This window comes from Oncorhynchus clarkii, chromosome 4 (assembly GCF_045791955.1).
Source record: "Oncorhynchus clarkii lewisi isolate Uvic-CL-2024 chromosome 4, UVic_Ocla_1.0, whole genome shotgun sequence".
Lineage (NCBI taxonomy): Eukaryota > Metazoa > Chordata > Actinopteri > Salmoniformes > Salmonidae > Oncorhynchus > Oncorhynchus clarkii.
Window position 1 is genome coordinate 37,162,539 of NC_092150.1, and position 144,179 is coordinate 37,306,717.

General features: G+C 43.1%; 2 protein-coding genes across 5 annotated transcripts; both read right to left on the bottom strand.

Annotated features, from left to right (window-relative positions):
- Positions 1 to 10,308: 10,308 nt before the first annotated feature.
- LOC139406772 (transcription factor MafAa-like) lies at positions 10,309 to 14,816 on the bottom strand. The gene has a single exon (XM_071149796.1). The coding sequence runs from the start codon at positions 13,668 to 13,670 to the stop codon at positions 12,747 to 12,749; it is 924 nt and encodes a 307-aa protein (XP_071005897.1). The 5' UTR covers positions 13,671 to 14,816; the 3' UTR covers positions 10,309 to 12,746.
- An 8,467-nt stretch (positions 14,817 to 23,283) lies between these two features.
- Positions 23,284 to 102,960, bottom strand: LOC139406773 (zinc finger CCCH domain-containing protein 3-like). Of its 4 annotated transcripts, none has more exons than XM_071149797.1 (12): positions 102,880 to 102,960; positions 101,090 to 102,635; positions 100,255 to 100,475; positions 56,762 to 56,912; positions 48,904 to 49,073; positions 40,095 to 40,176; positions 39,849 to 40,004; positions 39,660 to 39,729; positions 37,271 to 37,402; positions 31,899 to 32,068; positions 31,447 to 31,637; positions 23,284 to 23,603 (listed from the first exon to the last, which is right to left on the bottom strand). In XM_071149797.1, the coding sequence occupies exons 1-12, from the start codon at positions 102,923 to 102,925 to the stop codon at positions 23,572 to 23,574; spliced, it is 2,967 nt and encodes a 988-aa protein (XP_071005898.1). In that variant the 5' UTR covers positions 102,926 to 102,960; the 3' UTR covers positions 23,284 to 23,571. The 4 variants fall into 4 exon arrangements, with proteins under 4 accessions (XP_071005898.1, XP_071005900.1, XP_071005901.1 ...); XM_071149799.1 differs by having other exon boundaries at positions 23,286 to 23,603; positions 101,102 to 102,635; XM_071149800.1 differs by having other exon boundaries at positions 23,286 to 23,603; positions 100,255 to 100,403.
- Positions 102,961 to 144,179: the final 41,219 nt, after the last annotated feature.

Here is a 144,179-nt window from a genome sequence, read left to right on the forward strand (position 1 = left end):
CGTTGATCCATCCTCAGTTTCCTCCTATCACAGCCAACTCTGTAACTGTTTTAAAGTCCCCATTGTCTTGATGGTGAAAACTCTGAGCGGTTTCCTTCCTCTCTGTCAACTGAGTTAGGAGAGATGCCTGTATCTTTGCAGTGACATGGTGTGTGAGTACTTTCTGAAGTATTGTATATCAAAACTGTATATCCAAATCAGACTTAATAAGTAACCACATTGTGGGCTTGTTGCAATACATAAATCATGACAGATTTAACAAATATCCACTATGTTAAATCAGATTGATTGTGCGCGCCAATCTGGGCAATGGAACGTCTGCATTCCATTGACTCCTTTACCATATTAATAAACCTACAGAACAGTCAAAGGCAGAAATCATTTTAACACACAGGTGCAGAATATGTGAGCTAGCCTAAATGTAACCTAATTTCCGACACTACAAAGACAGTAGTCTTTTTTCACTGTCAGCTTTTGTCAGATATATGTCTTTTCTATATATATATATGTGTGTGTGTGTGTACATTGTGTGCGGCGTGTGTGTACATTGTGTGCGGCGTGTGCCTGTGTGTTTATATGGTGTGTGTGTATGTCTGAGTGAATGTGTGTTAGAGTGTGTATTGTACTCTCTCTTTCTCTCTGGTGAGTGGGTAAGCTGAGCCTAAGAGACGCTGACTGTGGGAAATCTCAGCTGCAGTAGCAGCAGCTCAGACGTCAGAGACACACAGCACCGCTTCCATCCCTCTCTCTCTAGCTCTATCACTGTCCTTTGTTTTCATTACCTCTTGCTATACCCGTCTATCTCTCCCTCTATCTCTTTCAAGTGCACCTTGGGCCGTAAGTAACCTTACACAGGGAAGCACAAGTGTAGCCTGCACTATACACACACCTATAATAAACACACACAATGCCACACACACAAATCAGAGTCTGTGTATCTAGAAAATGTGTTTGTGTGTGTGTGTGGTCAGGTTAGGTTAGGTGCAGTAGCAGGGTGAAGTGATGGCTGTCAGACTGCCCAGTGAATCCTCTGACTCAGCAAAAAACGGAGGAATAGGGGGAGGATAGATAGAGGGAAGAGAGGAGAGGCGAGAGAGGAAGCTGAGTGTGGAAAAAGAGAGAGGGAAGAGAGGAAAGAGAGAAGGAGAGGCAGGGAAGATGAAATAATGGACCTATAGATTAAATTGAGGAGACAAATTAAATGATTGTGTCCATAGTCAAGGCAAAACCTTTTAACAAAGGGTTTAGCTTCACTATATAAATATGGGAAAGCTAGTGTTAAATGTGGAAATAGTAAGTAAACAATATCCAATTAAATGTCATTTAAACGTAAAGGGTGCTGAGATCATTAGCAGTTAATGGAATAACATATAGACCAGTAGTCCAAAAGGAAAGCTAAATGAATTTGCATAATTTCCCTAGAAATGAGGGGAGTAGAACACGTAACAACAACAACAATTACACCATATGTGCACGCACACACTCAGCTTCCTCTTAAGCATTTCTCCTCTGTTCCTATACTCCCCCTCTAGTTTTTGCTCAGTCAGCTCTTACACACACACACACACACACACCCACTTACCTGAATGAATTGACCCAAAATAGGTCTGGCCCTAAAAAAACAGCTTCCACTAAACCACAGCATTATTGATTACACAATGCCAGACTTGTTTACTATTTGAGCAATAAGGCCTGAGAGTGTGTGGTATATTGGCCATTTGTAGTTTGGGTCCTGAATGCTAAATGGCTGAAAAAGCATTTCAGACGTGTGCATATCAGACAATATACAACAGTTTTGATGCAAAAATACTTGTGTGTTCTATTTATGTTGGTAACCAGTTTATAATAGCAATAAGGCACCTCCGGGGTTTGTAATATTTGTCCTGTATACCATGACTAAGGGCTGTTCTTAGGCTCGACACAAAGCAGAGCTGCAAGAAGCTCTCACATTTCTCCATGTTTCTCCAAATGTCTAATTTTCAAGTTTCACCTCCAGCTTAGCATTGTTCTATTTCTCCAAAGGTCAAATTTCTAAGATGTTCCAAACATCCAACATCAAAGTGTTTTTGATACCCTGTGTTGCTGCTCCTACTCAGCATCGTCCCATTTCTCCAAAGGTATCATTTAGAAGCTGCTCCAAACATCACATTTCGAAGTTAGGGTTAGGGGTTAAGGTTTTGGATAGGGTTAAACTTTTAAAAAGCTTCTCCGGTACTTTCATATACTTTTTTAGCCAGTAGTTAGTAGCACTCATAAGCCAAAATTGGTCCCCGAAAATTGCATACTACATCACGTATGCGCAGATAAGTTCACCACGTCATTGCTCTCTCGATCTGCTGTGTCCACTGAGCTGTTGGGCCCGCCCTGCAACTTAATTGGACAACACTGGGCAGGTCTCTTCTAGTTCTCACTCAAATGCGAGAGGCTGAAGCTCACTGGCTAGAACTCAAATTGCTAGGAGGCTGGCCCACGTGGGGGGAAATGTAGAGAAAATGGCACGGGACAGCACAGCTTCAAACTAGGGATTTCATGGGTAATTGCGATAGAACAGTAATTCTGCTCATAGATTATGCATGTCTGAACTACACATGGACACATCCAGGCCAAAGGGGGAGGTTTTAAAAAAATACATTTTTAGTCGCTAAAATACCAGAGCATGTCTTTAAGTTTAGGCATTCCTTCAAGACAGTGGTGTAAAGTACTTAATTAAAAAATACTTTAAAGTATTATTAAGTCGTTTTTTGGAGAATCTGTACTTTACTATTTATATTTTTGAAAACTTTTACTTTAACTTCGCTACAAAATATTGTACTTTTTACTCCATACATTTTCCCTGACAACCAAAAGTACTCGTTACATTTTGAATGCTTAGCAGGACAGGAAAATTGTCAATTTTTTCCTCTGGCCTGGCGGACTCACTCAACACAAATGCATCTTTTGTAAATAGTGTCTGAGTGCTGGAGTGTGCCCCAGGCAATACATACATTTGAAAAACAAGAAAATGGTGCGGTCCGCTTTGTTTAACATAAGGAATTTTTTATTATTTATACTTTTACTTTTGATACTTAAGTATATTTTACTTTTACTTTTGGCTGACTTTCACTTTTACTTGAGTAACTTTATATTAAGGTATCTATACTCAAGTATGAACATTTGATACTTTTTCCACCACTGATTCCAGAATGGTTAAGGTTTGGGATAGGGTAATAAAAAGCTGGTTTTGAAGGCATTTCCCAACTTCCTCATGACATGGATAGACATCCAATTTCGAGGTCACTCTTCAGCTATTTTCCTGGTTATATTCAAGCAATAATGCATGAGATGGTGTGGTATATATGGCCAATATACCACGGCTAAGGGCTGTTCCCATGCACAACACAACACGGAGTGCTTGGATACAGCTCTTTGCCATGGTATATTGGCCATATACCACAAACCCCAGAGGTGCCTTATTGCTACAATAAACTGGTTACCAATGTAATTAGGGCAGTAACAAGAAATGTTTTGTTATACCCTTGGTATACGGTCTGATATACCACGGCTTTCAGCCAATCAGCATTCAGGGCTCGAACCACCCAGTGAACAGCCCATAGCCGTGGTATATTGGCCATATACCACACCCCATCGGCGTTATTGATTAAATATACCACACCCCCTCAGGCACTACAGCTTAATTATAAACCGGGTAGTTTGGGTCCGGGATGCTGATTGCCGTGGTATATCAGACATTATAAATTGGGTGGGTCGAGCCCGGAATGCTGATTAGCTGACATCCGAATACCACGGGTAGGAAAAACATTTATTTTTACTGCTCTAATTACGTTGGTAACCAGTTTATAATAGCAATAAGGCACCTAGGATTTGTGATATATGGCCAATATACCCCGACGAAGCGCTGTATCCAGGCACTCAGCGTTGCGTGGATAAGAACAACCCTTAGCCATGGTATATTGGCCATATACCACACCTCATCTGGCCTTATTGCTTAAATATCACACGTACTCGGCGCCTCTCTCCCTGCCCTCCAGTAAACAGAGTACTGTGATACAGCACTGAGACCAGAAAACAAACCTGCTATTTCACATGCCCTATGCCACATAGCTACATACACTTGTGCAAACAGTAACACACAAAGACGAATACACAGATACAAGCACTACAATACCTGAACACAAAAATAAGTAACACATGCATAGACAGAATTGTATGCATGTCTCATACAGTCCCCTTCAGTGGCTCTCGGTGTCATTTAAGATGTGGGACAATGATTTTTTAAATTTGAATGAGCATGACCTTCATTCTATTACAGCATATTGGATGACTGTCATTCATATTCCATTCACCCAGCTCAATGTAACATCGATAGGTTTAGCCTACTACATGATACTCAATACATGACACATTCAATACAGCCTTGCACACTCTTGCCTGCATCTAGCTGATCTAGGGTATAATCACTGGCTCCATGTCATCTACAAGACCCTGCTAGGTAAAGTCCCCCCTTATCTCAGCTCGCTGGTCACCATAGCATCTCCCACCTGTAGCACACGCTCCAGCAGGTATATCTCTCTAGTCACCCCCAAAACCAATTCTTTCTTTGGCCGCCTCTCTTTCCAGTTCTCTGCTGCCAATGACTGGAACGAACTACAAAAATCTCTGAAACTGGAAACACTTATCTCCCTCACTAGCTTTAAGCACCAACTGTCAGAGCAGCTCACAGATTACTGCACCTGTACATAGCCCACCTATAATTTAGCCCTATCAACTACCTCTTTCCCAACTGTATTTAATTTATTTATTTATTTTGCTCCTTTGCACCCCATTATTTTTATTTCTACTTTGCACATTCTTCCATTGCAAAACTACCATTCCGGTGTTTTACTTGCTATATTGTATTTACCTTGCCACCAAGGCCTTTTTTGCCTTTACCTCCCTTCTCACCTCATTTGCTCACATTGTATATAGACTTGTTTATACTTTATTATTGACTGTATGTTTGTTTTACTCCATGTGTAACTCTGTGTTGTTGTATCTGTCGAACTGCTTTGCTTTATCTTGGCCAGGTCGCAATTGTAAATGAGAACTTGTTCTCAACTTGCCTACCTGGTTAAATAAAGGTAAAATAAATTAATAAATAAAATTAGTCCAACAGTTGCAAATGAGTTTCCATTGGACAAATTCAAGCATGTTCATCCCTTTTTCATTCCGTTTAAGAAACGTTTTCCAACTGAATCTGCAGAATGAATACACCCTTGATAACACGTAAACACACTTCCCTTTAATAGCAGCCACATACAAATAGCATAATCCCTTTGATCACTGTATAATTCTTTCTCGCATCAGCATGCTCTCCTCCTCTCACCTTTTCTTTTCACTTGTGGACTTTAGTGCACAACACATCAGCTGTCTGTGATCAGGCAACAAAAAAAACGTACCATGCCAAACCTTTATCACAACCACTACACACAGCCTACATTGTCACCATATTAATGTCATAGTCAACATAGCTACTAGAACTAACACGTTAGTAAACCCGCTACAACCATGCAGTACAGTGTACAGTCAGCAGCAAACAGTTTAGCAGTTACATCAGCGGGCCCCAGTGGCAATAAATAAAACAAATGTTAGCTTGACTTTGAAGAGTTTCATTGTTGGATAGTCATAGCCAGTTAGCTAACATTGTATCCCCCTCTGTTTTAGCTGGGTGTTTAAGCAGGCTAAACTGGCTCGCTAGCTAAGTAAGTGAAAGTGAAATGAAATACAACTAAATATAGCTCTCTCTCTTGCTTTTTCCTTAATTTTTTTTACGCAGAGGAGGACAGAAACTAGCTGTCCTCCGGCTACACCATGGTGCTACCCTACAGAGTGCTGTTGAGGCTAATGTAAGACCTTCATTGCAAAACAGTGTGTGTTACCTAAAAATTATAATTTTCATGTTTCTCTCTTTATTTTTATGAAATTCACTGAGGAGGATGGTCCTCCCCTTCCTCCTCTGAGGAGCCTCCACTGGTCCCCCTGCTTTTTTCATATTTTGGCCATGGAAGAACCACTTTCTGTACATACACATAACTACTGTAACACACATGTTTCTTGCATGTCTGAAACCTAAATAGAACCAAGCTAACTGCATGGAGCATACAGATAGAACTGTGATGCGTGCTCCATGTCAGTGACCCTGAAGGATTATGGAAACCCTGTTAATCTGAGGACTGGATGGATGTCATATCACCACTCACAAGATCTGACACATCGGCCTCACCCCTCAGTGCTCTTACTGCTCCTGGAGAAAAAACAAATTTGGAGTGAGTGGCACACACACATGGCTCCACAGAGGAGGAAGGGGAGGACCATCCTCCTCAGTGAATTTCATATAAATAGTAAAACACTTGAAAAGTTATCCTTTTTAGATTAATCTATATTCACATCACCAAATAATTTATTAAAACACACACAAAAAACACCCTCCAACCCATCAGAGCTTTTGCAGCATGAACTGACATATCAAAGGATCAGAGAATGAATCTAGTACTGAAAGCATAAGCTGCAGCTAGCTAGCACGGCAGTACATCAAATGTGGTGAGTGAGTAGTTGACTCAAAGAGAGAGAAAGACAATAGTTGAAAGGTTTTGAACAAATTAATTTATTAAAAAAATTGGGACAGCGAGAGAGAGATTTTGTCATTTTCACTTTCACATACTTAGCTAGCAAATGCAGCTAGCTAGTTTAGCCTACTCAAACACCCAGCTTAAACAGAGGGATGCTATGGTAGCTAGCACTGAAGTCCACAAGTCAAGGGAAAAAGTGATCGGAGGAGAGTTCTTAGATGCGAGAAGGAATTAACGAGCAAAGTGATCATGCTGCTTGTCTGTGGCTGCTATGAAAGTGAACTGGGTTTGCATGTGATGGGACCCACGTTATCCCAAAAGGTGTAGTTTTGAATCATCTGTCCGCAGAACATTCTTCCAAGAGTCTTGATGATCATCCAGGTGCTTCTTTTGCAAACTTGAGTCAACTTTTTGGAAAACATGGGTCACATTATGCCTGGTGAAAACCAAAACTGAACCTCATACCAACGGTCAAGCATGGTGGTGGCAGTGTGATAGTAAGGAATGCTTTGCTGCCTCAGGGTCTGGACGGCTTTCCTTAATAGAAGGAACCATGAATTCTGCTCTGTATCAGAGAATTCTACAGGAGAATAACAGGCCATCTGTTTGTGAGCTGAAGCTGAAGCGCAACTGGGTCATGCAGAAAAACAATGATCCAAAACACACAATCAAGTCTACGTGAAAATGGCTAAAAAGCAGCAAATTTGACGTTTTGGGATGGCCTAATCAAAGTCCAGACTTAATCCCAATTGAGATGTTGTGGCAGGACTTGAAACGAGCAGTTCATGCTTGGAAACCCACAAATGTCACTAAGTTACAGCAGTTCTTCATGGAAGAGTCATCCAAAAATCCTCCACAGCGACTTGAGAGACTGATCAACAACTACAAGAAGGGTTTGGTTGGAGTCATTGCAGCTAAAGGTAGCACACCAGTTATTGAGTGCAAGTGTAACAGTTTTGCTTCAGTCGCTCTCCTCGCCCCTACCTGGGCTCGAACCAGGGACCCTCTGCAAGCATCGACAACAGTCACCCTCGAAGCATCATTACCTATCGCTCCACAAAAGCCGCAGTCCTTGCAGAGCAAGGGAAACAACTACTTCGAGTCTCAGAGCCAGAGATGTCATTGATTGAAACGCTATTAGCGCGTACCCAGCTAACCATTTCACACCGGTTACACAAGGGGTCAATTACTTTTTCACACAGGGGCATTGGGTGTTGCTTAACTTTGTTTATAAAATGAATGAAATAAGTATGTAATTGTTGTGTTACTTGTTCACTCAAGTTCCCTTGATCAAATATTAGGTTTTGATTGAAGACCTGATAACATTTATTATCAAAAATATGCGAAAGTAGAGAAAATTAGAATGAAGGAAAATACTTATCATGGCACTGTATTCATTCCGCTGATTCTGTTGAAAAACGTTTCTTAAACAAAAACAAATGCAACAAAACAGGGATAAACATACCTGAATTTCTACAATAGAAACTCTAGTTTGCAACTGTTGGACTAAGGATTGCACTCTAGGTCAGCTAGATGCAGGCAAGAGTGTGCAAGGCAGTATTGACAGTGTCACTGTCTGCCACCTTGATTACTCACATTTTTCTCTAAACCTGTGCACCTACATAGTAAACTTTCATTCATAGGCTAGGTTGTAGCAACCTCATGATGGGTACAGGGAAAATTCTAGTATCATGTAGTAACCTAAACCTATTGATGTTACATTGAGCTGGGTGAACGGAATATGAATGACAGTCATTGAATATGCTGTAATAGAAATAAGGTCATGCTCATAAAAAAAAGTATTGTCCCCCTCATCTTAAACAGCACCGACCCCCACTGTGTCATTCACACACACACACACACACACACACACACACCTGAATGAATCCTTTGCATAAAAAGTTTAGTTTTGAAACTGCACTAAAAGTCAACTGTGGTATTTTGGATGAAGTAATTGCAGAATACTGCAGATGAACTTCAGTAATACTGCACTGTAACTGCAGTTCACTGCATAATTACTGCAGTAATTAGTTTGTAATGTGGAGTGTTTAAACAGTGTGTTTAGAGCAGTCAGGCCTAATTTTGGTCCATCCCTTACAAAACAAGATTGCAGCATACTGCAGTTATAATGCACTATAACTGCATTCTTGTTTTGTAAGGGATGGACCCAAATTAGGCCTGGCTGCTCTAAACGCACTGTTTAAACACTCCACATTACAAAGAAACATGCTCACTGCGCTTAGAGAGAGATGTCTGCTCTCCTACCTTTTACACCAGCGACGTCTCTGAACCTCCCCCTTTGCCGTGCGAGCATTGCCAGCCCAGAGCAGTAAACGTGCGCGAAGTCCATGAGCCATCCATCCATCACATGGTGACGCGCAGGGCTTTCCCCGGACAATACAACCCACTGGGCACAGACTAAGTTCAACATCTAGTTTTGATTTACATTTCGTTGAGTTTTCAACTAACGTGAATTCAAGAAAAACATGCACATGTCATTGGATTTAGGTTAAAAGTTACGAAATTCCCTTATTTGAAGTCCAATCAGTTTTCCACGTTGATTCAACCTCATCACATAGAATGTTTTTGTTGAAATGACATGTAAACAGTTTTTGCCCAGTGGGAAGCTCGTGATCAGTGGAGAAAGGGCTGCACAGAGTAGTTGACTAGCCTAAACGGCTGTATAGAAAGACTATTTGGTCCAGTGGCGTTACCGGATACCGAGCAGAGGGACTTGGAGAAGCTCGTGCCCATCTTCTGTCGAACGGCGGTTAAATTAGACTAACGTGTGTCCTTACAGAAATTGCGGTTGATGTGTGATATAGATTACACTGTTTCGTTTGACATGAGGAAAGTAGGCAAGTTCACGTGTAGCTCATCTCGGTTAAAATACAGCACAACAAGAACGTCAGGATAATGATGAAAGGGTCATAATAATAATATCATAATTGTACATTTTAAATAAAACAAATATGAGTATTGTGGTTTCGGTTCTGTGTGTTATACTTTTTGCAACAGATTGCTTCTCATTTCGTTGGAGCTCAGTAGCTTATTTAGATGGCCAATCGTTGCAGAACCTGAAAAGTAGTTTAAATATAGCCTAATCCACAAACATAGGATATCTAAACTATTAAAAGTACGTTAATTTGTTTAACTCTGAGCTAGCCTATAGGCTAATTAGAAAATTGTCATTGCATTTTTCCTGATTTATTTTTTTCCATTTAGGCCTATATATATGTGTGTGTGTGTGTGTGTGTGTGTGTGTGTGTGTGTGTGTGTGTGTGTGTGTGTGTGTGTGTGTGTGTGTGTGTGTGTGTGTAATATATATATATACACACACACACGATTCTTGAATTGCTCGGTTATAGCTAAAACATCCGCTGGTGTTTAACTGGATATTCTAAAAATTAGAACATCTGTAATTTAATTGAACATGTGAGATATTCGTTCTCTAAAGGCAATCCAGGTCTTTACTATTGCAAACAGGCGAGCGCTTCAGGCGAGAGGTGTTTCATTTGCACAATTATTTTCGAAATAATTCATAGGCCTATAAAAAAACTGCTTTTTATTTTCTTATAAGGCTACTGTACATGTTTTAACCTTTTGTGTGTATTGAGTAAACATTATATTTTCGGCGGAGCCTAACTGTTCAATGCTTGAAGGCACATTTAAACGAAAGACATGGGGAAGGATGAACAGATTTTGGACAGAATTTTTTATTAAACATTTTGAAAACAAGATTCTCAACAACATTCCATTTTGAAACATGTCTTTGTTTTGACTTATTCACACTTGGGACATTTAAACGTTTCTCGAATAAATATATAGAAATCATATATAGCCTAAAGATATAGCGTTCACATACTAGTCGGAACTAGGAAACTCGGAAGTCGGATATTTCCGAGTTTCCTAGTTCCGACTTTCACGGCAACGCGGCATCGACAGCACAGTGCAGAATATACTTCACCATCTTGCCATGATGCTGGTGTTTAGGCCTGTTTCACGTTGGAATTCTAAAAATTCTAAATAATTTTAGCACCAAAAACACAGGATAAATCTCTGAGGCCAATGACACATCTCTCCGCTTTATTGTCTGAGTAATGAATGAATTGATTGATAATCGATCAATAATAACTTTTCACTAAAATAGGACATATTTTTGTAAAATGTTTAATATCAGACAAAGTACCAAAATAAGTTATTTCGTTAAGTTAAGACGAATTGCATTTGCACCACAATGAAGTTCACTTAAAATCTATGCAATTATCCAAGATAATTAATTATCTTCTTCTGTTGCAGCATGTTGGGAGGTAAAAAACAACACCTATATTCCACTTAATTATGATTCGACTTGCAAACACCTCTCATAATTATCCTTGTGTCAACCTGGCTGTATTCCTTCACAGGTCGCCATCAGCCTTGCACTAACAACTGGCATTGACAAAGTGGTTCAGAACTGCTGCACAATATTGCACACCATATATCTAGGCAGCAGGTAACACACGATCCAGGGATTTCTTGATGACTGTAAGGATTTGTTAGTTAGTCTAAGTCGGCACCATACCCTCAGCTCAAAATATTCTAATTTGTATGCCAAAAAACAAGCATCCTCTGTAGCCATCTCTCAACACATCAGATCAGACAGAAGATATATTGAGCTATAAGACACCGTACTGCGGACTTAATTAATTAGTATTCACAAGCCGCCAGATCACCTCTATTATTATTATTATTATTAAACAATTTTTAAAAAATCCATGAATTAAGAGTTTAGTTAAGTTGGTGCATAGAGTTTTAGCAGCGAATGCCATCCTTATATTTGTAGCTATTATGTAAATCACCTCCCATCGAATTTCTATATCCACCTTATTACCATAACTATCAATACGCCATAACAAAAAAAATGTTACCCCAAAAATGTTTCTTATCTTAGTGCAGTTAGGCTTCTCGTTTACATCATATGGGCCACATGTCCAGTAGAAGTAAGAGGATATCGTAGACTATTTGCATGCTGTAACATTGTATTAAGACGTTCTGAATCATCATCGAGCAACAAAAGCTTTGAAAAGTAAGGTAACTAAATAACACAAAAACTGTTCTCTACACATATGTACACTTGGGAATAAATAAAGTCTAATATCTGGCCCAGTTGATCATTTATTTTTGTTTTGTTTTTGTTTTGTTTTAAAACAATAGAAAAATCGATTGAAAATATCGGTTAAGACGCGTCCTTGGCCTTAATATAGGAAGAGAAGGATGAGAGAGGAGGAGAGGAAAGTACCAAGACAGGAGGAAAGAACCATGGGCCATGCTTTCGTGTTAGATGACTGGAGGTTTGGGTTACCGTACCATACATGTCCTGCATGCAGGGTTGCTAAAAGGGATGGAACTAGACTTGCAATATTCAAATGTTCCCTTTCCGTTAACGGGGATGGAAGGCTATATCAGGGAGTCCCCTCCATCATCAGAGTCCGGTACATCAACGGGGCTTGCAGGAGCTGCAAAGGTGTATTGCTTTTTCCGTGGTTCGATCACTTTGATTTCAATTCAGTCCCAATGATGATAAAATAAATACCGGGTTCTCTTCCTTGAGTCCCACCAGCTTCAAGATGCTCAAGGCTCTCTTTTAAGACGCCATATAAAGAATCAAAACAAACAAGTAGGGATTTATTGTCTGAGAAAAACATAGGGATTTCAGTTTTGTTTTTTCTGTTCAGTAGGTCTACTTTGCCAAGTTTGATTCACAAGACTCCAAATGTTAATCAGGGTTTCTCTGAGATCTTTTGCATCATAAAATATTAATCAGTCTATTGATTTGACAGTTTGTGATCCCATGTCGAGATCAAGAGGTCTTGGTGTATTGAAGTTCATTCAAAGAGCATCTTTAAGACTTATCGAACAATTATATCTGCGCACATAAAATTGGCTACTTAGCCTATGTGCGCACCTACCTTGCTTGTTTCTTTAAATATGAAGCATTATGCTATGTTGTACTTTTAAAATGTACACTGAGTGTTTTTCCTAAAGGAATAACTGTAAACAAAAAATGCAACAAGAAAAATATAAATAATATATTTAAAATTAAATGTAAATTTAAATACGTTTAAGAAGGGGGCAAAAGTCATGTCACGAATAAGTCTCTTACATGAAGAATTCCGTGGAGGCCAGTTTCCCGTGGTTTCCGTTGGAGGGGTCTCTGTTGTTGTTACCCGGCCCGCAACCGTTGTAGCTTCGGCTCGCCAGCTTGTCGTACTTCTCCTTGTAGAGGTCCCGCTCTTTGGCCAAGCGCGCAACGTCCTGCTTCAGCTGTTCCACCTGGCTCAGGAGCGTGCACTTCTCGCTCTCCAGCATGTGCCTCTGCTGCACGCGCTTGTAGCGGCAGGACTGCGCGTAACCTCGGTTCTTGAGCGTGCGTCTCTTCTGCTTTAGGCGGATCACCTCCTCTTTGCTGAACCCCCTCAGTTGCCGGTTGAGCTCGCGCACTGTCATGCTGACCAGCTGCTCGTCCGAGAAGCGGTCCTCGAGGCGGTGTCCGTGGTGGTGGTGATGGTGGGCCTGGTGATGGTGACCGGCCGATGTCGCGGATAGATCCTCCCCTACATACTGCTGGCCGCGGAAGCCCTCGTAGCCCTGGTGGTGGTGATGGTGGTGATGGGCGTTGCCGATGAGGGCCTCCACCGCATCCTCGGGGGTCAGGTTGAGGGCTTCGGGGTTGATGTGGTGCTGGTAGCTGGGGATCCAGTACAGGTCCTCCAACTGAGGCTTACCGCCAACGCTCTGGGTGTTGCTGCTGCCGCTGTTGTTGCTGTTGATGCCGTTGGCCAGGTTTTGGCTCGACTGGCCACCGGGGCTGGGGGCGCAGAAGCTGGGCGAGGAAGGCACGGAGGAGCAGGGCGTGCTAATCGGGGTGGAGGAGAGGGATCCCGGGGGGAGGCGGTGGCAGTAACGGTCAGCCTCTGGAGGTTCCTTCTTTACTTCGAACTTCATTAGGTCGAAGTCGTTGACGTACTCGATGGCCAGTGGGCTATTGGGCAGCTCTGCGCTCATGGCGAGGTCGGTGGCCATGTCAGTCCATGCGACGACTCCCGCCCTCACAGCCAAACCAACACCGGGCAGGACACTGGGCAGCCCTCGCGGATGCAGATTGCTTCTTCGATTCGAAGAGGACGTCTGTGTGCCCGGTGCGTGGAGTTGTAAGGTTGTATAGATGAAGGGGTACTTCGTATTAAACTGCTAGTCCTTAAAACAACTACTATGTATAGCGGCGCCGGTGTTAATATATGTATGCACGCAAATGAACTTGTACACCTGCCAGTTCTCCTCTGCCAATTTTCTTGTTGACAATTTATCCCAGGTCAAATTAACTTTTTAATACCACGGCCCAGGGCCGGCTGAAACTCGAGCCCCCTGGTGAAATTTGGAGACACCAACCGGTCCTGTACTCCCTCCACCTCTGTACCGACTCGCGCCTTCTGATTTAATGTCCTTCAGTCAGTGGTTGTGAAGGAAAGCAGCACAGGAGATGGTTTTATTTTCTCATCTCCTGTTCTGGAGTTGTTACTCTCTTGTTGTCTGTTTAATTTTTTTTATATATTTTCCTGTATCCTTCTTCTTCGCCTCGACTGACGCAAGGACAGCGAGTCCAGGCTCTCTGCAGGAGGAGAGCAGGAAGGCTCGCGATGCTCGCGACTGAAGTTACTGCAGCATGCAGCATGTGTTACATATGACCAAAATAAAACTTTCCACACAAGACACGAGCATGACTGCTCGGAAAAAAAGTCACTGTGCACTAGACACGCGCGCGTAAAAGATGCGTATAAAAAATAATAATAAAATAAAAAAACTCCCACTTTCTGCATCTGCTGGAGTCCACAATGGAATGGTTCGGAGAAAAACAGTTCTCAAGGGTTCTTACAAGCAAAAACATAGGTATGTATAGTAAAAATAGATATTCCTTAAGCGGTGGTGGGACACAGGACTAACTGGTGCCGTTTCTGAATGGTCAGTCCAGATGTATCAGTTTGCTGTGTACTCACGAATGCGCCGGTCCCCACGGTTTTCCCTTTCACTCTGGGAACGTTGCGTCCTGTGTGTGAGAGTGTGTGTATATGTGTGTGTGAGCTGATTAATTCCTTTCACAGTTGGCTCTCTCTATCCGGCAGATGGCCGTGACTTTCGGCTCTGCAGTGCAGCGCAACATCGCAGTGTCACTGAGACGCTGGGAAAGGCAATTTGCACTTTTAAAGACACCACGCGCCCGACCCTCCCACCTCGTATGTGACGGACCAATGGGAGAAGATGACAGCGGTGGATTTGCATTATCCTATAGCAACATCTCGCGCTGGGACCAGCCGGCAGCTGTCGGAACGCAGAACTCATGCTCGCGGAACAGGTTCATCTCCCCCCTCTAGCGACGAGATCGTGCTACTGCACGGAGAGGAGAGAGGCAGGCACATGTAAGGTACGCGGGAGGCGCTCCGCTAGGCTAGCTAACTTCCACACGATTGATACACGAAATCATACAACAAAAAGTTGTCTCAGGTTTCACTTCAAAACTGAATGAAACACCTAATGAAAAGCGTATAGAAAAAAAGCATGAGATAATATTGGGATGAAGTGGGATGGTAAAAGTTGGAGAGGTGTGATTATACGCTTCGTATTTGATGTATATTATACCACATACAAGGACACATGTCCTATGCAGCTGTGGTCTGAAAGAACCTGGCATCCCCGGGCCAGACCTCCCTAATCACGAGTCCACCCTATGTGGTGATGGATTTAGTACCACGCCCCTATAAAATCAAGCCACATTTTCCGTAGGGCGATTGGTGTGGGGGGATTAATTACAATTAGGCTATTCCACGTGATGGCCACTGCTCGGGGTTTTAAGTCGCAATTAACTACAAATTGTATGCCGACCCATCTCCGCGGATCGACAAATAATTAAACTTCGCGTGCAACGTGCTCCCCCATCGTGCGCGGAACGCGCAATGTACGCCCCCCCATCATGGAGACATACGTCTTCATCTGGAGAGGCTCCCGGGCTAAAGAAAATCAAAGCAGAAGGTTGAGCAGAACGTCGATACCAGTGATATTCGTCTCAAGGGAGGGTAGGATGAATACTGAGATTCTGCCCACTTGTGTCTTTTCTCTGCAAATTGGGTTAGGCGTTTAGTCGAGGGGCAATTAAAGCATAATGGAAGAATAGTTCTTTGTCATATTACACTGAACAAAAATACAAACGCAACATGTAAAGTGTTGGTCCCATGTTTCATGAGCTAAAATAAAAATAACCCAGAATTGTTTCATATGCACAAAAAGCTTATTTCTCTTAAATTGTGTGCACAAATGTATCTACATCCCTGTTAGTGAGCGTTCCTCCTTTGCCAAAATAATCCATCCACCTGACAGGTGTGGCATGCCCCTACCTTTTTTTCTAAAAAGGTATTTGTGACCAACAGATGCATATCTGTATTCCCAGTCATGTGAAATCCATTGATTAGAGCCTACGGAATGTATTTAAATGGACCGATTTCCATATAGTAAAATGTTTGAAAATGTTGCATGTTGCATTTCTATTTTTGTTAAGTATAAATTAAAATAATACATTTTTCATAGCCCTTTAGGCCCTGCAGAGAGAGACTGGTGTGGTCTAGTGATACGATGAAAAACGTCAGTAGCCTAAGTTAATAATGGTTAAGGGGCAATGCGTAATGGTAGTGCATTGTCAAATTAACCTACATGGCCCCTAGGCCCCCAGACTCGTGTGGTCTAGTGATATTGAGATGGAAAAAAAGGTGGAGGGCAAGCAGTAAGTTAACTTAGTCAGGTATAATATGAGATGAATAGGGCAGAAGAGTAGCCAATAGCCACCATAAAACCTGAACCTGACTGCGCTGAGCTCAACTTCCTGTCCAACACTACAGCTGTGAAATACACTGTGTGCGTCCTGACACTGCGCTGAGCTCAACTTCCTGTCCAACACTACAGATGTGAAATACACTATTTGCCTCCCAAATGGCATCTTATCCCGAATGTAGTGCACCACTTTTGACTATGGCCAATAGGGCTCTGGTCAAATGTAGTGCACTATGTAGGGTGCCAGTTGGGACGCATTCTCTCTTCCTGGCTCAAATCTGCTGGCTAAGATGAAAAGAAAAGTAGGACTGTAAGATGAAAACGGGACAGAAATATCAAGGTATTTGAAGTTTAAGGTGCACTAAGTCATCATAACGGGGGTTGGGGTTTTATCAAATAAGCAGGAGCCGGACCCCAAACGCCAAGCTAAGCAGTCCGCATTGAAATGCCACATTTAAGAAGATCTGCCATTTGGTCCATTCATTGTGAGAGGGAAGTGTGTGTGGCCGAGGCCTTGAGACATACATTTAGAAGAAGTCAGGGATTCCTTTGTGTCTTTGCATATTGGGTGTTCGCTGCTGGTGCAGTTCTTACCGATTTTAAGCAAAAATGGACATCAGCACGCGGGAGATCCTACATAGCGAGTGGGAGATTATTTGAGCAGGGTGGGCACAAGCCCAAGCTTTGGGCAAAGTTAACCCTCTTCTTTCCAAAGTCTACTGTGTGTGTGTCTGTGTGTGTGTGTGTGTGTGTGGGGGGGGGGGGGGGGGGGGGGAGTTAAGGTTATCAGAGACAGAGTTTTTGTGGCCATCTTAAAGTCTTAAATGCTGGTCTTAAGGAATCAGTTTCAATTTCTAAAGGGACACACACACACTTTATGAAGCCAATAGAAGGTCAACAGAAAGAGGCAACATGTTAAATGGAGATTTGACAGAAAACCCTACATACCTGCCTACATGTTGTTAGGCGTTTGCCAAAGCTTACATTGAGTCAGTGAAAAAGTCAGTTTACTTTATCCAATACTTGCACATCTTGAATCTATGAGCCATGAAGATAATGTAGGGAAAGAGGTAATGACAGAAGGAAAGAAAAAAGTTGGATGAGTGAGGAGAGAGAGCTAATAAATCATATCTCACAAAGAAACTGATCTTTATTAATGGAATAGCCACTCTGTTTATAATAAGTTTATTTTTTATGCTACTGCGGAGAACACACACACACACACCTCTCTCTCTCTTCTCCCTTTTCTTGTGCGCTTTTACAAAACATTCAAATATTGATCTTAATTAGGCTTTGCCGAGCTCAGCAGCCTGTGTTGAGGGTTTGAGACAAGCAGCAGCAGACACCTGTCTAAGGCACTTACATCTTCAGCAAGAGGGAGTAGGGAAACAAGAAGGGAGGATGGAAGAGTGATAGCTCCCGGTCTTCGGCAGTGGCGTAGCGCAAAATGGCCCGCAAGGTTCGAGCAAGACCCCCTCCCAAACCTTTTTGTTGCCATGGGACACAGAAAAAAAGGTGTAGTTTAATAGCTCATCTCATGCTATTTTTAAGCAATAAGGCACGAGGAGGTGTGGTATATGGCCAATATACCATGGCTGTTCTTACGCACGATGCAATGCGGAGTGCCTGGACACTTCCCTTAGCCTTGTTATATTGGCTACATACCCCCCCAGGTGCCTTATTGATCATATAAACTGGTTACCAACGTAATTAGAACAGTAATATTTGATCAAATACGTTCCGTAATACCTCTGGTCTGATACACCGTGGCTTCCAGCCAAATCAGCATTCAGGGCTCGAACCACATAGTTTATTACACATTTTGCCATGAGGCTGAGAGAAAATTTTCCTGTTTTTAGAGCTCAAGAATTCTTGAAAGACTGGACAATCTAAACTTTTTTTCCCACAGATATTTGTCTTAATCTATATGCTTGATAGACCAAAGTATCAGCTATCACACAACCCCCCCCCCCCAAAATGTCTTCATAAAATGCAACTTGTTGGATTTATGTAAACTCCTTCAGTCACCATAAAAGGCATTTCATTTGTACAATTATTGTCCAACAAGTGTTTAAACACCTTGATTGTTTAATTCTAACTTTAGATTTTTAAATATGCAGTAGAAATATAATATTTTATAGCACTATTATATGCTCCAGAGCTAATTCCATTAGCATTTTGGTATATTTTTCTAGATTTAGAACATAAAACAACATTTATAAAGCAAACATTATCCCTTAGATCTTGCACAGCAAATACTTAAATTGTTGAGCAACATGTATGAAATATGAACATGTATGCTCACACTGACTGTAAGTTGCTTTGGATAAGAGCGCCTGGAAATGACCAAAATGTAAATGTAGAAATATGTTGCACAACAGTGATTCAAATATTGACAAGCCTCTGACGGAGTTGACCACAGATACTCAAAACAAACATATTTTTGCCTCTAAAAATGAGTTAAATACAAACATTTGAAAAATCCCATTAAAAAAAGAACCACTCTAATCAGATCTTTCAGCACTCTGATGGAATTGAGTTGACAAACATCTGATGGAGAAGATTTTTTTTTGAAAATATATATTTTTAAATATTTATATTGTTGAATAATAGTGAAGACATCAAAGTAGCCACCCTTTGCCTTGATGACAGCTTTGCACACTCTTGGCATTCTCTCAACCAGCTTAATGAGGAATGCTTTTCCAACAGTCTTGAATGTGTTTCCGCATATGCTGAGCACTTGTTGGCTGCTTTTCCTTCACTCTGTGGTCCAACTCATCCCAAACCATCTCAATTGGGTTGAGGTCGGGTGATTGTGGAGGCCAGGTCATCTGATGCAGCGCTCCATCACTCTCCAAGGTCAAATAGCCCTTACAAAGCTTGGAGGTGTGTTTTGGGTCATTGTCCTGTTGAAAAACAAATGATAGTCACACTAAGCCCAAACCAGATGGGATGGTGTATCACTGCAGAATGCTGTGGTAGCCATGCTGGGTAAGTGTGTCTTGAATTCTAAATAAATCACTGACAGTGTCACCAGCAAAACACCCCCACACCATCACACCTGATTTTCTATGCTTCACGGTGGGAACCACACATGCGGAGATCATCCGTTCACCTACTCTGCGTCTCACAGACACGGCGGTTGGAACCAAAAATATCAAATTTGGACTCATCAGACCAAAGGACAGATTTCCACCGGCTAATGTCCATTGCTTGGGTTTTATGGCCCAAGCAAGTCTCTTCTTCTTATTGGTGTCCTTTAGTAGTGGTTTCTTTGCACCAATTCGACCACGAAGGCCTCCCCTGAACAGTTGATGTTGAGATGTCTGTTACTTGAACTCTGTGTTATATGCAATTTCTGAGTCTGGTAACTCTAATGAACTTATCCTCTACAGAAGAGGTAACTCTGGGTATTCCTTTCCTGTGGCGGACTTCATGAGAGCCAATTTCATCATAGAGCATGATTGTTTTTGCGACGGCACTTGAAGAAACCTTTAAAGTTCTTTACATTTTCCGCATTGACTATCTTAAAATAATTATGGACTGGCGTCTCTCTTTGGTTATTTGAGCTGTTCTTGCCATAATATGGACTTAGCCCTATTTTGTAAAAGGCCATCTTCTTTTTTATCACCCCCCTAACTGATTGGCTCAAACCCATTAAGAAGGGGAAAAAAATCCACAAATTAACTTGTAACAAGGCATACCTGTTAATTGAAGTGCATTCCAGGTGACTACCTCATGAAGCTGGTTAAGAGAATGTCAAGAGTGTGCAAAGCTATCATCAAGGCAAAGGGTGGCTACTTTGAAGAATCTTAAATATAACAAATATTTTGACTTGTTTAACATTGGTTACTACATTATTGCATATGGGTTATTTCATAGTTTTGATATCTTTGCTATTATTCTACAATGTAGAAAATAGTAAAAAAATAATGAAAACCCTGGAATGAGTAGGTGTGTCCAAACGTTTGACTGGTACTGTATATCTTGTTTTCTTCTTCATTGTAGTGGTATACACAGTAGCATTTTTTTCTCTCTCAGTTTCTTAATAACTAAAACCTAATTAAACGTAACATATTTGAAGAAAAATGAATATTCCATCTTAATCTATCAGGCAGATGGAGTTGACCATTTATGGTTGTGACCATGGTGATTCCAATATTGTTTGTTTAAACTTTACATACCATGAGTGAGTCTTTTTGCACAACATGTAATGGGGACATGAATAAGGGGTCCTTATGGTATAGTTGACCTTGCTCATTCCTGATTCATTTAGGACTTTAGACCAAATCTCAGGACACATCTTTTAGAAATCAAACCCTCGTGCTCCTGTTCTTTAAAAAATATTTGATTTGTCATAAAAAAAAATTAAAAATCTACACCAGATACAAACATCAACTTACAGATGCACACAGACAACGACTACATCTCATCTGCACAGACCCTCACGCTCCCATCCCTAGTGCCTGCATTATTGATTGCCACATGACCTTAAATTGTACCAATTTGCTTTTCAAGTCCAACAAATGCTACTGTACAATTTTAGCAACCAGGAAATGGCGGAGCGATTTCTGCATATTGCATCTTTAAGACCGGACTACATTGTAGTGTAGAATTTGTGAATTTTGTCTCGTGTTACAATCATGTCGAGCTCTCTCTCTCTCCACTGTCAATAGATCACATAGAGAATCAGGTGGATCAGTCACATGCACACATGGGCACATTGATTGTTACAGTGGGCAGAACTGGTGTGCACTTTCTGCATAAAGGTATATTGAAGAAAAAAGGCAGTGAAAGAAAGGGTAGTCGTTGTTTCCTAATCATCCAATCCTGTCCTCATTCCAGCTTGGTCGCTCAAGATCCACTGTGAAATTCGACATCTGTCCAGGTAAGCAGGACATCGGGAGATTATTACAAAACCGGCCACTAGGGGAAAGGGCGAGTGATATAACCACCAAGTAGACTTACAGTTTTCTACAGCGTTGTGGACGGGGATGCCGGATGGTTGTAAGCCATAAGCTCCGGCTCCGGGGGTCGCAAGCTCCGGCTCCGGGGGTCGCGAGCTCAATCCCAGTTCTAGGCACTGTTTTTTGTTTTAACCCTATCACAAACCTCAACCCTTACTTTGAAGAGTTCATATTCTGTTAACAACATCATTTGGTTACGAGTTGACTAGTCATATACTCACATTTGTGACCAAAGCATATAATTGGAGAAAAAACACGTTAAAAAAAAATCCGCCTCAAACAGACCATTTAAAAAATGCTTGCAATTTCCTCATAGAACATGATGTCATCTCCTTGAGGAGGATGAGCTGGCCAATCAGCGGTCTACTTGCGTGCATATTTTTTATGATCGGTATAAATCCACACCATTCCAACTCAGAAAAGCAGTTTTTTAGCATACTTAATAAAAACTAATTGGAAGGAAAAACATTTATATTGTAAGCATATTTAATAGAAATCTGGAAACACTGGGCAGTTACTTTAACCATTCAGAGTTGATGCCTAAACTCAACCTTGGAGTTGTTTTGCTTGAACCCTATCCCAAACCTTGACCCTTAATCATTCGGAATGAATGACCTTTGAAATTTGACGTTTATGGACAAACGGATTCTGCAGTGAGAGCTTGTTGCACATTCATCCTGTAAGATACATAGTAAATATTGTTGTATAGTGTTTTTGGGGGGGAAGTCACTTCTTGCATTGTGGGGTCAGGTCATAGGTTACATTTCAATTATTAAGCCAATCTCAATATGACTTGGATTTAAAGGGAATAGTGCTGAGACTGGGGCAAAACAATATGGTGGAAGGAAACTGGTGTTTCGCCCATGTTCACATCACTGATGCATTGTGGTTTACACCAATCAAATGCCTTTTATGCTTGTAAGAATAACCAAGTTAGCTACCTAGACGTTTTTCCCCGGTTTAGCTAGTGATAGTGATGCACAAGCTAGACCTATTGGAAACATTGCCATCTCCTAACATCATTTGCCCACCAGATTCAGGAGCTTGAACCCCCCCAAAAGCTTGAAAACCACATTGAAACCTCCATTAGATTTTTACCCAAAGTTTAGGAAGAAAACTAACTGAACATAATTCATGATGGTTTTAATTGAATTTTAGTTTGTTTTGGAGTCAAAGATAATAGTTTCAGTATAGTTTTAATTTTGTAAATGATTTTATTTCAGTTTATTAAATCGTTTTTTCATGATTCGTTTTCGTATTTGTTTCAGTTTTAGTTTAGCTACTACAATAACCTTGGTCTACATTGTGTGTGTGTGAGCTCCTTAGCGTGTATTAATGCTCTGTGTTGCCGTGGTAAGCTCTGCTGTGTGAACATGTTCCCCAGGGCGACGCAACAGTAATTTGTCACTGTGACGACGCCTCGGTTAAATAGCGTGTTAATGGTCTAAATATCAGGAGCTGTACACATATATACACACACACACAAAGGGGCGTAGTAATAGTTTTATTATCAGGGACTGCTCTGGGCTCGGTAGGCAGGTAATGGATGGATTACACATCCCAACATCCTCTCTGTGCCACCCTCCATCTCCCTACACACTAATTATATGACACAAAGAGATGGCGTGAGAGAGACCGAGCACGATCTAGGAGAAGAGACCGATCTTGGAGAGGGATGGAAGATGAGAGAATGTAGGAGGGAGAGAGGTTGGTGGGTAATAGTTATTTTATCAGAAGGGTGCCCTTTTCTCAGAATACATGGGTCTTAGAGCAGACAATCAGAGGCTAGCACACCCCCCCCCCCCCCCACCACCCCTGACCCAAGAGCAAAACAAAGTCCAACAAAAGGCATGTACAGTAATAACATACATTTTATTCGAAATTCATCAAGCTACAATTTACAAAAAAACATGTTCAAATATCAATTCAATCTGCATTACAAACATCATTGCTGTATGAAATGTATGAGTCCATAAAGCAAACTTTTAGCTACATTAAAGACCCTGAGTATGGTTGAGAGCAGATACAGTTATGGGTCTGAGAAACGTCAGAGCTTCCATAAGCATTCAATACATACGTCTCTGTAGTATTTTCAAAGCTCATTTGGTGTTCAGGCAGTATCCATTCTAGTTCCTGTAGTTCTAGAGTCGAGGCTTGATCTGCAGTATTCTCTCTATGGAAGACAGACAGACAGGCACAACAGAAACAGATTGAGATTAAAGATACCAACAAAACTAACATGTCAGACAGCAGAGAGATCGCTCTACAACCACAGGGGTGCACAAAACGACAGGCTGTGTGTGTGTGTGTGTGACGGTGTGCCTGAGGATGTGAATGGGTGAAACGCAGGGCTCTCTGTCCTACTGAAAGCCTGAGTGATGGCATCTCCGCTGATGAGCAAACTGGGAACTGAATGAATGGGAGAACAGGGGTGTGTGTGCATGCGTGTGCGCGCTCCGGCAGTGATGCATAGCTATTGGGTTAATTTATGTAAAGTGGAGAGCAGGGCTGTGGCGGTCATGAAATGTTGTCAGCCGGTTATTGTCATGTTGCCGGTAATTAACCGTTAATTAACATAAAGTTTAGCAGAATATGAGTTGGACTACTGTATGTTATCTGTGCATATGCGCCTGCCATAAGCAGTTGGCTTGTTGATTTAGCTGACAATATATGCCTATAAGTCCCATGCCATTATTTTATATTATATGATTTTATAGTAAGAAGAATATCATTGAACCGAGGGGAATAAAATAGAAAGGATATTCTTACCAATCTGGAGCAAATGCGCATATGAAATGGCTATGTTGAGCATGAAAGTGATAATTTGAAACAGGTCTTCTACACAAGACTTAGAGTGATTTGGCAGCTTTAGTAGTGAATGATACGAACCTTAGAATATCTTAGAAATCAAAACATATACAGTGCATTCGGAAAGTATTCAGACCCCTTGACTTTTTCCACTTTGTTATGTTACAGGCGTATTCTAAAACTGATTTAAAAAAAAAAAATCTCCTCCACACACACAACCCCATCATGACAAAGTGAAAACAGGTTTTCAGATTTTTTTGTGTGCAAATGTATTGAAAATAAAAAACAGAAATACCTTATTTACATAAGTATTCAGACTCTTTGCTACGAGACTTGAAAATGAGATTAGGTGCATCCTGATCATCCTTGAGACGTTTCTACAACTTGGGTGATGTCCACATGTGGTAAATTCAATTGATTGGACATGATTTGGAAAGGTACACACCAGTCAATATAAGGTCCCACAGTTGACAGTGAATGTCAGAGAAAAAACTAAGCCATAAGGTCGAAGGAATTGTCCATAGAGCTCCGAGACAGGATTTCTTCGAGGCAGAGATCTGTGGAAGGGTACCAAAACATTTCTGCAGCATTGAAGGTCCCCAAGAACAGTGGCCTCCATCATTCTTAAATAGAAGAATTTTGGAACCACCAAGACTCTTCCAAGAGCTGGCCGCCCAGCCAAACTGAGAAATCGTGGGAGAAGGGCCTTGGTCAGGGAAGTCCCCAAGAACCCGATGGTCACTCTGACAGAGCTCCAGAGTTCCTCTCTGGAGATGGGATAACAGGGCAGAAGGACAACCATCTCTACAGCACTCTACCAATCAGACCTTTATGGTAGAGTGGCCAGACGGAAGCCACTCCTCAGTAAATGGCCCATGACAGCCCACTTGGAGTTAGCCAAAAGGCACCTAAAGGACTCTCAGACCATGAGAAACAAGATTCTCTGGTCTGAGGAAACTAAGATTTAACTCTTTGGCCTGAATGCCAAGCGTCACATGTGGAGGAAACTCGGCACCATCCCTACGGTGAAGCATGGTTGTGGCAGCATCATGCTGTTGGGATGTTTTTCAGCGGCAGGGACTGGGAGACTAGTTAGGATCGAGGGAAAGTTGAACAGAGCAAATTACGGCAATTCTTGATTCAAACCTGCTCTAGAGCGCTCAGGACCTCAGACTGGGGCAGAGGTTCACCTTCCACCTTTTTCATAAATTAGATTAAAAAAAAACTGTTTTAGCTTTGTCATTTTGGGTTATGGTGTGTAGATTGATGAGGGGAAAAAAATATATAATCAACTTTAGAATAACGTAACAAAATGTGGAAAAAGTCAAGAGGTCTGAATGCACGGTATGGGCTGCATGATGTGACTATAGGCTAATTGATGATTTGAGAAAGTCAGAAAAAAAGCTTGCACTTTGTTCCTCGCCTCAGGCTGCACAGCCGTTCTCCCATCAAGGGATCATATTTTTACCCATCAGACTATTCTCAATTTAATCTCGTCTTTACTAATATGTGAAATTAGTTTTGATTCAGTGGCCCATTACCAAATGGGCAGGTACAGGGGCATGGGGAATTTTTTAAAATTAATGTGTATGCAGTCAAACAGCAAATGGAGGCCTCACTCTTTCCCACTAGTTCGTTGAGCAATGATGCCGGATACACAACTTCAGTTTGATAGCGGAGTTGTGCTTAATATGAGCAGCTGAGAAATAAATATAAGGAACACTTATTTCACTCCACACATCAACCACTGTTTGAGGAGCATGCTCTCGCTGCACGGCAGGTGATATCCCGCCCACACTCTGTATGCCATGGGCTCTTCAACCCTATTCCTGCATCTACTCAGTGCTTAACTTGGGAAACGAAGTGATATCTGTTCAGGAACATCGATAGTAACATGTTTTCGCGTTATAAAAATATTTTTAAAATCCCTATTACTAGGCTATTCAAAATCAAATACAAATTCACTGTAAGCAGCCCTGCACAATCAATGAACCGGCAGCATCGCCTAGGGCTGGCTATACAGTACGTTCTTTCCCAGACTCGTGGATAGAACTTTTGGACTGTAGCATAAGGTAACCAGTCCATCCAGTATACATACTAATACAGTCCACACTCAAAAGCAAATTACATAGGCTAAACCAATTATGTACCAAAGACATCTTAAATCAGTTTTGCTTTATGTTTTTCTGCAATGTGTAGTATGGGGTAGGCTATATATTGTATAACATCAAAATCCATTTTAATTACTTTTTTTTTCTCTCCCAGACTTGGGCTTATAAGCCTATGCATCAGCTTTAAAATGCACATGGGTGTTTGGAATTAATCATCACCTTTAGAAAGCGCTGTCCGTTTCACTGTGTTGAAACGTCCACAACAACCATGTTTTACACTCAGTTTCAAACTGCTTTGGAACTTCTTTCTTCAAATTGATCATCACAGTGAGGTGAGTTTTAAAAGCATGATACTGTTTTGATGATAAGTGTTTGATGTGACTTTTCCATTGATGTCAGAGTGGTTAGAGGGACAATAGAGCCCTGAGTACCAGTCCATTAGGACCTGATGGCTGTTAGCGAATCGGATACTACCAATGCATGTCCAGAGTGCATGAAAGGAGATTCCCGTGACTCAATGGTCACATGGAATTTTACTATGGTCATGACTGCTGGTGTGGCAGTAATACGGTCACTGCAACAGCCCCAGTGGAGAGGAACTTGTTTGGATTCTTTCCACCCTTAACAAGCCACAGGGGTGTGGAGGGTGTGTGTGTGTGAGGTTGTGTGTGTGTTGAGGGATAAACCAGCGCTCATTAGTAACACTTAACTGCACTGGACACAGAGTTGAAGGTGGTCTGTGTGTGTGTGTGTGTGTGTGTGTAACTGACCACTTGCTGTGTCTCAGGAGGATTGTGTGTTTGTGTGCCTAAGTGTGTGTGTGTATGGTGTGTGTGTGTGTGTGTGCGTGCGTGCGTGCGTGTGTGTACAGTGCATTCGGAAAGTGTTCAGACCCCATCACTTTTTCCACATTTTGTTACGTTACAGCCAGTGGTGGAAACAGTACTCAATTGTCATACTTGAGTAAAAGTAAAGATACCTTAATAGGAAATGCAAGTAAAAGTCACCCAGTAAAATGCAAAAATATAAATAGTAAAGTACAGATACCCGCCAAAAACGACTTAAGTAGTCCTTTAATGTAGTTTTACACCACTGGTTACAGCCTTATTCTAAAATGGATTAAAATAGTCCCCCCCCCATCAATCTACACAAAATACCACATAATGACAAAGCAAAAGCAGTAAAAACTGGAATATCAGACTCTTTTCTCAGTACTTTGTTGAAGCACCTTAGGCAGCGATTACAACCTCGAGTCTTCTTGGCAGTAGGACAAAAAATAAATATTGGTCGACTGAAAGTCGTCTGATCTTTCGACCAATCTATTGGTCAACATTTTTAAACATGTATTTTTCCATATGTAGATACACCCTGTTTGAATAAAATCAACTATATGCATTGAGCCTGTCTGATGCTTAAAGTTTACGGTTGGATGAAATAAGACAAATGCCTCAAGAGGGCGACAGTTATGGTTTTCATATGCACATTTTGGTGAAACAGATTAATTCAATTTATAACAACATCTTCATATGTCAAAATCATTGTCATGTAGTTGATCCAAATCCAAATGAAAGCGCAATCTGGAGAGAGAAATGCATCTGAGCGCATGGTCAATCTGTCGTCTGCGTTGGCCAGGCAGCATTTACGTTGATATGGCCTCAGCATACTTCTTGCGCTTCACGGAGCTGTTGTCAAGGTGAGTTTGTGTTCATACAAGATGTTAACCCCACCTACCGTCAGACAATCATGTCAATGCGGACCTGTAGAGAGCCTTCCGCATTGTTAAAGAAATGTGGGAGGCGCATGGCGATGCGGAGCTCGATTTGGCCACTGCGTGCCTCTGGAGGCGCCGCAATTGCGTCACACCGTCATGCAGCCTAAGACAACATTTTGGGATGAAGGATTAGTCCAAACTTTTGACTGGTACTGTATATATTTGTTACTCAAACAATCTCGGTAGACCAACAACCTAACCACCAAACAATAGACCAGTCGACTAATTGGGGTCAGCCCTACTTGGTACACCTGTAGTTGTGGAGTTTCTCCCATTCTTCTCTGCAGATCCTCTCAAGTTCTGTCAGGTTAGACAGGGAGTGTCGCTGCACAGCTATTTTCAGGTCTCTCCAGAGATGTTCTATCGGATTCAAGTCCGGGCTCTGGTTGGGCCACTAAAGGACATTCAGAGACTTGTCCCGAAGCCACTCCTGCGTTGTCTTGGCTGTGTGCTTCGGGTTGTTGTCCTGTTGGAAGGTGAACCTTACCCAGTCGGAGGTCCTGAGTGCTCTGTAGCAGGTTTTCATCAAGGATCTCTCTGTACTTTGCTCCGTTCATCTTTCCCTCGATCCTGACTAGTCTCCCAGTACCTGTGGCTGATTGATCATCTCAAGGATGATCAATGGAAACAGGATGCACCTGAGCTCAATTTTGAGTCACATAGCAAAGGGTCTGAATACTTATGTAAATAAGGTATTTACGTTTTTCATTTGTAATCCATTTGCAAACTGTTCCCGCTTAGTCATTATGGGGCATTGTGTGTAGATTGATGAGGGAAAAAATTATTTAATATGTTACAGCCTTACTCTAAAATGTAACAAAATGTTGAAAAAGTCAAGGGTTCTGAATACTTTCCGAATGCGCTGTATATGGTCTGCCTCATTGTTCCTCTTTGTCTGTATATACTGAGTTTTTGCTGTGACTGGTAGCTGCTCTGTACCCTGCTAACACTGTATCCATACATTAAAATAGCCTTCCGTGCCCATGGGAGACTGCCACTGGGCACCACAGCAGCTATAGACTGAGCTCTGACTGCTGTGTTCCCGGAAGGGAGCCCTGGTTCCATATAATCCCTGGCTCTACACACTCACACGTATACACCCCAGTCAGCATGTGCTACAGCAGCTAACCCAGACAGGAATAACCAATGATGCAGGCAAGACCCTCTGCAGGATTTAAAGACATACTAAAGCTGGGATGAAGGGAGGGTTAAGGAGGAGTATAGAGAGAAGAGAAGAAAGAGGGGGACACAGGGGAGAGAGAGAGAGAGAGAGCGGGGGGGGCAGCAGATAGATGGAGAGAGACTGAGTTCCATAGTCCATGTAAAGGGAGAAAGATACATCGAGATGAAGGAAAAGAGGGATTCCATGTGTGTGAGGTATATATATGCGTGTCATGGTAGCTAGCAGTAAGGGAGTGGCATGCAGGATGTCCAGATGACACAGGGGCAGCTTAAGGTGAAAGGTTATAGTCGTTTCCTGGAGAAGAGAGACTAAATATGAACCCGAAACAGACATGGCGAGAGGGATGATGACAGAGTGAGGGAGAGAGGGATGACAGATGGAGAGAAAGGTTCTGGTGTAATTTACAGTCGCCGTCTTCCTGGTATTTACTTAGAAATGTAATGGTAATATGGTAATAACATAGTAGTGTATTAACACTTTCTTTTGGAGTTATTGAATCATGTACTGGTACCGCAAGGTACTATTTAGTATTAGGTAGAAACAGATTTTTGTTTATTTCTTTCAAGCAAAATGTCGACATTGTTAAAATGTACCGTTACTGAAAGATAATATGAGAAGGAGGGCAATAGAAAGAGAATTGAAGTGGTAAGTTAATTTGTGGTCTGTTTCTTCACGACTGGACAGTGAGAGTAAATGTGTGTGTTGGTGTGTGATTGAGGGTTCCTCTATGTCAGGGAGGGGCAGAGGCAGGTGGACATAGAAGAGAGAGTAGGCGACGGGGGGAATGAGGGAGGGTGACAGGGGAGGGAGGCCCTCTTCTAATCCTCTATCTGTCAGTCTGTCAACAGAGAGCCCAGCTGTGCCTCCCTCTTGCCCCAAACCTAAATATTATTACCTCTCTCCCACTAAGCACTATTACACTTCCAGCTAAGTATTATCATACTCAAATATTACCTTCTACTGCAACCAGTATCAACCTCCTAAAAGTACTTAAGTACCCCAATATCAGGGCGTTCCCAAACCGTATTTCCTCATCCACTAATATTTACCCCATGGCAATGGTGCCCTCGGGGTTCCATGCTTAGTCCCCTCCTGTACTCCCTGTTTGCGCACGACTCCAACATCATTATTAAGTTTGCTGACGACACAACGGTGGTAGGCCTGATCACCGACGAAGATGGTGTGGTGCCATGACAACAACCTTTCCCTCAACGTTAGCAAGACAAAGCAACTGATCCCGAACTACAGGAAATGGAGGGCCGCCCCCATGCACATTGATGGGGCTGTGGTGGAGCGGGTTGAGCGCTTCAAGTTCCTCAGTGTCCACATTACTAAAGAAGTAACATGCTCCACACACACCAAAAGTCGTGAAGAAGGCACGGCGACGCCTCTTACCGCTCAGGGGGCTAAAAAGATTTGGCATGGGCCTTCAGATCCTCAAAAAGTTATACGGCAGCACCATTGAGAGCATCTTGACTGGCTGCATCACTGCTTGGTATGGCAACTACTTGGCATCAGAGGGTAATGCGTATGGCCTAGTACATCACTGGGACTGAGCTCCCTGCCATCCAGGACCTCTATACCATGTGGTATCAGAGGAAGTCACTAAACATTTTCATTTCTCTGCTACTGCATGGCAAGTGGTACCGATGCACCAAGTCTGAAACCAACAGGACCCTAAACAGCTCTACCCCCCGAGCCATAAGACTACTAAACAGTTAACCAAATAGCTAACCGGACTATCTGCATTGACTATTTGCACTAAATATTTGGACTCATCACACACACTGCTGCTACTGCTTATCATCTAAGTAAACATTTCACTGTTAGTCTACACCTGTTGTTTATGAAGCATGTGACAAATCATTTGAATGGATCTTGATTTTATTATATTTTTTTTAATCCATTCACCATCTTTCCTCGATTAGCAGTGGGACATCTGAGCTATGTTTTAAAAACATGGGGCAGTTGGAAGAATCACAGTGCTCACAATGATTACCACAATTTTCCAATGCACTGTTTGATGAGCCCACCCCTCCAGGTCATAGGAGTCAACATGGCGACCATAGAGGCAGTTTCCTGACCTCTGTAAGACACAACTCAGAACTAGACTAACTTTCCTGGTCACTGTATGACCTCTCACCTGTGACCTCTGCCCCGTCGGCAGGGGGCGTGTCCGGGGCGTCTGTGTCTTCGGGGGAGCTAGAGAGGGAGATGAACGACGGGAGCTTGGTCTTGTGAGGACCCAAGGAAGAAGACGAGGGTGTCCCTGGATCTGCCTGAGCAGAACCCTCTGCCGTCTGGTTATCAGGTAGGACCACTGACAGGCTAGGCCTGAAGAGAGGAGAGGGGGAAGTGGAAAAGGAGGAGATTAGAAAACATTGTTGACATCGAAATGTAATATAATCTGTGCACATCTGGCAATATAAATGAATGTCTGTTTTTACAGTGTTGTTTTATGGTTGTTGCCTATGCATTTTCCAAAATGTCTGTTTTCAATTTGTAATGTAATCTATTTGCTATATAAATTATAAATTGTATCTAATTAATTTCACTTTGTCATGTAATTATTCTGACAGAGGGCCTGTTCTTGACCTCTTGGGGCGGGCCTTCTTGGCCGGGGCAGCGGAGGGGCCTGTGGTGGGGTTGGGGTTAGGAGCGGTGCGTTTGGCCCTCTGACGGTGCTGGAGCTTACACTGGGCCCCTCGAGGACAGGAGCCGCTACTGGAGAAGTCTGGACACACCAGGGTGTGCTTCTTCTTACACTGGAGGAGAGGACAGACCAATACCACTTATTATATGAAACACACAGGAGGTTAACATAACCCGAGAAGACAGTTTGAGACTGCTCTGTTAGTTACTACACAGAGTGTAAAAAACACTTAGTTTACTTCCTAATATTGAGTTAAACCCCCTTTTGCCCTCAGAAAAACCTCAATTCCTTGGGGAATGGACTCTACAAGGTGTTAAAAGCGTTCCACGGGGATGCTGGCCCATGTTGACTCCAATACTTCCCACAGTTGTGTGAAGTTGGCTGGATGTCTTTTGGGTGGTGGACCATTCTTGAAACCCAGCAGCGTTGCAGTTCTTGACACACTCAAACCGGTGTGCCTGGTACCTACCACCATACCCGTTCAAAGGCACTTAAATCTTTTGTCTTGCCCATTGACCCTCTGAATTGCACAGATGTGCAATTCTTCTCTGACCGTCTCCTCCCCTTCATCTACACTGATTGAAGTGGATTTAACAGGTGACATCAATAAGCTTTCACCTGGATTCACCTGGTCAGTCTGTCATGTTCCTTATGTTTTGAACGTGGTCATCTTAAGAGCACTGCGTGTGCCTGAGCGAGTATACAGATGAAGGTCTGGTGAGAGTGTATGTGACAGTGAGAGTGTATGTGACAGTGAGAGTGTGTGTGACAGTGTAATATGGGCGTAAATTGGTAACTTCATTCTGAGGGAGATTCGATCCCTCCCACCTGTCAGAAAAGCTAATTATACTCACTATGGGGTGCGAGCCGTGTTTGTGTGCATCTGGTGTGTGGGGGGCAGCCTGGAGCAGGTTGGTCCAGAAATAGAGTGAGGGTGGGGGTAAGGGATGTGCGTGTGTGTTAGGGGTGGGGGTCTGCAGATTGAGTTTCCAGGAACAGTTTGGACTCTAGTTCACCCCATGGTCCCCTCAGCCATGAACCAGTCTGGGTACCCCTCTCCTCTCCCCGAAGAGGCCCCTCTCTCTCCGCTATACCCCCAACCCCTCACTATAGCCAGTACCACTAACTCCCAAACTCAGACCCCCTGCCATTCTCACACCCATGTTCCTGCATCCTAGGGGTCAGATTAGTGTAGGTCTTAGACTTATCTCGCTTTTCTGAGGCGGCAAACCAAAACACTCAAAGTCACACCGTAATACTATATGTTTTAATGCCCTAACGTAAACATCGTCCGGACTACAGGAAAAGGAGCACAGAGCACGTCCCCATTCTCATCAACAGGGCTGTAGTGGAGCAGGTTGAGAGCTTCAAATTCCTTGGTGTCCACATCAACAACAAACTATCATGGTCCAAATACACCAAGACAGTCGTGAAGAGGGCACGACAAAGCCTATTCCCCCTCAGGAAACTAAAAAGATTTGGCATGGGTCCTCAGATCCTCAAAAGGTTCTACAGCTGCAACATCGAGAGCATGTTGCATCACTGCCTGGTACGGCAATTGTACGGCCCAGTACATCACTGGGGCAAAGCTGCCTGCCATCCAGGACCTCTACACCAGGCAGTGTCAGAGGAAGGCCCTAAAAATTGTCAAAGACCCCAGCCACACCAGTCATAGACTGTTGTCTCTACTATCGCATGGAAAGCGGTACCGGAGTGCCAATCCAACCAAGATGTGCCCAGGGGTTAGAGTGGTCGTTTCTAGACCAGGGAATGGGACCATACAAAGACTTCCAACTGTATTTACAGCCCTTCTCCAACAGTCACGACTTCCGCCGAAGTCGGTCCCTCTCCTTGTCCGGGCGGTGTTCGGCGGTCGACGTCACCGGCCTTCTAGCCATCACTGATCCATTTTTCATTTTCCATTGGTCTTGTCTTCCTTCACACCCGGTTCCAATCCCATCAATTACATGTTGTGTATTTAAACCTCTGTTTCCCCTCATGTCCTTGTCGGAGATTGTTTGATTGTATGTGATGTGCTATTTAGTGTTGGTGTGCGACGGGTTTTTTGTACCCACTTTTGTTATTTTGTACATTTAGGTTTTTTGGAGTTTTGTCAGCATTTATTAAACGACTCCGTTTATGCCAAGTTTGTTCTCCTGCGCCTGACTTCCCTGCCACCAGCACGCACCCCTTACACCAGCGTAAGGAGAGGGAAAACGCCAAATCTACTAAGACTCAACTGCCAGCAGTCTAATACATTCTCATTTTCATAAAACACGGGAAAGAGGGAAAGAGAGCGAGAGCCAAGAAACGGAAGATAAAAAAAAAGTGAAAGTGGACAGAACATCTTCATTCCACACCAAGTTAATCATTTTCCACTTGATTTAAGAAATGCTGGGACGTCTCAGGTCTATTAGAAGAGCTCTCTATCCACTGCGTTCCAAACTAGGACGAGTCAGCACATTTACCATTACAGGGATGGAGGGAGGGGTAGAAGACAGGGGCAAAGAGGGAGGGAGATAGAGGAGAGGGAAACGGAAGGGGGGGGGGGGGGGGGGGGTGGATCGGGGTTCAAAGGAGAGGAAGGGAAGTTGAAAGAGTGGTGGAGATGGAGAAACAAGAGAAAGGTGGGCGATCAAGGGAATGAGAGAAGGCGAAAGGGACCAAGAGGGTCCAAATTGGATAAAACGAGAGAGACAGGCGCTACAGAGTAGAAAAGGGGGAGAAGGTAGTGACGGGGGACAGATAGAAAAGAGGGAGGGAGGGATAGTGAGCGCGAGACAAAGCGAGAGATGGAACGAGAAAAGAGGATGGAGATGGAAGCGGGGTTAACCCCTGAGCTGCTGGAGTGTCTGCCTGCCCCATAGTGCCATCCTCAGCACTTCCTCCATCTGTAATTACTGCCTGCTATCCCTCCCACAGCCACCAGCTAGCAAGCACAAACGCGGGCACACACACACACACACACACACACACACACCAGACCTAAGCACTTCAGCTAATAGAATAAATATGAATGCCCTTTGGTTTTATATATCCTCATTTCTCTGTGCTATATATAAATGAGGCCTGACAGTGTGAAAAAGCATGTGCTACACAGACACTCATAAACAACAACTGAGAGGATTATAGGAGGGAGGGGATAGATGAACAGATATAGGATTGGTAGGGACAGAGACAGGCGGAAAGAGAGGACAGGAGGGGTACTAGCGGTGAATGTGGAAACAGAGTGTGTATGGGAACTCTACATTTTTTTGGGGTGTCTGTGTGGCCGTGCACTGTTACCCTCTGGTCCTCAATGTGTCACTCAGACACTAGAGTTATGTCACTATTGACAAGCCCTCACTCTCAACAGCTGTCCCCTCCATACCCAGCGCTGTTTTGGAGGACAGTTCATATGTTTGTGTGAAGATTATATCCATGAGGGTGTGTCCAGTGGTGTAGCGGTGCCTGGAGAAGTGGGTATACACTCATTTTGCCAAACCTTTCCCAAACGGTCCACGAAGGAAAGGTGCCCTTTGTGAAAAATGATTTGAGAAACAGCGACATACACTCTCTGAATGACCTAAAATGACACATCCCATTTTGGTCTTTCAAAGTCAGGCCAAACCAAGCTACACTGTGCAAGTAGTCTAATAGTAGGCCTACTATTGAAACATATAAATGAGGCTGTCAACTGAGTCAGAAATTCACAGGTTTGTTTTTTCTGTTCAGGTTTTCGCTCTCAAAGTCACACTTTTTTTTAAATAGAAAACAACCAAATTGGATATTCTAAGTACACAACAATGCTTAAACCACACAAGGATGTTTGAGTGTAGTTACCCTTTAATATATGTGTTTGGTTAGTGGTGTTTCTGTAGCACATGAGATGGAGTTTTCCATCTCGGTCCATGAAATCGCTCGCATGTGCGGTGTGTATTTTAGAACTGTGTTTTCCTGCAAATTGCATTTTGGAACATTCTAGGCCAACTGCCATGTGCACATTTCTGTGCTGAAAATGTGAAAAGATAAGATCGTTTATGGTGAAAACCACGACACTACTTTGATACGCATTCTGGGGATTAATATATGCGTTTATACAACGGATGGGTCTAATCCTGAATGTTGATTGATTAAAAGCACACTGCAGCCGGTGTCTATTCCACAAATTACCAACGATTAAATCTATGACATTAAAATGCCTACTCACTCTGTTCAATCTGACTGCGCAATCCACTGTCTCATCAGCCCAGGCAGGCAGGGAAGTTATAAACTTGATCTCTACTATAAAAAGCATCTAGGCATTATCTCACATGTTTGGAATAACATTTTAGTTCTCTCACAGCGGAACCACGCAGTCTGTCTCTCTGACATTTGCAACAATGTTTCAATATTCAAATTCGATCTCCAACTGTCCCATAGTAATAAACGTGTAGGGATCAGGAGAAATGTCAATTGAAAAAAGGTATTTTCAGCTTCAGTTTGAAGTTTTTGTGTTAGCTATGTTGTTGGCTAGCTCCTCTGAACAACAGTGTCATAACAAGAGAGCACATTTTCTACGCCAGGCGAAATCGTACCTCATCATCAATCGTGCCTCGTTGTTACGGATGTATCCAAATAAATGTCACTTGAAAACTGCTTAAACAAATGCAGCTGCTATTGTTATTCTGTCTGCACTGATTGACGCGACTGTAAGTTAACCGTAGTTGGCTAGCTAGCAAGCAAGGGATAAGGAACATTTAGAACGAACGACTGGGTCGTGTCCATTTATACAGAACAAAAAGACTGAACGACTGGGTCCCGTCTCTGGCAACCAAACCAATAGAACGAACGACCAGCCGGCTTGGGTAGCCCCCCTACAGTAGATTTGTTTCAGGACTGTATCTTGTGGAAGGATGAAATAATATGAATGCATTCATCAAAATAACGTTTTTAATGAAAATATGTCAATCGTTATTTGAATATGTTGGTAACCCGTTGTGTAAAAGTAATAATGCCCCTCGAAGGGACTTCGTCTCGGGCCAAACAACACCCGTGCCAAACTATCCTCCAAACACCGGCTTCTCGGGCATCTATCACTTAAATACGCAATGCCCACCGAGTGGGTAAACGGCGTATACCCTCCGCCACACCACTGGGTATATCTACCTTCTCTACCATAGGTCATCAGATCATGATAAAGAGAAAGAGAGAATGTCTGTGCCTGTCCCCATGCGTGTGTGTGTGAAAGAGTATCTGTGTCTGAGAGAGAGGTGTATGTGAGTGCTTGTGTACATACATGTGTGTGGGACTGACTGACTGATTGTGTGTGTGTATTCTTAAGAGTGTGTCATACCTTCTCTCCCTGAGGGCAGTATCCCCTGATGAAGTCCTGGCACAAAGCAGCCTTGCGGGACACATAGACATGGCTGTAGGGACAGCTACTGTTGTTACATATACCCTTCAGGAAGTACGAACACACAGGCATCTAGAGCGAGAGAGAGAAGTTGTTGTTACCGATCTCTGCTTGGCAATATCTCCATACAAGTGTCACACCAATAAAGCATTTTCAATGGAATTGAACATTTAATTGAGAGAGGGAAAGAGAGAGGCAAGACAGACAGAAAGAGAAAGAAAGTTCATTCACAGCATACTAGAGAAAACACAGTCAGATGTAGAGTTAAAGTCAACAAGCCAATCCACCATTCAAATAGGTCCCGCCTTCTACAATCTGTCACTGCCTCTGCTGTTAAATGGCCTTAATTGCAGTTGACAGAGAAAGAGAGAGAGTGTGTGTGTGTGCGTGTGACAGCCTGCATGCAGGTGTGAAATGTCCTCTTGTGTGTGAGTAAGGTACGCTGTGTGAGAGTGGTGCAGGCCAGTCTAAATATACACCATGTAGAGAGAGGTGCGAGACAGAGAGCAAGGGAAAAGGAGCTAGGAGAGGGAGAGCTATACGAAGAGGGCCGGGGTGGGGTGGGGGTGGGGGTGGGGGGCAATGAGAGAATCAGGGCGGCTCGTTGGGATGGGATCAGTTTTACCTAATTAACTGCTACAGAAATATTTATCCAGGCCGCAGCTTGTCCAGCTAGCTATCATGATGCGTTTATGTGCTGGCTGTGTGTACGAGTTACGGTCGCCAGGGCCTGAGGGGGTAGGAAGGGGGGACAAGCGGAGGTGGGGCGTATAGTACAGAGGGTCTAGTTTCAGGAGTTATTTCTGGGGGGGGTTACAGGATTGGGGCTCCTCGTCTATCCCCAGTCCCTACTAGTATGCATGCGTATTGGGTTGCGAGGCTGGACAGGACACCTGTCTGTGGGTTGTTTGTCTAAAGAAAAACATCTTTCCCTGTCCAGTGTAACCACTTTCCTTTACCCTATACGGACTGGCCTCGTTAAACACCTAGTTAAACACCACTACATGACCCTATTCTGTGCTATGGGGCCAGATAAACAAATTAGACTTTTTAACTACACAATTAGTAGCTATGAAGCAGAATTACTAATCGAAGATGAACCATTGTGTTGACTGTTGGTAGTACTAAACATGTGATTATTATCTTTTAGTTTGTAGTCTTTCTCTGTTAGAGAGGGAGTCGTTTAACAGAAGTTAAAGATGCAGCCAATGATCAATACTGAGCAAATATATAAACGCAACATGTACAGTGTTGGTCCCATGTTTCATGAGCTGAAATAAAATATTTTCCATATGCACGAAAAGCTGATTTCTCGCGTATGTTGTGCACACATTTGTTTACATCCCTGTTGGTGAGCATTTCTCCATTGCCAAGATAATCCATCCACCTGACAAGTGTGGCATATCAAGAAGCTGATTAAACAGCATGATCATTACACAGGTGCACCTTGTGCTGGTGGGCAATAAAAAGCCAATCTAAAATGTGCAGTTTGTCACACAACACAATGCCACAGATGTCTCAAGTTTTGAGGGAGCATGCAATTGGCATGGTACCAATTGGCACCAAATTTAAACAGTTTAGAAACAAGAGTCATACTTCTGACCTATTAGTGATTTATCCAGTTCAGGTGTGTGTGTATGTGTCTCAGACCTTTAACATATTGGGTATGTGTAACCAGCTGTGTGTAGGTGTGTCTTCTAGTTAATTAAGGGGTTGTGTACTCATGCCATACTCTCTGTACTCATGCCTATTAAGGTGTACGTGTTCAGGTGTAAACCATGTTGGGACATCTGAGACCTGGGATAGGGACCACCATTTTGGTCATGATACCCCCATCGCCCGTACCACCGACTCCTTTCAACACGCACCCCCCTAACCATAGAATCAGGTCACGTCTCTGAGTGTGTACACTACCAGTGGGAGTGTGTGAGTGTATATCTTAATACTGCCAGTGAGAGCACAGAGACAGGAGCTGTGCCAATCGAGTGAATGAGGACTCTAGCTGTATCTCTATACACCAACCATAACTCTAAAAACCACATATTGTATGTGACATGTCTCCATATCTATCTCTGGGTGGTAAACTAATAGTCGGTCCTAACGCAATCCCTTTCCCCACCCCCTAGCATTAATCCTCCAATGTTTGCAGATCTGTACGTGTGTGAGACACCATATTCTCACTTCCTCCCTGGCTATATACCTGACGGGGCCAAACGCTAACTGACTAACTACACAGTACACTCCAACCCAGCTGGTGTGAGAGAGACATTGACGTTTCACATACTCTCACCTCAAGGATGGTATGTGTGTGTGTGTCACATAGTTTCACCTTCTCCTTGGCCACCTTATGGGAGAATGGACAGGTCCCACCTGTCTGCTTACACGTACCCCTCAGGAACCTGCAGGAACCAATGGGAAGAGTCATCAGATCACAGAGCAGCCAATCAGAGAGCCCACACAGTCTGTACAGGTGGTTTTGAGGAGATCTGTGCATGTTAGGTGTGGGTGTGTGTGTTACCTGGTACAGACAGCCACCTTATCAGGATCGTGGATGTAGGGGCAGGTGTTGCCACGGTTACATTTGCCAAAGCGGTTGTAGTACATACAGTACTGCTTCTGGGACTTCTTCTGACGAGCATGCCTGATGATGGCTAGACTCCTCTGAACCGCACGACTGGAAGACAGAACACACACAATCAAGAAAACATAGAGTTGTGCAATTATGTACAGGTAGCAGAGGGTGTGTGTGTACTAAAGTGCTTACCTAGCCACAAAACGAGTGCTGGAGGGCCGGATGAGAGTGCTAGAGGTGGTGTGGGAGACTTCCTGTGGACTGGACAACCGCACTGTTTGGGGAAAATAGAGAATGAGAAAAAAAAGAAACCGCCTCTATAAAGACTAAACATTTTTAAAAAATGGGGTATTATGGCGTTATTTATACACCACTGTGACTGACATATTTTGTGTGAGTGTTTGTGTGCGGACACGCGTGCATGTCCATGTCTGTGTTTACACTGCAGTAGTAGTAGTTTTATTACATTGCATGTAGGCCGTACTTGCCAGCTAAGAGCGGAATTACTTACACAGCACATGCAAGTAATTAAACAGGTGAATTAAAGCCGTTCAAAATCAGTTTGTTCTCATAGCGTCAACGGCCTGAGCCGTGGAAGGAAATAGCACAGTCACAGGGATGAAGCATAACGGTCACAGCCAGGGGGGAGTCGTCGGGTGAGGATCAGACAACGCACCTCGCCGTGCCCGACACAGACAGCCATTTGTAGCATAGCCGCTTGGACTTTGTAGCCACTCCTCCACTACCAACAAGTAGCACCCACCTGGGTGATGCCACCGGCAGCCTCTGGCACCAGAAAGCTCACCACTCATCAGTAGCCTAGAGTAGGCTATTACAGTCTTTAAGCCTCTGCCATCACTGCAAGCTATTTCCACTGTGTGCCCAGGCAGATATGATGCAATGACCTGACAGCTATAATGTAATGTTTTAAACTGACATAGTTGTATGTCTTTGCCACGCTTTCTATATTTCAAATGACACTAAACCAAAATATAAATGCATCATGTAAAGTGTTGGTCCCATGTTCCACGAGCTGAAAGAAAAGATCCCAGAAATGTCCTAACACAAAAATAAGAATGTCTCAAATGTTGTGCACAATTTTTTTGGCATCCCTGTCAGTGAGCATTTCTCTTTTGCCAAGATACGCCACACCTGTCAGGTGGATGGATTAACAAGAAGCTGATTAAACAGCATAATCATTACACAGTTGCACCGTGTGCTGGGGACAATAAAAGGCCACTCTTAAATGTGCAGTTTTGTCACACAACACAATGCCACAGATGTCTCAAGTTGAGGGAGCGTGCAATTGGCCTGCTGACTGCTTGAATGTCCACCAGAGCTGTTGCCAGAGAATTGAATGGACATTTACAGTGCCTTGCAAAAGTATTCACCCCCTTGGTGTTTCGTTTTATAACCTGTTGTTGCATTACAACCTGTAATTTAAATTGATTTTTATGAGGATTTCATGTAATGGACATACACAAAATAGTCCAAATTGGTGAAATGAAATGAAAAAAATTACCTGTTTCAAAATATAAAATAAAAAACCCACAAAAAAACAGAAAAGTGGTCCGTGCATATGTATTCACCCCTTTGCTATGAAGCCCCTAAATAAGATATGGTGCAACCAATTACCTTCAGAAGTGACATAATTACTTAGATTGCACACAGGTGGAATTTATTTAAGTGTCACATGATCTCCGTATATATACACCTGTTCTGAAAGGACCCAGAGTCTGCAACACCACTAAGCAAGGGGCACAACCAACGAGCTCTCCAAACAGGTCAGGGGCAAAGTTGTGGAGAAGTACAGATCAGGGTTGGATTATAAAAAAATATCTGAAACTTTGAACATCCCACGGAGCACCATTAAATCCATTATTAAAAAATGGAAAGAATATGGCCAAGAGAGGGCCGCCCACCGAAACTCACGGACCAGGCAAGGAGGGCATTAATCAGAGAGGCAACAAAGAGACCAAAGATAACCTTGAAGGAGCTGCAAAGCTCCACAGCAGAGATTGGAGTATCTGTCCATAGGACTACTTTAAGCCGTACACACACCGTACACTGAAAAAAAGCCATTGCTTAAAGAAAAGAATGAGCAAACATGTTTGGTGTTCGCCAAAAGGCACGTGGGAGACTCCCCAAACATATCGAAGAAAGTACTCTGGTCAGATGACACAAAAATAAGCTTTTTGGCCATCAAGGAAAATGCTATGTCTGGCGCAAACCCAACACCTCTCATCACCCGAGAACACCATCCCCACAGTGAAGCATGGTGGTGGCAGCATCATGCTGTGGGGATGTTTTTCATTGGCAGGGACTGGGATACTTGTCAGAATTGAAGGAATGATGGATGGTGCTAAATACAAGGAAATTCTTGAGGGAAACCTGTATCAGTCTTCCAGAGATTTGAGACTGGGGCAGATTTCAGCAGGACAATGACCCTAAGCATAGTGCTAAAACAACACTTGAGTGGTTTAAGGGGAAACATTTAGATGTCTTGGAAAGGGCCATACCTCAATCCAGTTGAGAATAGGTGGTATGACTTAAAGATTGCTGTACACAAGCAGAACCCATCAAACTTGAGGGAGCTGGAGCAGTTTTGCCTTGAAGAATGGGCAAAAATCCCAGTGGCTAGATGTGCCAAGCTTATAAAGACACCCCAAGAGACTTGCAGCTGTAATTGCTGCAAAAAGTGGCTCTACAAAGTATCAATTTTGGGGGGGGTGAATAGTTATGCACGCTCAAGTTCAGTTTTTTTTTCTTATTTCTTGTTTGTTTCACAATTAAAAATATTTTGCATCTTCAAAGTGGGAGGCATATTGTGTAAATCAAAAAATCCATTTTAATTCCAGGTTGTAAGGCAACAAAATAGGAGAAATGCCAAGGGGGTGAATACTTTCGCAAGCCACTGTATCTTCCATAACCTGACTTCAATGTCCTTTTAGAGAATTTGGCAGAATTCACAACCACGCCAGCCCAGGACCTCCAGATCCGGCTTCCTCTTCTGCAGGATTTATGTGAGACCAACCACCCGGACAGCTGATGAACAGATGCATATCTGTATTCCCAGTCATGTGAAATCCATAGATTAGGGCCTAATGAATTTATTTCAATTGACTGATTTCCTTAAATGAACTGTAACTTTGAAATTGTTGCATTTATATTTTTGTTCAGTGTCGTATTTTCTGTGATTTTATTAAGCAGTGAGTAGGAGAATAGAAGGGAGCCTGAGTGAACCGGCAGTGTATTGTATGTATATATATATGGTTATCTGTATAATAAAGCAAAAATATATATATATATATTTTTTAGCTTTATTATACAGATAACCATATTTTTTGCATACGCTTCTGTTCTTCATCCCCAAACCTACCACTGGTGTGCGTGGCCAAAGAGTTCTATTTTCATGTCATCTTACCATAGCTAGAACCCTCTGCAAAGGGTTCTAAGTAGAAACCTCTGAAAAGGGCTCTAGGTAGAAAACTGCAAAGGGTTCTAGGTAAAATAAAATAAAACTCTGCAAAGGGATCTACCTAGCACCAAAAACGGTTCCCCTATGGGGACAAGCCGACGAACACTATATGGTTCCACATAGCACCTTTTTTTTTTAAGAGTGTACCGGAGACCTGATAGCTCTCCAAGCCAATAGTTTTTGGAGGGAGGGAGGGAAGGAAGCAGGGAACGAGATATGGGTATGGTGGAAAAGAGGGGGGAGGTAAGGTAAGGAGGCTTGATACCTAGCCAAGTCTCTAATTTTGGAATATTTCAGATGTAAAATATATCCTCTTCATCAGTGTGTGTTCCTGTGATCTTGGCACTATGATGGGAGGCCACTGGCAGATGACCAGGAAAATAAGACGTGTAATCTCAGCTAACTGGACTGGTGAGATCTGAAATTATAACCGCTGTTGTGGTGGACACTGAAGGCATTTTCAGAGCATGCTGGAATGTGGTGTTGTGGAGAGTGGGTGTGTGAAAATGGCACTTCTGTGTGCGTGTGTGTGTTTGTGTATCAGGAGGCGAGTCACAAGCTGCAGGAACAGAAGGGAACTCTTCAAATCCAGCCACATATTTTGGCAGAGAGAGCGAGGGAGAGTAAGAGAGAGAGACTGTAAATCAAAGAAAGAGAGGGGGAGAGAAAGAAAGACCAAGTCTGTATGTGACAGAGGGAGGAGAGAGACCCCTTACGAAAACCCACATGATTTTCACCTGATCGCGTGTGATTTTACGTGACGTTAATGCGATAACGTGTGACAACATGGTGAGCACGTGTGAAATAAATGTAACACGGGGATGAAACATTTCAACATGTGATGACATGAAACAACACGTGACAACATTTGAGCACAAGGGAAAACCCTAGGGCTGTGACGGTAATTGAATGAATAACCGTGTAATTGACAGTTATGGAATAGGCCTATATCCATTTTAGGATAATTTTTTATTAACTTTATTTTCACGTAGATCATCCATACCTAATAATGTAAGTGTTTACTAATGATTATAAGCGATTGTTTTGCTAACTTAGTCTGTCAATTAAACGTTCTATATCTCCTCTTCTTTCCAATTGACCTTTGATGCGCAAGCAGCTAATCTGCAAAATCCGCTGGGATGTAGAGCATGTTTTAATTGCTTGCTAGTAAATAATTACATCCATCTTCTTTAAAAAAAAAAGGTTGGATGTGTCTGACCATTCATTAATTATTCAACAGCAGTTGACAAGGTTGTTCTGGCTCTGAGGCCTATACAGTGGGGCAAAAAAGTATTTAGTCAGCCACCAATTGTGCAAGTTCTCCCACTTAAAAAGATGAGAGAGGCCTGTAATTTTCATCATAGGTACACTTCAACTATGATAGGCAAAATGAGAAGAAATAAAAATCCAGAAAATCACATTGTAGGATTTTTAATGAATTTATTTGCAAATTATGGTGGAAAATAAGTATTTGGTCACCTACAAACAAGCACGATTCTGGCTCTCACAGACCTGTAACTTCTTCTTCTCCACTCGTTACCTGTATTAATGGCACCTGTTTGAACTTGTTATCAGTATAAAAGACACCTGTCCACAACCTCAAACAGTCACACTCCAAACTCCACTATGGCCAAGACCAAAGAGCTGTCAAAGGACACCAGAAACAAAATTGTAGACCTGCACCAGGCTGGGAAGACTGAATCTGCAATAGGTAAGCAGCTTGGTTTGAAGAAATCAACTGTGGGAGCAATTATTAGGAAATGGAAGACATACAAGACCACTGATAATCTCCCTCAATCTTGGGCTCAACGCAAGATCTCACCCCGTGGGGTCAAAATGATCACAAGAACGGTGAGCAAAAATCCCAGAACCACACGGGGGGACCTAGTGAATTTTTTTATATTTAAAAAAAATATATATATTTATCCGTTATTTTACCAGGTAAATTGACTGAGAACACGTTCTCATTTGCAGCAACGACCTGGGGAATAGTTACAGGGGAGAGGAAGGGGATGAATGAGCCAATTGTAAACTGGGGATTATTAGGTGACCGTGATGGTTCAAGGGCCAGATTGGGAATTTAGCCAAGACACCGGGGTTAACACCCCTACTCTTACGATAAGTGCCATGGGATCCTTAATGACCTCAGAGAGTCAGGACACCCGTTTAACGTCCCATCCGAAAGACGGCACCCTTACACAGGGCAGTGTCCCAAATCACTGCCCTGGGGCATTGGGATATTTCTTTTTTTTTAGACCAGAGGAAAGAGTGCCTCCTACTGGCCCTCCAACACCACTTCCAGCAGCATCTGGTCTCCCATCCAGGTACTGACCAGGACCAACCCTGCTTAGCTTCAGAAGCAAACCACCAGTGGTATGCAGGGTGGTATGCTGCTGGCAAATGACCTGCAGAGAGCTGGGACCAAAGTAACAAAGCCTACCATCAGTAACACACTACGCCGCCAGGGACTCAAATCCTGCAGTGCCAGACGTGTCTCCCTGCTTAAGCCCGTACATGTCCAGGCCCGTCTGAAGTTTGCTAGGGAGCATTTGGATGATCCAGAAGAAGATTGGGAGAATGTCATATGGCCAGATCAGACCAAAATATAACTTTTTGGTAAAAACTCAACTCGTCGTGTTTGGAGGACAAAGAATGTTGAGTTGCATCCAAAGAACACCATACCTACTGTGAAGCATGGGGGTGGAAACATCATGCTTTGGAGCTGTTTTTCTGCAAAGGGACCAGGACGACTGAAAGAAAGGAAAGAATGAATGGGGCCATGTATCGTGAGATTTTGAGTGAAAACCTCCTTCCATCAGCAAGGGCATTGAAGATGAAACGTGGCTGGGTCTTTCAGCATGACAATGATCCCAAACACATCGCCCGGGCAATGAAGGAGTGGCTTCGTAAGAAGCATTTCAAGGTCCTGGAGTGGCCTAGCCAGTCTCCAGATCTCAACCCCATACAAAATCTTTGGAGGGAGTTGAAAGTCCATGTTGCCCAGCAACAGCCCCAAAACATCACTGCTCTAGAGGAGATCTGCATGGAGGAATGGGCCAAAATACCAGCAACAGTGAGTGAAAACCTTGTGAAGACTTACAGAAAACGTTTGACCTCTGTCATTGCCAACAAAGGGTACATAACAAAGTATTGAGATAAACTTTTGTTATTGACCAAACACTTTGCAAATAAATTCATAAAAAATTATACAATGTGATTTTCTGGATTTGTTTTCTCATTTTGTCTGTCATAGTTGAAGTGTACCTATGATGAAAATTACAGGCCTCTCTCATCTTTTTAAGTGGGAGAACTTGCACAATTGGTGGCTGACTAAATACTTTTTTGCCCCACTGTTTGTCAAAGAGTGTAAAAAAAAATGTACGTTGAAAACACTATGTTAAAAGCACAACGTTTTCACGTGTTGTGTCCCAAAACCACGTTTTCACATGTAAAAGATAACGTGAAGTGTTCCAAAAACATGTTTTCACATGTGAAAAGTCACATGGAAAGTGTTCCAAAAAACACGCTTTCACAGGATTTTCCACGTGTGATATCATGTGGTTTTTCTGTAAGGGGAGAGAGAGAGAGAGAGAGCCAGAGAGCACGAGAGCGAGAAAGCGATTGAGCTAGCGAGAGATTGAGAGAGCAGCTCAGGGCTGAGTTTAATCTGCGTCGTCCAGTTCTCCCCGCAGCAGCCCCTCCTCCTGTCCCACTGACTGATGACAACTTGATTATTTCAGATGTCTAACACACCTCATACCTCCTATTTCCTCCTCCTCTACCATAGTGCTACTTCCGTGACTGCACACTATCACACCACAAGATACACACTCACTCTGTGGTCTATAACAAGTGCATAACCTTTGCCTACAATGACTGGCAGGGTGTACAGTTGAAGTCAGAAGTTTACATACACCTTAGCCAAATACATTTAAACTCAGTTTTTCACAATTCCTGAAATTTAATCCTAGTAAAAAGTCCCTGGCTTTGGTCAGTTAGGATCACCACTTTATTTTAAGAATGTGAAATGTCAGAATAATAGTTGAAAGAATTATTTATTTCAACTTTTATTTCTTTCATCACATTCCCAGTGGGTCAGAAGTTTACATACACTCAATTAGTATTTGGTAGCATTGCCTTTAAATTGTTTCACTTGGGTCAAAAGTTTTGGGTAGCCTTCCACAAGCTTCCCACAATAAGTTGGGTGAATTTTGGCCCATTCCTCCTGACAGAGCTGGTGTAACTGAGTCAAGTTTGTAGGCCTCCTTGCTCGCACATGCTTTTTCAGTTCTGCCCACAAATTTTGTATGGGATTGAGGTCAGGGCTTTGTGATGGCCACTCCAATACCTTGACTTTGTTGTCCTTAAGCCATTTTGCCACAACTTTGGAAGTATGCTTGGGGTAATTGTCCATTTGGAATACCCATTTGCAACCAAGCATTAACTTCCTGACTGATGTCATGACATGTTGCTTAAATGTATCCAAATAATTTTCTTGTGTCATGATGCCATCTATTTTGTGAAGTACACCAGTCCCTCCTGCAGAAAAGCACCCCCAAATGATGCTGCCACCCCCATGCTTCACGGTTGGGATAGTGTCCTTTGGCTTGCGAGCCTCCCTCTTTTTTCTCCAAACATAACGATGGTCATTATGGCCTTGCAATTCTATTTTTGTTCATCAGACCAGAGGACAATCTTTGTCCCCATGTGCAGTTGCAAACCGTAGACTGGCTTTTTTATGGCGGTTTTGGAGTATTGGCTTCTTCCTTAACGAGCTGCCTTTCAGGTTATGTCGATATAGGACTCGTTTTACTGTGGATACAGATCATTTTCCTCCAGCATCTTCACAAGGTCCATTGCTGTTGTTCTGGGATTGATTTGCACTTTTTGTAACAAAGTACGTTCATCTCTAAGAGACAGAATGTGTCTCCTTCCTGAGCGGTATGATGGCTGCATGGTCCCATGGTGTTTATACTTGCGTACTATTGTTTGTACAGATGAATGTGGTACCTCCAGGCATTTGGAAATTGCTCCCAAGGATGAACCAGACTTGTGGAGGTCCACAATTTTTTTTCTGAGGTCTTGGCAGATTTCTTTTCATTTTCCCATGATGTCAAGCAAAGAGGCACTGAGTTTGAAGGTAGTCCTTGAAATACATCCACAGGTACACCTTCAATTTACTCAAATTATGTCAATTAGCCTATCAGAAGCTTCTAAAGCCATGACATCATTTTCTGGAATTTTCCAAGCTGTTTAAAGGCACAGTTAAATTAGTGTATGTAAACTTCTGTACCACTGGAATTGTGATACAGTGAATTATAAGTGAAATAATCTGTCTGTAAACAATTGTTGGAAAAATTACTTGTGTCATGCACAAAGTAGATTTCCTAACCAACTTACCAAAACTATAGTTTGTTAACAAGAAATTTGTGGTAGTTGAAAAATGAGTTTTAATGACTCCAACCTAAGTGTATGTATACTTCCGACTTCAAACTGTATTTGTAGGGTGTGTGTGTGTGGTACCTGTCCTGTTGATTGGCGCACTGGTTGTCACAGTGCGGGACAGCTTATTGGCTGAGACGCTGTAAAGGTTTCCGCCAATCCAGCGCATGCCCAGCCCTCTGCATCTCCAGTGTTGGGCCGGGGGGTGCCTGTCCTGTCCGGGGGGACGCAGACGACTCTGGAGCACACTCCTGGAGGAGAGAGAGAGAGAGACAGAGAGAGAGACAGAGAGAGAGAGACAGAGAGAGAGAGACAGACATAGAGAGAGAGAGAGAGAGAGAGACAGAGAGAGAGAGACAGAGAGAGAGAGACAGAGACAGAGAGAGAGAGACAGAGAGAGAGAGACAGAGACCGAGAAAGAGAGACAGAGAAAGAGAGACAGAGAGAGAGACAGAGAGACAGACAGAGAGACAGAGACAGAGAGACAGAGACAGAGAGACAGAGACAGAGAGACAGAGAGACAGAGAGAGAGACAGAGAGAGAGACAGAGAGAGAGACAGAGACAGAGAGAGAGGAGAGAAAAAGCAGAATAGAGTGAGGAGGGAGAAATTGGCAAAGCATTAGGAAAAGCATACATGGATACACAGAACATCTTGCTTGAACAGTTTGACAAGTCCAGGTTTTGGGATGGTATTTTCTATGGGAGGAAACATCATTGTATGATAACTCCTGGAGAACGCAGTACTTGGGCAAAAATATCAATTCGGAATAACCACAAAGTAGTAATGAGCTGAATGATACTGCTCTTGTAATATGCTCACTTCCCCACCATATCCACACCCCTTCTCTTTCTGCCTGTCTTTTGCACTCCTCTTCCACTTTATCTCCCCTTCTCATCTCCCTCTTTACGCTTCCCAGTCCTACCCTCCCTCCTCACCTCCCTCATTCTCTCCCGTGTCACAGCACTCTGTTAAATTGCCGCCCTAATGGAAAGGGCGGCAGTGTGGAAATGGAGAGAATTGAAAAGAGGAGGAAATCAATGAGATAATAGACAGGGCAGGAGGCCAGAGCAGGGAGGGCTGCCCTCGGGCCCTGAAGCAACGCGTGGTGCCGAACAGACACACACAAATGCAGTCACACACACACACACACACACACACACACACACACACACACACAGGATAACCACAACCACAAGCCTACAGAAGACACACAAATAAATATTCACAAAATGACATGCAGAAGCAAAGGAAGTCACCCTCTGTGCTATGTGTGTAACTGTGTGTGTGTAACTGTGTGTGTGTAACTGTGTGTGTGTGTGTGGGAGGGGGGGGGGGCAGGGGTTATGGCAATAAATTGTACTGGCCTGTCACTTTTATTTGGGTGGGATTGGGACTGGTGTGCAGTGCGCTGGAGGTAATATGCTGCTGTAGTTCAGATGGGCTGGCAATGTGTTTGGAGTCAGAGTTCATGCCTCCCATTACAGAGAACAGAGCGGGGACCCCAAACACACACATAAACAACTACGCTAATGTAAACACTCACACACTACAACTACAGTTACACAATAACAGACACAGAAACACACACAGAGAACCACACACAGAGAATCACACACAAGGACACACAGCCAGCGAGATCGCTAGTTAGCTACCTCTCACCCTCTCTCGCACCAGGCCATAACTCACCAGCAGAGACACTCAGTTTCACAAATATAAGATCAGTGTGTGCCCTACACAGGGCAACTGGAGCCCAGGGAGCCATAATGGAGGCTAATGTAGGAGCAGTGACTGCCTCCCAGGGAGGCTTTAGCAGGGCCCAACAGCCAGAGGAGCCATCATGGAGGTTAATGTGGATATGACATGAACACTTAACATAGACAGCAGTTAACCCTGACACATGGTGCAGGACTTGGGAGGGGAGAATGAGGGGGGGGGACTAGACACCTGGTGAGGGAGTATTGGGGAAAAATGGCAAGGTGTGTGGTTGAGTGTGTGTGAGCATACATACAGTATGAAAGAAAGTGTGTGCCTATATAAGAGTGCATCATGAGTGTCTGTCTGTCTGTATGCATGTGTGTGTATGTGTGTGTGTGTGTGTGTGTGTGTGTGTGTGTGTGTGTGTGTGTGTGTGTGTGTGTGTGTGTGTGTGTGTGTGTGAATGAGGGTAGTAATGTGAGGTAGGCAGCTGTCTGAATGAGTTTCCCCCTCCAGCACAACATCATTACTGAACATTATACATATTACTTCCTGTACACCACCACTATTTCCACTACTATCGCCATGTAATCTCCCTATTAATGAGAGAGAGAGAGAGAGAGAGGAGGAGGGAGGATGGAAAGAGGGGAAAGGGAGGGAGGGAGAGATAGAGAGAATTGAAAAAAGCCCCAAGTGACACAACCGGAGGAGAAGAGAGAGCCATCTCTCTTCTCTTTCCTTATCCCCTCTTCTCTCTCCTTGACCTATTCCTGTGCCGCCCTTGACCCCAAAGCAAGAGATCTGTTATCAAAGGTACTCCAGGCCTGTCCGCCACACAAATCCTCCCCTGCCAGACAGCACGCTCGTTTCAGGGGGAGCCTTTTCACCAACACGCCAATATACCACTCTGCTCCCCAGCAGCCCTGGGGGACACATCCTGGCTGCACACACATCATCCCAATCACCATGGCGATTCATTAATGGGACAAACTATGGGGGAGAAGAGAGATTTTGAGCTGTGTGTGTGCGTGCGTGCGTGCGCGTAGGTGTGTGTGTAGGTGTAGGTGTGTGTGTGTAGGTGTGTAGTTGTGAAGGTGAACATTCCCCCACAGTCTGAAATTCTGAGCATTCTGGAGCAGTTTTTCATCAAGGACCTCAGATCATCTTTCCCTCTATCCTGACTAGTCTCCCAGTCCCTGCCGCTGAAAAACAAACCCACAGCATGATGCTGTCACCACCACGCTTTAACATAGGGATGGTGCAGGATTTCCTCCAGCCGTGACACTTGGCATTCAGGCCAAAGAGTTCAATCTTGGTTTCATCAGACCAGAGAATCTTGTTTCTCATGGTCTGAGAGTCCTTTAGGTCCTTCTGGAAGGTTATCCCATCTACACAGAGGAACTCTGGAGCTCTGTCAGAGTGACCATCGGGTTCTTGGTCACCACCCCGACAAAGGCCCTTCTTCGGAAGAGTCTTGGTGGTTCAAAACTTCTTCCATTTAAGAATGATGAGGCCACTGCATTCTTGGGGACCTTCAATGCTGCAGAAATGTTTTGGTACCCTTCCCCAGATCTGTGCCTCGACACAGTCCTGTCTCGGAGCTCTACGGACAATTCCTTCGACCTCATGGCTTGCTTTTTGCTCTGACATGCACTGTCAACAGTGGGACCTTAAATAAACAGGTGCCTCTGTGCCTTTCCAAATCATGTCCAATCAATAGAATTTACCACAGGTGGACTCCAATAAAGTTGTAGAAACATTTAAAGGATGATCAATGGAAACAGGATGCACCTGATATAAATTTAGAGTCTCATAGCAAAGGGTCTGAATACTTATGTAAATCATTTATTTCTGTGTTTATTTTTAATACATTTGCAAAAATGTCTAAAACCCTGTTTTCTCTTTTTCATTATGAGGTATTGTGTGCAAATTGACGAGGAAAATATTTTATTTAATCCATTTTAGTAACAAAATGTAGGAAAAGTCAAGGGTTCCGAATGCACTGTACATTTACAGCAGGGGTAAGTTGACCCCATGGACCATGATCCCACAGAGCTGTAGGTGGTGAGTGTAGAAGAGCAGAGGAGGAGGTGGAAGAGGTGGAGAAAATAGCAGAGAGGAACTCTCTTGTGAGTATATTCTGAGTGTTTGCATGCCTGTGAAATTGTGCGTGTGTGTGTTTGTGTGTACAGCTCTCACCATGCGCGACACACAGATGAAGGAGAGAGCGATTCAGCACTACTACTGCCGTTGATGAACGATCAGACTTTTGTTTTGGTGACAGGGAAGAATTTGGGGGTCGCGCGAGTGCTCTGAATAATGCTGCTCTGGCCTGTTTGCTTGCAGCGAAAGCATTAGTAAGCTCATACTGGGGAAACAGTTACCCTTGGAACAGACTGAGCAGCGCAAACAGTCTAGCTCCTTCCTAGAGCGAGGAGAGGAGGACTGCACTCTGCTTACAGCAATGCAGTAACAGTGGTCCTAAACACACTCGTTATGCATTAAGACAATTCAATCGACACTAATCGTAAGAGAGTAAGGGACACCTCTGGGGCAAAACGACATCAAATTAAGACAAGGCAATCAGGAATCTGTAGATGAGAGTGTACGGGTGTGAGAAAAAGGGGGGACTAGAAAAGAGCAAAAGACAAGTAAAAACATGACCGTTAGAATGGACCGCGAGTAAGAAGGGATACGTGAGAAAGCGATAGGGGGATAGATATGATAAGTGACGAGTAGAGGAGTAAAACTGCCATATGAACTGGCGTGAAGGAGGGCTGAGTGGAGGAGTGAATGAGTGTGTAAGTGATGGGAGAAAGGAGAGGAGAGCGGAGCAGCCTTTATTGCCGCCTCCCACATCCTGATTAATCGAGGAGCACTAGACGAGATGAGAGACCATATGTGTGTGTGTGTGTGTGTGTGTGTGTCACAACAGTAGCTCAAAAACAAACAATCGAGCACCATGAACTCCCAAAGAGAACTGACAAGATGATAGCGCGTGCAAGAGAGTGAGGCAGGTGGAAAAGAGCTGAGAAGCAGAGATAAGGTGATACTGAAAAGGTATGAAAATGAGGTGAGGATGAGAAGAGACACAATAAGAGGTGGATGGACAGACAATGAAAAGAAAAAGGCGAGCAGCAACACAACGATATGGATAGGGAGAAAGAGGGAAGACATAGAACATGAGGGAGGCAAATAAGCAACAGAGTAGGCGAGAAAAGAAGGGATGGAGAAGACGGACGGAGCGAGGGACGGCTGGAGCGAGGGAGGGCTGGAGCGAGGGACGGCTGGAGCGAGGGACGGCTGGTGCGAGGGACGGCTGGTGCGAGGGAGGGCTGGAGCGAGGGAGGGCTGGAGCGAGGGAGGGCTGGAGCGAGGGAGGGCTGGAGCGAGGGAGGGCTGGAGCGAGGGACGGCTGGAGCGAGGGAGGGCTGGAGCGAGGGAGGGCTGGAGCGAGGAAGGGCTGAAGCGAGGGAGGACTGGAGCGAGGGAGGACTGGAGTGAGGGAGGGCTAGAGCGAGGGACGGCTGGAGTGAGGGAGGGCTGGAGTGAGGGACGGCTGGAGCGAGGGAGGGCTGGAGTGAGGGAGGGCTGGAGTGAGGGAGGGCTAGAGCGAGGGACGGCTGGAGTGAGGGAGGGCTGGAGTGAGGGAGGGCTAGAGCGAGGGACGGCTGGAGTGAGGGAGGGCTGGAGTGAGGGAGGGCTAGAGCGAGGGAGGGCTGGAGCGAGGGAGGGCTAGAGCGAGGGACGGCTGGAGTGAGGGAGGGCTAGAGCGAGGGACGGCTGGAGCGAGGGAGGGCTAGAGCGAGGGACGGCTGGAGTGAGGGAGGGCTAGAGCGAGGGAGGGGACAGTCATTTATCCTGCGGTGCGCTGCATGTTTTACGGCGTTCTTAATTCAACTCCGGCTACTATTAATGGACTTAATGTTGAGATTATATCTATTTCCTGGTGGCGGGGGCTGGAATACCCCGCCTCCCCCAGCACTCAATCACCCACAATGCCCATTACTGCTGACACCACACTGAGAACCGCACGGCATGCTGGGTACGGGACAGGTCAGCTCACTTCCCTTGGGTCTGGGTGGGAGACTAACAGAGTAGAGAGAGGGGAGTTAAGGGTGACAGGAGTGCTCAGATAGGTAGAGGTGCCCACTGATCATGTGTGGCTGGCGCTAGACACTCTGTGCCAAGGGCATCAGCCCCACTATGGAAATCAGAATGAACCATATTTACAGTGGGGCTACAGTGAGGCAACATCTTGGGCCTCTCTAAAGCTTTGGGGACACCGAGTGGGGATGATATGAGAAGGCTGCAGAGGTAGGACAGAACTCGGTGCAGGGGGTAAGATGAGACGAGACTGCTATAGATGAGCTAGGACTGCTTAGATGGCTTAGGATAGAACTAATAAAAGGTTCAGGGGTGCTAGAGAGAGTCAGACAGATTGAGGTAGTGAGGGGAGTAAGTGGGGGGGGGGTCTTAGGAGAACGTCCTCTCTCCCAGGGGACCTGTCCAGCCCCCTCCGCCCCCCCAATCTCCAGGCTCAAATTGAAAATCCCTTGATTAATCAATATTTACTGCAGCGGTTAAATGAATAGTAATAAGTCACCAGAGGCCCGAGCTTCATTCTCAGCCTCATGCAGCCAGTCCCACTGTTTCACCAAGCTCAACCTGAACTACACAAAATGAGACACCACACACAGACATACAACCAAACACACAACAACAAAAAACTCACATAGGGGCAATTAAGATAACTGTGTAACACATGAAGAACACACAAATCCAAACTGGCATACAGTAACATAATCTTCCTGACGGGGAGAGAGAGAGAGAGAGAGAGAGAAACTACTGCATCTCCCCAAGCTGAACTGTAACCATGTGTGTCCCCTTGTCATGGGAGCCAGTGTGTCTGCATCTCCTCTGAGTCGGTGGACGTCTCACACGGCTACAGACACCTGCAAACACTCGCCCACAGCAGGCGGCCACAGCCACAGAGACAAAACGCACACCTGCAGAGCACACCGCACCTCCAACTGAACCCTTCGCGCTGCGAACACAACGGTGTGTGTGTGTGTGTCTGTGTGCGTGCGTCTGTGTGCGTGCCTGCGCGATATGCAACAGCTTGTGATCTCCTCCCGCCACAGCCCATTACGAGGCTTAGGAAAACAGAGTATCATTAAGACACTAAGCCATTTCACAGACCTATCATATTAGTGGAATAATACATTAACCAACTGCATAAACATATTACCTTATAACTAGCAGCGCAATAAAACCATAAGTCTATGTTAATAACAATCACAATAAAACATTAACTAACTGTCTAACTGTCCGTCCCACGGTGATGAGGTCATGAATAACACATGAACTTATTGCACGTCGGGCCAATAATGAGATCATCATAGGGATTCATTACCTCTCCCTCCGTCCCCCAGTTATGACCTCATAACCACCTCATATCATCCACTTCGTACCTTCCCCTCATCTCATTTATATCGTTTACTTTCTAGAATCTCTGTTTTAGCACCGAGCATCTCTCACGTCCAGGGAGAAAGGAGGACAGGATGGATAGAATGGATGTGAGGATGAGCGCGGTAAAGACACGAGGAGGGATAAAGAGCGAGGGGTCAAGTTGGAGCCCTGTAAATCACATGTTCATTGAGTGCTTATTAAGTAAATGCGTTTAGCTTCATTTCAGTGAATTCCCTCATTCTCAAAATGAAAGGGTGAAAGGCAGAAAGAGAGCAATAAAGACAGAGAGGAAAAGAGAGACGGGAGGTGGTAATGACGTTCGGAGAAGAGCCCCCTCCCTTCTGATGGGTTGTTCTCTGAGATCCCATTGTAAGAGGTGTAAATTCATGCTCAGAGCATACAGAGCAGAGGACCGGTGTAAACGGTTCATTCCCTGGGTCATCTACTGTGCAAAAATAAGCTCCATACATTCTCGGGGTCCCTCTCCGCTCCACGCACAGGCTAGCACACAACGGCACACCTGTCTGCTACTTTAAAGACAGGCCCTCCTTCCTGGGTTATGGTGCTGCTGAGTGATATTAAGAAGGGAGACACACTAAACATAAGAACCATAGTGTGTGTGTGGGCCTGTGTGTGTTACGTACCATGTGTTACAGAGCTTTCAAATAGTGGAACACTGTATGCAGTATTTGTGTGCGTGTGTGTGTGTGTGTGTGTGTGTGTGTGTGTGTGTGTGTGTGTGTGTGTGTGTGTGTGCGTGTACGCATTACCTGGCCGTATGGATCCTCTTGGCTCTCCAGGAGAGGGCGTGGCTATAGTGGGGTGTGTGCGAGGTGGCTCCGCCCAGGCGCGTCACTATCTTATAGCGTGTCCTGAAAACCCGCTGAGACAATTGGCTATGCATCGACAGAGAGGCGGGACCTGGGGAAGACAGAGGAAGTGATTGACATCAGATTGACAGGTCAAGAAACCAACACAGGTCATGGCATTTGTGCATATGCCCATGCTAACTCATAGGTACAAACTACAACGTGTCAATGCACCACTGGGGGATTGGCTGACAAGCCTGGGTTTAGGGTCAAGCCTGGGTTCAGGGTCAAGCCTGGGTTCAGGGTCAAGCCTGGGTTTAGGGTCAAGCCTGGGTTCAGGGTCAAGCCTGGGTTCAGGGTCAAGCCTGGGTTCAGGGTCAAGCCTGGGTTTAGGGTCAAGCCTGGGGTCAAGCCTGGGTTTAGGGTCAAGCCTGGGTTTAGGGTCAAGCCTAGGGTCAAGCCTGGGTTTAGGGTCAAGCCTGGGGTCAAGCCTGGGTTTAGGGTCAAGCCTGGGTTCAGGGTCAAGTTAGCAGAAACAACACAAATAGGACACAGACACACATGCGCAGGGCGCCCACACGCACCTAGAACTCTGTGGCAGGCAGGGTGTGCTCTCTTAACAAGCTTCACATGTAAAGATAAGAGAATAACAAAGGAAATATATATACATATATATGCGCCTAATAATTCCTGTCCTCTGTCTCTTTCCCTCCCTCCCGATTTCTCTCCTTAAGTCTCATTCGTTATATCATTTTCATAAAAGAGAGGAGGAGAAAAAAATAATAGGAGTCTTTGTTATTTATTTATTTGGGTGTGTATCCATCATATGGCTTTATGATGGCTGGGATTGGCTGACATACACGCTGTGCCGGGTAAAGGATGGCATTTGCATCCGCTAGGATCTGAAACTACTGCTTTACACCAATTTAACAAACCCGAGGATTTATCAAAGCCAGGAGTTATGATTTAGCTTTCAGGATCAGGCAGTGTACTGTGACGGTTCAGGTTGTGTCTGATGACTGTGGAAGAATGAATAAGACTGATGACTCTGAAGATCGGAGAGGACTGGGATGAATACAGTGGGTTCTAATTTAAATAAAACTTGGGGTCAATTCTAGAGTTGAAATATACAAGTGAATCTCCAACTGAACCAGAGCTGTGTTGTGGAAGGTCTAAAACAGAAGTCTCCCAGCTCAAATCTCACATAAATCATCTTTTGTTCATTCAGACAAACGCTGAGACCCAGCAAAATGAGAGATGTCAGTGACAAAGAAAATCTCTCTCTTTCTTACTCCCTGCCCCCCCTCCCTCTCTCTCTCCTGTACCACCCATCTCTCACAGTGACAACACTTTGTCTTCTTAATGAGTGAGGAAGGAAATTGAGAGCGAGAGAGAGAGAGCGCAAAGGCGAGAGAGAGAGAGAGAGAGAGAGAGAGAGAGAGAGAGAGAGACCCAACAATGTGCCCTTTCTACTTAATTTCAATTATTTGTATCTGATATCTTTAAGTGCTTGCTGTCATGTTAATAAGCATTTAATAACAAAGCATGACCAGGAAGCAAATAGCAGCTTGGAGCAATGACACAACAAAATTATTTATCTTCCTCCACCCTCTCTCTCTTATCTTACATTCCGGGGAAGGGGAGTGTGTTTCACTTGTCAGGCAGCGCACACACAGCTCTGGATCAGCTGGATAATTCATTTCAGACAAACATTTACCCATGAATCCCCACACATCATGCTGGAACCTACCCCAAACACACACGCTCGCACGGGACCTGCCCACACACACGCCCCTCTGCATGAATGAGGTAAGGCTGCCTATGTATCGGTGTGTGTGTGTGTGCATATGCGAGTGTGTATGTATGAGGCAAGGTTATGATATTTTTGTGATTTTCTATTTTTAGTCTATTAGTCTTTCGATAATTATTTAGTTTGAGTTTAATAAAACCATTTTTATTTTGTTTATATATTTTTTTTAGTTTCAGCTTGACCTTTTGTTGCCGCTATTGTTCACACCAATGGTTCACGCTACCACTAGCTAGTGATGGCGATGTTTCAAATAGCTTTTACGCCATCAACTCGCAGCATTTACCTGCCAGATTCAGAAACCCCATTCGGGAAAAAAAGCTTGAAAACCTCATTAGAAGGAAAATAACAAAAACGAACACTGATGGTTTTTATTTGATTTCATTTTGCAGCCAAAGACAGTTTCAGTATAGTTTTTCTTAAATGTTTTATTTCAGTTTACTAAATTGTTTTTCCAATTTTTGTTTTTGTTTCAGTTTTCATTTACTATAATAACCATGGTGTGAGGTGGGGTGGGGGGGGTGGCATGGTTGTGCAGGATTAGTTGCCTGGACTATAGTCCCTTCTCTTCCCAGCAGTCATCTGTATTGCATTCAGAGCTATTCGGGCCTCCTGGCAGATGACAAATAGGGCTTGTCAAAGACCGCTGCCGTGCCCCGCACCCCGCACCTCTTACCGCCTCCCCGTCAACACCCTACCCCCCACATCTACCCCTCCCTCAGTCCTATTCCAAACACCCCTCACACAGTCCACCTAGTCGCAACAACGACTCACAATGATGTTCCGCTTTAGCTGTTGTTTAATGACAGCCCCAGTTTGTAGTGTAGCTACACGCTTGAGAGTCTGTGTACGGGTATGGCAGAAGGGTAGTACTCTCTCTCGCTCCCCCATCTTGCTGTCAAAGGCCTATTAGAGGAAGATTAAGACCCCCGTTTGTGTGTGTGTGTGTGTGTGTGTGTGTGTGTGTGTTCGCAATGGTCTAGTAGAAGAAGATTGAGTCCCTATTGCTTCCAGACCCACTCAACCAACACAACCTGCTGGGGTTTACAATCAGAGCACACCCTCCATTCATCCCACGCTGACACACACACGCACACACACAGATCAAACCCATCCATCCCAAGATGACACACAACTCCATGCTGTGAAACCACAGATGATCTAGTCTATTCACTCTGCACTGCACCTTTCCCAGCAAGCCCACCTCACGCCTTCTGCTCTGGGCTACTGCTACTGAACTTACACACGCAACCCTCCACAAACTCTCTAAACACCGAATAACTACAGAGTTCTACATGGATTGGATCTTGATCCCTTTGGCTGCGATTCAGCAGCAGCCACGGATGGACAATTTCCATGCTCTCCTATTATGTAGCAACAGGGCTCCCCCCCACCCCCCCGACTGGGACTGGGATGTGAAGACTGTTACGTCTTCTATGAGACGGACGGGTAGAGTAGATCTTAGTGTGCCTGCCACTCCGGACCTCCACCTCCTGCTCTCGTCACCCAGTCTCACGCTCTAGTCTGCAGAGTGACAGAGCGGCATGACGCTCACCACAGCACCACTCCACCCCATCCTCTTAGGGGTGATCAAATAATGCCATCATAACACCGCACCCCACCGTGTGGCGTCTCTAGAGACAGGCTGCTTGCTATCGGTCCCTACCTGCTCTGTGATCCCCTGCCTCTCCCTATCTAGTCCCTTCCCACAGCCGCTGTGACTCTGGCAAGCGGCACTTCTCCTTACCTGACGGCTAATTCCAGCTAACAACCCCCCCCCCCCACCACCACCCCCACACACACACACACACACCACCACCACCGCCTCCGGAGACTCGGTAGACCATTAATCTTGTTATTGACAGTCAGTCTGATACTGGGGCTTCTATACCCCCCTCTGCTGTACAACACCCACCCCCCATTCAAATCCCCCGGGGATCATCCTCTGCATCCCAGTGGGAATCTGATAGACATGCCCAACGATAGGCTAACTTAACAACTTAACATGGCCAATGCTAAGCTAATGCTGCACTTTAATTGACTTTGGGAGGATATCAGATTGAAATGCATACCAAATGTCATGCGGTTATCCATCAACTTGGTGCTCAAGTTACCAGCATATAGTTTAACACCCAATGCTAAGCTCAGGCAGGCAGTTTCACTTATAGATACATATGTATAGTAAGTTAGAGTGAGATCAGATTCTGGCACGGACTATCAGTTAGCAATATTAGTACCACTGCCCCACCCAGCAAAAATATGGCCTGTTCTGTGCAATATCTCACACTGACTGGCATGTCTGTGTGCTCATGGGTGTGTGTGCACTTGTGTGTACGAGAGAGAGCTTAGTGGTGTTGTGTGTGTCTGCGTGTGAGATAGAGTATTTGTGATCATACGACACCAACGTGTGCGTATGTTTCGGGGAAGTGTGAGTACATACTAGTGTCTCAGATTAAGGGGGGGAAGAGAAAGAGAGAAGGGTGGTGTGAGAGAGGGCGAGAGACATATCAAAATGGAAAATGAGAGAGAGAGAGAGAGAGAGAGAGAGAGAGAGAGAGAGAGAGAGAGAGAGAGAGAAATAAAGAGAGCGAGAGGCGAGAAATAAATAAATAAAGAAAGGACAGAAAGAAAGAAATAAAGAAAGGACAGAAAGAAAGAAATAAAGAAAGGACAGAAAGAAAGAAATAAAGAAAGGACAGAAAGAAAGAAATAAAGAAAGGACAGAAAGAAAGAAAGAAATAAAGAAAAGAGGGGAGAGAAATGAGCTCTGCCCTCTGTGTTGACTGACAGGTCCAGCGGACAAATGCTACAGGAAGGAGACCCAGCCTCTGGTCCCAGACCTGCTGTCAGGGGTTAGATGGTGTGTGTGTGACCTTGAAGCGTTCCTTAGGATAAAAACAGAGCTGCCTTGAGAGCCTGTGGGATTCAGAAGTGATGATGGCCAGAGTGTTTCCTACTAAGGGCCTCCTGTCTGGGCATGCTATTACATGTGTTTGCCTCCAGTTCATGAACAAGCACACAATAAAAGTCATGTAAAATGCCAGGAATCTTATGATCTGAATTTGTGCTGTTCTGTTAAGCCAGCTGTGCCATGTTTTCTCATGTTTCCTACATGGAAAGTATTGATGTGGATAACAATAATGGGCTTTAAAGATATTCACATACATTTAGAGGGAAAGAAAGTGTTTTTCTCTGTTGTTGAGTTGGGGTGGGGGGTTAGAATAAGCGGCATAAGAGGGTATATGAGATGGCGGGATGAGAGAGGTGTACTGACAGATTGAAGGAGAGACGGTGCCATGGACACCCTAGGGCCCGATAAGTGATGATGTCACTAGGGCGGAGGGGTCATTGTGGTTGTTGGGTTGGAGTAGGGGGTTTGGGGGGGATTCGGGTGTCGCCCGAGGGGCTACGCCTTGTCTGTCATCGCGGTGAAGCCATCATCTGTGCGCGTGTGTGTGGAGCAATCGTCTGTAAACCACACCCCCTGTCCCCACCACCCCCCAACACTCGCTGATTCTTCCACTGCCCTCCAAGACGGGTAGTGTAACACCCAACCCCCTTCAAGTTAGTTAGTGTAAGACCTTTTCCCCCCTCTGAAGTCTCCTATTTTCCACCACCACTCACGCCATCTGACATACCAGGAAAAGTTAAGTCACAGTACTATTTATTACAAAGTAAATACACTCCCCGCCATATTTGGACAGTGAAGCTAACCTTTTAAATTTGGCCCTAAACTCCAGCATTTTGGATTTGAGATCAAATGTCTTAGGAGGCGACAGAATAGAATGTCAGCGTTTATTTGAGGGTATTTTCAGACGTGTTTTACTGTTAAGACATTAAAGCACATTACTTAGGGGGGGGGGGGGGGGGGGTAAAACAGATATGTATGAAAAAAACGTTCAATAAAAGCTGACATTCTGTACTGTCGCCTAATATGAAACATTACCTCTCAAATATGAAATGCTGGAGTATAGCGCCAAAATGTTAGTTTCACTGTGCAAATACACATGGAGGGGAGTGTATATCCGTGGGACAGATCAGAGGAAGGATATGTGTTGGGCGGTACGAGAGCGAGACAGACATGCACCTCTCGGCCCATCCACGGGGACAGGGATGGATGTTTACCATGCTGTCAATAAATATCCAGTCCTTCACACACACGCTTCCATCACTTCAATCCACTTAAAGGGACAGACACACGGGCACGCACAGACACACATGCGGGTGCACATACCGTACGCGAACGCAAACACCTTCTAGACTTCTATACATTTAAAAACATCATACAGATGAGAAACACACCTCCGGAGACCGTAGACCTGACCCTGACCCCAGTCAGACTCGACCCTGACCCCAGTCAGACTCGACCCCAGTCACACTCGACCCCAGTCAGACTCGACCCCAGTCAGACTCGACCCTGACCCCAGTCAGACTCGACCCTGACCCCAGTCAGACTCGACCCTGACCCCAGTCACACTCGACCCTGACCCCAGTCACACTCGACCCTGACCCCAGTCAGATGATTGGAGAAGACAGGGGCTCGCTTTGTGACGAACCACTAGTGACGCTCGCGTGCTTTTTTGGGGGGGGGGGTTCCAAGGACCGAATCGTCCGACAAGCTCGGTTCACTCATGTGTCACCCCTGTGACATGTTAACGTGTTGTGGAGTCGAAGGGGAGTGACTGGCTGTCAATCAAATAGACCCCGTCAGAGCCTCAGGCATTGTCCATTTAAGGATCAGCCATTAGAGTGAGTGGGTCTGTGTGTTTTAGGGCTGTCCCCGACTAAAACAAATCTTGGGTCAACCGAGAGTCGTCCTGTATTTCAACCAATCGATTGGTCGAAATGTTTAACCTTATTTTTCCATATATAGACAGACACCATGTGTGTCAACAACAACATATGCACTGAGCTTGTCTAATGCTTTAAGCACAGTGTTCGGTCAAATAATTAAGACACAAATGACTCAGGAGCCCGATGGTCACGCTGTGTTAAAGAATGACAGCGAGTGCCTGTGTGACTTGCGCACGTTGTCTCGCTCTCTTCCCTACTGCAGTGAAAAGGCACCACACCAAAGCAAGTGTTTATTGTGCTGACCGTGTTGAAACTGTAAAATTATTTCAGCCATTTATACTGACCAAAAATATAAATGCATCATGTAAAGTGTTAGTCCCATGTTTCATGAGCTGAAATAAAAGATCCCACTAATGTTTCATATGCACAAAATGCTTATTTCTCTCAAATGTTATGCACAAATGTGTTTATATTCCTGTTATTGAGCATAATCCATCCACCTGTCAGGTGTGTCATATCAATAAGTTGATTAAACAGCATGATCATGACACAGGTGCACCTTGTGCTGGGGGAAATAAAAGGACAATCTAAAATGTGCAGTTTTGTCACACAACACAATGCCACAGATGTCTCAAGTTTTGAGGTGTGCAATTGGCATGCAATTGGCATGTTGACTGCAGGAATGTCCACCAGAGCTGTTGCCAGAGAATTTAATGGGATTTTCTCTACCATAAGCTGACTCCAAGGTCGTTTTAGAGAATTTGGGAGTACGTCCAACCGGCCTCACAACCACAGACCATGGATAACCACACCAGCGCAGGACTTCCACATCTGGCTTCTTCACCTGCGGGATAATCTGAGACCAGCCACCCGGACAGCTGATGAAACTGACAAGTATTTCTGTCTGTAATAAAGCCCTCTTGTGGGGAAAATTCATTCTGATTGGCCTGTGTCCTCCCAGGCCCACCCATGACTGCACACCTGCCCAGTCATGTGAAATCCATAGATTAGAGCCTAATGAATTTATTTAAATTGATTGATTTCCTTATTTGATCTGTAACTCAGTAAAATCGTTGAAATTGTTCAATGTTGCATTGAGAATTTTGTTCAGTAGTTTCTTACATGTTTCCTAAAAAATATTCCCTATTCCCTTAACCCTTGCTCTCTTTACGTGAAACAAATCAAATCAAATTTGATTTGTCACATACACATGGTTAGCATATGTTAATGCGAGTGTAGCGAAATGCTTGTGCTTCTAGTTCCGACAATGCAGTAATAACCAACAAGTAATCTAGCTAACAATTCCAAAACTACTACCTTATAGACACAAGTGTAAGGGGATAAAGAATATGTACATAAAGATATATGAATGAGTGATGGTACAGAGCGGCATAGGCAAGATACAGTAGATGGTATTGAGTGCCGTATATACATATGAGATGAGTATGTAAACAAAGTGGCATAGTTAAAGTGGCTAGTGATACATGTATTACATAAAGATGCAGTAGATGATATAGAGTACAGTATATACATATACATATGAGATGAATAATGTAGGGTATGTAAAGATTATATTAGGTAGCATTGTTTAAAGTGGCTAGTGATATGTTTTACATCATTTCCCATCAATTCCCATTATTAAAGTGGCTGGAGTTGAGTCAGTGTGTTGGCAGCAGCCACTCAATGTTAGTGGCGGCTGTTTAACAGTCTGATGGCCTTGAGATAGAAGCCGTTTTTCAGTCTCTCGGTCCCAGCTTTGATGCACCTGTACTGACCTCGCCTTCTGGATGATAGCGGGTGAACAGGCAGTGGCTCGGGTGGTTGTTGTCCTTGATGATCTTTATGGCCTTCCCGTGACATCGGGTGGTGTAGGTGTCCTGGAGGGCAGGTAGTTTGCCCCCGGTGATGCGTTGTGCAGACCTCACTACCCTCTGGAGAGCCTTACGGTTGTGGGCGGAGCAGTTGTCGTACCAGGCGGTGTTACAGCCCGACAGGATGCTCTCGATTATGTATCTGTAGAAGTTTGTGAGTGCTTTTGGTGACAAGCCAAATTTCTTCAGCCTCCTGAGGTTGAAGAGGCGCTGCTGCGCCTTCTTCACGATGCTGTCTGTGTGGGTGGACCAATTCAGTTTGTCTGTGATGTGTACGCCGAGGAACTTAAAACTTACTACCCTCTCCACTACTGTTCCATCGATGTGGATAGGGGGGTGTTCCCTCTGCTGTTTCCTGAAGTCCACAATCATCTCCTTAATTTTGTTGACGTTGAGTGTGAGGTTATTTTCCTGACACCACACTCCGAGGGCCCTCACCTCCTCCCTGTAGGCCGTCTCGTCGTTGTTGGTAATCAAGCCTACCACTGTTGTGTCGTCCGCAAACTTGATAATTGAGTTGGAGGCGTGCGTGGCCACGCAGTCGTGGGTGAACAGGGAGTACAGGAGAGGGCTCAGAACGCACCCTTGTGGGGCCCCAGTGTTGAGGATCAGCGGGGTGGAAATGTTGTTACCTACCCTCACCACCTGGGGGCGGCCCGTCAGGAAGTCCAGTACCCAGTTGCACAGGGCGGGGTCGAGACCCAGGGTCTCGAGCTTGATGACGAGCTTGGAGGGCACTATGGTGTTAAATGCCGAGCTGTAGTCGATGAACAGCATTCTCACATAGGTATTCCTCTTGTCCAGATGGGTTAGGGCAGTGTGCAGTGTGGTTGAGATTGCATCGTCTGTGGACCTATTGGGGCGGTAAGCAAATTGGAGTGGGTCTAGGGTGTCAGGTAGGGTGGAGGTGATATGGTCCTTGACTAGTCTCTCAAAGCACTTCATGATGACGGAAGTGAGTGCTAGGGGGCGGTAGTCATTTAGCTCAGTTACCTTAGCTTTCTTGGGAACAGGAACAATGGTGGCCCTCTTGAAGCATGTGGGAACAACAGACTGGGATAGGGATTGATTGAATATGTCCGTAAACACACCAGCCAGCTGGTCTGCGCATGCTCTGAAGGCGCGGCTGGGGATGCCGTCTGGGCCTGCAGCCTTGCGAGGGTTGACACGTTTAAATGTTTTCCTCACGTCGGCTGCAGTGTAAGCATCGCATGCAACTGACCAATAGGAGCTGACCTATAGCCTATCATAATCACATCAATAAATAAGGTTTTAACAAACTCCAAACACAGTACATCAAAACGTGACATCAAAATGGATGAGAAGGACGTGAAAAAGAAACTTGAAATGGGCAAATGTTTACTGGTTGCTCAGGAGGGAAAGGGGAAGTTAGATCTATGGAAGACATTTGACTTAGTTGTAGAAACTACTGGAGATCAAGAAAAAGGAGGGTATAGGAGCAAGCGTTATTCATGGCTATTTTGGGAACAGTGTAAACACTAAATAAATAAGTGTACCAGAGAGTCTGTTCCAACAACAACAAAAATATATAAAGCCTTTATTACGTGTATTTATTGTTTAGGCTAATTATTCAAAGTTCCCTTTTATTATTTAATTTGAAAACTAAAAGGCTTGATTGCATTTCAAAGCATGAATGTCTCTCGTATGTTGTGTGATGGCATGAACTAATTAATGATTGATTGATACAGTAGCATATATATTATTATATATATATTTTTATCTTTATTTAACCAGGCAAGTCAGTTAAGAACAAATTATTTTTTACAATGAGGGCCTAGGAACAGTGGGTTAACTGCCTTGTTCAGGGGCAGATTTTTACCTTGTAAGCTCTGGGATTCAATCTAGCAAACCTTTGGTTACTGGCCCAACGCTCTAACCACTAGGCTACCTGCCGTCCCAGGTAGAGTAGTGGTTAGAGAAATATAGGCCTATGTAAGGCCTAAGTAAGTGACGATATTAAGACTTAACAGGACGCGCTGTTAGGCCTAGAGCTCAATTGTGGTTATACAAGGCTTATATACAAAGCTACTAATGATAACGACGTTACTTATTATTGTAATGATGATACTAAAAATTGCAAAAATAACAATAAGAAGATCAAGAAAAAGTACGATATAGGAGCGAGAGGTGCTTGCATATTATGTGTGACAAACAGGTGCTGTTAAACTACAATATTTTTCTAACTGTTTGGAACAGTGTAAACACTAGATAAATGAAACAGAAAAAATTGTAAAGCCTTTATTACAGCATAGAAAAATAGCCGAATCTGTAAAATTGCTTTATCCGACATTTTGCCCGTTGCATGAGACTTGGGGCTCAGGCTATTAAACAAACACTCAAACAGGCAACTGAAGCAAGCTCTATCTTATTTCTGTAGATATTTACGGATCATTTATAAAGCCAGGCACATTTAAAAGTTAGGCTATTGATTATCGACCTAATTAAGTTGGGTTTTCTTAGACAATTAGGCTAAAGCAAAGGCTGTTTCCTCATCGCTGCTGCCTGCGCCACATTGTTCCCAATCCCAATATGCTGGTTAACTTTGCTATTATGCACATAGCAACATAGTGAAAGGCGGCAATTCTACGCCGCACTGAAGATTGTTTCAGAACCGCGGACAGCGACCGTATCCAAAGTGGGAGAAAGCACATTTGTTCTAAAATAATATTCTATTTATTAGTGTTGCACCATTATTTTTTACATTAAATACGTGTCTTGTGTACCATGACATTTTTTATTTTTTATTTTTATGAAACTGCTCGAAAAGAAATCTCGGTTGACCACAGCTTATCGACCAAACAATCAACCAGTCGACTAAACGGGGTCAGACCTAGTGTTTGCTTGCGTCAGTCACACACGTCAGTTGTAGTAGTTGATGGGATGTGTGTGTGTGACCCTCCCCTAAGTAAGAGGGCACACCAATGTTAGGTATCTCTCTCTCTCCAGAGGACAACAGAGTCCACATGGGATATGAACCCCTGCCTGACTCGCCTGATACATGTCAAGAGCTCTGAACTACTTACTAAGCAGTCCCATGGGGACATGGCAAAGGAAAGCATGTCTGTGTGTGTGTGTGAGAGAGAGGAGGAGCAGGTGTACATATGTTTTTGTGGTGCGTAACAGACCAGAGAAGAATGAGAGATAGTACACTTGTATGCACAAACCTACACAACCACCCCTAGCTCACCCCCACACACACTAATCTGGGGCTCTCTGGTATGAGTATCTAAACCCAGGGTAAGGTTCTGGTTGCACCACATGCCTGTCTGGCCAACATCCATCATTTGGGCAATGCCGCGGGGCCAGTGAGTGAGTGATGGGGGCCGGCTGGTCAGACACTAACCCTGGTGTTAGCTCCTCTTCCTTTCAGACACCCCCGAAGAGAGACACGCAGAGACTTTCAACCGCCATTCAGTGTCAAAGTGATAACAGAAAGGGGGTTAAGGGGAAGGGAGGGGTGAAAGTGGGAGGCGAGGGCAGAGGGGAGAGAGAGAGGGCCAGGGACGAAGAGGTTAGAGAGGGCAGAGGGAGGTTAGAGAGAGGGGTCAAGGGATAAGTAAAGCGAAAGAGGGGGCAGAGGGGACAGAGAGAGAGGAGGTTATAGAGAGAGAGGAGGTTATAGAGAGAGAGGAGGTTATATAGAGAGAGGAGGTTATAGAGAGAGAAGGATGGGGGTTAGAGAGAGAAGGGGTTACAGTAGCTAGAGGGGGGGTTAGAAAGACTGAAAGGGGTTAGAAAGTGTGTAAAAGAGAGAGAGGGAGAACGGGAAACAGAAAAGAGTCAGAGGACTGGAGGCTGTTCTTAGGGTGTATTTAGTCCTTCTTTACACCCTCTTTATAAAAAGGGATCCACCTTTCATGGGGTCTCCATTACACAGTAGCACACTGGCAAGGTCGAGACACAACAACACAGCCCATGTGCGTCACACACTGAGCTACCAGGTGTTGAACTTTTAAGTTTGACACCTGGTAGTTGAGGTTTGTGTGTGTGTGTGTGTGTGTGTGTGTGTGTGTGTGTGTGTGTGTGTGTTCTCTTATTAGATTATCTATAATATAGCCTCATGCTGTTACAACAAGGTCAGTATGATGAAATGACTCATTGAGACGGATTCTTTCCCATTACCTTATCAGACAATTGCTTATGAAAGAGTAGGAGATGAGGAAAGAGAGCTATCCAACATGACTGGCTCCTAGGCTCTGACTTAGAATACGTGGACACCTACAAATACCTAGGTGTCTGGTTAGACTGTAAACTCTCCTTCCAGACTCACATTAAGCATCTCCAATCCAAAATTAAATCTAGAATTGGCTTCTTATATCGCAACAAAGCATCCCTCACTCATGCTGCCAAACATACCCTCATAAAACTGACCATCCTACTGATCCTCAACTTCGGTGATGTCATCTATAAAATAGCCTCCAACACTCTACTCAACAAACTGGATGCAGTCTATCACAGTGCCATCCGTCTTGTCACCAAAGCCCCATACACTACCCACTACGGCGACCTGTACACTCTCGTTGGTTGGCCCTCGCTTCATACTCGTCGCCAAACAACTGGCTACAGGTTATCTACAAGTCTCTGCTAGGTAAAGCCCCGCCTTATCTCAGCTCACTGGTCACCATAGCAGCACCCACTCGTAGCACGCGCTCCAGCAGGTATATCTCACTGGTCACCTCCAAAGCCAATTCCTCCTTTGGTCGTCTTTCCTTCCAGTTCTCTGCTGCCAATGACTGGAACGAACTGCAAAAATCTCTGAAGCTGGAGACTCACATCTCCCTCACTAGCTTTAAGCACCAGCTGTCAGAGCAGCTCACAGATCACTGCACATAGCCCATCTGTAAACAGCCCATCTATCCAACTACCTCATCCCCATACAGTATTTATTTATTTACCTTGCTCCTTTGCACCCCAGTATCCCTACTTGCACATTCATCTTCTGCACATCTACCATTCCAGTGTTTAATTGCTATATTGTAATTACTTCGCCACCACGACCTATTTATTGCCTTAAATCCCTTATCTTACCTCATTTGCACTCACTGTATATAGACTTTTTGTTTTCTTTTGTTCTACTGTATTATTGCCTACGTTTTGTTTATTCCATGTGTAACTCTGTGTTGTTGTATGTGTCGAATTGCTATGCTTTATCTTGGCCAGGTCGCAGTTGCCAATGAGAACTTGTTCTCAACTAGCCTACCTGGTTAAATAAAGGTGAAATAAATAAATAAAAAGGCAGGCAAGGCGGGGAAACACAGAAAACACACCGTAGCCTATAGGCTATGAGTTATGAACAAAACCCTCAGCGCTTCTCAAAAACTGTGGTCTTATTTACGTTAGTGGAAACCCTTGGCTCTCGGAGAATGATCACCGGCGCTGGCCCTGACCCTGACCTTTGACCTTATTATTCATATCTAATGCTAAGCTAACGAGCTACTGTCTGGCCACCCACTGTAGCTGTTAGCGTAAAGGTTAGCGGCATGGCCCACAGCTACAGTGAGGGCTACATTTACAGTGGTCAGGGGTGAGGGGTCAGGTGGTTGATGAAGGGGATAGGGGGCCTCGTGACAGGGGGATAGTGAGGCCTCTCTAACCCAGTCAGTCAGGGTGCTAATTTGGTGGGGCAGAGGGGAGAGGGGACTTCCGCTCCCTCCTATCCAGCCCTTTTGAAGTCAAGCAGGTGCTCCGAAGACACAAACCTCCAAATAAACACTCACCCCCCCCCCCCTTCGCTCTTTCCCTACGCCTCCTTTCCACCTTTCTCATCTCCAGCTTTCAAGTCATTCATCTCTTTCTTCACTCCCTCCATCCAACATAGTCTCTTCGTCCGATCATCCCACCCACCTCTATTTCGAACACTCCCTCTCGCTTCTCACTCTGCCCCATACAGATTTGTATCTCGCCTTTCTCCAAGTGAATATCTAACCTATCCCCTGTCGTCTTCTTCTCTCAGTTCTCTTCTCCCTTTCTCCCTCTCCTCCCCCTTGCTCTCCTTATTGGTGGCACTACAGGCAGTGAGTGTGTGAGTGCACCAGGGCTTCCGTTAGCTTTTGAACAATAAAAATAAATGAAACCCAATAAATGAAATAGTTGCCAGGCAAATTGACTGGGAGTAAAAAACGATCCAATTGCAAAATAATTATTTTTAAATTATTGATGGAAATACATTTGACCGCCATGCCTATCGGTCTATAGGTTAACTTGCATAATTTAGTGGAATTCAATTGGTGTGTGTGTATTTCTGTTAGTCGTGATGTATCCAACACAACTATCACATGCGCACAGCATAGGCTTACCATGCCTATTTTGAGCAGGATTCCTGCCCGCAGCTCCTCAGCTGGTTGTTGCTGGAGTAAAACATGTGTTTTTATAAGCCCAGTCTTTGCGCAACAATTCTAAATGCAATCGCATGTTACAAACAGTTTTGATGGCCACGTTTAAAAAGAGATAGCCTACTCTTTTTATTTGGTAATTGAAGTGCTCACATTCAAGTGCAGTCAACGGGAAGGGGGGCTATCAGCGCGTCACCCACCACTTTACAATGTGAGCTGTGCATTTTGAAAACATACCTCATTGTTCGAAACATGATTGTCATACCTCATATTCTGAGACGTGCCTTTCCTTCCTTCAATGTAGCGGAGACAAAATTCGAAAACGTGGAGACAATTATTTTATTAAGACTTCCTACAGAAGACAATTTATCCTACCACTTCTACAGCTCTGCATGCCAGCTATGATTTTCATATGGGCATTTTCGTCTAACAGTTTCATATAAATAATAGCGTATTCATTTCGCAAAATGATTGTCACGTGGTTAACCAGCCTCTCCCATGTGGACACAACCATGATCCATTGGTGGCTAAAGAAATGGAATTCGGAGATAGCCTAGGCCAATGCAGCTTTAAGCTTATAAAGTCCGGCTGTTAACCAAGTAAAAATACATAAAGCCCACAAATAAAACCAGCAAAGAAAATACCCTGGTGAAAATGTGGGTTCTTTCAATTGCATTCATATCTCTACTCAGCCTGTCTGTCTCCCTTTTCATCTGTCTTGACTTGAGCTATTGCTAATGAAGTGCAGCATTGTATCAAATCAATCAACTGGGTCTGGCCAGAAGCTGTTGCTAGCGAACCTGCAGCATTATATCAACAAGCCTCTTCTGGGTGATCAGAGTTTCCTTGCCAGTGAGCCATATTTGAACAAGAGAAAAGTATTCAAGTATTATATGATGTTTCCACTGGATATATGGGATCATCAGATAATTATATTTTGCTCTTTCACACCGAGGCTTGGTGATTATCAAGGGCAGACTTTCAAATACTATTATCACTCGCAATGGAACGATTACTGAGAAGCTCCGCTTATTAGTGATGGATGTGGTGAGTTAAGACAATCAGAAATCAGACGTTTGCACGCATCAGGCCAGGCACTTCTGTGCGTGTGGGCCTCAACGTTAACAGGACAGAGAAACCAGACATGCTCCTTGCTCACATGGAGCGCTCCAAACAAAAGACAATGTCAAAAATTTACAACTTGGAAATGTCGGGTTATTAAGTAAACCAAAATGTGTTTCTCACGGGTGAAGCAGCTTGTGAACTCTGCAAACAATGTTTCCACTCCAAAAAATGAGAAGGGCAAGTTAGTGTAATTAATACATGAATTAACAGAAATGTATGTCACCAAATGATGGGGATTAACGGTACATTTACTACTGGTGACAGATGTAATGGGGAATTGATCAAAAGAAACTATCAAAGGGCAAACGACTCACAAAATGAAACAATGAATTTGGCAAGAATTGGCGGGAGACGGCTAAGTGCATTCTGGAGAGACACACCCCTCTATTGTCGCCACACACCCGTCCCCTTCTTCTTGTCTCAACATTTGAAATTATAGTCCAGACACATTATCGTCACACAGATTTTAGATGCTTTTCACAGACAGCTAACCAGCTAGGCCTATTGCCACACACGCTGCTCAAATAGGCATAGAACGATACGAGCTGGTGGTTTGAAACAATCCACAGCTACTTTTCTTAAAGAAGCTAATGGTCTTTAATTCCTCTGTGGCTAAGTCATTCTCTCCGATGCAGTATTTTGAATTATTACATTTATTTCTGTATAGACAAAAGTAATTATATTATTTTGGCAAATTTATTTCAAATTTGCTTTAGAGGAAGCTATTGGATGAGCTGCCGATGAAAGACTTCCTCATATGCCCTTACTCTCCTGTTCTATTGGTTGTCATATAAAATATATTTCGTTGTCCAGAAGCCAAAGGCACACTCCTAGTCATATTAACAACCCATTCCACCTATGCGCTGTGAGAATGGTGTTTTCCGCAAAATGCATTTCGGCAAATGTTTGAAAATGATGTTTTATTGGTTGCTTCATTACAGGAGTTGCGAGTTCTGTTAAGATGCATTACTATAATCTAAATGTGATTTCTACAATTCTGATTACCGTGGGTGGACGCTCTAATGGGTTATACACCCAGTGCATATAGAGCAGTACATTTCTCAAATGGCCAACAAATGAAAATCTTCCCGGTCACATTGTCCGGCGTCACATTTTCCCTGACGGATACCCTGGTGTGTGCGTGCTTGTATGTGTGTGTGCCGGGGTGTAGCTGCTGTGCTGTAATTGGTCCCTCTGGGCAGGGCTAGACTGGCACCGGACCCACTCTAAAACGCTCAGCATCGCCAGGATGAACGGGCATCTACGCGAGCGGGCATCTGCACGCACACAGTAGAAAAATGTCCCAGAAATGAACGTACAATGACAAAATACTGTACACCAAGCTAAACATCGGCGGCTCAGATGTGTCGAGTGAGGCCCTGCACACAGAGACACACACACACACCGCGACTCTCAGAGTGACTGGTACGACGGACAGGTCTCATAACTTTCTAACCATTACTCCTGTTCATCCAACAGACCGAGTAGAATGTCTAAGTGAAGATAGACGAAGTAAAAGAGAGATAGAAGGGGGGGATAAAAAGGGAATAGAGTGTTAGAGATAAAGCGAGAGGAGCAGCACTAGGGGAGAGGGGTGTGGCGTTAGTGAACAGGTCCCTGTCATCGTGGTAACTGGAGAGGCGACACTGCAAGTTGGTCATTAATATGTACAAACTTGTTAGGCTAAGAATGCCCTGAAAGGCTAACCGGACGAGGGAGGGAGGGAGGGAGGGAGGGTAAGGGTAGTAGAGGGGGTGTAATCGTCTCTAAAATAGATCAGGGGCACAAACTCCTTTTGAGACAGGGAAGCATGGAGTACAGCAAGATTGCATTGGTCTAGAGATAAGCACACAATCACACATTAGCAAACACACCCTCACACAAAGTGCACACATGCACTGAAGCAGGCACACACTCACACAAGCATTCCACGGCCACAAATGACATGGACTAAATCATTTGGTCAAAAAAGGAAAGCCACAAACACACCCACAGAGGCTCACACTTCCATGTAGGTAGGCCGATATCAAATGCACAAGCACACAAACCAACACAACCAACATACTGTACACACAAACCAACATCCACATCAACAAAAACACTCAAAGATATTAGTTTTACTATGTATTAGAAACTGTATCAGGCATGCGTGTCCAGTTCTGGATTATTCAGAAGGAGTGTGGGGTGCTAAGAGGTATTGTAAAAATTAACATGTCCATAACAGAGCAGTACGTTACTTTTTAGCTGTCCACAAGTTTGCACCTATACTTGCAATAACTGGGGGTATGGGCTGGGAACCCTGTGAGGTGAGATGGGGGTATGGGCTGGGAACCCTGTGAGGTGAGATGGGGGTATGGGCTGGGAACCCTGTGAGGTGAGATGGGGGTATGGGCTGGGAACCCTGTGAGGTGAGATGGGGGTATGGGCTGGGAACCCTGTGAGGTGAGATGGGGGTATGGGCTGGGAACCCTGTGAGGTGAGATGGGGGATATGGGCTGGGAACCCTGTGAGGTGAGATGGGGGATATGGGCTGGGAACCCTGTGAGGTGAGATGGGGGATATGGGCTGGGAACCCTGTGAGGTGAGATGGGGGATATGGACTGGGAACCCTGTGAGGTGAGATGGGGGATATGGGCTGGGAACCCTGTGAGGTGAGATGGGGGATATGGGCTGGGAACCTTGTGAGGTGAGATGGAAGACATGTATGTTGAGACTTTGGAATAGACTGTTGGATGAGCCAACTGCCAGAATAGCTAGTAAAGTTTTTGAATGAGATCTATCCATAGGGGGAGCCTGGGCAACTGAAATGTCTGACCTTTCTCAAGAGTCGGACTGTGAACATCTGTACGAAAACCAAATTAAGGGAGACATAGATATGATTAAAAAACAACTGTTGATGCAATATGAAAAAAGAAAATGGGTGGAGATTAATCATGAACCCAAATTGAGAACCTTTTGTTTGATTATGGGAGAATTTGTGTGTGTGAGAGATACAGTCGCAAGTTTACATACACTTAGGTTGGAGTCATTAAAACTGGTTTTTCAACCACTCCACAAATTGCTTGTTAACAAACTATAGTTTTGGCAAGTCAGTTAGGACATCTACTTTGTGCATGACACAAGTCATTTTCCCAACAATTGTTTACAGACAGATTATTTCACTTATAACTCACTGTATCACAATTCCAGAAGTTTACACACACTAAGTTGACTGTGCCTTTAAACAGCCTGGAAAATTCCAGAAAATGATGTCATGGCATTAGAAGCTTCTGATAGGCTAATTGACATCATTTGAGTCAATTGGAGGTGTACCTGTGGATGTATTTCAAGGCCGATCTTCAAACTCAGTGCCTCTTTGCTTGACATCATAGGAAAATCAAAAGAAACCAGCCATGACCTCAGAAAAAAATTGTAGACCTCCACAAGTCTGGTTCATCCTTGGGAAGAATTTCCAAATGCCTGAAGGTACCACGTTCATCTGTATAAACAATAGTACGCAAGTATAAACCATGGGACCACGCAGCCGTAATACCGCTCAGGAAGGAGACCTATTCTGTCTCCTAGAGATGAACGTACTTTGGTACGAAAAGTGCAATTCAATCTCAGAATATCAACAAAGGACCCTGTGAAGATGCTGGAGGAAACAGGTACAAAAGTATCTATATCCACAGTAAAACGAGTCCTATATCGACATAACCTGAAAGGCCGCTCAGCAAGGAAGAAGCCACTGCTCCAAAACCACCATAAAAAAGCCAGACTACGGTTTGCAACTACACATGGGGACAAAGATCCTACTTTTTGGAGAAATGTCCTCTGGTCTGATGAAACACAAATATAACTGCTTGGCCATAATGACCATCGTTATGTTTGGAGGAAAAAGGAGGCGGGTTGCAAGCCGAAGAACACCATCCCAACCGTGAAGCACGGGGGAGGCAGTATAATGTTGTGGGGGTGCTTTTCTGCAGGAGGGACTGGTGCACTTCACAAAATAGATGGCATCATGAAGTGGGAAAATATGTGGATATATTGAAGCAAAATCTCAAGACATCAGTAAGGAACTTGGTCGCAAATGGGTCTTCCAAATGGACAATTACCACAAGCATACCTGTTGAGTGTAGGGGGCAGTATTTTGATGTTTGGATGAAAAACGTACCCAAATGTAACTGCCTATTTCTCAGGCCCAGAATCTAGAATATGCATATTGTCAGACTAGGATAGAAAACACTCTAAAGTTTCCAAAACGGTCAAAATATTGTCTGTGAGTATAACAGAACTGATATAACTGAACCTGAGGAAAATCTAACCCCGGAAATGCTGTTTTTCCTGAAAGCTCTCTGTTCCATAGCCTGCCTTCACTCCATTTAAAGGGATATCAACCAGATTTATTTTCCTATGGCTTCCCCATGGTGAGAACAGTCTTTAGACATAGTTTCAGGCTTTTATTTTGAAAAATGAACGAGAAAGATCACATCGTGTCATTGTATGGCTGGGTGCCAGCAGCGTTTTGCATGCGCAACAGCTTGGAGCAGAACATTTTCTCTCTCTCTCCTATTGAAGAAGCTACAGTTCCGGTTGAAATATTATCAATTATATATTGTAAAAACAACCTGAGGATTGATTTTAAAAACATTTCACATGTTTCTATGAACTTTATGGATACTATTTGGAATTTGTCTGCCCAGTTTTGACCGCTCGAGCCTATGGATTTATGAACGTAACGCGCCAACCAAATGGAGGTATTTTGGATATAAAAAATTATCTTTATGGAACAAAAGGAACATTTATTGTATAACTGGGAGTCTCGTGAGTGCAAACATCCGTAGATCATCAAAGGTAAGCAATTAATTTATTGCTTTTCTGACTTTCGTGACCAATCTACTTGGCTGCTAGCTGTTTGTAATGTTTTGTCTACGGAGGGAGATGTCCTTACATAAACGCTTGGTATGATTTAGCCGAAAAGCTTTTATGAAATCTGACACACCAGGTGGATTAACAACAACCTAAACTGTGTTTTGCTATATTGCACTTGTGATTTCATGAAAATTAAATATTTTTAGTAATTTAATTTGAATTTGGCATTCTGCAATTCAGCGGATGTTGACGAAAATGATCCCGGTAACGGGATGGGTGCATCAAGAAGTTAAAGACAACAAAGTCAAGGTATTGGAGTGGCCATCACAAAGCCATGACCTCAATCGTATAGAAAATGTGTGGGCAGAACTGAAAAAGTGTGTGCGAGCAAGGAGGTCGACAAACCTGACTCAGTTACACCAGCTCTGTCAGAAGGAATGGGCCAAAATTCACCCAACTTATTGTGGGAAGCTTGTGGAAGGCTACCCGAAACGTTTGACCCAAGTTAAACTATTTGAAGGCAATGCTACCAAATACTAATAGAGTGTATGTAAACTTCTGACCCACTGGGAATGTGACGAAAAAAACAAATAGCTGAAATAAATCATTCTCTCTACTATTATTCTGACATTTCACATTCTTAATATAAAGTGCTGATCCTAACTGACCTTCACTAGAATTAAATGTCAGGAATTGTGAAAAACTGATTTTAAATGTATTTTGGCAAATAAATCCTACAATGTGATTTTCTGGATTTTTTTTCTCATTTTGTCTGTCATAGTTGAAGTGTACCCATGATGAAAATTACAGGCCTCTCTCGTCTTTTTAAGTTGGAGAACTTGCACAATTGGTGGCTGACTAAATACTTGTTTGCCCCACTCTAGATATCACTTTTGCCTTATGGCAAGGTGCTTCATCATGCTGGAAAAGGCATTATTCGTCACCAAACTGTTCCTGGATGGTTGGGAGACGTTGCTCTCTGAGGATGTGTTGGTACCATTCTTTATTCACGGCTGTGTTCTTGAGCAAAATTGTGAGTGAGCCCACTCCCTTGCCTTAGAAGCAACCCCACACATGAATGGTCTCAGGATGCTTTACTGTTGGCATGACACAGGACTGTTGGTAGCGCCCACCTTGTCTTCTCCGGTCAAGCTTTTTTCCAGATGCCCCAAACAATCGGAAAGGGGATTCATCAGAGAAAATGACTTGACCCCAGTCCTCAGCAGTCCAATCCCTGTACCTTTTGCAGAATATCAGTCTGTCCCTGATGTTTTCCTGGAGAGAAGTCGCTTCTTTGCTGCCCTTCTTGACACCAGACCATCCTCCAAAAGTCTTCGCCTCACTGTGCGTGCAGATGCACTCACACCTGCCTGCCTGCTGCCATTCCTGAGCAAGCGCGGTACTAGTGGTGCCCCGATCCCGCAGCTGAATCAACTTTAGGAGATCGTCCTGGCGCTTGCTGTACTTTCTTGGGTGCCCTGAAGCCTTCTTCAAAACAATTGAACCGCTCTCCTTGAAGTTCTTGATGATCCGATAAATGGTTGATTTAGGTGCATTCTTACTGGCAGCAATATCCTTGCCTGTGAAGCCCTTTTTGTGCAAAGCAATGATGACGGCACGTGTTTCCTTGCAGGTAAACATGGCTGACAGAAGAAGAACAATGATTCCAAGCACCACCTTCCTTTTGAAGCTTCCAGTCTGTTATTCGTACTCAATCAGCATGACAGAGTGATCTCCAGCCTTGTCCTCGTCAACACTCACACCTATGTTAACGAGAGAATCACTGGCATGATGTCAGCTGGTCCTTTTGTGGCAGGGCCGAAATGTAGTGGAAATGTTTTTTGGGGGGGATTCAGTTCATTTGCATGGCAAAGAGGGACTTTGCAATTAATTGCAATGCATCTGATCACTCTTCATAACATTCTGGAGTACATGCAAATTGCCATCATACAAACTGAGGCAGCGGACTTTGTGAAAATTAATATTTGTGTCATTCTCAAAACCTTTGGCCAAAACTGTACAACTGACTAGGTATCCCCCTATCCCTTCCCTTTATATGGAGGCTGAAATATCCTGACCTATTGAGATATACATTGCGGAGACTCAATCAAGCTTGTCGTCTTGACTACTTTCTTTTGTAATTTTCACTGGCAACAAAAGTTAAGAGTGTTGATAGGGGACAGAATGTAGTCAGATCATCAAATAATTGGTATACACATTACTTTTACAGAATTTCCACGATGGCGAGGAAATTTAGTCAAAACCTACTGGATGACAACTGGTTTTTAACCAACAGAATTTGACTTTTTCCTTCATAACATAGGCACAGCAGATGCCCTTATTGTATGGGACTCTTTAAATTTGCCTTTAGAGGCCATGCAATTCAATACTAATATTTAAAACAAAGGCAATTTAGGTCAAAACAGAACTAACAGTACAGATAAATAGCAATAAAAACTGTAACAGAGGCATAAGTTAAAGGAAAAACAAAAAGAAAGGGAGGAACTTATTCAAGAAAGATCAAGTGTAATATATTATACAAAATTAAGCGAATTGGATGGAAAATGGGGGGGGGGGGGGGGGGGGGGGACACAAATTATGTTTTCAATATAGAAATTCTACCCAAACAAATGAACAGAAACTTGATAAAAGTGACGGAGTCATCCATCCAAACGATATTTTAAAGTGGAAACAAAGTACTTTAATAAGCATATGTCTTCATTTCAGTCTCCTCTATTTCCACTAACTTAAGTTAATTGTAAAGATATTTTTCTTCTGTGAATAGTGTAAAATGTATAGCTATACTGAAAGATTCATGTGAAGGCCTAATTACAGAGGAGGAACTTCTAAATGCAATTAAAGCCCTCAAGTTCGGGAAAACTCCAGGACTGGATGGCATACCAGTTGAGGTATATCAAATATTTTTATATCTAATAAGTTTGAACCACTCCTATAAAAAATGGTAGACTATCAGATACTCAGCAAGAAGGTCGGATTTTACTATTACTGCAACAGGACCCAGATGGTAAATATACAGATCCAGTCCACCTAAAAAACTGGAGACCCCTTCCACTTCAGTGCTGTGATGCTTAAATCCTAGCAAAATGCATAGCACATATAATTAAAAAGGCATTTTCAGATATTTAAACAGATTTTTTACATTGACAATACATTGGAGATAATTTAAGACAAGCACTAGAAACGATAGAACACTGAAAAATCTGAGAAACCAGGCCTGGTGTTCAAAGCTGACTTTGAAAAGGCCTTTGAAAAAGCACGACTGGAATTTACAGTGGCAAGAAAAAGTATGTGAACCATTTGGAATTACCTAGATTTCTGCATGAATTTGACATAAAATTCGATCTGATCTTATCTCTATTGAATATATCATTTAAACATTCACAGTGTAGATTGGAAAAAGTATGTGAACCCCGAGGTTAATGACTTCTCCATAAGCTAATTGGAGTCAGGAGTCAACTAACCTGGAGTCGAATCAATGAGACGAGATTGGAGATTTTTGGGTTAGAGCTGCCCTGCCCCTTAAAAAACAACATTTGAGTTTGCTATTCACAAGAAGCATTACCTGAAAAGAACCATGCCTCGAACAAAAGAGATCTCAGAATTGTTGCCTTGCATAAAGCTGGAAAGGGTTACAAAAGTATCTCTAAAAGTCAGTCCACGGTAAGACAAATTGTCTGTAAATGGAGAAATGTCAGCACTGTTGCTACTCTCCCTGGCCATCCTGCAAAGATGACTGCAAGAGCACAGTGCAGAATACTCAATGAGGTTAAGAAGAATCCTAGAGTGTCAGCTAAAGACTTACAGAAATCTCTGGAACATGCTAACATCTCTGTTGACGAGTCTACAATATGTAAAACACTAAACAAGAATGGTGTTCATGTGAGGACACCATGGAAGAAGCCACGGCTGTCCAAAAAAAACATTGTTTCACATCTGAAGTTCGCAAAAGAGCAACTGGATGTTCCACAGCGCTACTGGCAAAATATTCTGTGGACAGATGAAACTACAGTTGAGTTGTTTGGAAGGAACACACAACACTGTGTGTGGAGAAAAAAAGGCACAGCACACCAACATCTAAACCTCAATCCCAACTTTAAAGTATGGTGAGCATCATGGTTCAGGGAGCATCATGGTTTGGGGCTGCTTCGCTGCCTCAGGGCCTGGACAGCTTGCTATCATCGACAGAAGAATGAATTCCCAAGTTTATCAAGACATTTTGCAGGAGAAGGTAAAGCTATCTGTCCGCCAATTGAAGCTCAACAGAAATTAGGTGATGCAACAGAACAACAAAAGACAGAAGTAAAAATGGAGCTCTTTGGCATCAACTCAACTCGCCGTGTTTGGATGAGGAGGAATGCTGCCTATGACCCCAAGAACACCATCCCCACAGTCAAACATGGAGGTGGAAACCTTTTGCTTTGGGGGTGTTTTTCTGCTAAGGGGACAGGGCAACTTCACCGCATCAAAGGGACGATGGACGGGGCCATGTACAGTCAAATCTTGGCTGAGAACCTCCTTCCCTCAGCCAGGGCATTGAAAAAAATGGGTCGTGGATGGGTATTCCAGCATGACAATGACCCAAAACACACTGCCAAGGCAACAAAGGAGTGGCTCAAGAAGAAGCACATTAAGGTCCTGGAGTGGCCTAGCCAGTTTCCAGACCTTAATCCCATAGAAAATCTGTGGAGGGAGCTGAAGGTTCGAGTTGCCAAACATCAGCCTCGAAACCTTAATGACTTGGAGAAGATCTGCAAAGAGAAGTGGGACAAAATCCCTCCTGAGATGTTTTGCAAACCTGCTGGCCAACTACAAGAAACGTCTGACCTCTGATTGCCAACAAGGGTTTTTCCACCAAGAACTAAGTCATGTTTTGCAGAGGGGTCAAATACTTATTTCCCTCATTAAAATGCAAATCAATTTATAACAATTTTGACATGCATTTTTCTGGATTTTGTTGTTATTATGGCGCTCACTGTTCAAATAAACCTACCATTAAAATTATAGACTGATAATTTCTTTGTCAGTGGGCAAACGTACAAAATCAGCAGGGGATCAAATACTTTTTTCCCTCACATATAAATGGCTGGACAATTTAATTTAGGAGAATCTCTTGGGTCAAAGTTATGTATAGTAACAGGTGTAAAATAATAAATAATGGCTACTTCTCAATTTTAAATTGTCAAGAGAAGTAAAAGAACATCTATTTATTACGGCCATCAAAATGTTAGTTGTTAAAATCGGATCCAACAATAATATCAAGGGGATAGAAATCCAGGGCTTAAAAACGGGGTGTCATTGCACGCTGACAATTTATGCTTTCTTTTAAATCTGCAATTTGGATCCCTGCACAGCCTCAGAGGATCTAGACAATGTTTCTAACCTCTCTGGATTAAAACCGAATTATGATAAATGCACCATATTACCTATTGGATATGTAAGAAATACAACTTTTACATTACTGGGTAGTTTACCAATAAAATGGTCCGATGGCTACGTGGACACGATCGGTATTCATATCCCAAAATAAATTCTCACTACAATACATTTTAATAGAAAGTTAGCCAAATTAGATAAAATGATGTTACCATGGAAAGGACAACACCTGTCTATTTGTGGAAAAATCCATTCTTTAGTCATGTCACAGTTTACCTATTTACTTATGGCCCTGCTTACACCTGCCTACACCTATTTTTAAATATGAGCAATAAATATACCACTTTATTTGGAACGGCATGCCAGACAAAATTAAACTGACATATTCATATAATGAATAGGAATTAGGTGGGCAGAAATGATAAAATATTAAAGCATTGGACCGCTCACTAAAGGCTTCAGTCATACAAAAGCTATACTTAAATCCAAACCGGTTCTCTAGCAGATTACTAAGAATGGCTCACCCCGTGTTCAAGGATGGCCTGTTCCCTTCATCAGATTACCACCTCTCACTTTCAGTTATTTGAAAATTAAATAATTTTCAAAATATTGCTATTTTTAAAGCGAGCAATAGAAAACTGTTTGCAATTTCAGTTTAATCCACCAGAACAGACAGAACAAATATTATGGTTCAACTCAAATGTACGATTGATTAAAAAATATATATATATTTTATAATAATATATAATTGTATATGATATCATAAATAGGACTGGTGGAGTTGTCACACACGCAGTTAACCAAAATATATGGAAGTCTGCTCTACACAAAATTACAACTAACTGATTGCAGCATTGCATCAGAAATGGAGGAGGCAAGTGGAAAGCAGAGAAGGTAAAGAACTGGTCTGTCAGCCATGCATTAAAATAACAAAATTGGCTAAAGAAAATTGTGATAAATAAACAAGTATAGCAGTTTCATTTAAGGTCCAACAACTTGACAGCTGCACCATACAGGTTGCAAAATAGGTTGCAAAAATGGGATATTTAAGGTAAATGTCCCAGAACCCTCTCGGCACAAGACATTCTGTTGCAAATGTAAATTGAAAAGTTTATGTACATATATAAAATAAAATTTTGTCTGCGTACCAATGCTTCAACTCTCTTCAATTTGAATAGGCTTTTAGCCTCCTAGATCACAAAGAGTACAATGCTTCTTCCGTCTTTCATAACTGTTATTTTCTTCCTATACAATTTCTACAGTATATAATGTATACATTATGTTAACGAGGCCAGTTAGTCCAGCATTACTGTCATTGGACAGAGGGATCAATGACATCACATTGTCACCAGAGACCGAGCGAGGCTTTTAACAGTTGAGGACGACTCAGGACAGGAGACAAATGACCACACACACGCATACTGTATGCACGCATCTTGTCTAAGCCCCCCCTGGACAGGCGACAAATTAACCACTTCCCACAGTGCAATTCACCAGGGATCGAGGGACAGTAAACGACCAATGATCAATACAACCTTCTCCACCGCACGCAAGCAAGCACCGTCTGTTCTAGATCTCCCCAGTGACTTCCCAGGTCCCTTTGATGTTGATGCTCTCGTCTATGGAGGTGGTTTTCTTTCTCCGCTCTGTTCTTTCTTTAACTGTGAAGCCAAAGTGACAGAAGACAAACTAGCTATTTCCCCCAGAGCACCTCACCAGGGACATCACAGAATGAACTGCCCCCAAATCAATACTGTACTCTCTCTCGCAGTCGCTCTCCTCTCACCCCCTCCTTCTCTTTCTCTCTCTCTCCTCTTCTCTGTCTCTCTCAAACAGAGTAGTGTGTGGGGCACAGAGTATTTAGAAATAGTATTTGAGATTTTTTAAAGTATGTCATTGAATGTGTCCCTGCACTGAAAAACATACCACATGATGGTGCCAGGTTTCCTCCAAACCTGAAACTTGGCATTCAAGCCAACGTGTTCAATCTTGGTTTCATCAGACCAGAGAATCTTGTTTCTCATGGTCTGAGAGTCCTTTAGGTGCCTTTTGGCAAATTCCAAGCGGGATATCATGTGCCTTTTACTGAGAAGTGGCTTCTGTCTGGCCACTCTACCATAAAGGCCTGATTGGTGGAGTGCTGCAGAGATGGTTGTCCTCCTGGAAGGTTCTCCCATCTCCACAGAGGAACTCTGGAGCTCTGTCCGAGTGATCATCGGGTTCTTGGTCACCTCCCTGACCAAGGCACTTCTCCCCCAATTGCTCAGTTTGGCCGGGAGGCCACTGTGTTCTTGGGGACCTTCAATGCTGTAGAAATGTTTTGGTAGCGTTCCGCAGATCTGTGCCTCAACACAATCCTGTCTCGGAGCTCCTTTGACCTCATGGCTTGGTTTTTGCTCTGACATGCACTGTCAACTGTGGGACCTTTATATTGACAGGTTTGTGCCTTTCTAGATAACTTCCAATCAATGAATTTACCACAGGTGGACTCCAATCGAGTTTTAGAAACAGCTCAAGGACGATCAAAGAAAACAGGATGCACCTGGGCTCAATTTCGAGTCTCATAGCAAAGGGTCTGAATACTATTTTTTATTATTTTTTATTTTTTATTTTACCCCTTTTTCTCCCCAATTTTGTGGTATCCAATTGTTGTAGTAGCTACTATCTTGTCTCATTGCTACAACTCCCGTACGGGCTCGGGAGAGACGAAGGCTGAATGTCATGCGTCCTCCGATACACAACCCAACCAGCCGTACTGCTTCTTAACACAGCACGCATCCAACCCGGAAGCCAGCCGCACCAATGTGTCGGAGGCTACACCGTGCACCTGGCAACCTTGGCTAGCGCGCACTGCGCCAGGCCCGCCACAGGAGTCGCTGGTGCGCGATGAGACAAGGAGATCCCTACTGACCAATCCCTCCCTAACCTGGACGACGCTAGGCCAATTGTGCGTCGCCCCACGGACCTCCCGGTCGCGGCCGGTTACGACAGAGCCTGGGCGCGAACCCAGGGACTCTGATGGCACAGCTGGTGCTGCAGTACAGCGCCCTTAACCACTGCGCCACCCGGGAGGCCTGGGGTCTGAATACTTAAGTAAATAAGGTATTTCTGTTTTAGTTTTTTTTTATACATTTGCAAACGTTTCTAAAAACTGTTTTTTCGCTTTGTCATTGGGGTATTGTGTGTAGATTGATGAGGGGGGAATATAATTGAATCCGTTTTAGAATAAGACTGTAACGTAACAAAATGTGGAAAAAGGGAAGGGGTCTGAATACTTTCCGAATGCACTGCATGTGTGTAATCGTCATGCTTGTGTGCATATGTGCGTAGTGTTCATATTAGTATTAAGCAGCAGGCGCAGAGCTGCCTGGAGAAGGGTGACGTTAAGTATCATACAGCTGGACAGGTGCGGAGGGTCAGGTGTGACATTCAGACTCCCCCCTCACACCTTCTTATGAAGCGGTCAACTCCGCAGCCCCCATACACAGAACACATTACTGTTACAGAGAGGGGTGGATCTGGCTGGGAAATGTGGTTAAGTCAAGAGTAGTGCTCCTATTCTTGATCCTTTGAGGGCCTAAAGCCAAAATCAAATCCATCTCCTGTTCAGTACTCTCCACCATCCCCTGCCCCAAACAGTTACAGAGAGGGTTAGGTCTAGCTGGAGGCTGTGGTGGCCACCTAAATTCTTATGTTCCGGATTGTCCTGTCTGTGATTACCTTAGTGACATACAGTAGAGGGTAGAGGACACCTGCAACATGCATCTCACACGTACTTTCACACATTCAGCCCGACCAACAATGTAAGATGTAAGACTCATAGATAGACCATCCTCTTGAGATCATTCGGGTCACCGGGCCTGGTCCTGCCTGCATTCACAGTGCACAGCCCCCTCTGCAGTCCATGAGCAGAAATACAAGCAGCTGACAAACACGTGTGTATGCGGGTGGATGCATGCACACGTGCATTTGTATCCCCTGGTCCTGGCTGTACACTTAACCCGGTTTAGGACAGGTGTGTATAATTAGGACGCTGACCCTAACCACAGTGCTGTTCCAACTGCCTAGTCAAATAAATACAAAAATAAAAACAGCCTGCCAAGCCCCGAGAGAGACACGATGAGTTATAGAGAGCAGTAATGAAGGCACTACGCGTCTGTAGCCACGCCAGTCACCCATCAGACCAGGATATTACCAACAACACTAGTATTGTGCCACGATCACCAAGACGGCCAATCCCCAGCGCCGCCAAGTATTGTGAAAGACTGATTTGGTTAGCAGGAAACGCTGGGTGCGTGAGTGAGTGAGTGAGTGAGTGAGTGAGTGAGTGAGTGAGTGAGTGAGAATGAGATAAACTAGGTAACTGTGAAAAGGAGAGCGAGGGATAGAGACTGGTGGCTCCTCAGACTCTTCTTACAGTCGCTCGATGCTGCTATCACTGTGTCAGAATGTTTACACTAACAGTCAGTCAAAGACACACACACACAGTTAAGAGGACTCAATTACTCTGCCTCTCTCTGTTCAGAGCAAATCTCCCTAATGAAATAGGTTAAGCATGAATTATTCAGACGCAGAGGGACACACACACAACCAGGGCTTGGGGTGAGCACGAGGAGTGATGGAGGGGGAGAGAAGGAGATGGATAAAGGGTACTAGCCGGAGTTAAATGAGGGGGGTTAAGTGTGATAGGAGGGAGAAGGCGGAGGAGTGAGACAGTGGAGAGAGAGAGAGGGAGGGAGAGATAGCGATAGGGCGAGACCGGGTTCATATATGTTTCACCCATCCATCATTCAGTTTACACCTGTCTGTCACCTTCCTCTGTTGAGGTAGGTGATGGGCACACCTGTGGGGATAGGATGGTGAGGAGAGTTTTTGTGTGTGTGTGTAGCCTGGGCATAGAACACAGAGGGTCAGGGGGCAGGTGGGGGAGGTCAGGGCAGAGGCTTAGGAGAAAGGCTGGTGTTGAGCTTGGAGGCTTGCATGCTTATCATGACTTGAAGCACATAGCCACATAGCTGAGGGGCCCAAGAGACTGGAGAAAACTTAACTGCCCCCAAGGGATGGACTGGGGCACGGAGGAGAGGAGGGTGTGAGGAGGGAGGGAGGGAAGTAGGCAGGGAGGGGGAGAGAGGTTGCTGGCTGATTAACTCTAGAGGACCAGAATAGACAGGGGGTTCTCAGGTGTCCGGCCCTGCAGCCTGCACGACTGAAATGGAAAGTTGGAAAGGCTGACAAAAAATATCAGGCAGTGAGAGAGATTAGAGGGTTGGGTTTCCCCACGTCTGGAGGGGCTACTAGGGGCCCGGTAATGTTTTTGGGGAGAGAGCCAGGCGGAGGAGGGAGGGAGGAAGGGGTGAGGCAGAGAGAAGAGTAATCTGGCCCCTAGCCTCACCCAGGTTAACCAGGGATAGCACTGGACGGGATGGTGGAGGCAGGGTGAGATCTGGCCCCTAGCCTGGCCCAGCTGGGCCTGGGAGAGCATCAGCCAACCAGTTAATTAGGAAAATATCATTACTCCCTCTGGACAGAGAGGGAGGGCCGGAGAAGAGAAAGAGAGGAAGAGGGATCGAGGAGAGAGGGAGTGAGCAAGGAGGTGGGGGGAGAATAGCTCAGAATAGTTCCTGAACCTGTGGTCTGTGGTCAGTCAGAGTGGCTGGGACAGGCCCATGCCCCTACCCATCTCCACTGATCTCTCCATCCCTGCGGGATTGACTAGTAGGTGCTATTAGTGTGAGTAAGAGAGATACTGGTGCTACTGACTGACAGACACAGTGACTGTGTGTAAATAAGTAACCTATTGAGTGAGTATGTCAGTAAGGAGTTTGGGAGTGTAAACTAGGAAAGTAAGTGAGTGAGTGAGTGAGTGAGTGAGTGAGTGAGTGAGTGATTGATTGATTGAGTATATGTAAGACAAGTTGTAAAATATATTCCCTAATGAGGCCCAAAAGGCCATTTGGTGGTGAGGTAACTACAGTCAGCTACATGTCCTATCTAGCTCTGAAGGTAACCCAGTGTAAAGCCAGTCTCCTCTCCTCTGAGGTTCCCCATCCTAAACCAACTGGACTAGAGGGAGGATTGTCTTACAAGAGGGTGTTAAAGGCTAGAGCAGAGGTGTGCTGCTCCTGACCCCCCCCCCCCCCCCCCCAACCAAGGGACACACTTCAAGCCCCCTGCTTGGACCTCAACTCCCAAGCTCTAAAGTCCCTAACCCCCCCTACCCCGTCACCCACTACCCCTGCCCCAATGGGACCAGAAGTGTCCCTGCATGCAATCAGGAAGGTAGAGAGACAGGGAGAGGAGGTCCCATAATTAACATGCCAGGCGATCCAAGGACACGCAAATGCCAAACCCCCATGAATATTATGGTTACACTTCACTCTGTAAAGACACATGGAGGGGAAGGAGTTGGTGTTGGGTTACTGTAATGGGGAGGGAGAGGTGAGGGATAGAGCCCCACAGCGGAGGTGTCATAATACCCATAAAACCTAGCCTTCAAACGTGGAAATGGTTCCAAACGTTTTTCCAACATACATTTTTCCATCGGGAATTTTAGAATCTCTTAAAATAAGGGCTGTGGTTTCACGCATGGCGTTTTGATAACCATGTAAATCTCTCTTGGACAAGGTGACATCAATATATTCGGCTCTATTTACCCTCAGATTTGAAAATGCTCATTAGCATTAAAGTAGACATCATGCAAGGCTACAAATCTCTGCAAGCTCCTGCGCGGCATCTCTAGATGACACCTTTGCTAACAGGTCCATTTAAAACTTGCACAAGTCAGTTCACAGAATTGTCCTTTGAAAGAAATGTAGCCAATGTATCAATTACAAAATGTAGCTAACATTAGATAGTAAATCAGAGATTTTTACCTTTGCCTCGATTCGGCAGTCTCGTCCAGATCGTCATGGCATTTGTTGTTCTTTATGACAGCCACATTAGCATTTCATTTTTGGGTGGTGAATAAAGGTGAATATATTGATAAAAGTCCCCTTGTCCTAGAGATATTTACATGGTCATCAAAACGTCACGCCAGAATATGCCTACACAAAACACAGCCCTTACAAGTGTTTCTAAAAAAAACCTAAGGGGAAATATTGATGATGGGAAAATGATTGGAACCATTTCCTTATTTGACCGCTAGGTTTTATGGGTATTAATGACTCATACTATTGTACTCTATAGGGGGAGTGAGGGGGTAGATGCCAGTGTTCTGCTCTGTGATTGACTGACTGAGGGACTGGAGCAGCTTCCTGGAGCTTTACATAATAGAACAAACCCACAGAACACATTCTGGGTACTGTACCCAAAACTGAACACTGTAAAAGCTTTATTCTGCTCTCCCAGGCCCAGCTGGGCAAGGCTAGGGGCCAGATCTCACCCTGACTCCACCATCACTCACTCACTGTGAGAAAGATTTGTCTCCCCCCCCCCCCCACATTTTGTAATGTTGACATATTATTTCTAGGTAAAACCAGTGGTAGCCTGGTGGAACCAGCCAGATTGCTGTATTCACCATTCTATTTCACTTACAGGATGGTGAACGCAGCGATCAGGTTGGTTTCACCAGGCTAAACCAGTGGGGCAATCGTCTTCCATTGTCAAAAAAGACGCATGAAGACGCATGTGTGTGTGTGTATGAGTGATAGAGAGAGGAGAGAGGAGAGAGGAGAGAGAGAGAGAGAGAGAGAGAGAGAGAGAAAGGCTTTGCCACTATTTTGGAACTTTTGTGAGTGTAACGTTTACTGTTCATTTTTTTTCATTGTTTATTATCTATTTCACTTGCTTTAGCAATGTAAACATGTGTTTCCCATACCAATAAAGCCCCTTAAATTGAATTGAAAGAGAGATACATACTGAGAGAGAGAGAGACTTGTCATAGAGAAAGGTAGACACAGGAAGCGTAGAGGAAAGTCTGTGCAACCACTGCAGTAAAGCAGAACCTGAGACACAGCTTTCCTCACAAAATGTCTAAAACATTAAAAAGATTGAATTAAAAAGTAATTTCCCCAAATTTGAAACCCTTATTCAAGGTTTCAAATACCTCACTGATGAGAATAGGCTACCTGTCCTGTTGGGGGAGGGCGAAGAGAGCTGTGGGTTGGCATTGCTGCCTGCCATAAGAAGCAGAGCATGTGTGGTGCCTGATTGACAAAGCTATGGTGCCTGACTGACAATGTGTTAGGGAATGGCATTTAGAGTGGGATATGTTGACACGCAGTTGATGAAAGAAATACACACACACACGACTCACCCTCCTCACTCAATAACTATTACAATAGTAAGAGACGATTATTGGCATGCAGAAAGATTATTTTACACGTATTCGTACATGCATATACAGATATGGACACAGCAACTGTGTATTCTGAATCCAACCAAATACAAGTGTGATTTCAAGCCCATAGCCAAATAAAGCTGTGTGTGTGTATAACGGAATGTTTACGACGGAGACGGGGGGGACTATAGTGGGAGAAACTAGAGAAAGTGTGAACTAGTGAATGATGCAAATAAACAAACAAAAACACATTGAGCCAAACCACAGCCAAATAAGGACAGGCTTTTAAATGTGACGCATGACATCAGTGTGTGTTAGGGGAGATGGTGTCATTCTCACCGATCAGTGTGTGTGTTGCGTTGTTGCCATATTTGAAGCCTAGACTATACCTGATACTAGCACTGAGATAAATTACATTTGAAATGCATAGAGTATCTTTAGCCTAATCTACTGTACAACATATGAATAGAAAATATAAGTATAATCCAGCAAGCGGGTGTGATTTTAATAATAATAATATTAGCCATTTAGCGGACACTTTTATTAACGCGACTTACAGTCATGCATGCATACTGATTAATGAGGAGACAACTGAGAGACAAGAATGATAGAAACTCAGCAAAAAAATAAACATCCTCTCACTGCCAACTGTGTTTATTTTCAGCAAACTTAACATGTGTAAATATTTGAATGAACATAACAAGATTCAACAACAGACATAAACTAAACAAGTTCCACAGACGTGACTAAAATAAATTGAATAATGTGTCCCTGGACAAAGGGGAGATCAAATTCAAAAGTAACAGTCAGTATCTGGTGTGGCCACCAGCTGCCTAAAGCACTACAGTGCATCTCCTCCTCATGGACTGCATCAGATTTGCCAGTTCTTGCTGTGAGATATTACCCCACTCTTCCACCAATGCACCTGCAAGTTCCCAGACATTTCTGGGGGGAATGGCCCTAGCCCTCACCCTCTGATCCAACAGATCCAATGGGATTGAGATCTGGGCTCTTCGCTGGCCATGGCAGAACACTGACATTCCTGTCTTGCAGGAAATCACGCACAGAACGAGCTGTATGGCTGGTGGCATTGTCATGCTGGAGGGTCATGTCAGGATGAGCCTGCAGGAAGGGTACCACATGAGGGAGGAGGATGTCTTCCCTGTAACGCACAGCGTTGAGATGGCCTGCAATGACAACAAGCTCAGTCCGATGATGCTATGACACACTGCCCCAGACCATGACGCACCCTCCACCTCCAAATCGATCCCGCTCCAGAGTACAGGCCTCTGTGTAACGCTCACCCCTGGTGAGACAAAACCGCGACTTGTCAGTGAAGAGCACTTTTTGCCAGTCCTGTCTGGTTCAGTAACGGTGGGTTTGTGCCCATAGGCAATGTTGTTTCCGGTGATGTCTGGTGAAGACCTGCCTTACAACAGGCTTACAAGCCCTCAGTCCAGCCTCTCTCAGCCGATTGCGGAAAGTCTGAGCACTGATGGAGGGATTGTGCGTTCCTGGTGTAAATTGGACAGTTGTTGTTACCATCCTTTACCTGTCCCGAAGGTGTGATGTTCAGATGTACCGATCCTGTGCAGGTGTTGTTACACGTGGTCTGCCACTGTGAGGACGATCAGCTGTCTGTCCTGTCTCCCTGTAGCGCTGTCTTAGGCGTCTCACAGTACAGACATTGCAATTTCTTTCCCTGGCCACATCTACAGTCCTCATGCCTCCTTGCAGCATGCTTAAGGCACGTTCACGCAGATGAGCAGGGACCCTGGGCATCTTCTTTTGGTGTTTTTCAGTGTCAGTAGAAAGGCCTCTTTAGTGTCCTAAGTTTTCATAACTGTGACCTTAATGGGCTACCATCTGTAAGCTGTTAGTGTCTAACGACCGTGCCACAGGTGCGTGTTCATTAATTGTTTATGGTTCATTGAACAAGCATGGGAAATAGTGTTTAAACCCTTTACAATGAAGATCTGTGAAGTTGTTTGGATTTTTACGAATTATCTTTGAAAGAGGGCCCTGAAAAAGGGACGTTTCTTTTTTTGCTGAGTTTACAACCTGCACTAACAGATGGTCCACACACGCACACCTACATTTTGTGTTGCATATTCAAACAAAAAGTCCTGCTAGATTTAGATTTTATTGCAGAGTATATCATAGAATCACTATATTGCTAAGTCATACAAAGACCCAATAGCAGAGCACAGGGGCATGATATAAGAGCATACTGTCACTAAGTGAAGCCTAAATATATTTGTGGGTAGATGCACATGTCACACTATGATAATTTATGGACCAAATGGGCCGATCATCGGCACGGTAGCGGGATCCCCACAAAACGTCTGTGTTGGCGGGGTAACCGGCTGGGAAGTGTGTGTGTGTGTGGTGGAGGGGGGGGTACCAGTAACTTGATGCTGAGAAAGAGGAGGACATGGCTGCCATAGCAGGGCCAGTATGTGAACTACACCAACTCTAAAGCGCCAACAGTTGCCCTCTATACTTACACCTCCAACCCCCCAAGACACCCTCTCACAGATAGCTCTGTTCTAACTGTGTGATTGTATTATATAGAGCAACACCACATTCCACAGAGACATATAGACAAATACAGACACAAAGAGACAGAGACAGCTAGAGGACTCCACCCACACACATTCACTCACACACCCACGCATATTGACACCACACACACATTCACAATCTCCACATACGCTGCTGTTACTCTGTTAATTGCCTAGTCACTTTTACCCCTACCTAGTATTTCAACTACCTCGTACCCCTGCATACTTAAATATATACAGCGACATATGAAAGTATTCACCCCCCTTGGCATTTTTCCTATTTTGTTGCCCTACAACCTGGAATTAAAATGGATTTTTGGAGGGTTTGTATCATTTATTTACACAACATGCCTACCACTTTGAAGATGCAAAATATGTTTTATTGTGAAACAAACAAGAAATAAAACTTGAGCGTGCATAACTATTCACCCCCCAAAGTTAATACTTTTTAGATCCACCTTTTGCAGCAATTATAGCTACATGTCACTTGGGGCTTGGCACATCTAGTCACTGTGATTTTTGACAATTCTTCAAGGCAAAACTGCTCCAGCTCCTTCAAGTTGGATAGGTTCCACTGGTGTACAGCAATCTTTAAGTCATAACACAGTTGGGATGGCGCCGGCAGAGATGGATGCCTCGCTTCGCGTTCTTAGGAAACTATGCATGAAATTGTTTGATTACTTGTTAGATATTACTGCACGGTCAGAACTAGAAGCAAAAGCATTTCGCTACACTTGAATTAACATCTGCTAACCATGTGACCAATCAAATTTGATTTGAGATTCTCAATTGGATTGAGGTCTGGGCTTTGACTCGGCCATTCTAAGACATTGAAATGTTTCCCCTTAAACCACTCAAGTGTTGCTTTAGCAGTACGCTTCAGGTCAATGTCCTGCTAGATGGTGAACCTCCGTCCCAGTCTCAAATCTCTGGAAGATTGAAACAGGTTTTCCTCAAGAATTTCCCAATATTTAGCCCCATTCATCATTCCTTCAATTCTGACCAGTTTCCCAGTCCCTGCCGATGAAAAATATCCCCACGGCATGATGCTGCCACCACCATGCTCACTCTGGGGATGGTGTTCCTGGGGTGATGAGAGGTGTTTGCACCAGACATAGCATTTTCCTTGATGGCAAAAAAGCTCAATTTTAGTCTCATCTGACCAGAGTACCATCTTCCATATGTTTGGGGCGTTTCCCACATGCCTTTTGGCGAACACCAAACGTGTTTGCTTATTCTTTTCTTTATGCAATGGCTTTTTTCTGGCCACTCTTCCGTAAAGCCCAGCTCTGTGGAGTGTATGGCTTAAAGTGGTCCTATGGACAGATACTCCAATCTCCGCTCTGGAGCTTTGCAGCTCTTATCTTTGGTCTCTTTGTTGCCTCTCTGGTTAATGCCCTCCTTGCCTGGTCCGCAAGTTTTGATGGGTGGCCCTCTCTTGGCAGGTTTGTTGTGGTGCCATATTATTTCAATTTTTTTTTATATGGATTTAATGGTGCTCCCTAAGATATTCAAAGTTTCTGATAAAAAAATTATAACCCAACCCTGATCTGTACTTCTCCACAACTTTGTCCCTGACCTGTTAGGAGAGCTCCTTGGTCTTCATGGTGCCCCTTGCTTGGTGGTGCCCCTTGCTTAGTGGTGTTGCAGAATCTGGGGCCTTTCAAAACATGTGTATATATACTGAGATCATGTGACAGATCATGTGACACTTCGATTGCACACAGGTGGACTTTATTTAACTAATAATGTGACTTCTCAAGGTAATTGGTCGCAACAGATCTTTTTTAGTGGCTTCATAGCAAAGAGGGTGACATGCACACACCACTTTCAGGTTTTTATTTTTTTTCATTTCACTTCACCAATTTGGACTAGTTTGTGTATGTCCATTACATGAAATTCAAATAAAAATCTATTTAAATTACAGGTTGTAATGCAACAAAATTTTGCAAGGCACTGTATATATCTTTGTTTATTGTGCTACTATTTACATTGTTTATTACTTTTTAAGTCTGCATTGTTGGGAAAGGGCTCGTAAGTACACATTTCACTGTAAAGTTTACACTTGTTGTATTCGGCGTATGTGACAATTACAATTAATTTGATTTAGAGGCTGAAAGCGAGATGGAGAGGGGGAGAGAGACCCTCCACTCCCAGCGAGCTAGCACATGGGGCCTGAACCCACACGGCTCAGCACTCCTCCACTCCGCGTTCTGTCCATTCCTGTGGTTTATCTGCTTTATTAGGTTATCTGGGCTCACAGATAAGTACACAGGTATACGCGCGCACACGCACACACGATTCATAACAGCCTTGAATGCTCACTTTTATGCCAGGTTTATGCTCTCTTTAAATTAAACCGTAGATATCCGGGAAGCCAAATTAACGCCTGCACTACTGCTGCACTGAGGGAGAGAGAGTTCATCGAAGAGAAAACAACATTGTGTGTGTGTGGTCATCAGAGCTGTAAAACTGCTCCTTATCATTAGTAATTCAATTTGCTCTTTATTAGCAGCTCTTATCTGCAGCATAGATAGCTACTTTCCCTCTCTCTTTCCATCTTCCTCTCTCTCTCCCTCGTTCCATCTTCCTCTCTCTCTCCATCCCTTCTTTTCTCAGTTTCTCCTTCCTTCCCTCCATCACTGAGAGAAAAACAACATGTCCTGCTTCAGGCCAGCTTCATCTCGACACTTACAAAAGAAGATAAGGCATAGAACTAGGAGAAAGAATGACTGGATGGAGAGAGGGGTGAGAGACAGAACAAGAAGAGAAGAACAGCAGGGAAACAATGGAGGACAGAGAGTTGATGTGAGAGGAGGAGGGTGAATGATGAGAGAGAAAGGAAAGAAACAGAGAGAGTGAGCGATGGAGAGGGCCAGACAGCCAGCCATCAGGATGAATAAAGCCCATTGTTAATAGTGATGTATGTTCTAATGTCTGCTCGACTCCATTGACTGGGGGGAGTCGACACAGATGGGCATGACAGGGGCTGCTATAGCAGAATGACCGGGGGATGGAAGAAAGAGAGGGGTAGAGGGTTGTAAAAACACTGATTGCTTTCTATCAAGTTAGGCCTAGATTCTCTAGTTTGTTAAAACAATCCAATTTGCAAAATGATAATTACGCATAAGCTGCTTTTTATCTAGAGGGCTGGCTGGGGGAGATGGGGAGGTGAGTGGTGTAGTGATGTTAGGGCTTGATAGTAGAGCCTCTTCTCTTCCCCACCTCCAGCCCCGAACATTACCCACTGAAACCACTTGTTCACCATCACAGCTCAATCAGGCTATCAATTACACACCCCCCCCCCCCCCCCCCTATGGAGCACTGCTCCATAGGCCTCCCATAGAGATGGGTATGTTGCCCCCTGCAGGAGACTGGAGACAGTGTGGGTTACCATCTGCAGATTGGCCGATTCGAGCACTGCAAAGCGCAAAATGATCCCAGTGTCCTAAAATTACTAAACCATAGAGCTGTTAGACAGATTATATCCACACTACTCCGGTCCATGTCATGTAGTTCTACACAGAGGGATATATTCATTAAAGATGGCAACAAACAGTGATTGTTGGCAGTAGCTTCTTTGTGTTGTAATATCACAAACGTAAGTGTCAGTTTCAACATTAAGGATTCCATCTTTAAGTAAATTAGTCACACAGTAGCTAACACAGACTAAGACACCATTCCCAGCTATCTCAATAAGACCTAGTCCCACCTCATCACTCAAGGAGCGCATTTGTTGTTGCTTGACCTCAAGACACTTTTGTTCAGTCTGCATGGTCAATGCAGCACATGCAACAATGTTGATGACAACGATGTTGTTTCCACTTTGATCTTAATATAAATCCACAAGCGTTCTATAATTACAATATTAGTTTGTGTTTCTTACATCTGCAAACAGCTAGTTTGTATTTTCTTAGCAAGTTAATTAAGCTAAATCGTGCTAGCCACTAATGCTAATCGCTAGTTACCTGGCTAGCAAACAAGCTAATAAAAGTACTGAGTCGGAGCAAACGTAGCTAGCTAATACAGCCTGATACCAGTACCCCTGGAGGCTTAAATCAGCATGTTGTTTGCGCAACAGTATCTTCTAAATCAAAGAGGAATTGGCGAAGCATGAATATGTTGGCTACATGAATAAAGATTTAATGTAGCACACGATTATAGGGTCCCATTGGTTCCTACCCTGTCACAATAACTCGTCCATGGCACTTTCATTTGTTGTCATGTCAAACACTGTATTCAAAGTGCCCACTATTATTTATATTCTAACTATAGAATTATAATAAACATTCTATTTCCATGATTCCAAAAGTTTACACTCAGAATGGAGATTCAAATCATTTAGAATATATGTGTTGCCACCCTAGGGTCACGCACTACGCAATTTTTTATCAGACAGTCGAAATCACGAATCAACATAATTTTTATGGATATATACAAAGAAATATCAATAGAAAAACAGGTCAAATTAAACGAAATGCAGATACTTTGCTGTCTTTCCAGCTTCAGTCTGAAGTGATTGTGTTAGCTGTGTAGTTGGCAAGCTAGCAAGGCGGGGAAAAGCCTCCATAGCAACCATTTTTGTTTGCCATAGCAACCTGCAAAGTTCTGGAACTATTAACCAGCGCTTGGGTAGTTTTGGGGCAAATCCAACTACACTGAGTACCTCTCTTCATATTTTCAAGCATCATGTTATGGGTATGTTAGTCAACGGCAGGGGAGTTATTTTGGATAAAACGGAATAGAGCTAAGCACAGGCAAAATCCTAGAGGAAAACCTGGTTCAGTCTGCTTTCCAACAGACACTGGGAGACAAGGCCAAATATGCACTGGAGTTGCTTACGAAGATGACATTGAATGTTCCTGAGTGGCCTAAGTGAATACCTTATCCTTAAAATGTAACCCTCTCTGACAACACATATCATAAGCCTATACTGCAACAGCCTAGTTTCACCCCAACACAGTGGTCTGAAACTCATGGTTTGCAGGACACATCAAGCAAGTCACATTATGCTGGCTTGCAAAGTAATATGGATATGGATATCCAATAATTGGAACTTTTAATCACCCACAACCTGCATTTATAACGACTGCCAAGGTATGGAGAGTTGGACAAAGGAAACTACCTAAACCATTTCAACTTGAACAATGATCTCATTAAGTCCAACCACTAACGGATTGAATTAGATTAGAAAATGTTGTACAAAGATAAATAACAAACATCAGATCAATCAATCAATTGATGTGCATGCTAAAACACAGAAATTGTAATAAACAATTCTAAAAATCAACCTGCAATAAAGCACGCTGGGAGATATGATAATGACGGCTATGGTTCTGAATGTAAGTGTTTTTTTCTACACATAGTAAAAATGACAATGGCACTCAACTCAAGTTATTAACACCAACGGTTTATTTTAAAACACTGAGTGTAAATTTAACTACTGAATTAATAAACCTATCATACATTATTTGGAGTAGAATTCCACTCTACCTGTAGAATGTGTGCTTTATTTAGACAGACAAATTGCATGAAAGGTGGAAACGGGAATTGAACACTGGTCCCGGTGCAGAAGCACACATTTGCTTGTTGCTGGGTTATATTTAAGATAATGTTTTACATCTTTATGATGGTATGTTTCAATTTGAAAAGCATCTAATTGTATTATTTTATATGTTAAGCTAATTCCCCAAATTCCTGAATGTTTTCAGAATTCTGGGGACATTGAGGTTTACCAGGAATATTCCCTCTTAATTTGTCAAGAGGTTAAGTTTGTCTTTGGAATCTGCCATGAGTTGAGGTAGTTGGGTTGTGTTTGGCTTGAGTTGAAAGAAGGAATTTAAATTCAGGGAATTGGTCTAGTGAGGAAATATAATTATTTGAATTGTTGTGGCAGAATATTGAATTAAGAATTGTAGTTTTGAATTGATTTATAATTTGTATTTGAGATTAATTGAATTGAGTGAATTGTTGTGGCAGAATAATGAATTAGGAATTGTATTTTTTTATTGACTCAGAATTGGAATTCAAGTTGAATTTACTCTGAATTGAAGAACTGCTATGGAATTTTGTATTGAATTGATGGGATTTAAATGGAGAGGGAATTACATTGGAATTGAATTTGAGGAATTGACCCCAACCCTGCTGGAATGTTGAATTGATGGAATTTATAGGGAGAGGGAATTGAGTTGGAATTTAATTTGTGGAATTCACCCGAACCCTGCTAGCAAAACTTATAAAAACAGATATTTTTTTTTTTAATTGAAATGTTAGAATGGAAAAGAACTCCATTAATTCCTACATTGATTTTGGAGTTACATGGAAGATGTTTTTTTGTTCAGGTCACTAGCCAAGGTCAGAAAAACCTACTGGCCCTAATAGGACTGTACATCATGTGTGTTTGCCCCCTTTTCCTACCTGTCCTGGAGGGGTTGGGGGAGAGACGTCGTAGCTTGTGTCTGCCAAATGAGACCAGTTCAAGGGACGGGGTCCTCTTCACACCCCCCGGGCTCTGGACAAGGGTGCGTGTCCTCACTGCAGTTTGTGTCCGGACCGGAGTGTGTGTCCTAAGGCGTAGAGAGTAGCGGCTGATCAGGGTCATGGCTGCTGGGCTGGATCTCCGTTCTGCCCCAGACCCACTGTAATACATAGGAAAGTGTGTGTTAGAGGTAGATGTCTGTGTGTGTGTGTGTGTGTGTGCATCTGTCTGTCTCTGTGTGTGTGTGTGTGTGTTAATGTGTGTGTGTGTGTGTAAGTGTGTTAATGTGTGTGTGTTACAGGTAGTGGGGAAATAATATAAATTCCTCTGCCAAGAGGGGTGTGAACAGTTTGTCATGAATAGTGCTTTTGCCAATGGTAACAGACATGGCGTGCGCGCTTGAAAGGGGGGCGCAGGATCCTAATGCTGGAAGAGGGGCCTGAGCGAAAAAGTTTGGTAACCCCTGAGTTAACATGACCTTTAATTTCTATTTACTTTAACATAAATGCTTAAAAATTCACAAAAAGTAATTAGAAGAAAATTATCTCAAAGAAAATGTATAAGAACTCCTAAGCTTGTGTTTGCCACAGACCTTATTTTCACGTTTATCTACCCCCCAATTAAAAAAAATCAATTCAGCTCCCCATAGGCTTTGACCCAACGAGCCATGACGGAGTTAGTGCTTACAAAAAGACGCCATTACTATTGCGCTCTATAGTAAGAGAATGGATGAGAAAATAAATCACTGGCTGCCCTCATCCTCCTCTTTCTCACCTGCTAACTGACCTCCTGATGATCTTCATCCTGCTCCTGAGTTTGAACCCCCCAGGGGAAGAGGAGGCGGTGCGTTGAGTTACAGATGGAGGGACACTAGACCCCCCCTTGGCCCCATTCTCTTTCTCTGAGGTCCAGCGGAACAGAGACCCAACTCTGGACCCTGTCCCGGAGCCAGTCTGCCCCCCTCCCCCAGAACCTGCCTTCCAGCAGTAGCGACTACTGAGGGTAGTGGAGCAGGAGGCCGCTGCTGCCTTACGCTGCTTGGCTAAAGTATTTGGGGATTTTGGTTTCTTGGTAACGAACCCCTCTGCAGCTCTCTGGGGCAGAGCCAGAGCCAGGTCTTTGGGTGAGAGAGGCTTCCGGGACAGCCTAGCCTGGATCCCTGCAGCAGAGGACACCCAGGTGTACTTGGAGGTCTTAGGGACTGCAGTGGATAAACTGAGCCTACGGGGAACCTTTTTTCTGGGGGCAAAGGCTTTCCTACTGGAACTGGGGCTGGATGAGAAACTGCTAGGGACCCCAGAATGGGAGACTGTGGTGGTGACAGATGTGATTAGATTTTCTGGGGGCCGGGACTCTATTCTGGCCTGGCTGGGCCTGACTCCTCCTGGCTGATGGCTCTTCACCCAGGTAAACTTGGAGTGGTTCTGGGGAGAGGAGGCTGGCTGGGCTGGGGTGAGCTTGGACCTGGGACTGAGAGAGGCACTAGGGGGAGCAGAGAGAGGAGGTGGAAGAGGTAGAGGAAGTGAATTGGCATCGCTAGGGGTGGGGTTGCTGTTGGAGGTTGCCTTGGGGACAACCTGCTTAGCTGCTGTATTGGTTTTCCCAGTCACGCAATGTTTAATATGTAGCTGAGCAGTGCTCTGAACCCTGGTGGCAGTGGTGGTCGTTTTGGCAGGGACACCTGACAAGTCCATTTGTCCAGGGGCGGTCATTATCTGAGGCAGTCCCAGTCCTTTGCTCTTCGCCGAAACTACCAGCCCAGCCTTGCCCCCAGGTCCTGTCCTTCCTCTGCCGGGTTCAGTCTCTGTCTCTATAGCTGTGGATCCACTGCCTGTCCCCGTCATAGATCTTCTCACTCCCCCTGTGAGTGCGTACTGCTGGCCCCTTGGCCCTGTTAGATCCCTAGACGTAGCCCATTTTGTTCCATCCTTCTCTCCTCTAGCTGGGTCCTTACTGCTGTGGCTGGGCTGTAAGGTATCTGTAGCATGAAGGGACAGGAACCCAGTAGAGGAGTTGGGTGCCGCAGAATCTAAAGAGGGCTTGGTAATCTGTATTGGTCTACCCTGCTGCTCTAGAGAGGGCTTGGCAGTCTGTGTAGTAGGTCTACTGTGCTTGGATGAGCTGGTCTTGCTACTGAGGGTGTAGCTCTTCCTCCAGTGTCCTGTGGGTTGAGGGGGGTGAGGCCCACCACGCGAGGGGAATGTGGGGCTGAAAAATGAGCTGGGACTCCTGCCTCGGGCTGGTGGTCTCGCTGGGTGCCACTGCTGGCCAGAACAAGAAGGGGCATCCCCATGGATACTTCTATGGTTATTGATGAGATCTGTGAGATGACAGAAAGAGGTTAAGAAGTAGCTAGCAACAGTGGTTAATTAAAATTGAAAAGCGTGTATCTAGCTAGCAACGTCAATTTGCACCAGCTAAATTAGATAGCGTTAGCTAAGCATCAACAGAGAACGTGGTGGTTATAACAGCCAGCGTGACAGCTTTCAATTGTAACTGGTAAGTATTAGTTATTAAATATAGCGTATCAGTAATGTTAACTGCACTGTAAAACACCACATTACTTTGCAACAGATCGATTTGCCTTTTCAGCGCTTCTCTCTCATCCATGTTGTTTATGTCCTAAACTCAAACGTCATCATCCAGCGTCGCAATTATAGATTACGTGTGGAGGAGTTTGGTCGTTACCACAGCCACAAAGTCAGAAATCCCACCTACTCGACCAATCAGATGAGGGAGTGTGATGGCGCGTATATTGACCAGCTTGTAATGCCAAACGGCTTGCAATGCCATTATGTCATAAATTACTGGAAAACATTGGTCACTAATATCTGTTGGGAAAAAGTCTGGTTATTACCATACAAAAACTTGCTTGTTAACAAGGTCAAAGAGGTCTCTTTCAGAATGATCCATAAGCATTACCTTGTGAATCATTACCTGAAGAAACTCAAAAAAGTTATTAACATTGATTGTACTTTTTGTGTTGAGCATCCAGAAACAGTTTCGCATTTATTATGGCATTGTCTACATGTAAAACAATTTCCTTAACCAAAATAAAGATTATTTTTAAAGACACATGCATTTGTTTTATCTAGTGATTCACCAATGATGTGGTTATTTATTAACTATAATAAAACCAAACGTTCTAAATGCAAAGTGGTAATCAGATGTCTTATTCAAACTCAGCTCGCAAGCTTATCATGATATTTGCCCTTACTCATGGTTACTTGTCTTACCCCAAAATAGGTTTACTCCAATAGCTGCATTGTATTTAAAATGGCATGTAGACAAACAAATTGACATATCTTAGGCCCTTACCTACTACACAGACTGCCAAGCACCTAGGCCCTTACTATAGTCATTTGTTTATTTAACTTAGCCATGCAGTCCACCTTTCTGGTATTTTGAACCAGTTTGCCACTGTACAAAGGCATGGTCTTCAAGCTATGGAAGATGGCAAAACAATTAATAATAAATAATTGATTGCACTTAAATGACACTTTTCTAGACACCCAAAGCACCCAAAACAGTGTAAGGGGAAACTCACCACGCTAACCCAACTTACATACTCTACTTTTATTGGCCCAAAGTAAACTTGTTTAACTTTTTTTGTTTTTTTACAGATATTTTGTTATATATACATTATTCATACACTTTACATACAGGGTACTTTTATATACAGTATTACATGATGAGAATACAGTTTTATATACACATTACACATAAAATGGTACTCATCATTACATACACTTGCAATAAGTGTCATGGGATCTTTAGTGACCACAGAGTTTGGACACCCATTTGAAGTCCCATCTTCTTCAATTTTATTGAGGAACATTCCAGTTAGTTGGTACTTCAACATTATTAAAATTAAATGAATGTTAAATATAAAAGTACATAGTATAAATTACAGTGATCTTTCTTTGAACTTACTGCCTTCATGTTCATTTCAGCGGCATATTTCTCTTTGGCATTTGTTTGTCGGTCTTTGCCCTGGTGGCATTCATACGTCTTTGTGCCCACAACATGACAGAACACCATTGAATGGGACTCTCCCAAATTAGTTTTTTCCTGCCAAAGGATGTTCTTCTGTTGAAAGTCAAGAATATGATATATTACTATTAGAATTAAAGGCTTGTAGGAAACTAACAACGTTGCTCTGTCAAATAGAATAACTCCTCTATGCTTGGAATGGAATCCCTTAAATAAGATGGCGCAGACAGAGAGGGCTGCTTCGCTTCTGGTTCTTAGGAAACTTTGCTGTATTTTGTTTTTTTTATGTATTATTTCTTACATTGTTAGCCCAGAAAATTTTATGTGTTATTACATACAATCGGGAATAGATATTAGGTATCAGAGCAGTGGTAACTCACCAGCATTGCAAGCATTACGACCTGGAATACGACTTGCCTGAAGTGGATCCTTTGTTCGCACCACCCAGGGCAATTGAACTGACTCCAGAGGCCAACCCAAAACAACGCATGCGGAGAAGAGGAAGTCGGAGCGGTCTTTTAGTCAAACTTAGGAGGTGCACACACCACCCACCACTTCAGAGTATATGACTCACTATTGTTCTGTCCCTGGATAGCAAGGTTAACGAGATCAGGGCAGGGGTTTCTTGCCAGAGAGACATCAGGGATTGTAACATATACTGTCGGAGTCAGTCCAGCCATCTGGATTCTCGGTCTATCGCACCGACAAGAATAAACATCTCTCCGGGAAGAAGAAGAGCGGTGGTGTATGTTTCATGATTAACGACTCATGGTGTAATTGTAATAACATACAGGAACTCAAATCCTTTTGTTCACCCAACCTAGAATACCTCACAATCAAATGCTGACCGTATTATCTCCCAAGAGAATTCTCTTCGGTTATTGTCACAGCCGTGTATATCCTCCCTCAAGCTGATACCACGGTGGCCCTCAAGGAACTTCCCTGGACTTTATGCAAACTGGAAACAACATATCTTGAGGATGCATTTATTATATGCAACAGGCACTGATATAAAGTGTTTTTTCTCTAAATTGCCGGGATGTCACGTCTACTAATCAGCACACTCATAACAACCTAAGCATTATGAAACTTCAGTTTGATAAATAAGTCACATGTAGCAAATAAGTAATTACATGTTTTGTTAACCAAATTGGACACTCATATAAAAACTCCTCACTTGATGAGCGGGAAAAAAAAATGCAACCTGCTGAAGAAGACAGGTTTTGGAACCAGTTATCCCTCTCGCTGTGGCACCACTGACACAAGGCGCATTTGAGTGGTAAGAAAAAAGCAACCGACTGCAGATCAAAGTTGAGGCTTGAAGTCGGGGGAGGTGCATCTGCGACAGCCCAAAGTCAGACACTGACTTTATTTAACTAGGCAAGTCAGTTAAGAACAAATTCTTATTTCTAATGACGGCCTACCAAAAGGCAAAAGGCCTCCTGCGGGGACGGGGGCTGGGATTAAAAATATCAAAAAATATATAAATATAGGACAAAACACACATCAGGACAAGAGAGACAACACAACACTTCATAAGGATAGACCTAAGACAACAGCAAGGCTTTGCCATTGTTTATAAAAAGCATTCTTTAGAACGTTGAAATAAACATGTCTCCAACTCTTATATCACACACTGAAAAATATATGTGAACAATGAATTGGTGAGAGAGAGCCTCAAATATCACATTAATTAGCACATATCCACTGTATTCATGAATTGCAGCAAAGTTGGTTCCTATTTGTCATGTCTTTGGTCACGTTCACATGGGCCAAACAAAAACACCCGTGGTTCACAATGCCCCCTGGGCACACACTGGTTGAATCAAAGTTGTTTCCATGTCATTTTTTTTAAAATTACGTTGAACCAACTTCATAACCTATGATCACATGAAGTTCATGCAATCGACATTTAGGCGCACGTCGGACAATTTTTATCCCCATAATGTGAACACACTTTGAAATGGTTGATCACGACTTAAGAGAAGTGATCCCCTCGAACGTGCCCAATGAGAGAAGTGAAAAATGATTCCTTAGTTGTTAATTTTCTCTAAATCTAAAGGCACAACCAAGAATCCAACCAATGTCTTAAGTAGTTAAACATGTTATTACCCCAACCCTGTGAAGTGACAAACTGCCACGTTTTCATTTTCGTCAAAAACATCTTCATATCGAATAAGTGGTGGGCCGAAGATGAAAACCTTGAAGTTGATCATCCCTGTCAAAGGAGGAGCAGACTATTTATACATGACAGTAAAACATTCTTATGATGACATTTGTTGCCACCTTCAATTCTTGCACAATTTCCCATAAAGTCTATATTTCAACACTGTCTGTTTTTGCCAATTTGCCAAACACAATCAGAACTCCTGAACATACCTCTTGTGCTGAAGGCAGTCATTGGCATGCTTTTATCTATGATGTAAACACAGCCTCTTGTGAAAACGTTGCTGAGTTCGAATCAAGCAGTGCGTAGAGAACGTTCGGTGAGGACGAACGTTCTGAATGGACAACAGTAATATCGAAAACTGGAACAAAAAGGAAAGTGTCTAAAATTGGGGTGGAGAATAAGTGTGTGTGTTGAGTAATGGGAAACCCGTTTGAGGTGTCGGAAATGGTGAAGTATGACCTTGGAAAAGTGATGTCAGAGTGACCAGGACAGGTCATATTTAGATTAATTGCAATTCTGAAGAGCAGAGGAAGATTGCAGTGGGCCTCAAAAGAATCTGGACAATAAAAGTTTTGTGATTTGAACTTCGGAGTAGAGCACCTGTCGAAGGAGTCATCTCAGGGTTGACGACGGATGTTCAGGTTTAATACCTGAAGATAATTCCTGGTGTGGTTGGTGCCCAGTGTCTGACCCACTGGGTGAATGGAGAAAAAAAAGAATGTCTGTCAGTCCTGTTGTTTTTTGATAAAGAGCAAATGCCTACGCATGTGAAGTTTGGTTATGTAAGATACGTTGTAAAGAGCTTTCGTCCCCAAACCACTACAGTGTAAGAATTGTAAAGGATTTGGATATGTTTCAAGTGTATACAGATGAACAGAGTATACTGAAGAACGGTGTGTAGAAGGACGAGTGTTGCAATTGTGATGGGGATCACGATCCTGAGTTCCCGGAGTGTCCTGTAAGGGTGAAGGAGATTGGCAAAAGTTAGAGTGGTCAATCGAATCTCCTATGCAGAGGTAATTAAATAATTTAGAAAACAAGTGATGCTAGTGAAGATATGTTAGTGGATACACCACAGCCTGTAGTAAATGTTTGTCGCTAGACAAAAGATACCTTGTGTGTTAAAATGTGTATTTTGTTGCGTTCATTGCCATAGTTATAAACTGTACAGCACAAGTCTCAAATAAGTATTTTTTTTATCATGTTTTGGCATGATCATATGTCTCATTTCAAGTAACTAGCTGCAGGCTTAAATAAACGTTCAATCATATACTTGGTATAGAAACCAAATAAAAGCATGTATATTGAAAGTTGTGTGTGTGTGTGTGTGTGTGTGTGTGTGTGTGTGTGTGTGTGTGTGTGTGTGTGTGTGTGTGTGTGTGTGTGTGTGTGTGTGTGTGTGTGTGTGTGTGTGCAGGGTCCACTCTACAGCGTGCTCTCTCTTGTAAAAGCAGGAAGTCTGATGTTGTATGGTCGGTCATAAAATACCCTGCCCCTATAATCTGTAGTGTTTGAGATAGGAATGTAAACTGTGGAACACAGAGAGGCCCTTGGACATCAAAAGTTTGAATAATTAAACAATATTTATATTTTTGAGAATGTGGGAGTGGTCCGTGGACACTTAAGGGACAGTCACGTCGAGTGTGTTTTATTTGGCAATCTCATGAAGGACAGGAAACACTCATTACTGTGACTTTGGTTGTGTACACTTCTTACTTATGTGGTTTACATCTAAATATTGTGAAACTTATGTGATTAAACATGAAACTATTTTTGAAAAGATGTAATGTGATGTTAACCTTCTAAATGATACCTTCCTGATGAAATTTACATTAGACCAGAAAATATGGAGCTGACGCTACATGTTGAAATGGTTAAGAACTACAACTCTATAGGCCCAGGGGACCAGACAGCGTGTAGTTTTGGCTACGCGGCTGGAAATGGTTCAACTCTGAGACTATCGATCACTACAGAATAAGAGCAAATCCTAGACGTATAATTATTAGTCTGCAGCTGGAAATTACATAAGTCTAGTACGAGAATACTGACAACCGCAAAAGCATCTATTCTATGCAACAACCATCTGTATGCCTGACGTATCCACTACAACAGACACTATCCAGAGCCACTGAGAAAGTGACAAATATGAAAGACATTGTGACTTCTGGGGAAGTTAACCAGAGACTTTCTGATGAACTGACTCTCCAACAGACGGACCGACAATTCCAACAGAGAAGACAACAACGACATGTGGGTGTAAATATACGCATTGCAATTATTTTTAAATGATCGGCCATTCATGTGCAAAGGATGAGCATTTCAATGAATATAATGATCAACTGTGTGTAGTGAATCCATTTAGTCTTTCCCGCTTTTCCTGTCCCCACCCCTTTCGATTGTCTACCATGCCGTGATACCGGTTTAGCCCACTAGGGAGTTATCAATGCATTGTGTTAGTAGCCAATATCTACTGTTTGTTTGTTATGTATTTCTGTGATTACTTAGTTAGTTAGTAAATAAATAAATAAGCCAATTTGTATATCGCTGATTCATCATTTAGGCCAGGGTTCGTTCAGATATCCAAGGGTTTGCAACGGTCAGTAATGAGAACTGATGAGGTAATAATGATACATTAATAGAAGACTAATCGATATGAGAATATCTGAAGCGTCGATTCGGGAAATAGAGACTCTGTAAACATTTTCCCGTGGTGCCTCGACTTCCTAGTTAATTAAAGTTTACATGATTCACTTAATCACATAATAATAATTACACATAGACAATTGATTTTATAAAATAACAGTCTTCGCGTTTAATGATAGTCCAGACACAACAGTGTGTGTCATGTACTGTATTCTAGAATGGAGGTTTAAAAACGACATCTGCATATGCATATTAGCCAATACATATGGCATAGCCTAGACATATAGCATACCTTGCAATAAGAGTTCTCAAATACTGGCCGCCTAATACCATAGTGGGCATGCATAATGTTGGACAAATTGGAATATAAGATATGGAGAATGATAAAAAATATATTTATAAGCCTCGTGATATTACAAAAAGGAACTTAGAAACTTCAGTGAACAGGCTTTTTACATTAACTTCATTTTAGTGACCTTAATTGTATTTCACCTATCCCTGAACCTGATTTAGATTTCAGCTTTTTTTGTAGATGTTAAAGGTAGGGTTAAAGGCGGGTTGAATGCCTCGTACACTCCGAAATTATCAGAAGTTATTAATTAAAGAGATGATGCTTGGGTCAAGGCCAAGAACACAGGCTTAGGCCCAGACTGGCAAGCTTTTAATAAGCAACTGAAGAATAATAGTGTAAGACAAACCAGAAATGCTAAATTTGATTATTAGGTAAGCGCTCTTTCGGATTGGAATAGGAACCCGGCTAAATTCTGGGAAAACTGTAAAATCCCTGAAGGGTTCTACTTCCTCCTCTCTGCCACAACAAATTAATTCAGACACTGGCCTCAATACGGGGAAAAAATCCATAATTGATGCATTTAATCACCATTTTATTTCAGCGGGCTATTCTAAAGCCTTCACAATAATACTGGGCTGGATGCTGATAGGGGAAACTTGTTGAATGATCAGAGAAGTGATAGTCAAAGAAATCCACAGGGGCTGACCAATTAGATTTGCTTAAGTGAGCAGCTCCCATCATTGTTGGCTCAAAAATCCACATTTTATATTTCATATTCTTATCAAGAAATATTCCAAAAGTATGGAAATCAGCTCTTGTGCTGCCCCTCCATAAGGATAGTAGTGATCTTAAAAACCTCTTAATAAGGATCGGACCCTTTACATTTTTTTTGCCTAAAATGACATATCCAAAGATGTGCATATTCTTGAGACCATTTGAAAGGCAACATTTTTTAATTAATGTAGGATAATATAACACATTATTTCTGGTGAAAGATAATACAAAGACAAAAACATGCATTTTTTTGTATTTCTTTTGTACCGTCATCTTTGAAATGCAAGAGAAAGGCCATAATATATTATTCCAGCCCAGGCACAATTTTGATTTTGGCCACTAGGTGGCAGCAGTGTATGTGCAAAGTTTTCGACTGATTCAATGAACCATTGCATTTCTGTTCAAAATGTTGTATCAGGACTGCCCAACTGTGCCTAATTGGTTAATTAATAACTTTTCAAGTTAATACATGTGCACTCTCCTCAAACCATAGCATGGTATTATTTCACTGTAATAGCTACTGTATATTGGACAGTGCAGATAGATTCACAATAATTTAAGCTTTGTGCCAATATCAGATAAGTCCTGGGAAAATGTCTTGTTACTTACAACCTCATGCTAATCACATTAGCCTACGTTAACTCAACCGTCCCGCAGGGGACCCACCAATTCTGTAGAGGTTCATAATTATTGCCATATTTCAAGGCTTCCTTGTCAAGCTAAGATTCTTGAATCCTTGGTAAATGTACAACTTTGTTCTTTTTTTATCTGAGAAATGTATTTTGAATGTAAACCAATCAGGCTTTAGGCTTGGGCATACCACTATTACAGCAACCACTTTAGTTGTTAATGATCTTGTCAATGCTTTAGACACTAAAATAAAATGTTCTGCTTTGTTTGTGGACCTGTCAAAAGCTTTTGATACAGTGGATCATGCTATTTGATTTAATACATTTGATGCTGTAGGTCTGAACTCTGAACTCTGAACCTTCGTCATGGTTTCATTATTATCTTAGTGACAGAACTCAGGCCATCGTGATTGTTGGGGTTAAGTCTGAATTTCTTGAAGTACATAAAGGTGTACCACATGGGTCGATTTTGGGACCTGTTCTCTTCACAATTTATAAAAACACCATTGGTCAATCTGTTAAAAAATGGTGAACTTAATATATAGTACCAGTCAAAAGTTTTGACACACCCACTCCTTCAAGGGTTTTCCTTTATTTTTTTTACTATTTTCTACATTGTAGAATAATAGTGAAGATATACATTACACATATTTAAGTCATGTAGTAACCAAAAAAGTGTTAAACAAATCAAAATATATTTCTTCAAAGTAGCCACCCTTTGCCTTGATGACAACTTTGCACACTCTTTGCATTCTCTCAACCAGATTCAACTGGAATGCTTTTCCAACAGTCTTGAAGGAGTTCCCACATATGCTGAGCACTTGTTGGCTGCTTTTCCTCATCTCAAATTGAGGTGAGGTCGGGTGATTGTGGAGGCCAGGTCATTTGATGAGGCACTCCATTACTCTCTTTCTTGGTCAAATAGCCCTTACACAGCCTGGAGGTCATTGTCCTGTTGAAAAACAAATGATAGTCCCACTAAGCGCAAACCAGATGGGATGGGGTATTGCCACAGAATGCTGTGGTAGCCATGCTGGTTAAGTATGCCTTAAATTCTAAATAAGTCACAGACTGTGTCACCAGAAAAGCACCCCCACACCATCACACCTGCTCCTCCATGCTTCATGATGGGAACCACCCATGCAGAGATCATCCGTTCACCTACCCTGAGTCTTACAAAGACACAGCGGTTGTAATCAAAAATCTCACATTTGGACTCATCCGACCAAAGGACAGATTTCCACCGGTCTAATGTCCATTGCTCGTATTTCTTGGCCCAAGCAAGTCTCTTCTTCTTTTTGGTGTCCTTTAGTAGTGGTTTCTTTGCAGCAATTCGACCATGAATGCCTGATTCACGCAGTCTCCTCTGAACAGCTGATGTTGAGATGTGTCTGTTACTTGTACTCTGTGAAGCATTTATTTGGGCTGTAATTTCTGAGGCTGGTAACTCGAATACATTTTTCCTCTGTTACTCTGGGTCTTTCTTTCCTGTGGCTGCCCTCATGAGAGCCAGTTTCATCACAGCGCTTGATGGTTTTTGCAACTACACTTGAAGAAACTTTCAAGTTCTTGAAATGTTCCATGTTGACTGACTTTCATGTCTTAAATTAATGATGGACTGCTGTTTCTCTCTACTTTTTGAGCTGTTATTGCCATAATATGGACTTGGTATTTTACCAAATATGGCTATCTTCTGTATACCACCCCTACCCTGTCACAACACAACTGATTGGCTCAAACACATTCAGAAGGAAAGAAATTCCACAAATTAACTCTTAACAGGGCACATCTGTTAATTGAAATCCAAGTGACTACCTCATGAAGCTGGTTGAGAGAATACCAAGAGCATGCAAAGCTGAACAGGCACCTCTCAGATTTGACTTTTTTTGTATCGGCACTTATTTGCCTAGATCCGGTACCTCTCGCGGCATGATTTATTCATTATTTCACTATTCGCATTGTTGAGAATTGTTAGATACTACTGCACCGTTGGAGCTAGGAACACAAACATTTCGCTACACCCGCAATAACATCTGCTAAAAATGTGTATGTGACCAATAAAATTTGATTTGATTTCTAGCCATCTCCCTACTGAATTTGAATCATGGGAAGGCCAAATTAAAAATAAATTTAAAAAGACAATGGAGTTTGACGTTTTTCAAGTCCAAAAATCCAGAGAAAGATGGCGAGTTGAACCCAGAATGAGCCAGAGAACTGTCAGTGCCGGAGGAGAGTGAGGGGCACACTTCCTGATGGCGATGCTAATGCCGATAGTTCAGCATCACCACTGGCATCTCCACTAGCTAGTAGGCCTACCAGCGAGTCAGGCTCAGTGAGAGAGGGAGATGGCGCAGTGGGGGGAAGGGGGGCAGTGGGTGGAAGGGGGGCAGTGCATCCACTCACGAAGTGCTCGGAGCAGCTGCAATTTGCAGTTCAAGAACAAGCAAATGTACAACCACTAGCTTGTCATGCAGAATTCAAACTTGGGCTGCACTATATGCAAAAAGGTAGGGAGTTTGGGTCTAGAAATGACTGAAGGGATTAAACTAGCAAAAGAGTGTGTAGAATGTACAGTAACATCTTGACATCCTATGCATCAGATATAAAAACCCAAACAAAGAGCCCTCAAAAAAAAACATTTTTGAACATGCCTGAACCAAGGTGCATTTAGTGGCAGTAAGCCTTGTAGACAAGGCTAAAGAGGATACCCAGGTTAACACTGAAAAATAAAAAAAGAATAGACACTACAGCCTACAGAGTCTTCAGAACAGCCTTGGAGGCTACACATCACAGCCTCATGCACGCTCATTGCTTTGAGCAAGGAGTTGACTCTCATGGACTTGACATGGGGAGAGTCATTGTGGAAGGTTGTGAATACAAAGGTAGGATTTTTTCCCCCCCTTTATCTTCACAGCACAGAACAAGTTTGTAATATGAAAATGTGCTTCATATTATCACATAGGCAGGAGGGCTATATATTCTCTTATGTGTGTTCTGCTGTAGCCTATATTTATTTATTTTACTTGAAGCTATATTCCAATATTGTGATATTTGTTCCACTTCTACATTGATGTCTTGAAAATATGAAATCCGGGTCTTGCAAGCCCCACAGCTGAGTATGTGTGCGTGTGTTCTGCGGTGTCGTCTAAAAATGTTGCTGTACATTGATGTCTAGAAAATTAAGCTATTTGGAATATGGACTTGTGTAGGCCCCGCAGCTATATTCAAGTATGTATTATTGCTATATTCAAGTATGTATTATTGCTATATTAAAGTATGTATTATTGCTATATTCAAGTATGCTTATTGTCTTGTATTGACATGCTATCTAGTGATAAAGCTATCTGCTCCTGCTAGCTAGCAACATATCTACCTGTTGTAGCTAGCTAACTAACTACCAAGCTAGCTACATTACTACGGTTGCTGTGATCTAAGTTGGGAGTCATTTTACAGCTTCTATTGATAGTATTGTGATTATTTTGTCATTCATTTTTTTGGTCTATTTTCACCTAATGTTTCCGCTATTATTTCTTGCAACCAACAAGAACTCTTGAACATCAGATCGGAAGTCTCTTACCCCAAGTCAGCCTTCTACTTCAACCGATCTGCTCTGGGCTCTCTCTGTAATTCCAACCCAATATTTGGGCTACCCAAGAGGAAACTCTGGCATTACAGAAGCAAGAGAGGGGGGGGATCTTGGTGAGATTAAGGCGAAGGGAAAACCGTCCACCTCTTCCATCCATTCTACTGGCGAGTGTACAGTCACTTGATAATAAGATGGGTGATCTCTGATCGCGAATTCGCTACCAACGGGACTCTCGGAATTGCAATATTCTTTGCTTTTCAGAAACATGGCTCTCAGACAACAGCGATGGAATTGGCGCACCAGTTGGAGTTGATGAAGAGGCAAACTCCTCCCCCTTCACCGAGTTCACTGTCCTGTCCACCTGCTGAATGGAGACTCCATTGAGTTGGACAGCCATGGGGGCCATGGGGGTCAACCCAGAGGACTGGGCGATCTCCCTCTCTGAGGCCAACATGAGAAGGGTCTTTAATCAGGTCACACTTGCAAGACTGCGGGGCCAGACGGTATTCCAGGGCGTGTTCTCAGAGCATGCGCAGAACAGTTGCCGGGCATATTCACAGCAATTTTCAACCTCTCCTTGTCCCAGTCTGTATTTGTTTTCACATTTTGTCTGTCATAGTTGAAGTGTACCTATGATGAAAATTACAGGCCTCTCTCATCTTTTTAACTGGGAGAACTTGCACAATTGGTGGCTGACTAACTACTTTTTTGCCCCACTGTACATTTATACTGTCTCGACACACACGCACACCCACTCACATGCAAGCTGCTGCTACTCTGTTTATCTTATATCCTGTTACCTAGTCACCTTACCCCTATACAGATCTACCTCCATCACTCCAGTATCCCTGCACTTGTAAATATGGTATTGGAACTGTTTCCTGTATATAGCATCCTTACTTAATTACTTTATTGTTTATTTAAAATGTCTTATTCTTATTATTGTTTTTGTTTTTTAGTTTTTTTCTAGTAATACATTGTTCTTGATTATTGCATTGTTGGGCTTTGAGTTTGCAAGAAAGACATTTCACTGTACTTGTGCATGTGACATTAAAACTTGAAACTATCACATTTCTATAATTAAATAGCTAGATTACAAATAACAAAAAAAGACTTTACTTGATAGCAGTTTTTCGAACGGAGATCACTCTCTCGATGTCACCAACTGTCTACTAACTTATATTTGGATAACATAATTGGCAGGCGTGATCAGCAGAGATAGTGCCTTGCCTGTCTAGCCAGCTAACATTAAAGTAAGAATTTTTACAAAAATTGCAAGAACTGACATTGCCAACAAATGGAAATGTGTTCAGAATAAATAAATACATATAATATGTGAAAAACCAGCTCCTCCCTCGACAGAGATCGATCCTCTCGAAAACTAAAACAGATAGCTTGCGGCCCACCACCTAGAAGTAGTGCCTTCAAGGAGTGCCTTTTATTTGACGGCTTGCAAATGCGCAGTTCAGCGCATACATTTAGCTAGCCATGGGTTTGACTACAAGCATGATCAAGGTTTTCTATTGGAGAAGCAGTTTCTTTCTGCCTACCTTCATACGATCTTTGGTGGCACAGCCACAAAGTCAAAATTGTCTGTAACGTTTTAAAAAATTATGAAAACCAAAATGTTATTTTCGCTCTAAATTTAAGGTTGTAAGGTTGGCACTGTGGTTAAGGTTAGGGTTAGGGTTAGGTTTAAAATCACATTTTATGAAGAGAAATTGTAGAAATAGGTAGGGTTTATGACATTGTGACTGTAGTAACTAGTGACGACCGCTGAGGAGACTGGCCAATCACAGATTGAATCCTGCCAAGAGTTTGTGTTGTGTTGACAAAAAGTTAAAGTATCTGAGATAAAATGACTTTGGCTGTGTCGATTGATATTTGTTCTGTTCAGTTAAAAGTCATATATTGGGCTCAAAGTCATATATTGGGCGTGTTTGAGTGGTAAGGCAAAAGCCACCGACTGTAGAAGAAATTTGAGGAGGTGCAATAGCAAAGCTCAGTGTGACACAATCCATTTTTTCAACTATAAAAATAATAGCTGTGTTCGAATACCCATACTAACATACTGTATACTACATACTTAATGAGAATATACAACATACTATATGCTATTAGTTCATTTTAGTATACTGCAAACGAACGGTATCCTTTCAGTTGAGCTTACTAGCGCTTCGCCTGTCTACCAGAAGTTGATGATGTTGCTATGCAACCTCTTGCTAGCTTGTTAGCATAACAAATGACTAGCTAGACATTTTACGAGTTCGGGTGTGTTCGTAAATTCAACCTGGAGTGCCCAAGTGCCCCCAGAGTGTGGTCTGGGTGTTCATAAATCCAGAGCGTTGTCAGATTGACCATTCCTACATTCAGAGCGTTTCGCTCTTGGAGTGCACACACTGGACGCTCTGGCCATGGAGTAGGTAGATCCGAGCAACCTCACAACAGCAGTCAAGCACCCAAGCTAATTGGCTAACGTTGGCTAGCTACTTCCGGACACAGATTAGAGAACAGCTCACTGACCATTTGACTCACCCTAGCAGAGCTGTTTGGGCTGTTTTCATGTTATCCAGAGCATTGATGACTGTAACTGTGCTGCTGGCAACAATTGAATCACGTTTTTTTTGCCGATGTTTACTGACACCGGCCATATTCAACTGGTGTTGAGAGTCCGTAAATTCATCAGTTATTCTGCCTTTTGGCCCACTCAGACGAGAGTGCTCTGAAATCGGAGTAGATAGACAGAATTAACAATGTCCATTGAGAATGCACAATGACTATACCACTTAGCTAAGAATGACGTGAGTAATCAAGTCAATAAACGTTGGGTAGTTAGTTAGATTATTGTAATATAATTAATATACTGCTTGGCAAGTTTGATGTACTAGCAGCCAACTGACGTTAGGTAACTAGCTAACATACCAGTAATGCTATAATGATATGCGGTTCGCAAGGATAGCGTAGCTAACAAATTGTCAGCCAACATAACGTGTAACGTAACTTCTTTGAAAAGTCATTACTTTATTACATTGCTCAACATTTTCTTAACATTTGTAATAATTACTTAAAGCAATGAATTTGTATCCATTTTCTTATATCTGAAACCGTTGTGAAGCCACACCCATTTGGAGAAGAATTGCATTATGGGCCCTAAAATAATGTAAATTGTGTCCACTGCTTGTATACCTCGTATTTTGGTTAGTATGAGTATTCTAACACAGCTAATGTTTCTTTGAAGGACAAGGATTGTCCTGATTTTCAACAATGCCTGGATTCTGGTTGGCTGGCAAGTTTCACCATCCAATCATTTCAGATCTACAGGAGTTCAAGTTTTACCATGGCGATACATGGGCACATTGAAATGTATTAAAAAATGGTCAATATTTGTCAATTATTGCATTCTATACATTCTGGCATTCACGTGCTATACCTCGGACATGAAACAGATAGGTGGGAGGGTGTACAGGCTGTCGCCAATTTATTAATGCACAGTTTGTCACTTCAAGATAGTTAAATGGAAATGCACCCAAGCAGGCAATTGTCTCATCTATTTTCTATGCGAAATGTCTAAATGTTGACAAAAAAAATCACTGAACAAGTTATTGGAAACATACAGCTGAAGTAGGAAGTTTACATACACTTATGTTGGAGTCATTAAAACTTGTTTTTCAACCACTCCACAATTATCTTGTTAACAAACTATAGTTTTTGCAAGTCGGTTAGGAAATCTACTTTGTGCATGACACAAGTAATTTTTCCAACAATTGTTTACAGACAGATTATTTCACTTATCATTCACTGCATCACAATTCCAGTGGGCCAGAACACTAAGTTGACTGTGCCTTTAAATAGCTTGAAATATTCCAGAAAATTAAGTCATGGCTTTAGAAGCTTCTGATAGGCTAATTGACATCATTTGAGTCAATTGGAGATGTACCTGTGGATGTATTTCAAGGCCTACCTTCAAAATCAGTGCCTCTTTGCTTGACGTTATGGGAAAATCAAAAGAAATCAGCCAAGACCTCCAAATTTTTTTTTTAGACCTCCACAAGTCTGGTTCATCCTTGGGAGCAATTTTCAAATGACTGAAGGTATCACGTTCATGTACAAACAATGGTACGCAAGTATAAACACCATGGGACCAATCACCACGGGACCAATCAATCCCAGAAAAACAGTGAAGGACCTTGTGAAGATGCTGGAGGAAACAGGTACAAAAGTATCTATATCCACAGTAAAACGAGTCCTACATCGACATAACCTTAAAGGCCGCTCAGCAAGGAAGATGCCACTGCTCCCAAACCGCCATAAAAAAGCCAGACTGCGGTTTGCATCTGCACATGGGGACAAAGATTATACTTTTTGGAGAAATGTCCTCTGGTCTGATGAAATAAAAAACTGTTTAGCCATAATGACCAATGATTGTTAAAAAGGGGGAAGCTTGCCAGCTGAAGAACACCATCCCAACCGTGATGCACGGGTTGGCAGCATCATGTTTTGGGGGTGCTTTGCTGCAGGAGGGACTGGTGCACTTCACAAAATAGATGGCATCATGAGGATGGAAAATTATGTGCATACATTTAAGCAACATCTGTCACGTTTTGACCTTTATTTCCTTTGTTTTGTATTTATTTAGTATGGTCAGGGCGTGAGTTGGGTGGGCAGTCTGTTTGTTTTTCTATGTTTTGGGGTATTTCTATGTTTCGGCCTAGTATGGTTCTCAATCAGAGGCAGGTGTCATTAGTTGTCTCTGATTGAGAATCATACTTAGGTAGCCTGGGTTTCACTGTGGGTTTGTGGGTGATTGTTCCTGTCTCTGTGTTTTGCACCAGACAGGGATGTTTTTGGTTTTCCACGTTTATTGTTTTGTAGTGTTCGTGTTTATCTTTTTTTATTAAACATGAATCAATATAATCACGCTGCGTTTTGGTCCGCCTCTACTTCACCCCAAGAAAACCCTTACAACATCTCAAGACATCAGTCAGGAAGTTAAAGCTTTGTCGCAAATGGGGTCTTCCAAATGATCAATGACCCCAGGCATACTTCCAAAGTTGTGGCAAAATGGCTTAAGAACAACAGAGTCAAGGTATTGGAGTGGCCATCACAAAGCCCTGACCTCTATCCTTTAGAAAATTTGTGGGCAGAACTGAAAAAGCATGTGCAAGCAAGGAGGTCTACAAACCTGACTCAGTTACACCATCTCTGTCAGGAGGAATAGGCCAAAATTCACCCAACTTATTGTGGGAAGCCCTCAAGGCAGGCAAGCAATGCATTCCACCAAGAGTCATTCACAATCTAGTCCGGTTGCAGCCACAACATACGTAGTTTCAAATGTATTAATAAATAATCGTATTTGTATGCCTAGCAATCAAGAAATGTACATTGTTTACAGCACACGTTTACAAATGACAGCTCCAATAAGCCCACTATGGTGAATGACATGAACAAGAGGCTTCTAGAATCAAGACTCTTTCAAGTTCATTGTTCGCCAGTAAGGGGTCCTGCATGCTCTGGGCATTACTGTCTCAAATAAACGAAATGAGTCAAAAGATTAATTATTTTGACTGAATGAGGTAGAGGCTACAGACATGAGGTAGAGGCTACATCCAAAAGGATGATGTATGTCGCGCAGCTGAGAGTCGAGTGGAGATGAATGGATTCAGTTAAATCAGTCTTCCTGATAAGCCCTTCCGGTTAGTTACAGTAGTCTATGCTGCTGGCAACAACAGCAGCATGGCACTAGTTAAAACTTTTAAAATAAAGTGATGTTTATTTCGATGGGTGAGGGATAAATACATTTTACATTTAACAAAAATATGAACACAACATGCAACAGTTTCAAAGATTTTACCGAGTTACAGTTCATGTAAGGAAATCCGTCAATTGAAAAATGTATTAGGCCCTAATCTATGGATTTCACAACTGAGAATACAGATATGAATCTGTTGGTCACACAAAAAGGTGGGGGCATGGATCAGAAAACCAGTCAGTATTTGGTGTGACCACCAGAATGTGGCCTGTTGAATGTTGTGCGATGTAGAGATGTGTCGAAAGATAATCAGCCTCTATCTGGGGATCCTTTCCCTCTAATGTCATTTTCATGTCAGCCAGGCCAATTTTTAAAAATAAACAACTTATTTCAAGTTCTAGTTGAGCAAAATAAATAGTGTTTTCAGTTTGTTTTGGACAAAAGATAATCCAAATAATTAAGGTTAACAGTGTCACACTCAGGCTGAATCCTCTGAGAACAAGTTGTTTCCATGGTTGCTACCTATGGCAGTTCCTCAAATAAACCACTGGTGCCTGTTGGAAATTGTGCAATTTGGCAAGTTTGCTAATTGACAAGACCAACCTGCGTGTCTTTATTGTTGTCAATAAGACATTATTGTTATTGACCCTTGTCCTCTCTCTGTACATTGTGTATGGAGGATGATTGTGGTGATGAATCAATCATCCAAGTTGGGATCAATATACTACTACTACAACAACTACTACTACTATCAGGGTTGAGGTCAATTCCATTTCCACTTCATTGAAAAGCAATACGAACTCATTTTGCCCACTTTTCCGCATATTCCAAATCTTCGATGTATTTGTTACATTGTGTACAAGAACCAGAGCAAGTTGTATACTGTTTTTTGACAAATCACAATGCAAATAATATGTTATCACCTCAAAGGTCGTCACCCCAAATACAAGCTGTCTGCCTAGCCTAACTGTAGCGTGAATGCTAAACAGGGCTGAAACAATTTAAAGGGGGGTTTGTGGCAGGTTCTTTTAAATTGTGAGGGGGTTTCAAGTCCATGGGGGGTAGAAATGGGGGAAGGTATCATTGGAGGATATGATGCATGAAATATTACTATGATTTGGGATTTATCAATAAATGGGGGGCAAACACAGGAGAAATGTATATTCTGAATAAAAATAAGACCCCTGGAAGGGGGGTTCTGAGCTGGCAACCCTGAGGTACCATAGTTACAATCTGATGCAGCATTCAAAACAACTGGGAACTCAAAAATCTCTGACTTCCGACTTCAGTGCGTTCATGACAACTGGGAACTTGGGGGGGAAAACGAGCTGGGATAAATAGTTTTGAACGGTCATCCAACTCGGAATTCCAACTCTGGAACTCGGGCTTCTTTCTAGAACTCCGACTTTCCGACCTGAAGATCACTGATGTCATGATTTAACCTCGTATTTTTTTAGTTCCCAGTTGTCTTGAAAGCACCATAAGTCGAGTGAACTATCCCTTCACCTTGTTTTGTTATAACATCTATGTCTGACAGACACTCACGAAACAACCAGAATGCATTGTATGATGTCAACAAACATGGCGCCACACATAGCTGGCAAATAGCTTAGCATTAGCTCATCATACACACATCATATGTCTCCATTACAATCTATGCAAGAATCGGAATGCATGATTTGTCACTAGTACTTGAAAACATGAATAAAACAGTTAATAAATTATGCTACATACATACATACATACATACATACATACATACATACATACATACATACATACAACAGTGGAGGATATTCAGAGGAGGAAGGGGAGGACCATCCTTCTCAGTGAAATTTCATAAAAATAAAAATAGTGAAACACTAAAAATCATTTTTTAGATAAAACTATACTAAATATATTCATATGTCACCAAGTTATTGATTAAAACACACTATTTTCCAATGAAGGTCTATAGTAATTTCAACAGCACTCTCTGGGTCAGCACCATGATGTAGCCGGAGGACAGCTAGCTTCTGTCCTCCTCTGGATCCATTGACTTCAATACAAAAACCTATGAGGCTCGTAGGCCTCACCCCCTTCCATAGACCTACATGGTAATTATGACCACTTCTAGAGGACGTTCTACAACCAATCAAAGTTTTTTCGGTATGAACTGACATGTTGTCCATCCAATCATATGATTAGGATCAGAAAACTAACCTAGTGCATTGTAATGGGGTTGTGCCGCGGAGCATTATGGGGGGGGTCCTATGTTGTTGAGAAGCTTGGTTTTATAACTTTATTTTTGTGTCCAGTTAGTGCAATTTATTTCAATTTCCTTTGCTAACTTCAGTAACTAGGTAGCTACCAGTTCGAGTGTGCACCTTTCGCCGCCAACACTACTGCAAATGTTGTTTGCTTTTTGTTGAACCCCTTTCATTCTCTGGGGTACACGGAAAAGGTGTGAATTTAAACCGAGGGTCGACCTCTGCCTGAGATCAGTTTCATGAAGAATGATGAAAGGGTGAGGGTGTTCAATACCAATTGGTATCAAAAGTATAGCAGATTGATAAAAGGCTCCCTGTTAATCTACCTATATTGCTGGCTTTGCCTGCCTTTTGGAAAGTCTGAGCCTTGGGCGGAAGAGGGTACAGTGATCTGAAGAACATTAATCTTTCAGGTAACTGGCAAAACAAAAGCAGGGAGCATATAAGATTCAAGCTTCTGTGAAAAGTTGCATTGATCATGACGAAGGTCTGCATATTCAGAATGCGCAACACAACGAGAAAGTAAGAAGAAACATGTATGTTCTCAAGCGGCTTATCAACACCACTGCGTTTTTGGGCATGCAATAATTGGCTTTTAAAGGACACAAGAGGGAATGTTCCGCTAACTAACAAGTGCAACCACAAGGAGCTTGTAGCGGTAATTGCACATTACGATGCTTTACTTGCTGAACATATGAAACTTTCTACTGTCTTTTCTGGGATCATTCAGAATGATTTGATAGCTTCCATCGCATCACCCATTACAAGTTAGATTAAAGAGAGAGGTTGACACAGCGCAGTTCAAGTAGGCTTTCCATTTTCCTACAGTATTTATTTATCAAAGAGGATAACACAAAATCACTCCGGACAGACGCAAGCAAAAAGTCATTGAACGCATGTTGCAGCAGCCTAGGATACACACATTAGAGATTTGACTTGCTGTATGGGATGAAACCTTTTTTTCAGTCTGATCAACTGTGGGCTACTAATAAGATCTGATGCATACAGCCTATGTGCGCTGTCTATTTGGTCGGAGTAACTAATTGGTAACGTTATGTATTTATAGTCCATTTGTGTGTCAGGAGAAAATGTGAAAGTGATAAAATTTGGTTCATATTCAAAATGGGGCTGGCCAGGCTGCCTACACCTTTTCAATCCAAAAATATTAACTGGAATTAATCAATCGACATATAAGCGATGGCAGATGTAAGTACGTTTTTTTTTTATAAAGCCTGCAGTTGCATAGACCGGCATGATGCAAACATGCAAAAAACAAGCTCAGCCCTGTGAGTTATATTGTCTATCAGTTGTTGTCTCTGTGTCTGGGCAGAGGAAATCCCCCTTCTAATCTAGTTTAAGGGTTCCCCCCCCAACAGGGCCACCAGGAGTTTTTTTCCGTTTTTTTAAACCATGTGACCTGATTAGGGACCTTATAGGGTCCAGTTTTCCTGGTTAGGTTAACAGATAAGGAAAAACTGGGCCCCAGGGCGTAAAAATTGCCCCCCAGCTTACCATCGTCAGTTATCATCAGGTATGTGGATGATCAGGGCTTTATTCAGGAACGTTTCTTGGGTTACTTTAATGTGTCAAGTGGGCGAGATGCACAGGCTTTGTTTAACTTCATGGACAAACTTGTTGTTCAAACCTACGATGGGGCAGCTGTAATGGAATATATCTGCTATTTGTATTTCCAGCTAAGTCCCCTCCTGTTCCCCTAAGAAGTGATGACAACTCCACTACCATTGTCAACTCTCTCCTGACATGAACTGAAGCCACGTCTCATGTGCCCGCTCATCCACTGTTAAATTTAAGTTTCCTCTCCAAGCACTGTGGGTACCCCTCTCTTTTTTTCTCTCATTACTGTATGTAGAGTCAATCACATACACAAACCCAATCACATTATTACACATCAATGATTTTATTCCTTGCTTGGACTAACTCATTCTTAGCTCTTTTGTCTAACTGTGAAGTGTGTTGTGTTATTGTTTTTTGTCTTCCCAGTCAAATCCTGTCCTGCACTGAAGTCAAGTCGCTGAACACCTCAATTCATGACTCATACCCTCATTCAATCACTGCTGTGATCCCTTCCCAAAAAGGTGTAAGTAGCCCTCTCATTCCCATTCCCCATAGCATTCTACTATGAATGTCTTTATTAAATGCTTTAGGTTAAAATATTTACTCTTTTTTGAAACACACTTTGACGTCTTCTTGCGTTCCGCGCCTATACCGTGGGTCTCCCATCCTCCTCAGTTTTTCAAATCATCAGCCTCCACTGATAAATAGATACGGTATGCTACAGTAGAAACAACAACACAATATACATTAAATAAGTTACTTACTTTGATAGGAATGCACATATGTCCAAAGTAATTATTTGTAAGGAAAACAACAATGAAGGCAATGAGGACACCAGACAGAAAATGTGCCACGGGGAAAAAGTTTGTGTAAACTATTAGTCACACTTCCAGTTCACAATTCCAGTTTACATAAGCCTTTATTTTACAAATTTGCCAAATCAGACTGTACAAAATTAATTCATACAATGAATTCACAATGGCTGTCTTTAGTGTCATTTGCATTGCATACAATTGACATTTTGAAAACATAGTCGCTCTGTTTATTCGCCATGCATTTCAATAAGTTAAGGCAACTATCAGTTTTCCATCCAGTTATAAATCAAGAAATGTTAGTGGGCCAAGCCTAGGAGACACCACAATTTCCAACTGGCACGAGTGTACAAAGTGTGTCTTTGCACACAATGTACAGAGAAAGAACAAGGGTCAATAACAATAATGTGAATTTAATGTCAACCAGGTCTGTCTTGTCAATGATAACAATTTATTCCAAGCACTTGTGATAACCAGATAAACCAAATAATTTAGGTAGTAAACAACGCTCCCCTCAGGCAGAAAAATGTTTATTCCCATGTCCCAACTTCAGCACACAAGTTTCAAATTCTCTCTGAAATTTCTAGCTACAAACATATTAAACTATCTGGCTACTGACTGAACCGATTTTGTTTGCCCCCACTCATCTCTTGCTGTGCAACACGTCATACATTTTGGGCACCAGGCATGTCTGTATAACATTCCTGTAAATCTTGCCTAGTTAACGTTACTCTGGTAGGAAGTTCTTATGCCGCGTTCAAAACAACTGGGAAATCTCCGACTTCCGACTTAAGTGTGCTCAAGACAACTGGGAACTCGGGGAAAAAAGATCCCAGTTGTCTTGAAAGCAGAATTACATGGTCAGCGGTCCTGACCCAACTAAAATGTACAGCTACAGGTAAATAGTTAAGCATCTAATGACTGCGGGTTTATTAAGATATAACAGTAAATTGACTGGTTGCTGAATGGTGAAAAGTTGCTGTCACATTCTTTAAAGAATAAAACTCAAGTTTTATTTGCACTTTGTCAAGTAGTTACAGTTGCCAGCTGGCTTTCACTACGTGGTATCTAACACTGTTTATAAGAGACTTTCTGTGTTTTTTTTGTATGTGTGTGTGTGTGTGTTTTATCTGACTTGGAGTTAACTACTTGAACATTATATAGGCCAATGTACATACAGAATGGATATAGCTACTGTTATGAAGAAATATGTCACAGAGTTAACTCCCTGTCTCTTTCAGCTTTCAGACATCACCTACCAAAAACCAAAGCATAACAAGCACATATACTTAATCGTTATTGAGGAGCCTATTGGGGGCCCTAAGCAAATTTGCTTGGGGGCCCACTACCTCATGGCAAAACATTTCAGTGGCCCCCTTCTTGATCGTGGAGAATATAGAAAATACAACATTTTTAATTTGGTTTGATTCAAAAAATGTTTTATATACATATACCCTAAGGGCATTTAAAAGTTCCAGAGTGGGGTCTTAGAGAAATTGGCATAGTAGGCAATGTAACCAATCACAACACTGCTTTTAATTGTATCATTGCACATCCTGAAAGTCACCAGCAGAGGGCGACCATTTTGAATCCATTCTGTTGGTAATGCTAAAAGGAGTCTAAAAGGAGCAGATATCCCACTATTTTATGTTCAACAGCATATACAAACATTTGACACATTTTCAATATTCATGTTTATATTTTTTAATACTACTCCTATTACAGAGCAAGCAGTAAATCTCCACTTGACACCAATGTTTGCTTTGTAGCACCTACAGACTAAACACTATTATTAAAGGAGGCCAGGGTAAAGCCAAAATGTTTTAAATATGCAAACTAAATTATTTCTCAATTATGCTTTCAGATGCAAATGTCAAATATATGTCAACAGTTGTTCCTCCAAAGGAATATTCTATGGTTTACATTTGGTGAAAATCCCCCAAATCATGCAATTTTTTTGTCTGGGTTTCAAAGGGCATCCAGGGCCATATTATAGTTTTTTTCTGATTGGTTAGGCACTATCTTTGAAACTATAGGCTATTTTTGCAAAACTCTACACACTATCCACAAAACCTTACACCAAACCAGCAAAACATTATACATCTCTTGCAAAAGCAAACAATTCTTGAAAAACACTTCAAACTCTTAAATTATTATTTTTTTTTTGTGTCAATACAGTACACACAAACCATCATTTGAATAAGCACACGAAGCACCAACTACGCATTGATAGTATAAATTAAAAACACTTGTGGCTTTTTCTTTTTCTGTGTGCAGGGTATAGCCGTTTGCAATAAAGTTTTGTCATACATGTAGTAAACACACATGTATTCAAATCGTAACACACAATACAATTAAGGGGGAAAAGTTTCTTTTTTTCCCAAAATGTTCTAACCCTCCTCAAACAACAAAAGCACAGTAGAAGAAAACAAAAACATTTGTGCTAGAAAGAAAATAACAGAATAGAATGAGGCTACATCTCGCCTTCTTTGTGGGTTTGGCCATAAGACTTCATCCACATCACATGTGATGTTGTCTTGAGCCAGTCAGCGTGGAAAGTATTGCCTGGAGTGCCTTATCCAGGCCTGGCATGACCCCTGACGATGTCTCCACAAGCCTCCTCTATTGCCTGTAGAAAGAGTATGTGTTGGTGGGGCTGGAGATCATACACCTTCCAACGCCATGCAGAGAATAATTCTTCAATATGATTCAAGAACGGAGAGTATGGGGGGAGATTGAGTGCAATTGAAAGTGGGTGACCTGTGAACCAATTGCGGAACACAGCAGCCGAGGGTGAAAACTAACTTTGTCCCAGATGATAACGTATCTGAGATGCTCTGGCCCCTGGTCATTAGGGATTAGTCTGTTGTGGAGGGTGTCCAGAAATGTGATAATGTGTGCAGTGTTGTATGGGCCTAAGATTGCATGATGGTGAAGGACGCCGTTTTGACTAATAGCCGCACACATTGTTCTGTTGCCACCACGTTGTCCTGGGACGTTGATGATGGCACGGTGTCCGATGATATTTCTGCCGCGGGCCCTTGTTTTTGCAAGATTGAAACCTGCCTTGCCACTTATATTAGCTCATGATGCACTTCTAGCTCCATGACTCTGTGAAAGAGACAAGACAAAACAATGTAGCACATTACGAAAAGACAGGGATCAGTCAATATGATGTAGCACCATACACTTCCAGAACCAGTACCAATTATAGGATAGTATAGCTTACCTGCACATATTCATTTCTCTGTTGTTTTACACAGTCTGAGTTTCCTTTGAAATGGATTCTGTACAGCTGCTTCATGCTAATTCTGTTGTGTTTCAGTAGACGAGACAGTGCAGAGAGACTCACTCTGTTGACGATTTTGGAATATGGTGCTATCTGCCATTATGTGGTCCTGCAGGTCTGAGTCTGATGCAGTTAATTACAATGACCATATTTACAATGTGGGTCTCCTGCTCTGAGTCGACCTCTTCCACCAGATACTGAGTTTCTTGCAGTTCTGTAAAAACATTTGAATGGTTTTAGTGATTTAGCCTTCTCATTCTGAAAGTACAGTCCATATTACTGTACCAGTAAGACTACAGCACTTACAGTTACTTACCGGTTCTCATTTAGAAATATCCGGATGATACCTGCAACAGTATAGTGGCTCAGATTTGGTTGAACCCGTTGCCCAGCCTCCCTCATGCTCAATCCCATGGTTGACAATATGGTCAACCACAGTCGCTCTGATTTCATCAGTTATTGTGCTCCTGACTCCTCTTCCCCGTCCTCTCCTTCTCCCCTGTCCTACTTCACCTCTTCATTCTCCTCCTCTTACTTCTTCAGATCCTCGTCCTCCTCTATTTCTCACCCAGGTTACTTTCTTTCCAATACTGGTCTCCATTGTTGTCCAAACCAATGTTTACCTGTGGCCTATTTATAGTGCTCAAGCTCTGATTTGTAAGTGAGCTCATTATCTAAAAGTGCTTTCACGTGTCAATGTGGAAAGGCAATTGGCGAAACAGTGTAGCAATGTAGAGACCAATGTTTACAGTTTTGCTAGAAGTGTGTTATTAAATTGCAAACTGAGTGTAAAGCAGTGAGTTGTGTTTACATTTTTGCAAAAACTGTGTTATAAAATTACAAACTAAGTGTAAAGCAGAGAATGTGCATTCAGTTTGGCACACTTGGTAAATGCATTGGCTTCAACTGTTAATGGTTTCAGAGATAGTGCTTCAAGAATCACTGTTAGTTTTTACTGAATGCTTAAACACTAACTCCTGCTACATGAACTCCGCCCTCTTCAGGTCAGCGATATGGTGGTGATGATGATGGTGGTGATGATGATGCCTATAAAGAGGAAATTAAGAGAAACACATACTGACAAAGCTTGCATAAAATAATACGGCACTGTGACTTTCTTGTGATCAATCCCACCCTCTCCCTCTCGCTCTCTCTCTCTGTCTCTCTCTCAATTTCAATTGAAGGGCTTTACTGGCATGGGAAACACATGTTCCATGGCCAAAGAAAGTGAAATACACTACCGGTCAAAAGTTTTAGAACACCTACTCATTCAAGGGGTTTTCTTTATGTGTACTATTTTCTACACTAGAATAATACTGAAGACATTACAATTATGAAATAACACATATAGAATCATGTAGTAACCAAAAAAATGTTACACAAATCAAAGTATATTTTAAATTTGAGATTCTTCAAACAGCCACCCTTTGCCTTGATGATAGCTTTGCACACTCTTGGGATTCTCTCAACCAGCTTCAGGAGGTATTCACCTGGAATTTCAATTAACAGGTGTGCCTTCTTAAAAGTTCATTTGTGGAATTTCTTAAAATTAATGTGTTTGAGCCAATCAGTTGTGTTGTGAAAAGGTAGGGGTGGTATACAGAACATAGCCCCATTTAAAAACCAAGTCCATATTATGGCAAGAACAGCTCAAATAAGCAAAGAGAAATGACAGTACATCATTACTTTAAGACATGAAGTTCAGTCAATCTGGAAAAATGTAAGAACTTTGACAATTTCTTCAAGTGCAGTCGCAAAAACCATCAAGTGCTATGATGAAACTGGCTCTCATGAAGACCGCCACAGGAATGGAAGACCCAGAGTTACCTCTGCTGCAGAGGATAAGTTCATAAGAGTTTACCAGCCTCAGATATTGCAGCACAAATAAATGCTTCACAGAGTTGAAGTAACAGACACATCTCAACATTAACTGTTCATAGGAGACTGTGTGAATCAGGCCTTCATGGTCAAATTGCTGCAAAGAAACCACTACTAAAGGACACCAATAGGAAGAAGAGCCTTGTTTGGGCCAAGAAACATGAGCAATGGACATTAGACTGGTGGAAATGTGTCCTTTGGTCTGAAGTCAAAATTAGAGATTCTTGGTTCCAACCACCGTGTCTTTGAGAGGCGCGGTGTGGGTGAACGGATGATCTCCACATATGTGGTTCCCACAATAAAGCATGGAGGAGGAGGTGTTATGGTGTGGGGGTGCTTTGCTGGTGACACTGTCTGTTATTTATTTAGAATTCAAGGTACACTTAATTAGCATCGCTACCACAGCATTCTGCAACGATACCCCATCCCATCTGGTTTGGGCTTAGTGGGACTATCATTTGTTTTTCAATAGGAGAATGACCCAATACACCTCCAGGTTATGAATGGGCTATTTTACCAGGAAGGAGAGTGATGGTGCTGCATCAGATGACCTGGCCTCCACAATCCCCTGACCTCAACCAAATTGAGATGGTTTGGGATGAGTCGGACCACAGAGTGAAGGAAAAGCAGCCAACAAGTGCTCTGCATATGTGGGAACTCCTTCAAGACTGTTGGAAAAGCATTCCAGGTGAAGCTGGTTGAGAGAATGCCAAAGTGTGCAAAGCTGTCATCAAGGCAAAGGGTGGCTATTTGAAGAATCTCAAATATAAAATATATTTTGATTTGTTTAACTTCTTATGGGCAGGTGGGACGGTAGTGTCCCACATGGCCAACATCTGGTGAAGTTGCAGAGTGCGAATTCAAACTACAGAATTATAAATATTTAAATTTCATAAAATCACAAGTGTAATACATTCTTGATTTACAACTTCTTGTTAATCCAGCCACTGTGTCAGGTTTCAAAAAGGCTTTACGGGGAAAGCACACCATGCGATTGTGAAAAACATATTTCAACCAGGCAGGGGTGCCACGAAAGTCAGAAATAGCAATATAAAAAATACCTTACCTTTGATGATCTTCTTCTGTTGGCACTCCAAAAGGTCCCAGATACATCAGAAATGGTCCTTTTGTTCGATAATGTCCTTCTTTATATCCATAAAAACTCAGTTTAGCTGGCGCGCTTCAGTCAATAATCCACCCAGTTTCCCTCCATCAAAATGCATACAAAATTAATCTCAAACATTACTAATAAACTTTTCCACACAAGTCAAACAACGTTTATAATCAAACCTTAGGTACCCTAATACGTAAATAAACAATACAATTTAAGACGGAGAATCGTTATTGTCTTTACCGGAGAAAAATACCAAGGCACTCTCTTCCACGCGCTTGGAAACACTACAGCCAAAATGGGAGCCACCTAGAAAAACTACAATTTCTGGCTCATTTTTCCAAAAACCAGCATGTAACTCTTTCTAAAGACTGTTGATACCTAGTGGAAGCCCTAGGAACTGCAATCTGGGAGGATTTCGCCTTGTAATAAAAGTGATAGCCATTGAAATCAGTGGTAGGCTGAATTTTCTTTGGGGGGGTGGTGGTTTGTCCTCGGGGTTTCTCCTGCCATATCAGTTCTGTTATACTCACATACATTATTTTAAGAGTTTTAGAAACTTTAGAGTGTTTTCTATCCAATTTTATGCATATCCCAGCTTCTGGGCCTGAGTAACAGGCAGTTTACTTTGGGCACGCTTTTCATCCGGACGTGAAAATACTGCCCCCTACCCAAGAGAGTTTAACACTTTTTTGGTTACCACATGATTCCAAATGTGTTATTTCATAGTTTTGATATCTTCACTATTATTCTACAATGTAGACAATAATTAAAATAAAGAAAAACCCTAGAATGAGTAGGTATTCTAAAACGTTTGACCAGTAGTGTAGATAATTAACATAGTAAGGGGGGTGGGTAGGAAGGACTTTGTGGAAGGCAGCTGCCGGAGCTTGGCTACTGCAACACATTCACTACATTGGAGAAAGGAAAATGTCTGCTTTGTAATTACTCTTGTAGTTAGCCTTTACTAACCTTTCACAGCTGTAACTCTAATGAAGTAATGTAATATCTTTGATAGGACTGAGTGTGAATATGTGTGCGATTGTATTCTCTTTCAGATCCAGAGGAGTTTCTCACCCTCATCATATCCTATATTCTCTGTCTGGAGCCTCTCCTCAAACTGTAAGTTTACCTTATTCTTAATGTTTTCAATGTAATACATATCATATTACTAGACTTTACATTATAATACATGTTTATTATAATCTCTTCTCCAGGTCAGCTGGGGGTAAGGTCCAGGTGAGTTACTATTATCAGATCTTCCTGGATCACAATCACACCCTGGTCCTGCCTACCGTCCAACACCTAATCTAGTTTAGGAAAGATCAATCAGGAAGGCTGGTCTGAATGCTCGTTTAAGTATGACATAATTCACTTTTGTTTCCTATTCTATGGACATAGTGGGAATGAATACAAATGTATCATCATCATCTTGTTTCTTCTCCTCTTCCTATTAGCCATGTGTGGGATGTCCTTCATCTCATTTACCTTATAGCCTATAAGCACAGCACAATGATGTACATTCCTCACACTTGCTGTTTAACCTATGGGCTCACTTTTGCAATTATCACTTTTCTCTCAACCAATGGGTGTAAATCTTTGGATGTATTTATGTTTTTCAGCAACAGTTTTTCAACTACGGTCTCTGCTTTCCGAGTTGTTTAAGTCATGTCAGATGCCGAAATCTCCCTTGAGGGAGAGAATACGTGTTAAAGAGATCGATCTACACCCACTCCCAGGTGATTGCAGGTGATTCCTCCACGACTACAACATTTTTCGGCTCATCTCTGCAACTCCCAGACAACGGCACCCCTTTCTTGGGAGAAGAGGTTGTTTTTCCCCCAGAGGGAAGAAAAGGCTCCAGAAATTGAATTCCCCAACGAAGGGGAAATTTCCAAGACCCAAGGCGTCTCCAACCAGGCTATTCCTTCTTCCTCTGCTCCCTACCTCACTGCTGCAACCACCTAAACTGCCTCCACCGCTCCGGTGCTGGCGGCTCTAATCCCAGGCTACAGAGTATAATTTTCATCACAGAGTTTGTGGTAGCATTTAGCATTTGCGTAATGTTTTTGCTCCATGTTTACACTTAGGAGAAAAGAGCTTGATAAATTACATCTCTAAGATTTGCAGCTGTAGTTAGCCTTCATCCCACCTTGATATATAATATAATTCACTTCAGCTATCAGATCTGGTTGGATTTATCGTAAATTAACATTTTGCACATAGTTTCTTGAGGCATAGGGAACACAAACATATGAGTTTTCTTTTCACCCAGAATTCATATTCACTATCATGAATATTTACTATAGCTGTGTAATGGAATTGAAATGTTGTACTTTTCTTATAACTAATTTCTGTGTTCTATTTATGTGCTGTTCTATAAACCATTTTCTGTGTTCATGCAAGTGGCTGACTGAAAAATGTTAATTATCTCTTTATTATTATTCATTATCCCTTTATGGATAATTTGATGAAGATGAGGTTAATTAACTTCACTAGGGTAGGGGGCAGCATTCGGAATTTTGGATGAAAAGCGTGCCCAAATTAAACTGCCTGCTACTCAGTCCCAGAAGATAGGATATGCATATAATTAGTAGATTTGGATAGAAAACACTCTAAAGTTTCAAAAACTGTTAAAATAATGTTTGTGAGTATAACAGAACTGATATGGCAGGCGAAAATCAGAGGAAAATCCAACCAGGAAGTACTATTATTTTGAAAGGCTGTTTTTCCATTGAAACCCTATCCACCATACAAACACTTAGGACCCAGTTCACGAGCTCTGTGCCTTCCTCTACATGTAGTGTCACGCCCTGGTCGAAGTATTTTGTGTTTATCTTCATGTATTGGGTCAGGCCAGGGTGTGGCATGGGGTTTTTGTATTGTGGTGTGTTTTGTCTTGGGGTTTTGGTGTGTATGTATTGGGATTGTAGCTAGTGGGGTGATCTAGCAAAGTCTATGGCTGTCTGGAGTGTTTCTCAATCAGAGGCAGGTGTTTATCGTTGTCTCTGATTGGGAACCATATTTAGGCAGCCATATTATTTGAGTTTGTCGTGGGTGTTTGTCTTTAGTGTCCTTATGTCCGTGTTCATGAGCACGAGAATTAGGCTGTTTCGGTTTTCGTTCCGTTTATTGTTTTGTAGTTTTTGTATTGATTCGTGTTTACGTTGTGTTATTAAACATGGATCGAAATCTACACGCTGCATTTTGGTCCGACTCTCCTTCTACCGAAGAAAGCCGTTACAGAATCACCCACCTCAAAAGGACCAAGCAGCGTGTCAACAGGCAGGAGCAGCCCAAAGAGGAGTACAGTATGGACTATACTTCTTGGGAGGAGATAGACAGGTGGGCGGTCGACCCAGGGAGAGTGCCGGAGCCCGTCTGGGATTCGATGGAGCAGTGCGCAGAAGGATATAGGAGAATGGAGTTTGCGAAGCAAGCAAGGCGGCGCGGACGGAGGCCCGAGAGTCAGCCCCAAACATTTCTTGGGGGGGGGGCTCAGGGAGAGTGTGGCAGAGTCAGGGTTCAGACCTGAGCCAACTCCCCCTGTTTATCGTGAGGAGCCAAGGAGGAGACCAGAACCAGAGTCGGTGTTGGAGGTGAGCGAAGCAGAGACTGTGAAGGAGTTATTGGGGAAATTGGAGGAGAGAGAAATGAGGGAGTTGCTGTGTTGGTGCTTTTTGCATGGAATTCGTCCGACGGAACGTGTCGGGGATTTGATGGCACCTGGGTTAGCGCTCCATACTCGTCCTGAGGTGCGTGTTAGTTGGCTGGTGAAGTTGGTTCCAGCCTCACGCACCAGGCCTCCTGTGCACATCCCTAGCCTTGCACGTCCTGTGCCAGCACTGCTCTCAAGATCTCCAGTACGCCTTCACGGTCTAGCCCATCCTGTGCCACCTCCACACCCCAGCCCTCCGGTAGCAGCTCCCCGCACCAGGCTTCCTGTACGTGTCCTCGGCCCAGTACCACCAGTGCCAGCACCACGCATCAGGCCTACAGTGCGCGCCGCCTGTTCAGCGCAGCCAGAGCCTTTCTCCTCTACAGCGCTGCTGGAGTCTCCCGCCTGTTCAGCGCAGCTAGAGCTGCCAGCCTGCATGGAGCAGCCAGAGCTGTCAGTCTGCATGGAGCAGCCAGAGCTGTCAGTCTGCATGGAGCAGCCAGAGATGTCAGTCTGCATGGAGCAGCCAGAGCTGTCAGTCTGCATGGAGCAGCCAGAGCTGTCAGTCTGCATGGAGCAGCCAGAGCTGTCAGTCTGCATGGAGCAGCCCGAACTGCCAGTCTGCAAGGAGCTGCCAGTCTGCAAGGAGCTGCCAGTCTGCAAGGAGCTGCCAGTCTGCAAGGAGCTGCCAGTCTGCACGGAGCCGCCAGAGCTGCCAGTCTGTAAGAAGCCGCCAGAGCTGTCAGCCTACATGGAGCAGCCAGAGCCGCCAGTCAGCGTGGAGCAGCCAGAGCCGCCAGTCAGCATGGAGCAGCCAGATCTTTCAGTCTGCCAGGATCCGCCAGTCAGCCAGACTCTTCCAGATCTGCCAGTCAGCCAGACTCTTCCAGATCCGCCAGTCAGCCAGACTCTTCCAGATCCGCCAGTCAGCCAGACTCTTCCAGATCCGCCAGTCAGCCAGACTCTTCCAGATCCGCCAGTCAGCCAGACTCTTCCAGATCCGCCAGTCAGCCAGACTCTTCCAGATCCGCCAGTCAACCAGACTCTTCCAGATCCGCCAGTCAACCAGACTCTTCCAGATCCGCCAGTCAACCAGACTCTTCCAGATCCGCCAGTCAACCAGACTCTTCCAGATCCGCCAGTCAACCAGACTCTTCCAGATCTGCCAGTCAACCAGACTCTTCCAGATCTGCCAGTCAACCAGACTCTTCCAGATCCGCCAGTCAACCAGACTCTTCCAGATCCGCCAGTCAACCAGACTCTTCCAGATCCGCCAGTCAACCAGACTCTTCCAGATCCGCCAGTCAGCCGGGATCTGCCAGGATCTGCCAGTCGGCCAGGATCTGCCAGTCAGCCAGGATCTGCCAGTCAGCTGTGTTTTTCTGTGACAAGGTGCAGACCTAACATAATCGTTTGGTGTGCTTTCATCGTAAAGCCTTTTTGAAATCTGACACTGTGGTGGGATTAACAATAAGTGTATCTTTAAAATTGTGTAAAATACCTCTATGTTTGAGGAATTGTAATTATGGGATTTCTGTTGTTTTGAATTTGGCGCCCTGCAATTTCACTGGCTGTTGTCGAGGTAGGACGCTAGCGTCCCACTGGTACCAGAGAGGTTAAATAGAACCAATGATTTTCTGTATTCACCTACTCAATCATTTAAAGTGTTCGGTAGAGACTTATTATGGACAGAGCATGACATCTATTGGGGACTGAGACCGTGCCAACCCAGTTAATACATATTGATTCCTCCAAAGCATTACATTTGAATGTTAAATTAAGACATTTAATAAATATTGAAGCAAATAAAATATCCAACAGAGATTGGTATTAGGAGTAGAGATTGAGAATGTTTTTCTTCTACTGGAAAGAGGAGAAGGGTTTAAATTGAAAGAAACAGATTATGGAGACTATTGATCCATTTTTCATTTTAGTTTTTTTTTTTGTAGTTGTATGAGCACTTATTAAACAACTCAGTTTATACCAAGTTCGTTTTCCTGCGCCTGACTTCCTAGCCACCAACACGCATCCATTACATAGGTCCCTCAGTTGAGCAGTGCATTTCAAACACAGATTCAACCGCAAAGAACAGGAAGGTTTTCCAATGCCTTGCAAAGAAGGGCACCTGTTGGCAGATGGGTAAAAATAAAACAAGCAGACCTTGAATATCCCTTTGAGCATGGGGAAGTTATTAATTACACGTTGGATGGTGTATCAATACACCCAGTCACTACAAAGTTACAGGATGTCCTTCCTAACTCAGTTGCCGGAGAGGAAGGAAATCGGTCACGACTTTCACCATGTGGCCAATTTTAAACAGAGTCTAATGACTGTGATAGAAGAGAACTGAGGATGGATCAACAACATTGTAGCTACTCCACAATACTGACCTATTTGACAGAGTGAAAATAAGGAAGCTTGTACAGAATAAAAAATATTCCAAAACATCCTGTTTGCTTGTTGTGCTAAAGTAAAAATGCTATTTTTAAAAACTTTTGTTTTGAATACAAAGTGTTATGTCAGGGGCAAATCCAACGCAACACCTTACTGAGTACCACTCTCCATATGTTCAAGCATAGTAGTGGCATCATGTTATGGGTATGCTTGCAGTCATTAAAAACTGGGGAGTTTTTCAGGATAAAAATAAGTACAGGCAAAATCCTAATATAAAACCTGGTTTAGTTTGCTTTCAACCAGACACCTGTCATCAAGACAATAAGCTAAAACACATGTCCAAATGTACAATGGAGTTGCTTACCAAGAAGAGAGTGAATGTTCCTGAGTGGCTGAGTTACAGTTTTGACATAAATCTATTTGAAAATCTATGGCGAGACCTGGAAATGGTTGTCTAGCAATGACCAACAACAAATTTGACATAGCTTAAAGAATTTTGAAAAGAATAATGGGCAAATGTTGCACAATCCAGGTGTGGAAAGCTTTTAAAGACTCACAGCTGCAATCATTGCCAAAGTTGCTTCTACAAAGTGTTGACTCAGGGGTGTGAATATTTATCTAAAGTAGATATTCTTTATTTAATTTTGAATAAATTAGCAAAAATTTCTAAAAACATGTTTTTACTTTGTCATTATGGTGTATTGTTGGTAGATGAGTGAGATTTGTTGTTTATTTAACTTCACATGTGAGTTCCAAATATCTCTAACGGACACCGTTAGAGTGTCCGTTAGAGACATTTGTGAATTGTTTCATGCATGTGATGTCAGAATGCACTCACTGTTCCAAAATGTGATTATTATGCAACTGTACAGTTAACACGTGCTACCTGCTAATTATCGATAGGCTATGTTTCAACTTGTCAATTTCAGAAGTTATATGTTCTAATAATAGTTTGAATTGAGGTGTGTTCCGCCTCCACATTAATTCACTTAGCAGTAGCCCATTTCAGCATTGCGGACAATCTATGTTTGAGGCTTTACTGAGCCGATAAACTTCTCTCTTCTCCTCGAGGAGAGCCAACCGCACATACCTCATGTTTGCGTAGATCAAGTATGCATACATTTGCCCAGTCTTGCAAGAATTTGAACATTTTCTTGCTGGCGCTCGCTTTGCCTTCCATGTTGTTTTGGCAGAGAAGAAGGCAGATGTTTTACGTGCCCCCAACCGATTGTGTTTTTTGTTCGTTTTTTTGCATTGTTTGTAACTTGTTTTTTTAAACCTTTTTTAAAAAATTTTGTACATAAATTTGCCGCTACTGTCTCTTATGACCGAAAAGAACTTCTGGATATCCGGACTGCGATTAATCACCACGGATTGGCAGAATCCTTTTTTTCCTTTAACGAGTCTGGCGAGGCCGACGAGAACGATATACTTCTTTCTGATTTGGTGAAGAGGAGATGGAGAAAAAGGGTACGGAGGGCGGGCTGCCTTCTGAGAATTCGTAGGCGATCGAATAAACCCCCACTGCCTTGCATTCTGCTAGCAAACGTGCAATCTTTGGGCAATTAAATTGATGACCTAAGTGGAAGATTAAACTACCAATGGCACATTCAAATAGGTAATGTGTTATTTTTCACCGACTCGTGGCTGAACGACAACACTATCAACATACAGCTGGCTGGTTATACGCTGTACAGGCAGGATACTGTATCCTTATGTAATACATGTATCACTAGCCACTTTAACTATGCCACTTTGTTTACATACTCATCTCATATGTATATACTGTACTCGATACCATCTACTGTATCTTGCCTATGCTGCTCTGTACCATCACTCATTCATATATCCTTATGTACATATTCTTTATCCCCTTACACTGTGTACAAGACAGTAGTTTTGGAATTGTTAGTTAGATTACTTGTTGGTTATTACTGCATTGTCGGAACTAGAAGCACAAGCATTTCGCTACACTCGCATTAACATCTGCTAACCATGTGTATGTGACAAATAAAATTTGATTTGATTTGATTTGATAGAACAGCGGCGTCTGGTAAGACAAGGAGCGGCGGACTATGCATATTTGTAAATAACAGCTGGTGCACGATATATAAGGAAGTCTCGAGCTATTGCTCACCTGAGGTAGAGTATTTCATGATAAGCTGTAGACCACACTATCTACCTAGAGAGCTTTCATCTGTATTTTTCATAGCTGTTTACATACCACCACAGAGGCTGGCACTAAGACAGTATTGAATGAGCTGTATTCCGCCATAAGCAAAGAAGAAAACGTTCACCCAGAAGCGGCGCTCCTAGTAGCCGGGGACTTTAAAATCTGTTTGACCAAATTTCTATCAGCATGTTAAATGTGCAACCAGAGGAAAAATAACTCTGGACCACCTATACTCTACACACAGAGACACATTCAAAGCTTTCCCTCGCCCTCCATTTGGCAAATCTGACCATAATTATATCCTCCAGATTCCTACTTACAAGCAAAAATGAAAGCAAGAAGCACAAGTGACAAGATCAAAAAAAAGTGGTCAGATGAAGCAGATGCTAAGCTACAGGACTGTTTTGCTAGCACAGACTGGAATATGTTCCGGGATTCCTCCGATGGCATTGAGGAGTACACCACATCAGTCATTGGCTTCATCAATAAGTGCATCAATGACATTGTCCACACAGTGACCACATACCCCAAACAGAAGCCATGGATTACAGGAAACATCCATACTGAGCTAAAGGCTAGAGCTGCCGCTTTCAAGGAGCGGGACTCTAACCTGAAAAATTATAAGAAATCCCGCTATCCCCTCCGACGAACCATCAAACAGGCAAAGCATCAATATAGGATTAAGTTGGAATCATACTACCCCGGATCTGACGCTTGTCAGATGTGGCAGAGCTTGCAAAGCATTACAGACTACAAAGGGAAGCACAACCGAGAGCTTCCCAGTGACACGAGCCTACCAGATAGCCAAACTACTTCTATGCTCGCTTCGAGGCAAATAACACTGAAATATGCATGAGAGCACCAGCTGTTCCGGAAGACTGTGATCACTCCGCAGCCGGTGTGAGAAAGACCTTTAAACAGGTCAACATTCACAAGGCCACAGTGTTAAGCGGAGCGACACAGGGGAACCCAAGAGCAGACTCAGATGAGGAAAAAGGGATGAATGCACTAACATATTTATTGTTACACGGGGAGATATGGAGCGCAGATCCGGGGAAGCTTGGATGAGTTGCAGATGTGGAAACTGAGGTTGGAGTTAGCTGAGTAAAACAGGGTAAACAGGTCCTGTGGAAATCCAAGGTAGTGGTGGTGAGTAAAAATCCAGAGCAAGGTAGTTGGGTGGTGAGATGTGAAACAGGAGACAGGAGCCAAAGACAGAGTGGTAACTGCAATGAGAGGATAAATTATGTCAGGCAGGGAAACAGGCACAGCAGAGTAACAGGATCTTGATTATGGAACGAGTTGCAGCTGGTAGGGATCTGCTCTGACTCCAGTACACCTGTCTCCAACCATATAATCACAGAGAGAGAGAGAGAGAGAGAGAGAGAGAGAGAGTACAGGGGGAGTAACTGCAGGTCAAGAAGACACCGGATGAACACCAGAGGGCGTAGCAGGAGCAGATGTGACACGCAGACCCAGATGGATTACCAGGACGTGTACTGCGAGCATGAGCTGACCAACTGGCAAGTCTCTTCACTGACATTTTCAAACTCTCCCTGTCCGAGTCTGTAATACCAACATGTTTTAAGCAGACCACCATATTGCCTGTGCCCAAGAGCACTAAGGTAAACTGCCTAAATGACTACTGACCCATAGCACTCATGTCTGGAGCCATGAAGTGCTTTGAAAGCATGATACTGGTTGTATCACTGCCTGGTATGGAAATTGCTCAGCCTCTGACCGCAAGGCACTATAGAGGGTAGAGCGAATGGCCCAGTGCAACACTGGGGCAAAACTTCCTGCCATCCAGGGCCTCTATACCAGGCGGTGTCAAAGGAAGGCCCTAAAAATGTCAATGACTCCAGCCACCCTAGTCATAGACTGGTAAGCGGTACCGGAGCACCAAGTCTAGGTCCAAGAGGCTTCTAAAGAGCTTCTACCCCCAAACCATAAGAATCCTAATCAAATCGGTACCCAGACAATTTGCAGACCATTCCTGTATGGACCTCGCTTTGTGCACAGGGGCATTGTCATTCTGAAACAGAAAAGGGTCTTCCCCTAACTGTTGCCATAAAGTTGGAAGCACAGAATCGCCTACAATGGCATTGTATGCTGTAGCATTAAGATTTCCCTTCACTGGAACTAAGGGGCCTATTCCAAACCATGAAAAACAGCCCCAGACCCTTATTCCTCGTCCACCAAACTTTACAGTTGGTACAATGCATTGGGGCAGGTAGCGTTCTCTTGGCATCCACCAAACTCAGATTCATCCTTTGGACTGCCAGATGGAGAAGCGTGATTAATCATTCCAGAGAATGCATTTCCACCGCTCAACAATCCGATTGCGGCGAGCTTTACACCACTCTAGCCAATGCTTGGCATTGCGTATGTTGATCTTGGGCTTGTGTGTGGCATCTCTGCCATGTAAACCCATTTCATTAAGCTCCTGATGAACAGTTCTTGTGCTGATGGCAGTCCTGTTTTGTAAGCTTTTGTGGACTACCACTTCGTAGCTGAGCTGTTCTTGTGTGGCCTACCACTTTGTGGCTGAGCCATTGTTGCTCCTAGACATTTCCGCTTCACTGCACTTTCAGTTGACAGGCAATACAATGCAATACAGCTTTCCTCAGTATGAAATCCTCGTTGACCCAGTGTGCTGTCATGGGGCTGACATCGCTGGTCCAAATGTCAGTCGTGAAGCCAATAGCAGTGACGCCCATAGCAAGTAGCTCATGGATGTGAGTTTCAACAATACTGTGTAACTCCGGTAGGGCAACATCTGAAAAATAGCACAATACTTGGTAGTGTGTACCTGTGCATGACCAGTCGGCAAAAGCCAACATCATCCACGACAGAGAACGGTTGCTTGTCAAAGGGCTAAGAATTACATTGTCTTTGCTTTAATGGATTTCACCTTTGAGTTGTCTCGCTGAAATTGTTTTACTCTCTCAAATGCCTGCTCAACTTGTTGTCTGCTCGATCCACACAGCAGACTTTGTGGGCTAGGTTAGGAATGCTGTGTTGCACGTGTAGTGCTATATTTTTCAATGAGTCATTACGTCATCTACCTACGTTACATAGGCATGTCCGGTTTGACATCGGATTTGCACATCGCCGTAAAACTAGACATCAGGCCGATGCCCATGTTGGCATTTTTAGCTAATATCGTCCGATTCCGATATCATGCATACCTAATTCTGAAAGTATTCAGACCCCTTGACTTTTGCCACACTGTTACGTTACAGCCTCATTCTCAAATGGATTAAATAAATACAAAAATCCTCAATTTTTTGATTGAGTACGGAAACACCGTACACCTGGCGACCGTGTCAGCGTGCACTGCACCCGGCCGACCACAGGAGTCACTAGTGCGCGATGGGACAAGGATATACCTGCCCTGCTGGCAAAACCCTCCCCTAACCCGGACAGCACTGGGACAGTTGTGCGACGCCCCATGGGTCTCCCGGTCGCGGCCAGCTGTGACAGAGCCTGGACTCGACATAGCATCTCTAGTGGCACAGCTAGCACTGCAGTGCCTTAGACCATTGCGCCCCTCGGGAGGCCCCTTTCCTCATCAATCTACCCACAATACCCCAAAATGACAAAGCAAAAACAGGTTTTTAGACATTTTTGCAAATGTATTAAAAATAAACTTGATTTACGTAAGTAGTCAGACCCTTTTCTATCGAAGGCCAGCATCCCAGAGTTGCCTCTCCACTGTTGATGTTGAGACTGGTGTTTTGCGGGTACTATTTAATGACGCTGCCAGTTGAGGACTTGTGAGGCGTTTGTTTCTCAAACTAGACACTCTAATGTACTTGTCCTCTTGCTTAGTTGTGCACTGGGACCTCCCATTCCTCTTTCTATTCTGGTTAGGGCCAGTTTGCGCTGTTCTGAGAAGGGAATAGTACACAGCGTTGTACGAGATCTTCAGTTTCTTGGCAATTTCTCGCATGGAATAGCCTTCATTTCTCAGAACAAGAATAGACTGATGAGTTTCAGAAGAAATGTCTTTGTTTCTGGCCATTTTGAGCCTTTAATCGAACCCACAAATGCTGATTCTCCAGATATTCAACTAGTCTAAAGAAGGCCAGTTTTATTGCTTATTTAATCAGCACAACAGTTTTTAATTGTGCTAACATAATTGCAAAAGGCTTTTCTAATGATCAATTCACCTTTTAAAATGATGAACTTGGATTAGCTAACACAACGTGTACAGGTCCAGAATTTCCAGATTGGTGCATGCCAACTAAAACCAGATAAACTCAAAAAAAGAAATGTCCTCTCACTGTCAATTATGTTTATTTTCAGCAAACTTAACATGTGTAAATATTTGTATTAACATAACAAGATTCAACAACTGAGACATAAACTGAACAAGTTCCACAGACATGTGACTAACATAAATGGAATAATGTGTCCCTGAACAAAGGAGGGGGTCAAAATCAAAAGTAACAGTCAGTATCTGGTGTGGCCACCAGCTGCATTAAGTACTGCAGTGCATCTCCTCCTCATGGACTGCACCAGATCTGCCAGTTCTTGCTGTGAGATGTTACCCCACTCTTCCACCAAGGCACTTGCAAGTTCCCGCACATTTCTGGGGGGTATGGCTCTAGCCCTCACCCGCCGATCCAACAGGTCCCAAACGTGCTCAATGGGATTGAGATCCGGGCTCTTCGCTGGCCATGGCTGAACACTGACATTCCTGTCTTGCAGGAAATCACGTAACAGAATGAGCAGTATGGCTGGTGGCATTGTCATGCTGGAGGGTCATGTCAGGATGAGCCTGCAGGAAGGGTACCACATGAGGGAGGAGGATGTCTTCCTGGTAATGCATGGGATTGAGGTTGCCTGCAATGACAACAAGCTCAGTCCGATGATACTGTGAC

Bases quoted from the DNA above. Each gene is read 5' to 3' on its own strand.
- LOC139406773 (XM_071149797.1), bottom strand. From the start codon at position 102,925: ATGGATGAGAGAGAAGCGCTGAAAAGGCAAATCGATCTGTTGCAAA. The intron at 100,476-101,089 runs GTGAGAAAGAGG...TATGTATTACAG, and splicing joins ATCAGGAGGTCAGTTAGCAG to TGGGTCTGGGGCAGAACGGA. The intron at 49,074-56,761 runs GTAATGCGTACA...TCTCTCCTCCAG, and splicing joins AAGAGGATCCATACGGCCAG to GAGTGTGCTCCAGAGTCGTC.
- LOC139406772 (XM_071149796.1), bottom strand. From the start codon at position 13,670: ATGGCCACCGACCTCGCCATGAGCGCAGAGCTGCCCAATAGCCCACTG.